At 44.9% G+C, this 144179-nt stretch overlaps 1 protein-coding gene across 1 annotated transcript; it reads right to left on the bottom strand.

Annotated features, from left to right (window-relative positions):
- Nucleotides 1-28584: 28584 nt before the first annotated feature.
- On the bottom strand, nucleotides 28585-135385 carry COL6A3 (collagen type VI alpha 3 chain). Its single transcript, XM_056856863.1, has 46 exons — nucleotides 135301-135385; nucleotides 133618-134235; nucleotides 126647-127249; nucleotides 119187-119792; nucleotides 116047-116646; nucleotides 110999-111568; nucleotides 107444-108097; nucleotides 104105-104696; nucleotides 94710-95316; nucleotides 91095-91107; nucleotides 89275-89877; nucleotides 88341-88687; nucleotides 86007-86085; nucleotides 85460-85605; nucleotides 84143-84235; nucleotides 82372-82425; nucleotides 81170-81241; nucleotides 79311-79337; nucleotides 78448-78492; nucleotides 78280-78333; nucleotides 77192-77254; nucleotides 74776-74841; nucleotides 74547-74600; nucleotides 73714-73749; nucleotides 71775-71837; nucleotides 70579-70641; nucleotides 68421-68483; nucleotides 67087-67149; nucleotides 66740-66790; nucleotides 64741-64776; nucleotides 64587-64649; nucleotides 64415-64477; nucleotides 62532-62564; nucleotides 62405-62441; nucleotides 62282-62293; nucleotides 61621-62114; nucleotides 60590-60689; nucleotides 59134-59829; nucleotides 56081-56174; nucleotides 54737-54900; nucleotides 50479-50772; nucleotides 47818-47901; nucleotides 41564-41734; nucleotides 41401-41451; nucleotides 30611-30781; nucleotides 28585-29327 (listed from the first exon to the last, which is right to left on the bottom strand). Exons 1-46 carry the CDS (start codon nucleotides 135383-135385, stop codon nucleotides 29287-29289), a joined length of 9594 nt encoding a protein of 3197 aa, XP_056712841.1. The 3' UTR covers nucleotides 28585-29286.
- Nucleotides 135386-144179: the final 8794 nt, after the last annotated feature.

Below are 144179 nucleotides of genomic sequence, written 5' to 3'. Positions count from 1 at the left end.
TTGCAATTTCTTTTCTTTGTTAGTATCCCAGGCTGGGACCCCCCAAGGACTCCACCATGTTGACATCTCCCTGTTAAACTGATAGTTCAGCCCAAGATTGAAAATAAGCCTTGTTATTCTTTCAACTGTAACCAAGGGCATTATCAAGTTATATATGTTAACATATATGTTAACATATATAACATATATATGTGGAGAATATATATGTTCTCCATATATATGTGGAGAATCTACTTTCGATTCAATTAAGAAGAAGAAGAAGAAGTGGCTTTTATAACCCCATTTTCTTTTAAGGAGTCTCGAAGCGGCTTACAATCGCCTCCCCTTCTCAGCCCCACCTACCTCACACCAGGCACCTTGTGAGGTAGGTGGGGCTGAGAGAGTTCTGAGAGAACTGTGACCAGCCCAAAGTCACCCAGCAGGCTTCATGCGGAGGAGTGGGAAACCAACCTGGTTCTCCAAATTAGAGTCCACCGCTCTTAACCACTACACCACGCTGGCTCTCCTCCCCACCCCCCATTTTTTGAAATGGTTGCAATAAGAAAGCTTTCTGAGAAACACATATTCCCCGGTGGTTCCAAATGCCACACTCTCGTTTGCCAGTTCTCAGCCCAAAGCGTTGCCAGGAAAGTCAAGCATATACCCCTGCATTTTTATTAGCTAAAACATTTATTTTTCTTCAGTTCTAGGATGGCAGCCACATCGGCTGCCAGCCAAGCTGTTGTGAGTGTGAAGATATATCGAAGAAGGATATCACGTGGGCCAATTTTTTTTAAATCCTTCTTTTGGATTTCTGTTTCTCCTTCCAACTATAACCCTATTTCTTCACTCCCTTGCGCCCCTGTAACTTCGACATCTCACCTAAAAGAAGGATATTGCAGAGCTTGAGAAGGTGCAGAAAAGAGCAACCAAAATAATAAGGGGACTAGAGCAACTGCCCTATGAGGAGTGGTTAATATGCTTATGGCTGTTTAGCTTGGAAAGAAGGTGGGTAAGGGGAGACATGATAGAGGTCTATACAATTATGCATGGTATAGAGTTTACGTTAACAAAAGGTAGACAGCATCCCTTCGCTTTGAATAGGAGAAGGATGATCCGCAAGGGGTTGGGGAAGAGGAGATTATTTACCCTGCCCACAAGGAGAAAGAATGAATTGCTCTTTGCCATTTCATCTCAAGCCAGGAAAGGCTACCTAAGGACTCCATCTTGACAACGTGTTAAGGGGCAATGGGAGAAGTCCCAACTCTGAAAATCAAGATAATAGAATTTTTGTGAGGGGTTGTACCTCCAAACTGCCTGTCCTTATTTTAACATCTATTAGTGACATGATTATGACAGGGTTTGAAGGATTGCATTGATGCACTTCTCTTTTTATCATTGCTCAGTTCTGCAGCATAGCGAACTCTTACATGTGTGCTTTATTCTTTTTTTGAACATTTATAATTTGACTACTGGTGGTCTGTTTTTTGTACTCATACCTCACCAGCCCAGATCGAGAGTGGGGGGCGGTTTGGCTGCCTTGGCTGGCTCACGGGCTGGATAACAGCGCTCAAGGGGATGGATCCGGCCCGTGGGCCGTATATTTGACACCCCTGCTCTAAACCCTTAGTTTCCTTCTATGGCAACTAAGCAATTAGAAAAGGATCTTTTAAAGTGATAGATGGAAAATGTTTAAAAGGCCTGGTTTAATTCCAAACCAACAGTTTCCGCCAAAACCATCGAGGTCACCAAGTCTTGTCTTTGCCATGTATGAAGTGCCTACATATTCTGACTTTTGCCAGGCCTTTAATGGACTACATAGCTTGTGTACCATTGGATCTAAAAACAAATCACAGAATTACTTGTTTCCCCTTCTCTTTTTCCCTCCAAATGCCGCTTACAAATTCTGCTGCCAGGGGTTTGATTCACAATGGGAGAAAGGTACGGGAAGGGGGAGAGTTACCTCTCCTTGGTTTTTTGTTAGGTCCGAATCCACATCATGGCTCCTACTGAGAGAATTCTAAAAAGGCAGATCTGATGACAAATCCCTGATCTCTTAGTGAGTTTGACCCAGAGTGGAAGATTTACTTACTTTACTTTACTTTGTGGTAAAGTGGGAGTTTGGATGAGCCCTTTGTTTATTCTGGCATTAGTCACTGGAGCTCCCAGGCCGCAAAGTGAGAGACATGGAGGGGGGAAATGGCATGCGCAATGCTATGGCAGTCAGATTCCCTGTCAAGACTGGGATTGAAACCATAATGCTTCCTTGGGATGTAGACCGAAATCAGTGATTTTCTTACAAACAAATAACTGTCTACCCTAAGCTGTTCCCTTTCTTTCTCCTTTCGCCCCTAGCCAAGTACGTGTTTGGAAATTCTTGAGATTTCTGGTCCAAAGACTGCACAAAGTCCAGGAAATTTCTCAGATGGGTTTAAGCAGGGACATTCGTTGCACAGCTAGCTCTGCTGCCAGACAGAACCTCTACAAAGGGATATCTCGCCCCCCTAAAGATTAGGTGATCTGGAGTTTGGAAAATACATTTTTAAAAATCTGACGTAGATCCAGATTTCTCAGAGCTGGACACCAAGATGGAAATATTGTGACACCACACTTTTTCTCACGAGGCTGCCGCTGTTTCCCAGCTGTAATGTCCTGGGGACAAGTCCAGATTTCTGTACTAGATTTTGGATTAACCAGAAATAGATCACCCCCAAAGAATCCAGCATACGGTGTTTACTCAACAGTAGTCATTTCTGCAGGATGCTAGGGTACATTTGCATCCTGCCTGCATAGTTAAGGTCCCTCAAGACATCTTCAATGAACTGAATCTTTCCATTAGAAGACATCCCAAGGGATCACTTGAATACCCTCCACAACTTTTTCACCCAAGAGATCTGCTGTCATGAAATTCAGATGGCTAGGAGAAAGCAGCCCCCTTTTATTGTCCATTAAACTTCTCTTTTGCTCAGGCAGCACAGGGATGAGTTCTGCACCCCCAAGAAGGCAGGCAGCTGGGCAGAATGAGCACGGGAAGATGCCTGTCAATTGCCCAAGACCATCTGTCTAAAGAGCAGCACTCCCCCATGCACATTACCTATAACAAGTGTCCCGAACTTGGTGTCTGTGGGCTCCATGTCACCCACTGACATCTTTTCTGGCACCCACCAAGTGTTTTTAGTCAGTGGGTGGGGCCAAGTAAGGCTTTTGCCCAGCAAAGTTTCTGGTTGACTATTGGAGATTTGATTGGCTGTGCAGATTTTTTAAAATGTTGCATTGGTAGCAGCTGCCAGCACAGCACAAGGATCTACCCTGTGTTACTGAAGTTAAACTGTGGCATTTTGTGGTTGGCTCCTCCTTCTGTGGTGGCCATTTTGTGGCAGCCATTCTGTGGCTTTGTCCACCATGCTGTTTCAGAATTCCAAATGCGCCAGCAGGTTCAAATAGGTTGGGGACCCCTGCCCTGTAACAAAGCAATCTCCCTCAACCAGCAAAGCAGCTGCAAAGCGCAAGGCAAATGCATAGGTCCTGGGTAGGGTTGCCCACCTCCAGGTACTAGCTGGAGACCTCCTGCTATGACAACTGATCTCCAGCAGATAGAGATCAGTTCACCTGGAGAATATAGCTGCTTTGGCAATTGGACTCTATGGCATTGAAGTCCCTCCCCTCCCCCAACCCCGCCCCAAAAATCTCCAGATATTTCCCAGCTGGAGCTAGCAACCCTAGTCCTGACTGGGGAATGGCAGTTCTGCTCACTGCAGGGACTGGGAAGGCAAAATGGTGCTGGATCAAGCCAGGCTGAGCTACTGGGGCTCGGCTCTGTGTGCTCCTAGTTGTAGGCAGCCCTCCAGGGCAATGGCCTGCTGGCAACTTTCCCTGTCGGTTAGATGGACAGTCCACCCCTGTTCAAGGGGAACCACAAAGTACCCCAACAGCTTTGGCAGAAATGCTGGCTCCAACACTTGTCAGTTTGGCATTCTCAGTGTTGACTCAGTCGGTTGGTTCTATGTGTAGGGTTGCCAGGTCACTCTTGGCCACAGGCAGGGGATTGTGGGGTAGGGTTGTCAGATCCAGGTTGGGAAATTCCTGGAGAATTGGAGGATGGAGCCTGGGGAGGGCAAGGGACCTCAGTGAGGTACAATGCCATAGAATCCACCTTCCAACTAGGGTTGCCAACTTCCAGGTAGTAGCTGGAGATCTCCTGCTATTACAACTGATCTCCTACTGATAGAGATCAGTTTGCCTGGAGAAAATGGCCGCTTTGGCAATTGGACTCTATGGCACTGAAGCCCCTCCCCTCCCCAAACCCCGCCCTCCTCAGGCTCCGCCCCAAAAACCTCCCGCCGGTTGCAAAGAGGTACCTGGCAACCCTACCTCCAACACAGTCATTTTCTCCCAAGGAGCAGATCTCTGTATTCTGGATACGAGGTGTAATTCTGGGGGATCCCTAGGTCTCACCTGGAGGCTAGTGCCTGTTGGTTGGATCTCATCAACCAAACCATTGGCTGTTAGCCCGTTAGAAATGGCCTATTAGGAGAATAAGAAGAGGCAAATGATGGTATCATTGTTCTTAGTTTGCACACATAGGATGCTCTGTGTATGAAGCTGCCTTATACTGAATCAGACCCTTGGTCCATCAAAGTCGGTATTATCTACTCTGATGGGCAGCGGCTCTCCAGTGTCTCAGGCAGAGGTCTTTCCCATCACCTACTTGCCTAGTCCCTTTAACTGGAGATGCCGGAGATTGAACCTGGGACCTTCTGCATATCAAGCAGATGCTCTACCACTGAGCCACAGCCCCTCACTGTATGAAAGGAATTAATAGGCACCATGGACCCCCAAAGCACTCTTGGATAGGGTTGCCCACCTCCAGGTGGTGGCAACGGACATCAGTTCACTTGGAGAAATTGGCCACTTTGGCAATTGGACTCTATGGCATTGAAGTCCCTCCCCTCTCCAAACCCCGCCCTCCTCAGCCTCCACCCCCCAAATCTTCAAGTATTTCCCAACCTGGAACTGGCAACCCTAATCTTGGAATACTCAGTTTTCATTGTCATGTCGGTTGTGCTGGACTTCTACTTGGGAGATGTAGCTCAGCATTATCCTTGTGGGATGGATAAATTTGATTTCACATGTTGGCACCTCAGGCCCAATAGATTTTGAGGCCAACACTCTTGTTTTCTGGGTGACAGAATTCTTTCGCTAACGTAAGCTGAAAAGGAGCACAGCTCCTCTCCCTTGTCTTAAAGACGCTCCAGAATTCAATCTGCGTATTTTATATAACAAAGCTTTTATTCCTTTCCGGCATACTGCAGCAAATGGTTTTCTTCTGCCAACTTTGGAGGGGGGGCATTGCAGAGTGAGAAGTAGAATATCTTTTCCAGGGCTCATTGGCACATTCATTGCATAATGTCACCGGGTTTATTACTTTGAAGGACAAGAGACCTGGCTGGAGGGGAACTTCTTCTGCCAGTTGGATAAATTGTTGGGATGCTGGGATTATCTTTGTGATTGTTGCTCTTTGAAGAAAGAAAGAAACCAGACAAAATAAGGCCTTTAAACTACAGCCAGGCTTAATGCTGTTGAAGGGCCTATATCTCATACCTTTACCCTTTGACTCACGAAAGCTCATATCCTACCAGAAATTTTGTTAGTCTTTAAGTTGCCACTGAACTCTTGCTCTTTTCTACTACTACAGACAGACTAACGTGGCTACCCATCATGATCTATCTGGCTCCATTTGGCTGCATCCCCTTTCACTAGCTAGATTCTTTGCTCCGCTTGGATCTCCGGCCTCTGGTTCCCCTGTTGGATTTTATTGTTTCCATGGGTGCATGCACAAATATGCCCCTCCTGAACATCTATACTGCCTTGATTAGTTTTTCTAATACAGGAGTAAATCTGCAATTTGTACATCATATAACAATTGTCATGGTAATTATTATTGAGTGCCACTAAGTTGCAACCAAGGACAATTATTATTACTATTTTTTTCAAGGCAAGGGATGAGCAGAGGTTGTTTGCCATTACCTTCCTCTGTGTAGCAACCCCGGTCTTCCTTGGTGGTCTCCCACCCAACTTGGTGGTCTCTCATGGGCCACCCTGCTTAGCTTCCAAACTCTGACAGGATCAGGTCAGTCTTGGCTACCCAACTTTACTGCCTGACTGTGAACTCTCATAGGGGGAAATTCGATTATCTTAATGCTTTAGTTTCTTTTCACTGTCTCAATACATAAAATGTATCTGGACTGCTAAGAAGGACACATATGTTAAGAGAACAAATCAGCACTATCAGTTCTCGAGGTGTGGTAATGGCAGCCAGCGAGCTGGGCTTGAGAGGACTAAAAGTAAGCTTCGGCATGCAATTTGCTGAAGGGGAGATTTGAAAGGACGGCAACTGATTCAACCTGATGGTGGCGCCTGCTAGGATCTGCATCTGGCATCCCCACAGCTGCACAGAGGAACGAATGCACATCTGGGATGGACATTACGGCGATGTGCGCAGTCACATGCCAATGCACCAGACCAGCAGCCTGAGCCGCAGGAGGGAGAGAGAGCAAAGATTAGCCTTGCAGAGAGCCTGGAAGTCAACAAAGCGCTCTGTCCTGGCGTCGGGTTGCTTTAGACGTTCCATTTCTTGGGAAGATGCACCCTCTGTTCTAACTTGGAAGTGCTCAAAAGCGCCTCTAAACCTCCTGATGGGACGATTTACCCAGTCTTCTCTTTGGCTCCAGGATAAGAACAGTAATCTCTTTCCCCTCACAGGAGTTTGGATTCGAAGGCTGAGATGTCCAGTCCATCTAGAGCATTTCAAGGAGTGGTTCTCTGGGCCAAAGATGCAAGGGGGGGGGCAGACATGCGGGCTGGCTATCACTCTGGACCCCTCATGTACAAAGTGAGGAGGGGCAGTCTGACTTTGGCAACAAACTTTTTGCAGAACTGATAGGAGCTAAAACTTTCCCACACTGCATTGAATTCAGCTAGGGTTGCCAGGTCCCTCTTTGCCACCGGTGGGAGGTTTTTGGGGTGGAGCATGAGGAGGGTGGGGTTTGGGAAGGGAAGGGACTTCAATGCTATAGAGTCCAATTGCCAAAGTGGCCATTTTCTCCAGGTGAACTGATCTCTATTGGCTGGAGATCAGTTTTAATAGCAGGAGATCTCCAGCTATTACCTGGAGATTGGCAACCCTACAGTCAGCACTGCATTGCAACCAACTTATGGTGATCCTTCAAGGGCTTTTCAAGGCAAGGGATGAGAAGAAGTTGCCAATCTTCAGTTGGTGTCTGAAGATCTTCCGCTATTACATCTGATCTCCAAGCAATGGATATCAGTTCACCTGGAGAAAATAACTGCTTTGGAAGTTGGACTCTGTGGCATTATACCCTGCTGAGGTACCTCCCCTCCCCAAACCCTGCCCTGCTCAGGCTCCACCTCCAAAATCTCAGGTATTTCTCAACCCAGAGCTGGCAACTCTAACTGTCCCCCCAACCTGGCTAGGATCCCAGAAGTGAGCAAGGCCTGGAGAAAAGCAGGAGACCTAAAGAGGTGTATCAACCACATGGATGACCCTGTCAAATCTCCTTTGTTTTTAGGGTTACCAGCCTCTATGTGGGGCCTGGAGTTCTCCAGGAATTACAAGTGATCTCCAGACTAAAGAGATCAGTTTCCCAGGAGGAAATCGCAGCTTTGCAGGGTGGCCTCAATGGCATTACATTCTTGCTCCCTAAACTCCACCCTCCTGCAAATCAAATCAAATGTATTTAATACAGTCCAAGACCAATGCCTCCCACAAATCTCTAGCAGTTTGGCAATGCTGCCAGCCGAACAGCCACTGGGGTCCCAGTAGGCTTCTGCCAATAGATCATCTGCAAGCTCAGAGGTATGATCCAACCCAGTTGCAGCATCCAGTGACAACCACATTGACCTGCCTTGACCATACCGTGAGTTCCCTCAACTTGGCACTGTGCATAATCTTTGGCCTGAACACTACCTGTGGTCTGCTTGTAACAGGCAGAGTTCCTGGGGCCTCAGTGGCATTTCTGTTTGCTTAAGAGACCCATCAAAATTCACACACATGAACACACATGAAGCTGCCTTATACTGAATCAGACCCTTGGTCCATCAAAGTCAGTATTGTCTACTCAGACCGGCAGCGGCTCGCCAGGGTCTCAGGCAGAGGTCTTTCACATCACCTACCTGCCTGGTCCCATTAACTGGAGATGCGGGGGATTGAACCTGGGACCTTCTGCATGCCAAGCAGATGCTCTACCACTGAGCCACGGCCCCTCCCCTGCACCACTTGGGTCCTGTTTTCTCATCAACTGCTTTCTTTCTTTTACAGCAACAGCTGTGTATGAAGTTTTCTAAGACCGTTAGATTTATGGGCTGAGCCTACAGAGCGTGTGTTTTAACGGTTTACCTATGCAGCCAAAATGTATTGCGGGAACAATGATTTAGCGTCGTGCGATTTCAGAATCCCAAAGAGAGCTGCAAGGAATCGACAAGAAATTAAACACATCCCATTCTTCCTTGTTCACTCCCTCCCCTGGTCCTCTGTTGAGAATCTCAGACAAAATATTCTAGGTGAAATAACACTGTCACATAATATTTACAATTATTTTTTGTTAAATCGTCAGTTTAAAAGGGCTACATCTGAAAGACGCTGAACAGAGGACAGGGACAGATGAGGTCTGTTCTGTTGCACAGTTGTAAGATTACACAGGTGGAACTCAAAAGAAAATTAAGAGCTAATGTGAAGTAGAGGTTAGAGTGTTTGGATCGGGGAGACCCAGGTTCGAATCCATAAGAACCTAAGAAAGGCCATGCTGGATCAGACCAAGGTCTATCAAGTCCAGCAGTCTGTTCACACGGTGGCCAACCAGGTGCCTCTAGGAAGCCCACAAACAAGACGACTGCAGCAGCATTGTCCTGCCTATATTCCACAGCACCTGATATATTCGGCATGCTCCTCTGTTCCTGGAGAGAATCCCCACTCTGCCATGGAACCTTGCTAGGTGACCTTGGGCTAGTCACACACTCTCAGCCTAACTTACCCCACAGGGTTGTTGGGAGGATAAAATGGAGGAGAGGAGAATGATGTAATTTGCTTTGGGTCCTTGTCGGGGAGAAAAGCAGAGTGTAAATGGAATGAATAAATAAATCATGAATGCCACATGAACACGTGAAGCTGCCTTCTACTGAATCAGACCCATGGTCCATCAAAGTCAGTATTGTCTGCTCAGACCGGCAGAGGCTCTCCAGGGTCTCAGGCGGAGGTCTCTCACATCACCTACTTGCCTAGTCCCTTTAACTGGAGATGCCGGGGATTGAACCTGGGACCTTCTGCATGCCAAGCAGAGGCTCTACCACTGAGCCAAAGCCCCTAATGACAAGGTTGCCAACCTCACTCATCTTTTATTTGCCTTTAGAAGCATAATGGTTCTCTGCCAGGGTTCCTCAAGGTTTGGCCCAGCTAAATATGACCAGTTCTGTGCCCATTTCCTCTGCAGTAAGTCACCCTTGAGTTCAGTGCTATATTCCCTAGCAAGTGAGCCTTTGTCCATTAGAACCAATCTGCCGGAGGCTCCAGGCCCCGCCCCCTCCCACATTGGTCCCCGCCCCCCCTCCTCCTTGAGTGAAGATGGTTTCCCTTTACTGAATTTCTGTTCCTTTGAATGGGACTTGGTCATGGCTCACTTTGAGCGCTTTGGGGTCATAGGTTTGACTGCCTGGGTCTTCTCCGCTGTGCTGGAACAGACAACACCACACAACACACGATGTTTTCATTAACCTCCAACAGGACTGGACAGCTACACGATTCATCACTGGGCTATCCAGCGACTTGGACAAGGAGTTTTATCCCTTTTTTCATCTCGCCTCCCAGCACTGTGATGGATTCCTGTGGAGATTAATTTCCCTCCTGCTGGGCTTACTTCCTCTGATGTATGTTCATTGTTTCCCAGAAAAGCAGGGAGTCCATTTATAGAATGGACGTCCTACAGCTTTGGGTCTTCCAATGCAAATGGACCCAATTTTGTTCCTGAGGCTTGGGCCCTTTGTTTGCTTATTTGCCGTTTTTGCATACCAAAGCGATAAGACAACAAGAGAGCTCCAAAATTCAGAGGCTCTGGACAGAGCGAAGGGACATATTTGAGGCCCTGATCTAATGGCTGGGTTTATGACAGATGGTTTCCTGTCTCGGTGGGGTTTGTTTGTAGATCACAGAGAAAAAGAATGGTATCCCGGAGAGAAAAGCCAGTGTTTCATGCTCCGTGGGCTAGACATGAGATGATGTCACCATTTCATTACCCTGGATATTAAATGTAATTTAAAAATATTTTTGAGAAATCTGGTTCTAGGGTTGACAACTCCAGGTTGGGAAATTCCTGGAGATTTGGGGGTGGAGTCTGGGGAGGGCGGGGTTTGGGCATAATGTTGTAGAGTCCACCTTCCAAAGCAGCCATTTTCTCCAGGGGAAGAGAACTCCCCTGATCAGGTATAATTTAAATAAGTTCCAGAGTAATTTAGTCTGGAGAGCAGGTGTAATTTAAGGAGATCACCGGGTAGGGTTGCCAGCTCCAGGTTGGGAAATACCTGGAGATTTGGGGGGGTGGAGCCTGAGGAGGGCGGGATTTGGAGTGGGGAGGGACTTCAATGCCATAGAGTCCAATAGCCAAAACGGCCATTTTCTCCAGAGGAACTGATCTCTGTCGCCTGGAGATGAGTTGTAATAGCGAGAGATCTCCAGCCACCACCTGGAGGTTGAAGAACAAAACCAAGCACACAATTTCAATGCAATACAAAACAACTATATTGAATGTGTAAGGTGCACTGTGAATACTTATCTAAACACACAACAACAAAATATACAATATGTACAGTTACAAATCCAAGATGTCATATGATGAATGCAAAGGGTTCTTCTATAAAGGTAAGTATTCCTAAATGTTCTTATAAATGTCTTAATTTCTTTAAAAGTATTGCAGAGGAGAGTGGAATAGTCCACATATAAGACAGCCGAAGAAGAGATGCACGGACGGTCGTCTTGATCATCATCCACGTTTCACCAGAGGCTTCATCAGCCATAGGAATAAAGTCACAATTAACAAGGGATGAACTCCTCCAGAAAATAATTTCTAAGGGCCGGCTGGCTCTTGCTCAAATAAAAAAGTTCAAGGTTTGTCCTCAATCCTCCCCTTACCGCTCTTATGAAATTACATGCGCACCTGAATTCCAAATAGACGCATTTATTCTAGGTAAGCGTGGATTAACATAGTTTTTTGATGGCAAGTCCGACTTTTACCTTGTATTATTTAATTGGTGTTACTGCAACATGTATATAATTTTTTGTTAATTTCACAGCTGACAATCAATGGACAACGTTCTTATTCCCAATTGGATTTAAAAGCATTATAGTTGCCTTCAAGTTGTTTCTGGAGCTGAAGAAAGCCTTCTGAAACGTGCACCAACGACTAGCCACATGTTCTCCCACCTCACCTTCTTTTTGGACCTTGCTTTGATTTATGGACTCTTGAACTTTTATTTCTCCCGGGCGGGAGCCTCCCGACCTGGGCGTTTTCATTTTTTGGCTCTTTGTTCTTTTGCTATCTATGGGCATTGTTTTGTTATTTTGTAACTGTTGCTATAATGTATATGACGTTTATGTTTCTTGGTTACTGGCATGAGGTTAATGCCTTTATACCATTATAATTTATTTGCTACATTCCAGTGTGGTTCGTTCCTTTTGAGCCCCCGTGCCGCCAGTTCCTCCAATTACATTAACTCTGGCACAGGTGTTTTCACTTATTGCATACTACCTGGAGATTGGCAACCCTATGCTAGCTGCTAAGTATAACACAGATCTAAGAACATCTCCTTGGTAAATGAGATTAGATTTGTGCTTTTTATTTAGACCTATTAAGTGTCAAGGCACTACAGCAACACAAATCCTTGCTAAATAGGTTGAGGCCAAACTAGAGCCAAACTAGCTCAGTGCTCTCCCCAGATTCCTCTAGGGATGCCAGCCTCCAGGTGGTACCTGGGGATCCCTCAGAACTACAGCTCATCTCCAGACTATAGAAATCAGTAGAAAATGGCTGCTTTGGAGGGTGGACTCTATGGCATTATAGCCCTCCCCAGGTTCCACTAGAGATATCAGCCTCCAGGTGGGATCTGGGGGGATCCCCCAGAATTACAGTTAATCTCCAGACTTCAGATATCAGTTTCCCTGTAGAAAATGGATTCTTTGGATGTGATGCCATAGAGGCCACCCCCTTGAAGCTGCTGCCATTTTCTCCAGGTAGGAATGCCAGCCTCCAAGAATTATAGCTCATCTGTAGCTCATCTCCAGACTACAGAGATCAGTTGCCCTGGGAAAAATGGATTGTACCCAACTCTATGGGATTGTACCCCACTGGGGTCCCTGTTCTCCCCAGTCTCCATCCCCAAATCTCGAGGAGTTCCTCAACTCCTTGGATCTGGCAACCCTACCCGCCCCCCCATCCCCTCCTGTTGGCCAGGGGGGACCTGGCAACCCTAGGTTCCATACCCATGTCTACAGGAATTTCCTGACCTAGAACTGGCAACCTTAGTTGTTGCTCAGTTTTCACTTGTAGCAGTTGGGACCCTGCAGCAAAAGGAAGGAACTGGGCAAAAATCAAAGTTTTCATCAGATGAGCTGCTGCTGTACTGATAGAGCAGCATTTTAGGCCTTAGAAAGATGTCACTCTGCTTAGGATGGCACTGTGAGTGTATAACATTTGGCAGCCCCAGAAGGCAGGCAGCATTTGAGGACAGGGATTGGTTTGGATCCACGGGAACCTTTCCACAGACAGAAGGATCTCCATTCCCAGAGTTCCACTTTCTCACCTTCTCCTTCCACTGTAGCCCAAAACGCCATGAAATGCTGCTCTGGATAGACAGGGGACCCTCCCAGGAGCAGCATTTGGGCGGGGTGCATTTTGAGCTACAGCAGGAGGCAGGAAGCAAGAAAGCCATGCTCTGGGACCAGAAATATTTCTTTCTGCAGAAACGCTCCAATGGATCCAACCCACAGAGCCATGATCCCCAATGTGATATATGCCAATATATTTCCTGGCACCTCTTAGCCTCTTTGATTTGGGGAAGAGATGCTGCACCCAACAGCCGATCCTGGCTTTCCTCCACCTCATTGGTGCTTCAGCAGAACTCACAACCTCGCATTCAAAAACAGCAGCCTTTTTCGTTGGAGGGTAGAAGGCTTGGCTTGCATCTTCCCGCCATTCCATGATTGGCCAAACCTATGGCAGCCATTTTGTGATTGCCCTTCATGGCAGCCATTTTGTGATTGCCCCCGCTTCCTGTTCTCAAGATTCCCAAAGGGTTCACAGGCTCAACAAGATTGTGGGGAGTTGTGGCCTACAGAGATGTTTGACACCCCAAGAAAGACACCCCATAAACGTGCATTTGGAACCCCAAGGAAACAGAGAAGGGGAGTCTGAGAAGGGGAGTCTGGTCCTCAGGAAAGCATGCACTTAATCTGGTGGTTGGTTGGGCTGCTGCCAAGAAGACTACCTCCACAGTTCCCTCTTCCAAGGACCCAGGAGAATATGTTCCCGGGGATAGAAGCTGTTCAGACCAAACAAAACCCGCCTGCTTATAGTTACCGTAGCTAATTGGAACGGAAAAATGGATGACCTTTGGAACTACTTGAGGGACGGTCATTTGTATGGGAGCTACAACTCTCTACATGGATTTCAGGATTGCTGAGGAGCGTTTATACAAGGAGTCCTACACTGTGTGAAGCCAGTTCTGAGGCTCTTTTGGTTGCCCGCAAACGCCTAGTTTTGCCGCTGGTTGCTTTGCCTTGCAACCAAAAAGGAGCCAGCCTTCCCTTCCCAGAGACTGTAGAATTTTGCTTTTTGAGTCATTATCGGCACAAAATGGTGACTTGGTAGCAGTTTTGAAATAAGTGAGCTCATCTTGGATGGCTGCACTTTTTTTTAATTCCAGAGCGGTTACCACAGCAACAGCTTTAAAAGCAAACTGTATAGTCCTAGCTCCAGCCGAGTTTCCTGGCCAGTAGCTTTCTTTTCTTTTATTTAAAAACAGATTTTGGAAGAGCCTTTGGGTTTCCATTAGCTCCAGCTGCTGTTTTCTCTTCCCTTCCCTTCTTTCTGCTGCTCCCTTTTGTTTCTGCTGATATTGAGATAAGGTTTAGACATCTGTTTTGGATCTACCCACGCTGTTGAACTGAAGCAGAGTAACTCGGCTTTCCTTCTGTTATAAGTAATTTTGCTCATCTCGAACGCAGTCGCAGCTAATTGTTGGGGACTGCTTCCCTCAAACATGCCATTTAAAAAAAAGATTGATTTCATTTCTAACCAGCGTGTTTTGGTGTGTGATGCTTTTAATGTGGGAACTAGAAATGGACAGTGCCGAATAAAGGCGCCATAAGTGACAATAAATGCTTAAAAATCCCTTCATACCAGGCCTGTTCCCTTCATTGGTTCAGTGAGACAATTGTCAAGGGTGCCATGCTTGCAGGGAGCATTGCCCAACCATCTGCAACTTCAGTTCTAGCAACATCTTGGTTTCAAGCACCCACAAGCCATCTTGCTGGCACTGGAGCTGCAAGAAGAAATTCTTCCTTAGAGTCAAGTCAAGTCAAGTTTTATTTTGATACAATATCTGCTCTAGGTAAAAATCAAAGTTAGGTTAAAATAATAAAATAAAATAATAAACGTTGATGGTTCTGGAAGGATGATTTGAAGAAGAGGAGGAAAGATCTTCTACTGGGAAACTTTTTCAGTTAGCTGTTTACGAATCCCACGAGACCGGAGGCAGAATTTGGCTACTTGAATGGTTATCTCCCGAGAGGAGTCTGCTAAGAGAAGGGAAACTTTAGCTTCTTCTGTTCTCCCAGGAAAGAATGACAGTATGGGGAGAATGTACTGCGATCTTATGTCGTTGTAGCAGGGGCATCGCAGCAGAACATGTTCTATTGTTTCCACTTTCTCTGTTTTGCATGGGCATAAACATTGATGAAAGGGAGTACGGAGATACCTGCCTTCCAAGAGAGCTGAAGGTAAGGCATTGAAACATGCAAGAGTAAAGGCCCTTCGATATTTGGATACTTCCAGGAATCCAAGGTAGTCTGCAGGGTGGAAAGGTTTGATGTATTGCAACGTGGTTGAATATTTATGAATCTGAGCCCTATCTGATTGAAGGGCATGGTCCAAGAGTCTCTGTTTGATTGTTTCCTTGGCTTTTTGGTGTCCCAATGGCAATATGGCTTGAGACCTTCCTTAGGGTTGCCATCCTCCAGCTGGCACCTGAAGATCTCCCGTTATTACAGTAGATCTCCCTGGGGAAAAAAATGGCTGCTTTGGAGGGTGTCCTTTATGGCATTATACCATGCTGAGGTCCTCCCCTCCCCAAACTTCGCCCTCTTCAGGCTCCACCTCCAAAATCTCCAGATATTTTCCAACCCAGAGCTGGCAACCCTACTTGGAGTAGAGAAGCAGGAAACCCTTGCCGTAAATGGCTGATTCTAATAACTGAGGGCAGCGCCTACTGGACTACACTTCCCTGATGTGTGTGTGTGTAAAGTGCTGTCAAGTCACAGCCGACTTGTGGCGACCCCAGCAAGGGGTTTCCAAGGCAAGTGAGAAGCAGAGGTGGATTGCCATTGCCTTCCTCTGCAGAGTCATCCTTGGTGGTTTCCCTTCCAAATACCAACTGACCCTTCTTAGCTTCCAAGATATGATGAGATTGGGCTATACCATATTGCCTTCGCTTTCCACTGCCCTGGTACAGTGAGACAATTTCCTAAAGGCTTGTTAACTTTCAGAGTGCTTAAAGTGCGCCAATTGGTCTAATAGGGGTTTTATTGGTTTATGTTAAATTTTACTGGTTTTTAACTGAGTATGTTCTGTGGATTTTATGTATTGATGTCTGTTTGACTAATGACTGTTAGCTGCTCTGATCCCAGCCTTGGCTGGGAAAGTGCGAGTTATAAATCTAATAAAATAATAAAAAGACCACCGGGTGTAGCATTGTTGCCCTTAGTAAAGTCACGTTCAGGGTATGAATGAGTTATAACTGGCTTGCAAATGCACTGATTTAAGTAGTGATTGAATCTGCCATTTGTATTTCAGGTGAAAAGGGCCCACAGAGCCATAACGCAGTTTGGCCACTGTGGCTTGGACATCTCACCTTTTCTGCTGCCTTGACATCAGCGTGGGAATGGAGTTTGTGTAACTTCTTCTTCATCTTTCCCTCCCAGTAGGGTTGCCAAGTCCGTCTTTGCCACCGGCAGGAGATTTTTGGGGCGGAACTAGGCTTACCAGGTCCTGTCAGTCCATGGACGGGAGGTTTTCTGGAGCACGCGGTGCCATAGAGTTCCGGCTGAAACCATAGAGTTTCAGCCAAAGTTGCTAGAGCGTCCACGTCGCTTCCGGGCTAACGTAGGCGCTTTGCGCGTGCGCGCATGTACTGCCTGTCGGCCCTCAGTTGATTGGTGGGCAGCCCAATTGATTGGCAGGATTTTATCCGCTACCACTGGGCACTTGGCAACCCTAGGCAAAGCCTGAGGAGGGCAGGGTTTGGGGAGGGACTTCAGTGCCATAGAATCCAATTGCCAAAGCAGCCATTTTCTCCAGGTGATCCGATCTCTATCAGCTAGAGATCAGTTGTAATAGCAGGATATCTCCAGCTAGAACATGGAGGTTGGCAACCCAACCTCCCAGGCTGTTTTGGACTTGGTGGGATTGCTGCCACCTACCAGGAGCAGAGGTAGGCTTGCAAACCTCCAGGTACTAGCTGGAGATCTCCTGCTATTACAACTGATCTCTAGCTGATAGAGATCAGATCACCTGGAGAAAATGGCTGCTTTGGCAATTGGACTCTATGGCATTGCAGTCCCTCCCCTCCCCAAACCCCACCCTACTCAAGCTCTGCCCTAAAAACCTCCCACTGGTGGCGAAGAGGGACCTGGCAACCCTAAGCACAGGTGAGGCTGTGGAAGAAGACCTGCTCCAGCAGCCACGTTTGTTGGGTTGGCGTCACCCATGGATGGGAAGCCATTTTAGCCTTGCCTTGCCTCTGAGGCAGCACATTGGAGGATGACATCAGAGGGCGTTCTGTCCCTCTGGAGTGTTAACACGTGATGAGGGACTCATCATGGTGCACAGCCAAACCTGCACAATCATTCTGTGCATAGGACCTTCTAAATCTATGTATAACAAGAGTGCTTGAATGCAATACCCAGGAAGAAGGAGGCAGCCCCTTAATCAAGAGGTTGGTTTTCTTTAAAAAGCAGGCAGAACAAGGAAAACAGTTTCATGTCGCTGCATAGTCTGAGCAAAATAACATTCATGAGCTGGCAGTAGGGTTGACAACCTCCAGGTACTAGCTGGGGATCTCCTGCTATTACAACTGATCTCCAGCTGATAGAGATCAGCTCACCTGGAGAAAATGGCCGTTTTGGCGATTGGACTCTATGGCATTGAAGTCTCTCCCCTCCCCAAAGCCTGCCCTCCTCAGGCTCCGCCCCAAAACCTCCCACCGATGGCGAAGAGGGACCTAGCAATCTTAGCTGGCAGGATGGTATCATTTCGGAGCCAGGCAAACGGACAAGTTTCTGCTGGGTAGGAATATTGCAATCAGGGCTACTAACCTCCAAGCAGAACCTGGAGATCTCCCTGAATTACAACTGATTTCCAGATTACAGAGGGCAGTTCCCGTGGAGGAAATGGCAGCTTTGTAGGGGGAATTTTATGGCATTATACCCCACTGAGGTCCCTTCCCTCCCCAAACTCCACACATCAGGCTCCACCCCAAAATTTCCAGGAATTTCCCAACCCTGACTTGGCAACCCTGGTTGGAAGATGGCTAGAGGGTCAACGGCAGAAAACTCAGGATGCCCCTAGACTCAGGATAGTCCTTTTGAAGGCCTATGAGGGGGACTGTGACACCAGTTAATAAGTCTTTTCTCTCGCTCTCCACTACCATTACATCAGCTGAATTGTGTCCAGCTCAGTTAATTAGAATAAATGCAGGATGTTGACCCCATAAAACTGAGTTCCAAGTGATAGGAATCTAGCTATAAACTGTGATTGATTGATTTATTTTGTCTTAATTTTTTTTTGGTCGGAGAGATTCCACTTTGGATTCAGGTCAAGTAGTAGAAAGGCCAGAAGCACTGTCTGGTCAAACTTGCCTGGATAGTTTCAAACTGGTCTCCCCAAACAACGTTGACAGGATCCTGGAGCCTGTGAAGCTAACCTCTTGTATCCTGTATCCCTATCCTGACTTGGTTAATGAAATCTTGTGTAGATACAATGAGGGTTCCATTGGTCTTTTAAACATGGGCACTTTGACTTACTTTCTCTGCTGGTCCGACTCAGTTTTTCGTAGGGGTTACACATGCGTTTTCTGTCGGAGATGACCTCATGCACAGCCCACACAATGTCCAGGACTTCCCCATCCAGTTGTAACGTGATTCTTCAGTCTCCCCTGAGATCAGCCTGGGTGAAATCATCCCCATTTCCACGAATAAGTCAAAGCGTGGGAGAGGGTTGCTGGGGGTGGCAATGTTGTTTTTCTCATAGTCAGATGGGTTTTAAAACGGCTTTTTGGGTTTCTCCCCCCCCCCGCTTTCTTTTTGAAACACTCCATTTTGTAAAATGGGTTTTAAAACAGCACTTGGGTTTCCACTGGTGTGGGGGAGAGGGGAGCTGGAGGGTGATGTTTTTCTCACAGTAAGCACTACAGCCAATTACAAAGCGTTTTCAAGGGGCGGGGACTTGGACACTTCCGGATTTCTGCTGGTGATTCTGCAGTACTCCGGAAACCCCAGGGCTTTCTCCAGGGCAAACAACAACATGCATAGCATTTATAGGATTCGGAACAGCAAAGTGTGGCTTAAGAGAGCCTCACACCCCAGGTTAAAACTCACATGCATAAAAGAGCATTGCTTACATCAGTTCCTCCATAAGCTGAGGTGATTTCCCAAAAGTCTCTAAAGGATCTTAATTGAAAAAAGCCCTCTCCTGACAGGAAGATTGTGGCCAACGTCCGGCCTGTGTTAAATTTGCCATTCTTGGGCAAAGTAGAGAGTGGTGGTAGGAAAACTCCATCCTGGATGACTCACATACCCCTTGACCCATTTCAGTGTGACTTCAGACTACGAGATGTGTCTGAGCCTCTGCCGGATTACTTGATGGTCTCCCATCCTGGCCAACCCTGCTTACCTTCCAAGAACTGACAAGATCGGGATAACCTGGGCTATCCAGGTCAGGTCTATGAGTGAGTGTGTGTGTGTAAAGTGCCTTCAAGTCACAGCCGACTTATGGAGACCCCTTTTGGGGTTTTCATGGCAAGAGACTAACAGAGGTGGTTTGCCAGTGCTTTCCTCTGCACAGCCACCCTGGTATTCCTTGGTGGTCTCCTATCCAAATACTAACCAGGGCTGACCCTGCTTAGCTTCTGAGTTCTGACAAGATCAGGCTAGCCTGGGCCATCCAGGTCAGGGCAAATTTTTTAAATGTGTGTGTGTGTAAAGTGCCGTCAAGTCGCAGCCAACTTATGGCGACCCCTTTTGGGGTTTTCGTGGCAAGAGACGAGCAGAGGTGGTTTGCCAGTGCCTTCCTCTGCTCAGCAACCCTGGTATTCCCTGGAGGTCTCCCATCCAAATACTAACCAGGGCTGATTCTGCTTAGCTTCTGAGATCTGATGAGATCAGGCTAGCCTGGGCCATCCAGGTCAGGGCATGAGTGAGTACCCTAATCCTAAAAAATGATCATTACACCCACCTCCACGGCTTGTACAATTCCCTTCTGTTGCCGGCTGGCTGAATAGAACTCTGGTGCAAATGTTCTAGACATCCGGGTCATAACTTAATGGCAGAATGCATTTCAAGGGGTTCTGTGACACCTCAAACACTGACAAATTTATTATAGAATGTCATTTCTGAAAAAATTGACTTAGTGAATTAGAATTCAATATATTTCAGTGCTCGCTTTGGCAGCGCAGATACTAAAATTGGAACAATACAGAGAAGATTATCAGAGAATTTAAAATATTTCTTTTGGTGTCCATAGCTCCATATCCACAACCTGTTTTGCCTACCCAAAGCACATTTTTTTTCCGATTTGCCAATTTATATTTGATTAAAAATACTCTGCATGATTTGTGCTTATGAAATAAATATCCTTGTGCATTCTTAGTTTTCACTGAAGAATAAAATGTTGCCTCTGATGAGGCATCTGTAATTCCAAACAGATTTTCAAAGGCCTCATCACATATTTCCTTAAACCTGGTACACACCCTTAAAATATTCACCTAGGTTTGGGATCCACGCCGTTTCTCTGAAATAGTAAAGCCTCTCATTGTTGTTCTTGATATTTTGGGTAATGAGGCTTAATTTTAGCAATGAAGAAAACTTATACGATCTGAAGAGAAATCAGATTATAATTTTGGCAATGTATAATATCTATCTTCAGAATGTCATGGCCACAGGGATTTGCTCAATGGTGTGACCCTTGAGGAAAAAGTCAAAAGGACGCTCCAGATAGTCCAAGAGAAAGACCTCTGGTCTTCACACTGAAAGAAATAAAACTTCAAAGTGCTTGAGTTTTTAAAGACTTTTAAGGAAGTAATTAGGCACTCAGAGGAGCTTTCAGATGGGAATTCATGAAAGGATGTTCTCATAACAACACGTTAATATTTTGTAACCCACTTCCTCTGGGCTTGCCGGGACAGTTCCTCCTCCATGACTTCCTCACATGAGACAGCTGTCTTATCATTTCCCTTCGTATCAGTGTTTGAAATAACCTCTCCTATTTGGAGATGTACTGGAGCTCTAGTCCTGTGAAAACATCTGCGACATATTCCTTAGCCACTCTTTGATCTTACTAGAATTATTCCTTACTACTTGTAGGCCTCTTTCTTCCAGCGTTTTGCTCACATCCAGTTGATAAGGGTGCCCTAGTCCCAGTGGTGGTTAGCTGGTGGCCTGTAGACTCCATCTTGCCCCATGGGCACAGACCTCAGTGGGATACAATGTCATGAGTCCACCCTCCAAAGCATCCATTTTCTCCAGAGGAACTAATCTCTGTAGTCTGAAGATGACCTGTAATTCCGGGGGATCCCCAGGTCTCGCCTGCAGGATGGCATCCCTATCTCCAGATGACAGAGCTCAGTTCCCCTGGAGAAATTGGCCACTTGAGAAGGTGGACTTGCTGAGGTCCCATCTCTCCTCAAAGCTCAACCTACCCAGGGTCCACCCCTAAACCTCCAGGAATTTCCCAACCAAGACTTGGCAACCCTATGTTGAGGGGAGCTGAATCCTGACTTTCCTATATCTTACCTCACTATACTGGATTGCTTTCAGCATTTTCTTCCTCTCATTAGAGCCTTTCCCCAAACCAGGTCTTCCCACTCAGGAATATACATCTCTTTGTCATACTGTCTCCCCCTTCCAAAAATACAACAACACCTGGTCTCAGAACTAGATATTGCCTTAAAATAATACATCAGGGGGTAGATTATGCCAGAAAATAATAATATTACATTTGGGTTATTTATCCCTTTATTATTGGAGAGGCTGCCAACTGTAAAGGATATATTATCATATCTGGTGGTTTATGTAATTATTTTTGGATTTAGCTTTTTTGGACTCAGGCCTGTGAGGAAATCACAGGAATAAATAGACAGAGTGTCATCTATTATTATTAGGGATTTTTTGTGTGGAAATATACAAATGTGTTGCGAACGTTCATATAGGATCCTTTGTAACTGTTGAGATTTAGATGCTTGAAGGAAAGTCATCTTGTTTGCCCAAGCTTTGGACTGAGCCTCGTCCCAACTTTGAGTTGGTTATTTTATTCTTCTTTATAGGGGTTATGGTATGCTTTCCATTTGTTTGATGCTGGGGTTAGTGTACTGGGATGCTGTTTTCTGTGGCGGAGACACTCTTGGAGAGTTTTGAGCGTCCCCAGTTTAAAAAAAAATTGGGTGAAAAACCTCCGCTGGAGATTCTGGAGAACCACTACCAGCTGAAGTAGACAGTACTGACTTTGATGGACCAAGGGTCTGATTTAGCATAGGCAGCTTCCTAAGTGACATTAGTACACTGCTGGTGACGCTCAGCTCTAGCATTCAGCCAAAATTCTATGGTTTAACTATAGAGTTTTGACTGAATGCTACAGCATCACCAGTGATGTGCTGACATCATTTCCAGTTGTGCTGGAAGTGACATCAGTGCCTCAGGATGGTAGCAATTGACCCGTCCCCCCATTTTCCTCTTATTTTTCTCCTGCTGCTCAGCTGAGCTGTGGCAGGAAGGGCCCGCTCCGGGTCGGAGATCCCCTGCCCTCCTTGTGGAAACTCGGCCATTTATTCATGGAAGGTTTTGCCTTGGATTTGCCCCTCTCTAGATGCACGTTTTCCCCATTCGAATTCTCAAAACTCTGTATGGGGGCTTATTGTTGAGTTTTGAGAATTTGGATGTGGAAAATGTGCATTTAAAGAGTGGCAAATCCAGGGCAAAACCTCCCATTCATAAATGGCCGGTAACTTTTACATAAGCTGCTTGTCAGTGATGGCTAGAAGGAGGAAAGGAAAGGATCTTGAACTCAGGACTTGTGGTTACACTTTGGTTCATAGAACTATGATATTTATTTTTTGACGGAATTTATATGCTGCCTCACCAGAGTCCGGCTCTGGCCATCTTAGTACAACATAAACCTACAACTCTTTTTGCCAACTTTAAATCCCAACGTTTTGGGGCAGAATTAGACTCCTTTGTCTAGCTCAAAGAGATTCTGCTACTCTTAGTTGATCAGAGCAATTGTAGTAGTACACAGCTCAATAATTAGAAGAAGAGGAGTTGGTTTTTATATGCCGACTTTCTCTACCACTTAAGGAAGAATCAAACCAGCTTACAATCACCTTCCCTTTCCCTCCCTACAACAGACTCCCTGTGAGGTAGGTGAGGCTGAGAGAGCTCTAAGAGAGCTGTGACTAGCCCAAGGTCAGCCAGCTGGCTTAATGTGTTGGAGTGGGGAAACAAATCCAGTTCACCAGATTAGCGTCCACTAATGTGGAGGAGTGGGGAATCAAACCCGGTTCTCCAGATCAGAGTCCACTGCTCCAAACCACCACACTTAACCACTACGCCACGCTGGCTCTCAGATCTCTCCTTTACAAGATGTTTAATTACAGTTAAACATCTCTTTGTAAAGGAGATTTGTCTGTTGCTTAGATTTACCATAACTGAATGTTAGACTATTTTCCTTATGCTGGAGCTGTTACTATCCCACATTAAATGAAACTTTTCCAGTGATGGCATAGAGGAAAAAGTATGGTTGGAGACACCGGAGATACCCTACAAACTGTTAACACCAAAAAAGAGAATTTACAAGATTACCTCAGTCTTTTACGATTCTCTGGGACATTCAACCTATTAAATAAGCTAAATAAATTCACATAACAGGATCAACTTAAGCTCAGGAAAGAAGTTATCCCATTTGTTTTATACGGTTGACACTAAATTACATGGTGCTATAATCTTCTTGACAACACAGATAGGTTTCGCAACAGCGACGCTGGCCGTGGAGAACGATAAAATAGGGCTGGAAAGCTACATGAAACTAAGAACTGCTAAATCAATCCACAATAATGCCACTAGACATGATCCAGTTACCAAGTGCCAAGAGCTCAGCAGATATTTCCCCACCCAGCGATGGAACTGCTCACGCTCCCAGTTCTTTGGCTTCATAGCCTGCAGTAGGCCCCATCTCCATGTGGAATCGACAACTCAGAGGGAAGCAGGAAAGGCTCAACTGAGCCATTGTCCTGCAGTCGAAGTGGCTACCATAGTGTTTCAGCTGAGCATCCATCAGGAATGTTGAGCAACTCCAAGCAGGAGCTCTGCTTGTGGTAGCCAAGGAGGTCTATCAGGGTAAGTTCACCTGGTGGTTACATGAACATATGAAGCTGCTTTATACTGAACCAGACCCTAGGTCCATCAAAGGCAGTATTCTCAACTCAGACCGGCAGTAGCTCTCCAGTGTCTCAGGTAGAGGTCCTTCACATCACCTACTTGCCTAGTCCCTTTAACTGGAGATGCCGAAGATTAAACCTGGGACCTTCTGCATGCCAAGCAGATGCTCTACCACTGAGCCACGGCCCCTCCCCTATATAAAGCTGCTTTATACTGAACCAGACCCTTGGTCCATCAAAGTCAGTTTTCTCTACTCAGACTGGCAGTCGCTCTCCAGGGTCTCAGGCAGGGGTCTTTCACATCACCTATGACCTGATCCTTAACTGGAGATGCTGAGGATTGAACCTGGGACCTTCTGCATGCCAAGCAGATGCTCTACCACTGAGCCACAGCCCCTCCCCTTCACCACTTGGGTCCTGTTTTCTCATCGATGGCTGCCAACTTGGAAGGCTTTAAGAGGGGAGTGGACATATTCATGGAGGAAAGGGGTATTCATGGCTATTAGTTAAAATGGATACTAGTCACGCTGCATACCTATTCTCTCTAGTATCAGAGGAGCAGGCCTATTATTTTGGGTGCGGTGGAACACAGGCAGGATGGTACTGCTGCATTCGTCTTGTTAGTGGCTTCCTAGAGGCACCTGGTTGGCCACTGTGTGAACAGACTGCTGGACTTGATGGGCCTTGGTCTGATCCGACAGGGCCTCTCTTATGTTCTTAAAAGGGAACTTGGCAACAGGCTGGAACTTGAGCATGCATCTGAGTGGCACCCTGGAATGTGTTGACCCATGGGCTCCCGCTTTTGGTGGGTCTTTCCTCTCTGTCTTCTGTGTGTGTTTGTGTGTGTGTGTGTGTGTGTGTGTGTGACAAAGTCTCCAGGACCTGTGACAGTCAGTATCATCTATTCAGACTGGCAGCGGCTCTCCAGGGTCTCAGAGGCAGGGGTCTTTCACATCACCTACTTGCCCAGCCCCTTTAACTGGAGATGCCGGGGATTGAACCTGGAACTTTCTGCATGCCAAGCAGATGTTCTACCACTGAGCCACAGCCCCTCCCTACTGAGCCACAGGCTCAGTACCTGAACTGCATCTGCTGGCCAGGGGTCTGGTCTGTAGCCAGTTATTCGGGGCCTTCTGTCTCAAGCCACAGTTGCCAATGTCGTCCCCACTAATGGCCATTGTTTCCATGTATACATTGCTGAACCTCTTCCAGCCCCTCTACCTGCTTCCATACAAGGACTGGGAAAGCTGAGTGACTTGTCTTAATGTTCTGCGGTGCATCTGAACTTAAATGGATACTTCTCAGCGACGGCAAATGGGAGGCCAGCCACCAACTGCGTCTCTCGCTCCAGTTGCCAGTGCAAAAGGCGATGCAGTTTTATGGAAAGGAGGAGATGAAGGACACGCAGAGGAGGGAACCAAGCAGCTTTTTGTTTCCCCCAAAGAAATACTAGTTGGATCTTTTGAAAGGTTTCCTGCTTTTTGCCTAAACCAGCTGCAACATTGACAGTGCTGTGCTCATGCAGTTTACATGTTAAATGCAAAGACATAATTCACCAGCGTCAGCAATTCCCTCAACTGAGGGTTAGTTGGGGTCATTTTGTTTCTCAGATGTGGGTTTAAATTCCACAAGTTGCGGTCTGATGGTACCTTGTATGGAGACACTGAAGCGAAGGAAGAAAGTCCCGTTAAGGGCAAAACATCTACGCCACTGCAAACTCAATATCGTAGTCAGCTCCTTCAGGGATAATTCCTTTATTTAGGGAACATATACATTCCTGAAATGTATTGTGGCTTTTGCAACACATGAAGGTTTTCAAATGAGGGGAAAGCCTAATACTCCTGCTGAGGCCTGAGTACACTCATAAAAAACAGATCTACCAATTGTACAAAACTCATAGAGCCAAGTTTGTCTGCTGTCAAACACAACAGAAATTCATAACACCTCAAAAACTAACTGATGTATTCTGGCATAGTGGTTAAGAGCGGTGGACTCTGATCTGGAAAACTGGGTTAGGAGCGGTGGTTTGGAGTGGTGGATTCTGATCTGGAGAACCGGGTTCGATTCCCCACTCCTTCACTTGAGCGGTGGAGGCTAATCTGATGAACTGGATTTGTTTCCCCGCTCATACACACAAAGCCAGCTGGGTGACCTTGGGCCAGTCATGCTCTCTCAGCCTCACCTACCTCACAGGGTGTCTGTTGTGGGGAGGAGAAGGGAAGGTGATTGTAAGCCGGTTTGATTCTGCCTTAAGTGGTAGCGAAAGTCGGCGTATAAAAACCAAATCCTCCTCCTTCTCCTCCTCTTCTTCTTCTCATGGCTCCTACTGCAACAGATCTGTCAGAATGGAGTATGTCCTGCATGTAAGTTGCATGCCATATAATTCCGGAGAATCACATGACCCTTAGCAGAAGTGGCTTCTGTGGAGAGGATTAAGTTGTGTTAACTCCCCTTATTTGTGGGTAATAGGAGGTCACGATGCGTTGAGCTAGTGGCTTCTGGAACTGGTCTTGGAGGAGGAGTTGGGAGTTAGATAATATGGATAAGGCTACCATGGAGGCAAGCAAAATGGAGCTCCTCAATGTCTTCCATATGAGTGGGGTTCCACCACTGGAACCAAAGGACCATATCTTAGATGATGTAGGTTGTAACGTAGGGGCTTGTGGGAACCTCTGGCACCTGAGGATCCATGGCCATCATTTCAAAGTCAAGAGATGGGGTCTGTGGTGGTGCCAACATTTCCTCTTTTTCAGTTGGAACCAGTACCTCTGTCTCAGATGGAACTGAAACTGACGAAGACTTTCCTCGGTGCTTTGACTTTGCCTTGACCTTCTTTGGCAGAATTTCTGATGAGCACCTCAGAACCATACATGGAGCCAGGGATCAGGACCATTGGCATAGTGAATCTGACCTTGGAGCAGAGGTATGCGGTATGCTCCAACATAGAAGATTTCGTAGCTCCAGGGGATTGGATATAGATTAAATGTTTTTGCACAAGGCAGATTTAAGCCAAGACTCTGTGGTCATTTATGCAGGGGAAGTTTGTGTTCGGTTTGCTGCACACTTTTCTGATCTGAATTCTCAAACACCATATGCAAGAGGGCTCCCCCTCCCCAAAGAAATTCCAGGAGTACCTTGTGATTACTTATGCATCCTCAGTGAATCATGGAGCTTCTGAGTCCCTCCCCCTGAAAACACAGCCTGGTTGAAGTTTACTTGGAGGGGGCAGGTCAGCTCTTAAAGGACTGCTCCCTGTCTGTGCATGTGCTTTTGCAAAGCTGGGTACTCCTCCCCTTTCTTCAACAATTCCCTGCCAGGAGCTGCCTTCCAGCCTCTTTTGGGTTGGTGCCAGAATGGGCATGGGGAGAGAAAAACCCAAAGCATGGAAATGGTGGGGATTTGCCTTGCTCTTGCCTCGAAGCAGAATTTAAATTCGTTATAAAACAGCATCCTAGAACTGCAAGGAAAGAATGAGGCAGGAGCAAAGTGACTTCTAAAGGTTAGTTAAAATCGTGAATAATGCAAAGGAAGCCTTAAAGCAGTCCAGCAGGGATTGAGAGCTAAATACCCCTGCATAAATGGTGTCATTTCTGGCCTTCAGGATAAATTGTTGACATGTGCAACAGGCAGTCACATTGTGCACCTCACCAAGGCAGAAGGCACAGAGTGAGAGACTGTCTTGATCATTTTAGTTCTACACTGTTCACATTTTCTAACAGCACCGTTTGTGCCCATGGTATTCAAAGAAATGTAGGCAAAGAGACAAGTTGAAGAAACTAGATGGAAGATGACCTTTTCATGGTGGCAAAAGGACAACTGAGGGATTTCTCTCAAGTGTGACAGTTTAGGCAGGAAACTCTGTTACACATGGGGGGGAGAAGATACCCACTTGGAGCTTCAAAAAGCACTAGAAATCTAGGGGAAACTATCTTCTGTGCTTGGCCTATGCTTGTGCAGAAGAACAAAGGTGAACTACAGGCTCTCCTGGATCACCTTTGGGTTACCTAGAGGTGGTGTGAATGTGCTGTGATTTCTAAGCAGGGAAACCTTTCCTTTCCCACAGAACTATCAAAATTGCCATTCCACTGCACTGCAGAGTTGCTACAGTGACAGCAAAATTTCATCAGACTGCTTGTGGAGATACAAGAAAACCATTGCCTTGGAAGAGGGAACCTGCTTTCTTGGACACCTATGGGTGAGACTAGCCAAATCATAGAATCATAGAGTTGGAAGGGACCACCAGAGTCATCTATTCCAACCCCCTGCACAATGCAGGAAATTCACAACTACCTCCCCCCACACCCCCAGTGACCCACTACACCATGCCCAGAAGATGGCCAAGATACCCTCCTTCTCCTTGTAGTAGGCATAAATCTACTACTGCTCCCTAGCCAAATATAGCCCGCCAGCCATTCCAGGCTGGCAGCAAAAGAAGATGGATGACGCTTTGGCTTGTGGGCATGGCTGGATGTGCCAGAAACTGCCCAGAACTACCTGCCTACTTGAACTGCCATAAAAATGTTTTTTGCTCTTGCTAAAGGAAAACCCTCGAGACTTTCAAAATCACAATTAGACTTTATTTAAAAATTCTTTTGTTTGGAAATCCTAGAAACAAAAACCACCAATAAAAATAGAACCCCCACCCCTGCAAAAATATATATATAACACACACAACAATAGAGGATTGCCAAAAACATTCTACACCAAGTTTTTAAAATTCTTTAATTCAGTCGTTGGTCCCAGTAGTGCATCCGTATTAAGGAAGATTGCATTTTTTCCTAGTTTGATTGATCACATATGAAAAAAGAGTTACCAAAATGCATAATCCAGTAAGAGTGAAGGCAGCATGAAAAGTTAAACTGCTTGTATTTGAGAACTGGCTACTCCCTTTTACATAAGGCTTTCCATCTAAAGTTATGCTCAGTTGTGGAAATCAAAAAAGCAAGTACATGACAGTCGAAGTGATTTCCCACCCCACCCCTCTTATTTTCTAATTTTTACATTGCCCAAGATTTAGGCATAATGCCGGAATCCAAAAAAAGAAACTGCAAATTGTTCAAACAAAATAGATCTGTGGTGGGTAAATATTATGTAATGTTGAAAGTATAGATTATATTCCCCGGCATGTTTAGCGTTCAGTCCACGATTTAGCACCATATTGATAAAAGTCGTGCAGCAAAACTCTTTCTTCAAGGTTTGCATGGAACATAAAGCATGAAATAGCACAGTGCAAGGTAGTCTACACCCTTAGCTTCTATGAGGGCTATGTTGGCGATGGCTGACTCCTGGTTCTCTTAGAGGTATGTGTTGATGTTCCACTGTTGTTTAAGTTCCTATTGTTGTCATAATGCCAGAATTGACCCGAGCTGAAAAAGCAAAGGCATTTCATTAGGACTTTGTGTGTTATGCGTCATGAAATCATTTCCGACTTACGGCAATCCTATGAAATATTGACTTCCAAAATGTCCTAGCATTGTCAGCCTTGCTCAGGTCATGCCAACCGAAGGCCGTGGCTTCCTTTAATCAATCAAATTTTATTCCGATACAATATCAGCTCTGAATAAGAATCAAAGTTAGGTTAAAAGAATAAAAGCTGATGGTTCTGGGATCTGGGAGGGATGATTTGAAGAGAGGAGGAAAGAGTGGCTTCCTTTAATGAATCATAGAATCATAGAGTTTGAAGGGACCACCAGGGTCATCTAGTTCAACCCCCTGCACAATGCAGGAAACTCACAACTACCTCCCCCACACACCCCCAGTGCCCAGAAGATGGCCAAGATGCCCCCCTCCCATGAACTGCCCAAGTTCATAGAATCAGCATTGCTGACAGACGGCCATCTCATGTTGGGTCTCCCCTCTTTTCCTGCTGCCTTCAACTTTTCTTAGCATGATTGTCTTTTCCTGTGAGTCTTGTCTTCTCATAATGTGACCTAAGTACGACACCCTCAGTCTTGTCATTAAGATTTCACATCACAAGAAATCAAAATCTGGCACGTAGCCTTATGCCTCCAAAATGTGTGTGTGTGTGTGTGTGTGTGTGTGTGTGTGTGTGAAGGGCCTTCAAGTCACAGCTGACTTATTGCGACCCTGTAGGGCAGGGATGTCAAACATAAGGCCCACGGGCCAGATCAAGCGCTGCAAAAACAGTGGTGAAAAAATGGCGTTGTTTGAAATGGGCAGAGTGCTTCAGATATGACTCACAAATGGATTTCAATATGCTGTCTGAAACCTCCACACACCCCTGCCGTTTTACAAGGGATCGGGCTGGCTACAGATAACAACCGGTTTAAAACGACAATGTAAAAGAGGCCTTCATTTCCTTGGCAAAGAATCCCAATTTATGGTCAACGGTATTGAAAGCTTCTGAGAAGACCAGGTGAATAGCTATACCCTCCCCCACTTTCTCAGCAAAGATAATCAAGTCTGGGTGATCAAGGTTGTTTCTGCCCCTACCCCCAATCTGGACTGGAATGGGTTTTGATAAACCATCTCCTTTCAAGCGGAGAAAGGTAGGATATAAAGGTAATGATCCCCTGTGCAAGCACCGGGTCATTCCTGACCCATGGGGTGACATAAATAAGCATTTCACATCCTTATTCATTGCTCACTCTTCAAAAGAAAGACATGCAGCAAAGACGCCACCCCTTACCTGAAAGGCAGAGGGCTTCACATTCTGCCTGCGTGTTAAATCTGTTGTCATTTCCACCACAGCCCCCGTACCAGAATCTAGCACAGCTTCTTGTTTCTAGGTCAAAGTACCATTTTAGGATAAACTTCCTGCAGGTCCCTTCTTCTTTTTTCATGCTGCAAATATCCGTGTCTGTAAATTAAGCGACAAATAAAACATCACTTGGACTGGTTAACGCAAAGAGTCGCACGTTCCTTGCAAATCTCCTTCCCTCTGTATGGCCAGAGATGCTCAACTGAGTAAGAAGGTACAGCATTCTCTCTGAAGGTGAACATGCTTACAGAATGGTGGCAGGCCAGCGAGACTTTGCATCGATTTTTATGCTGTGCAGCATGCAAGATTAAGGGACGACAGATCTGTACATGCAACACAGAAACCACCCTATTTAGTCATCAAGGACCCCAGTTCACCACAAGAGCAAGTAACACAGAACCTATGTGAAACCTGATCAAGGGTAGAAAGGGTAGAGCCTTAATTAAGGGTTGTGCACTAATGAATTAACTTTAAAGCCTAATACAAATAATCAGTGCTTCATGTATAGAGAGAAAGTAGGAAGGAGGCAGGCAGGAAGGCAGGCAGGCTCTGGCACCACATGGCAACATAAGGCAGCTCCCAAAATCCACATATGCAATACAGAGAAAAGGAGGAAGATGTGGGCTGGGTGTTCTCTGAGTATCTCCTCTGCAGTCTTCCATCTCTTCCTGCCTTTGCTGCCACTCCGCCCTCAGAGACTGCACCGGCCAAGCTCTCTGGAAAACCGGCTAGGCCTACATTCAGCAGCCAGGAGTCTTCAGTCTCTGCAAGGGAGGGGCTTCTTCTGGTTTTCTGCATTTTTTGAGTGACCCCCAGATATTCTTGTAATGGGGCACCTATCAGTAATGGGGGATATTGTCACTGAGCTGCCACCAAGGGAGGGGAGGAAAGATGTTTTTGTTTTTTCTTCCAGACTAATTTCTTGCATCCCCCTTTTTTTCCTTAGGTAACCCATGTCTACCCAATTGGGTTGATTAGTTCAAGTCAATATTATCTACTAGAAAGTTATCGTCCACTCTCTCATTTTCCTGTTAGTTCTACATCTTCTCCAGCTCTGTCTTGACCCCAGGGCCTTATTGAGTGCCTACTGGTGCCATTTCCCCCCCAGATCACTCTGCCTTCTAGGCTCTCTTTTTCTACCTCACTTATTTCCTGGCCTTTCCCCCCACTCTGCACATCAAGTTTGTGGCTGCCTCTTATCTTCTTTAATTTTTTTCTTCTCCCAACCACCAATACCACATTTTAAGAGAGAAAACATACAGACTGTATTTGTGTGCGGGCAAGATTACACATCTAGTTTGGTGGGAGAAGATGAAAAGGAAATGATGATTATAGGATAGGGGAATGAAGGGAAGGTAATCGTGGTGGACAATTAAGCATACACACACACACACCCTGGTCACTTATTTTAAATAATATTACATATTATTCTTATTTTACATATGCAGAACTGATCACCTGCCCTGGCTACTCTGGTGGCTATTGGACAGATGGTTCTTAATCAGCTCGGCTTGTAATATCCAATGTCAGTTCCACAAATTCAGACACCAAACAAGTGCGAATACTGCCGTGCTTCTTAAACATCTTTTTTTTACAGTTCAGAGAGAATAGAGTATTTTCTTTGGGCTCCCTAAACTGGCAGGCTTAGGTTAACCTTACGCAGACTAGACTCACCACCATCATAACAACTTGAAAGGGCTCAAAGCAAAATGGACAACCAGCAAAATGCAGTAAAAAGTGTCTCTTCCTTCATATAATGTCTATCTAACAGTCTTGTTTCTGTTATAGTTGGCGGACAGTTAAAAGTATTTTAGCAGCAATGGAGGCTCCTATAGAGTGGAACGATGGAATAAAAATGTAAGAATAAAGAGATTACAAAATAATAATTGGGCTATTGGCCCAACCCAAGGAAAGATGTCTGCCTGAACTGCCAATAAAACTGCAGATGAAACCTAGTTAAAAAAAAATCTACTTAGACTGGTTATTCTATTGGTCCACTAAAATATAACTATCTTCTGAACAGTTTTCTAATGAAAGGAGAAATCTGTCAGTGAACAAATGGACAAATAAAACATTAAATGATGGGGCCATCTAGTTCAAAAATAGTAAAAAAAAAAAACAATTGCTTGGAGGTCAAAGGATAAAAAATGAACATATAAATACAGCAAATGCAGTATACTATTTTGTAAATGCCCTGATCTGAATAGTCCAGGCTAGTCCGATCTCCTCAGATCTCGGAAGCAAATCAAGGTTGGCCCTGGCTAGTATATAGATCAGAGACCTCCAAAGAATACCAGGGTCATGATGCAGAGGCAGGCAATGGCAAACCATCTGTGTTAGTTTCTTGCCTTGAAAACTATTCGGGGTCACCACAAGTCAGCTGTGACTTGATTGCACTTTCCACCATTTTGTAAATACGTGCCACAGATATGAGACCAGAATTCTGTAGCCCCAATCCAGGCTTTGTTAAGCATGTATGTCCTCACTGGTCTTCTGAGCACACAGAAGTCTGCACTTATTACATGGATGGAACTGAGTCGTGCTTCCAAGGAAAGAATGCAAGCATCAGCTCCCTTTGTGGAATTAATGGGAATTCAACAAGCCCCCATGCACATATCAGGATTCTAGCACATGGACTGGAGCATTAGGCTGAAATTCTTCAAAGGCAATTATAACATTGGTTCTTGTAGGTTAACCAGGCTGTGTAACCGTGGTCTTGGTATTTTCTTTCCTGACGTTTCGCCAGCAGCTGTGGCAGGCATCTTCAGAGGAGTAACACTGAAGGACAGTGTCTCTCAGTGTCAAGTGTGTAGGAAGAGTAATATACACTTGACACTTGACACTGAGAGACACTGTCCTTCAGTGTTACTCCTCTGAAGATGCCTGACACAGCTGCTGGCGAAACGTCAGGAAAGAAAATACCAAGACCATGGTTACACAGCCCGGATAACCTACAAGAACCAATGAACTCTGACCGTGAAAGCCTTCGACAATATTTTGCAATTATAACATTTTGATCATGAAAAATAAAAGAAAAAAGTTAATGAGCAATAGCCTTGGCTGCAAGGGGGGGGAGCAGTACTTGAGATTATTTACTATACACACACACAGGGAAGAACAAGAATTGATAGTTCTTCCAGCAATTCCAGTGTCATCATGAGTGAAGTAATGATTTTAGTGTAAAAAGAAGCAGGTGGGAAAAAGAAAAAATAATTAAAGGGACACTTGTAGGGAGAAACGGGAGCTTAACTGGATGTTCTCAACTCTACTCAATGAGGCTTACTCTAAGGATTGTGTCCTTACGATTGGACTGTCACCAACGTCTTCCATGTCTGACAGACCCTAAGGGGGAAGAGATCCAGCTTCCTCCTACTCTTTATTCTCATGATTCAGTGACAGAAAAGTCCAGGATAAACATAGTAAAATTCATCTGGTAACTCATCGTTTTCACATTTACATGTTTTCACAATTCCATGTTTTCACTTCTTGATACCCTTTTGACAGTTGCTGATTCATGCTTCTAAATTTCTGGACTGTTTATTCTCTTTGACCTTTCTTCTGGTTTCTTTTGTTCTCTCCTACCTGCTCTTTCTATCCTTTTTGCTGTTTTTTCCAATTTCCTTCTGGGTAATTTTCTCCTGGAAAACTTCTTCTTGAGCAGTTTCTGTCCTGTAAATGTTGAGACCAGTTACTTTACTGTAGAGTGCGCTGCCTAGTAAGGAGCATTCAAAACCAGAAGTCAAGAGCTTCATAGTTCTGTTGTAGGTCCCTGAAAAGGAATTATGCCTCTAATGTGCCTTATTTTTTTCCTTACCAACATTAAATTGTGCCTTATTTTTTCCTTACCAACATTAAATTGTTCAAAGACACAAAAAGAAAATCCTTTCTGAAACCTTTCTGCATATCCCTAGCATCTTTTGGAACAAATAAGTCTTATTCTTCAATAAAAGTCATAGAATCATAGAATCATAGAGTTGGAAGGGACCACCAGGGCCATCAAGTCCAACCCCGTCCATAGTTATTGGTTCATATTGGTCCATAGTTATCGGTTCATTGTGGACTTCCGATTGCTGGTTAAATTCATTAATCCATTGTTAGTTGACCATCTGTTTAGTCGGGGATACCTGATCATATTGTACAGCAGCTAAAGGCTGATGAGGTTGACTGGGGGCCATGGGCATCATCCCCCACACCCCTCATCAGACCCATATTTATTTAGAAAAAATCTTATGCTGCTGCTCTAAGGAAACTTACAAAATAAGCCAGCTGGAAAGACTGACTGGAACCACCTCTCTCTCTCTGCTCATTAGAACGGTAATCTGTTAACGAAGTTCATCTGTAATGTCAAATGAGGGATGTCTCACAGCCAAAGAGTCCTAACATTAGAAGGGGCTTGGCGCTAGAAGCCAGATTTGTGACTAGTCCTTCCCTCTCTTATGAGGTGAACCAACCCCTCTGTCCTATGTAGCCTTCTCCTATGTGTATGTTTATTCAGAATGGAAATCTCATTGTGTTTGAGAGGCTTAGGCCCAAGTTGGAAGCCCTGTTTGCATGCTGCAGTGAATGTACATGAATCCTGCATATATAAGCATGCATCTGCTTGTACAAAAGAGCCAACATCTGTTCGCTTTACAAGTGAAAGCAGGGACCAGCACTGGGATAAATGGGTTGAAATCACATGTTCAGCTGTACACACATTGGGTGTAAATTAAGAATTATTCCAAAAAGAAAAATCAAATGCACACTGTACATGGATTGTATATGCAGTCAGTGTAACTTGTTGTGTGGGTATCAAATCTCCCTTCTCAAAACAAATCCTTAACCACTAATGTTATGCATGAAACACAATGAACATCCACAGTGTGCATAACAGAGAAATATCTAATGAGGGTGTCCTACAAAAATTAAGTGCAACTCAGCTATGTTTGGCCACAGATCATTGGATGCCATGAGGAAGGGGGAACAGGCTTCACTTGCATTCTCCTTCTTCCAACCACCTCTTTGTGGGGATGCATTTCTACTGCCAGTTTTTGAAACTAAACCCTGAAAAAACAGAAGCAATGCTGGTTGGGAAGGAGGGGGTCTTGAAGGACATTGTCCCTCCCACTTTTGATGGAATTCAACTAACCCTTCCTGACTCAGTTAAAAGGCTTAGGGTCATACGGGGTCCAGCTTTATTACTGGAGAAGCAAGTTTATGCAGCTGCAACAAAAGGCTTTCTACCAACTCAGCCTAGCCTGTAAGATAACCCCTTACTTTGATACTGCTGACCTGGCCACCTGGATCCATGCCACAGTAACATTGAGAGACTAGACCAGTGATGGCGAACCTTTTAGAGACCGAGTGCCCAAACTGCAACCAAAAACCCACTTATTTATCGCCGAGTGCCAATGCGGCAATTTAACCTGAATACCACCCCCAGAGGGGGCCCAGAGGGAGAGGCTAGGGTTGCCAAGTTCCTCTTCGCCATGAGTGGGAGGTTTTTGGGGTGGCGCCTGAGGAGGGCGGGGTTTGGGGAAGGACTTCAGTGCCATAGAGTCCAATTGCCAAAGTGGCAATTTTTTCCAGGGGAACTGATCTCTATTGGTTGGAGATCACCTGTAATAGCAGATCTCCACCTAGTACCTGGAGATTGGCAACTAGTTCCTTAGTGTTTTCTCTCTACATATCAAGACAAATGGAAAGGTGTTTGGAGGATGGCTTGTGGGCACTTCAAAGGTGGAATAGGACTGCACGCCCCTCCGCCCGCACAGACCCAGAGGGTGCCGGAGAAGCCGCTGGAGGGAAAGAAGGAAGGAAGGAAGGAAAGAAGGGAAGGGAGGGAGGGAGAGAAAGAAAGAAAAAGAGAGAGAAAGGGAGAAAGAAATGGAGCAAGGGAGAGAAAGAAAAGGACAGAGGGAGACAGAAAAAGAAAGAGGCCATTTATGCATGGGAGGTTTTGCCTTGGATTTGCCACTCGGTGGGGCGCGGCGGCAGGCTTGTGAGAGGCGAGCAGGGTGGGGCAGAGGGCGCCTCCTTCGCACCCACCGACCAGCCATGCCCCTCCGCCCGCACAGGCCCAGAGGGCGCCGGAGAAGCCGCCGGCCATGCCGAGTGTGAGCGCTCGGCTTCTGTTCCCCGCTCTCCCACCCGCCTGGCTGGCCGCGCACGCTCCAGTGGCGGCAATGGCGGCAGCTTCTGTGGGAGAGTCCGGGGGCCACCGCCAATCATGTCGGAGGTTCCCCACCCCAGGGCTACAGCCTCCCCCATCCGGGGTGGGGCAGAGCCGGAAAGGCCAGCGGCTTGGAGGAACCGTGCGTGCCGGCAGAAAGGGCTACGCGTGCCGGAAGTGGCACCCGTGCCATAGGTTCGCCAACACGGGACTAGACTATTCTAATGCACTGTACATTGGTCTCCCCTCAAAATCTACTCCAAAATTCCAACTGGCCCAGAATGCCATGGCTAGACTATTAATGAAGAAGAAGAGGTGTTGGTTTTTTTTGCTGACTTTCTCTACCACTTAAGGAAGAACCAAACTGGCTTACAATCACCTTCCCTTCCCCTCCCCAAAACAGACAGACACCCTGTGAGGTAGGTGGGCCTGAGAGAGCTCTTAAGAGAACTGTGACTAGCCCAAGGTCACCCAGCAGGCTTCATGTGTAGGTGCGCTGCTCAAGTGGAGCTAGATGGAGCATGCATATCACTCCCATTCTGCAGACGCTCCATTGGCTGCCTGTCTGTTACCAGACTCAGTTTAAGGTATTAGGTATCACATACAAAACCCTTCATGACCTTCGCCCTTCTTATTTGCAGGACCGCCTCTCTCCCCATACTCCATCTTGACAACTTCACTCAAGTCAGCAGGAGCTTCTACAGGTGTCAACCTGCAAATGGGCAAAATCAACAACTGCCCATACATGTGCTTTCTCTGTTGTGGCTCCTGCCTTGTGGAATGGCTTGCCCGAGGTAGCCAGGAAAGCTTCCAGCCTCCTGGCTTTCTGCAAACTATGCAGAACAATTATTCAAGAGGGCTTTTAAGCACAGGTAATAGGGCTGCACTGTACAAAATGGTTTATAAACTCGCTTGGATAAATGATTAGGGAATGTGGTCTATACTACCATGTGTAGTTTATTGTAAGTAGGATCCTATTATGTAATTGCTGTACCACTTAATATGTTATGTCAATACTTAGGCTATGCTTCAATTCCTTCTGGTGGTTTCAGACTTCTAAAATCAGTTATTGTCCCATTTTGTAGATTGCACTGACTCACTGTGTAATGCACCTTGAGTCCCCATGAGAAAGGCGGACTATAAATAATGTAAATAAACAACCAAACACTACAACACATATATGCATATGCAGGCTGATGGCTGGTAGGATGTATGGCTCTGCTCTTGCTTCCAACATGAAATATGCTCCAGGGTAATGGAAACTTCAGAAAAATGCAAATGGGGAAATGCAAAATTAAGGTCCCCAAACACATTGCGCTCACAGAATCTGGCCGATGACCACCACAAGAACCAGAAAGTGTACCATGATTACTCTTAGAAAAATGGCAAGACTTAGTTGAATTATTATATAATATGAATAACTCCAAACTGTCTTCTGCATCAACCATTCCATCTGCTTGTTATAGGTAATTTTATCTCACACCTGAATGTTCTTGTTTCTCTTTCCCCTTTCTGTCCCATTCATTTTCTCTTGTGCCCATCACTATTGTGAACAGCTGTTTTAACGACAAAATCCACAAAGCAGTTTACAATGCTTTAAAAACCACATGAATTACACCTTCCCATAATTTTGAATTGTAAACTGCCTTGAATACAACAGCAGAAAGATGACATATAAACGCATCAAATAAAGTTGACTTAGAAATGCATCAAATAAAGTGCAGGCATGCTTGTGTGACTTGCAGAGGGATTGGAGGGTGTGCGGTGGATGCTTGGCTGTGTTTAGGGAGGGAGGGATCCGTAGCCTGCTAGCTGGGATGGGAGGAACATGACCTGGATTCTCAGGAATGAATAAGCAGGCAGATAATAACAGTAATAGGTAGTAGAAAAGAGCAAGAGTCCAGTAGCACCTTAAAGACTACAAAACTTCTGGCAGGGTATGAGCTTTTGTGAGCCACAGCTCACTTCTTCAGATAGGCAATAGGCAAAATAGACTCATCTGGAAGCTCATTAAGCCATATAATAATAACAAGGCATATAATAATAATAATAATAGTAAGACATATAATGACAATAATAGGCAAAAAGACTCATCTGGAAGCTCATTAAGGCAGCAGAGCTGCAAGAATCTTTGCAAATGATCCGGAAGTTCAGTGCTCTGCCATGCATAATGCTGTACATTAATCCAAGGTCCCTGATCCAAAGTGGTCTTTATATTCTCATCTTCTTTGGCACTGTCAAATAAATGGAGTAGTCTGCTGTGACGTGGAGGCGCTTTATCACCCTGACATCCAAGAGATGCCTTGGATACTTCTCAGGATTCTGGGGGGAGACAAGGTGCCCTTCCTCAGGCCCCTTAGTCAATATCAGACTCTAATATTCTGGGAAACCAGTTCAAGAACCAGTTAGTGACAAGAACTGGTCGCTCATCAAGTGCTTGAGATACCTCCCACGCTTCCTTGGGAACTGGCGAGATTGCCTTCATGCTTGTTGCCCCTTCCTCAGGAGGCAGAGTGGTGAATAAAGGCAATCGACACACCTTTATGGAGGTGCTCGCAACAGTTCTTGAAACCTTTGCATTTTGATAACTTGGCAGCAAAAGTTCAGATACAAAAAGGCTGGAAACTGCTTAGCCTCCCACTCCTTTTTGCTTTGCCGTAGGTCAGTTTTCCCTTTTGCTCTCTATGGTAACTTCAACCAGGAGAACCCCAAAGAGCTTGGAATTTGAAAAAGTTTGCCAGCCATGACTAGGATCCCAGTTCCCCATCCCAGCTATGAAACCAGAGGTTCCAGTACACCCAAATGCTAGTGCCAGTAGCAATACTTTCTATTGCATTCCATGTATAGAAGAGCTGAAGAACAGAAAGTGAATTTTCCCAGATCACCCTGAACTGTTCTAGGAAAGTTGGGTTTAGGAGATGCTAACTCCTTCATCAGGAGGTAGATTGTCCTAGCAAAATAATTGGAGATTCCACAGCTGCAAGGGAAGCCATAACCAACCACGCTTCTGTGTTGCCTCTAAAGAATACTCCCCCTTGACAAAGTCAGAGAAGTTATGGAAGCTGCAACTTGCAGGACTCTGAAAGTTACCTGATACGGTACAATGCTTAAGAACCAGTGCAAACCCAGAGCTTTAGGGATTCCTGAAGGAGCTTTGGATAATGTTGACCTGCTAGAAAGAATCCCAGGATATGCATACCAGCCTAATGGGAAAGTGTTCTGGAGGTAACCATCTTTGTTGCATAGGCTCTGAGAGCTTCATGGGAGCAGACCTCCAAGGACCCTGATCACGCTAGTAAACAATGACCCCAAGCGCCACTTCCCTCTCTGAAACTGTTTTGAAGTTGCCACATCTCTCACGCAACTGACCGATCTATTTGACAGCAGATAACCAGTAACTTCTGGCAAATACATGGCAAATACATGCTTTAATTTAAAAAAATCTCCCATCTCCACTGGTGGACAATGGGATGTGGGGGCAGGGGATCCCCACCCCTACCAGGGGCTTGGCAGCCCTACCTGGAGGGGTGGTTACTGGGCCTTCATTCTGTATTCCTCAGGCTCGGTGGCTGAACCAGGCTGCTTCCCCTTGTAATATAAGGGGCTCTGCCAAGGGAATCAAAGAGTGAAAGGGTAACCTGCCCCTCCCCCATTTCATAGAATCATCGAAAAATAGAGTTGGAAGGGACCACCAGGGTCATCTAGCCCAACCCCCTGCACAATACAGTAAATTCACAATTACCTCCCCCCCCACACCCCCAGTGACCCCTACTCTATGCCCAAAAGAAGGCAAAGAAAAAAACCCTTCAGAAAGCAAACCTTCCAAATCAAGTGGTTAAATGGGGGGGGGGGGACCACACACAAACACACGAAGCTGCCTTATATTGAATCAGACTCTTGGTCCATCAAAATCAGTATTGTCTTCTCAGACTGGTAGTGGCTCTCCAGGGTCTCAGGCAGAGGTCTTTCACATCACCTACTTGCCTGGTCCCTTTAAGTGGAGATGCCGGGGATTGAACCTGGGACCTTCTGCATGCCAAGCAGACGCTCTACCACCGAGCCACAGCAACAAGGATGTGGGGGCAAGGTAGTTGACAGTTACCAGAAAGCGGCCCCTGCTTCTGTGACAGGTGGGAATTAGTGTCCATTATTGACCGAACAAAAGACAGAATAAAGAAAGAAGACAAAAAATGTTAATGGTTACGAATAAAAATGGCTAAAGGGAATTCTTCAAGACCCGGCTTCCTCCCTAACCCCCCAAAAGACTGGAAAGCCCCTTTCCCTTGTAGAACCAGACATTGTTCTTGTCTTCCAAGCAGGAGGAAGCACAGTTCCAGATAGTGAGGCTGCTTTCGGAGCACAAAGGAGAGAATGAAAGGCTACTCTATTCCGTGAAGTCTCTCTCCCTACTCTGTTTTTCTGGGTATGACAAGAAGCATGCAAACAGAGACAGCCAGGCAGGGGACACACTGCGCAAGGCAGCAAAGCACCAAGGGAGCCATTTTCTGTGCAACAGACACATCCAGTCGACAGACAAATGACCAAAGGCAGAAGCCTTCGACTCTACCTGACAGGTGACTTTTCTCAAGGACAGGAAGCGGTATGCTTTTCTCCTCTGCTGCAGAGGGAAAAAAGCGTGTGGAGTTTGTTTTTCAGCTATTTCTCTTTTCCTTCTGTGTTGAAACTTTGCTCGACAATAATAATTGTTACCCCCCCGTGCAGGTACTTACATGGCTTCAAGCATCTGCTAACGCAGTCAGCTTCAGTCTCAAATCTATTGGCGTTACCGCCACACCCACCATACCAAACCTGGGTGCAGATCTTGTTTTTGTAGTCAAAGAACCACTTAACCTGATACTCCTTGCACTGTGTCCCCATGTCAAGGTCCAGCAAGCAAGGATCTGTCAAATTTGAATTTCAAAATGCGCAAATGTTAAATGAGTCTGAAAAGGTTAAAAGCCGACAAAAGCATAGAAAGCCAAAAAAAATTTTTAAAGAGTTAAACGAGTGAAAGAGAGAGCGGCATTTTTCAACAGCATAAATGAAACAAAGCTTGATATGAATGATCATATGTCATCTGGCACTTTCCTTTACAGCAGTGGTTCCCAAAATGGGCAGTACCACCCCTTGGGGTGCAGTGGGATTACCCAGGGGGGCACTAAGAGGCAAGAGGGCAGCAGGGGGGTACTAGAGGTGGGCCCCTTCAACTGTGTTGTTCACTAATTTACAATAGATCAAGCTATGGCATCATGCTGGCAAATTTGGTGGAAACTATCAGAATTTTTTTTCCAGACTTTGAAGAGCTGGTACCACTGGATCAAATTCATCGGTTTCGTTGAATACATTTCAACTAAAAAGTTCTAATTTGATTTTGAATAGATGTACAATTAATTGTTACTGTTTTGAAATTTTATTGTTCTTATCTTCTCTAGCGAGTCATGCAAACCCCTATTTTGAATAATGCTTTTTATAGGATAGGGTAGGCCCCCCCTGAAAAGTTTGGGAACCACTGCTTTACAGAAACCTGGGAAATAATAATTGCGAACCCATTCTCAATATGATTATTTACATGCCAAGCAGCCGACACATGCGTCTTAATATTTTGTTCCTGTGTTTGTTTTTAAGCCACAGGTTTGCTGTAAAGTGCTAGGCTTGTACATGCCTCTGCAAGTCTTTAGCCAAATCCAGTGCAGTGTAGCAGTCAGAGGCATTAAAAAAGAAAGCATAGTGGGGGGAAAATGCAAGACTGGTATAGCTGTCAAATCTCACAGCCCAAATCCATGGGTGGTTTCCCAAATTACAAAAACAACATTATTACTTTACACACACCCTTAGCGTTTACCTCACACTTATGATGTCCATAAGACATGTATTGTTCCCATGCACAATTGAGTGCTTGCGCATAGAAACAAAACACACACCACCAGCCAGACAAGCTTCTGCTCCTCTCTTGATTCGCATCTTCCAACATTGCAGGAAATTATCTGTACGGAGAAATGAGGCTGACTGGCCGGGCAAAGGGGCCTTATATAGCTGAAAGGAGCAGGGTGACACCGGCGTGCCTACGGTATGTCATCACCCGGGGCCATCCCTGGCCCGCGCAGCATCCCGCCCTGACCAGCAATAGGCTGGACATGAAACGGGGCGGGCTGAAAATGCCCAGCCATGCGGTGGACAGAGGCGCAGCCAGGAACTGCTGCCCCCCTTCAGTCACAAGCAATGGCTAGAGGTGAGTGCCTCGGCTGCATCTTTCCGTCGATGACGCCAGTGAACATGCAGGCTTGCCAGTCGGTTCGCGTTAACCTCACATATAAGCTGCCCTCTTCCCTAAGCTCAGGCCAATATAGTTCCTACCTCTACCTCTAGCAATAAACATTCAGACTGAAGATTTACACCCACAGTGGAATCCATATTTTATTACACTATTCTTGACGACTAGCTATCCGGAGGCGTGGTAAAATATTGCCCTTACAGAGCGAAGTAATCCCACATGCCCTTGTGATGTCAAGAGCGTCACTGTTAGCCTCCCACTCCTTAGTTGTGCCTGTGGGTAAATGTTGTTAATGCAGGATCAAAGAGACTATTGGTATTTACAGTACAAAGAAGGCAAAGGCAAAAACCTATTTTAAGTTAACATGTGTGAACGTACTCTTGGAAGACTACATGGTGAGAAGGAATGGCATATTTCAGGATACTCTACAAGAGGGGCCATTCTCTGTTTCCAGTTACCTTCATTGTCCTGTGACAGATTACACTGATGCACATGTTTTATACACTCTGTGACACACACACAATTGAACAGCAAACAAGAAGTTACACATTGTGACAAGGCGGAGCCTTTCCAGAAGTGACTCAGTAGTTTGTTAGGTACATCAGACGAGACAAAAAAAAAAAAACAATCACGGACAATGGTGGCCACACAGAACAAGGCAAACACAGAACAGTACCATGACTCTCACCACACCCAGGAATGGCACACTGGAAAAACAAAACATCAAACAGAAGCAGCAGGCCCAACAAACATACAACCTCCGTCACAAAACCAACAAGAACCCAGCTTCTATTACATGCCTGTTCTATGTGAAGTTGCATGTAAAGTCTGCCATGTTCTAAGGAAAACCATCTTCACCAAAGTGAACATAATGGAACACTGCATTTTGGTCTTTTAGCTTGGGAACATCTTTACATTTTCAAGCTTGGGTCACTGATTTTATCTCCAACAAAGGATTTAGTGAACCATCTTGAGATAGGGACAGCATGTTCAAAGCCAAGGAGTTGGGCAGCGTTGCAGGTACAGCTATCAGTGCAACCCCATGCAGAGTAACTCCAGTGTAAGCCCACTGAAATCAACTGTACATGTGGTGTACTAAAAGCAAAATGTTAGTGTAGTGGAAGGAAAAGTTTTCAAATGTTCCCTTAGGTTATGTTCCTTCCCAGCAATTTATGGCCTTGAGAAAGTTGGAAATGCCATCCAGGCTTATGGATCTCTCGAAAGCCGGCACACACTTCTGAAACCCTGCAAAGCCCAAGTGAACAAGCAGCTTGTGCTGATTGGCTCAGGCTAAAACCTCTGAATGTACAAGAGAAAATGAATGAAAACTTGATAGCCAAAAGCAATTCTGTGGTTTTGAAAATCTGAAACAGATAGGTGTTGCATGTGACACCAAGCAAAGTGACCACACAACAGTGCCTCCTACATGAACACATGAAGTGGCCTTATACTGAATCAGACCCTCGGTCCAACAAAGTCAGTATTGTCTACTCAGACCGGCAGCGGCTCTCCAGGGTCTCAGGCAGGGGTCTTTCACATCACCTACTTGCCTGTTTCCTATAACTGGGGATTGAACCTGGGACCTTCTGCATATCAAGCAGATGATCTACCACTGAACCACAGTGACAACTGGAACCATTACCAATAAGGCCATCAACAAGTGATCCTTATCTTGCTGCCTTCAATATTCTGAGAATAGTACTACAATAGATCGTATAAAATACAAGAGTGGGGTTGGTGGTGGAAAGTGCTGCCAAGTTGACTGATGGTGACCCCGTAGGGTTTTCAGAGGTGGTTTGCCATTGCCTGCCTCTGCATAGTGACCCTGGACTTCCTTAGTGGTCACCCATCCAGGTACTGACCTTGGCTGACCCTGCTTAACGTCCAAGATCTGATGGCACCAGGATAGCCTAGGCCATCTAGGCCAAGAGCGAGGTTACAGTTCTATAAATACAGGCCTTCGCTTCCATTCCTTTGTCATTATTAAAAGAAAGAGTACTACAGATTATTGACATTAATAAACACATCTGCCACACATTCATAACAGGTGTTAATCATCCACATGGTGTTAATCACTGAGGTCAACCCGAGCGATTCCTCATTAATAGTTCATCAGAACAAACCATTAATGCCTTGGGATAGGCACCGAGCCAAAAGAGCAGGAAAAGGACGAAGGACGCCACACACAAATTTAGGCTCAAGCTCCGATGAGGCCTAGGACAATTCTGCCGATAGGCACTGGAAACATTTTATTGCCAGCTCCATGCCAACCAATGCGTTATGTGAGGCTTGGCTGCTGTCAGGATAGCGACGGAGAGTCACCAGGGGTTGCGGCTGAGGGGAGTTTCTGACTGGGGCCCGTGGCTCTCCTCTCTGTTCAGGGAGACCGGCTTAAGGCGAGCCAGCTGGGATGCTGAGGGAGACGCCTCCCTTCTTTCGAATCCTAAAGCAGCGGCAGAAGTGTACGGAGACTCTCCTTCCCTCATTAAAGAAGGAAGACATATGGATTTGATTTGAAAGTCCAAACACTGTGGGACAGCCCAATTGCCAAAGCGTCCATTTTCTCCAGGTGAACTGACCTCTGCCGCCAGGAGATCAGTTGTAATAGCGGGAGATCTCCAGCTGATACCTGGAGGTTGGCAACCCTATTTATGTGCTAGTTTATTATAGAAACTATTCTATAACGTGGTAGAGTTGTGAGCTGTAAACATTCCAGAAAGTGCAAAAGTGATTACGGAAGCTAGCGACGTTCAGAGCCCCTTAAAGGGCTAGAAAGCAACAGTTCTGTGCTGCTGGAGGGCCACGCTAAACATTACGGTGTTGTGGCTCCCCATGGCTGTTTCGGCACTTTTCGGCACTCGAAAAGGAGTGGGAGTGGGGAAATGATTCCCTGGTCCCGCCATGCTGCATGCCCAATCTGGCCCTTGAGGCATTTTTCAATGGCAAAGTTCAGTTCTAAAACGGCGGCGGCATCCGTGGATACTGTAATGTCCCTATCTCCCAGAAGGCAAACATTAAAGATACTAGTGATATGGTAGCATAAGGTGCAGCAGTTTGCAATTCTTTGTCCGGTACTGGCATACCCGTAATTTTCTTATTTGAAATTAAGATACTGATACTTTAAAATTTCATAATATGCCAAATGGTACAATTTTATATGCTGACAAAAGTTAAAATGATTCATTTTGTGTTGTTAAATCAATAAAGGAAGTTTGGGTTTGACAGGCGTGTAAGTATTGCATATATTTGGATTCCCCCCCCCCAAAAAATTTCCATCCTTCCCCCCCAAAAAAGAAAAAAAACTTGTCGTTTTTCCCATGACTCCAAAATTTCCAGAAATTTTACATCTCTACATGTAAGTGAAAAGTTACACATTGGGGCAACTCTCCCCGCAAACTTTAAATATATGCTGATAAGTCTGCGCTGGTAACGACTGACCAGGAAAGTGATCTTTGGGTTGTGGTGAATAACTCAATTAAAAAATATTGACTAAGAGTGCAACAGTGGAGAAAAAGGCAAATGCTACAGTGGGAATGCTTAAGAAAGACACTGAAATAAAATGGCCAGTATCACAATGTAGAGCTCCGTGGTGTGGGCTGCATTTGGAGTACTGTATAGCTTTTGGGTCCCCCAGTTTCAAAAAAAGGCATCATATAGCTGGAAAGGAGCTTAGTTTTGGTATGCTCCCGATTCAGTGTGCAAAGGAACAGCGCCGCCACCATGTGAATTTGGAATGCATGCCTCTCCCTATGGAAGAGAGGATCAAGCGTCTTCCTTTGAATGTGGAAGAATAAGTCAAGCCTCTTCCTTTGAATGTGGAAGAATAAGTCACAGGGACATTCAGGTTATCTTTGAATATCTGAAACCTCCCAGTGTCAGACTCTGGCCCCACATCCTTCCTGTTTTCTTTTCAGAAGCAGTATATTTTACACCCCCGCCTTGTTTCATTGAGCATAACTCACAATTACAATGGCTCTACTGGTTTGATCAAGCGGAACATCACATCTCCGATAGCTAAGTATGCCTCCCTCACATGGATCAAAAAATCCTCAAGGGAGAACACACAAGGCTAAAGTATACATTTCTGTAAACCAAAAATACAATAAAACATGAAATAAGTGTCTGCACATGCATAGATGTCGTGGTGGGGAAAAAAGATGGCATTCAGGATTGCTGTTGAACCTCAAAATGACATCCATGGAGTTGGGGGTGGGGAGCTGTCCATGGGGGGAAACACTGTGGATGGGTCAGTCAGCCAGGGGAAGGAAAAACAGGCTGGCTGTTTGGGTGGATGGAGGGAGAAATTGGGAGGGTGGTTGATGGGAAGAAAGACAGTGGGAGGAGAAGAAGCAGAGGCAAGGAGGAGGGAAAATAGCCAACCAGAGGTGGAGCCAGAGGAGGGGAAGCAGGAGCCAATGAAGGAAAGACTGAGATTTTCCCTCCCCCATGAAGCCTCGAAGGTCTCCCTCTGGTAGAATTCTGAATACCAGAAGTCCTGTATTTGAAGGAATTGCCCTTATTCCAGAGCATCATAGACACGTGGAACTTAATGCATTAGTAAAAAGTACTTTTTACACATTTTACTCATGCACAGAAAATAACGGTTGGCCTTATTTTTAATAGCAGAGCTATTAAGGACTACTTAAAATAACACCGCAGAGGCAGCTTAAGTATCATATGGCGGGGACATTTCTTGGGTAGTGGAGGACTCACCTGTTTTCGGCTCTTCCAGTGGCTCAGTGTTCAACATCAGTTGGGCTACTGCAGGGGAAGGCACCTTGGGCAAGGTCATGACCTCTGTGGAAGGAAGGAAGGAAGGAAGGAAGGAAGGAAGGGGAGGAGGAGGAGGAGGAGGAGAAGAAGAAGGAGAAGAAGAAGGAGAAGAAGGAGAAGAGTTGGTTTGTATATGCCGACTTTCTCTACTACTTAAGGAAAAATCAAACCGGCTAACAATCCCCTCCCCTTCCCCTCACCACAACAGACACCCTGTGAGGTAGGTGAGGCTGAGAGAGCTGTGACTAGCCTAAGGTCACCCAGCTGGCCTTATGTGTAGGAGTGGGGAAACCAGCCCAGTTCACCAGAGTAGCGTCCGCCCCTCATGTGGAGGAGTGGGGAATCAAACCCCGTTCTCCAGATCAGAGTCCACCGCTCCAAACTACCGCTCTTAACCACTACACCACGCTGGCAAAATACTCAGGGAGAGGGGAAATGCCTGAAACAAAACACTAAACAGGCACGTTTAGATCGAAATGCCCCACTAGGAATCCAAACTGCAATGTGGAAGAAGATCTCTTGTTTTTCACAGAGACAGTCCCTTTCAACTTATAAAATAAATTAGAATAAAAACTGGAGAACAATAGAAGAAAGGGATTTCATTTTCATGGGGACAATCTCAACACAGACACACACACACAGTAACGCTCAGGTCTGGTTTTGCTTACATAAAGACACAAAGTTTTCAAATGAGTCTTGGTTTGCAGCTGTGAAAATTAGTAACAGATGTTTGATGAACTATTCAGTTGAACCTTACATCCAACAGCAGCCAAAAACAACGGTGGGTTTTTTGCAATCCAATGCGCTTCACGAAGCAGTTCCTAGTCTGAAGTGCTACAAAGTACTTCAATCAGTAAAAAGATTTTCCCCGCGCCCTTTCCTCCAATAAGTTTAGTATATGGTCCTCATCCATTTTATCCTGTAAAGTAAGTTAGGCTGAAAGACAAAGTGCTACTCGCAAGGAAAGGAAGACTGTACACGCAAGTACAGCGGCTCACGTTTTAGATCCAGAAAAAATGCTAGCGGCTTGCTATGGCAAATGGGGATAAATTTTTAAACCCAGGAGGAGTGGAGCCATGGCCTTCCTTGCGCATGGCAATGTCTGGAAATAGCCTGTCTTTGCCAGTGGACTAAAGGTTTCATTGCTCTAGACGGGATTAGGAGTAGGAAGGAGAATAGCACAGGAGATGAGGCAGATGAGAAACAACACCTAGGTACTCTTGGCTAAGTACACCTGAGCATTGACTACAGAGCTGGAGATGAAAGCGAGGTCTGGGAAAGATCTGCCAGGATGAGTCAGAGGGCTTGGCTAGCAACTTGATGAGATTATTTGTGTCCACCCTGATTCTCTAAATGGAGTTCTGTCCCTGAGGAGATTTAGCAAGGTGTGTCTTATCTGCTGCAGGAGAGCTAAAGAAATGCTGAAGAGGTCTGTCTTTTGTCTCTTTGTGTTCCAAGGAACACCAGATGTTCTCCCAAGGGGAAACATGGTAAAGAAGCCTGAACTTACCCAAGCTCTGAAGCATGGCACACAAAATGGAAGCTAGGAGACCCCTTTTGTCTCTGGCTATACACCAGTGTTCTATCCTTGCACACTAGCTCCAGTCCTGAACACCTTGCCTGGTGTACCAGGGTAGCCTAGGGCTGCCAGGATACCACAACAGTACTGCTCCATCACATTGGCTCTGTGGCTGTTTGAGTAACTTCTTTCTCCTGTGGAAAGCTAAGCCCTCAGAAGGGATAATTTCATAAGAATTCATCACTGTCTAGAGCTCCACTGTAGATTTAAACCAGTTTAACAGTTCTTTCCTATCCTCAGGGAACTCTGGGAAATGCAGTTTTATGAGCAGGGTGCTCAGGTTCTCAAATGGAGACTTTTGAGTATCCTCACCAATTATGCCAATAAAGGTGTGTGTATGTGCGTATGTGTATCCTCACTAAACTATAATTTCTAGCATTCTTTATGGGAAGCAATGACATATATATATCCATTTTTAAAAAAAACATGATCTGCCCCATCTGTGTCGGAAGACAGGCATAGACCTTTTCCATACTGTAGCCTTAACCACTCAGCCTGCATGACGACTCAGTGGACTTTATTGGGGTAACACGGAAACAGACACATGGAAGAGGCTCCTGCCTGGTAATTCCTGAACTGGTCCCAAATCAGGCCTTGCTAAGGGTGCAATGCTGGGAGAGGCTGATCCCCAACTCTTTCTGAATGGGAATTTCTGCTGAGCCAGAAGCCTGTTCCACTGGTCCCTTCACATAGTTTAAAAAGGTAAAGATAGTCCCCTATGCAAGCACTGGGTCATTACTGACCCATGGGGTGATGTCACATCCCAACGTTTACTAGACAGACTCTGTTTATGGGGTGGTTTGCCATTTCCCCAGCCGTTTACGCTTTACCCCAGCAAGCTGGGTACTCATTTTACCGACCTCGGAACGATGGAAGGCTGAGTCAACCTAGAGCTGGCTACCTGAAACTAACTTCCTTTGGGATTGAACTCAGGTCGTGAGCAGAGCAGTACTGCAGCTTACCACTCTGCACCATGGGGCTCCTTACGTGCCTGCAAATTCTTGCACCGAAAGCAAACTTACTTGTGCTAAATGTTCCTGTGAAGGTCACTTTGGCCTGTGCATTGCGGTAGCCTGTGACCAGGACGTGGTACTTCTGTCCACTCCCAAGGCCGCCAATGACTCGTTCAGTGCCAGTTAAGTTGAGCTTCAGAACTAAAGAGTGGTCATGTGCCAAGGTGATGGTGACATCATAGATGGAAGTGTGTTGAGGCTCAGGGTCCATCCAGTGCAGCTTAGCGCTGTTTTCGGTGATATCCGTGACCTGGACTTCACCCACATGCTTTACCACTGCAAGAAAAAGAAGTGACTGAGTTACTGCAGGGTTAAGAAAGCTAATAGTTTCTGGCAAAAAGAGAAGATAAGTAACAATCACATTCAAAAAACCAGACTGAGTGCACTTAGGGCTTTCATCACTGATTAAACACAAACTTTTTCATGCGTTGCAGTCAACGCAAGTTGACTTTCAGAAGATTTTTGCATCTTGGAACATGGAATTTGTTCAATACTTGTCCAAGTTGCAATTCATCATACCCTGGCTGAACCCACTTTGTGACAATTTTCTAGGGAGTGTGTATCTTGGTCTTGGAAGTATTCACCATCCAATTCAATCCAATTCACACACACACACACAAACACATGCGCTAGGAAAAAAATGGAGCTGTATCAACTTTAAGACACAAACAAAACCTTGTCCAAACTGGTTTTAACCAGGACCACTGTTTCGTCTATTCACCCTCTGCAGTCAAGGCAATCCAAATTCAGTTAACAGCTTAGTGAACATTTCAAAACAGCACTAATTTCATTACCCCACCTGTGAAATATAAAGCAGAAGCCAGCTTTTTACTTGGCTTGTTATCACGCATCTCCTTTTGTTTCCCTGTCTTCTGCTCCTTCCTCCATTCAATAAGTATGTGGTGCAAACAGCTATGTCAACATTTTCTTTCTATGTAGGCCTAATTCTTATAGACAAGGAGCAAAGCCTGTGTTTTGGCTGCTCTACGTCATGCAAGAGCTCCTATAATTGATTACTGAATAGGGATAAAAGTTCCCTGCCCACAGAAAACTGGCATCACAGGAGAAAGGTCCCTTGTGGTGGTTTTAAAATGATCCCTCTTTCATTTTTCTAGTGAGTTTCCTTGTATTTAGTGCATTCCCCAACCTTTGTAAGCCTGTGGGCATCTCCGGAAATTTGACAAACGGTGGGCACAGCCACAAAATGGCCACCATCGGAAGTAGAGCCAATCACAAAATGGCTGCTACAGGAGGTGGAGCCACACACACACACACACACACACTCAGAAGAAGACCAAATGCAGAGCATAAGAGGAGTCATTTTAAAAACAGACTGGGAAAGAGGAGGAGAGTAAAACCAACGCTGTGGTGGCAGCTGCCGCTGAAACGACATTATTTTAATCTGCACATCCAATATGATCTCCAACAGCCAATGAACAGCTAGATCCAAGTCCAGTAGCAGCTTAGAGACCATCAAGATTTTCGGGGTATAAGCTATCGCGAGTCAAAGAAGGGCGTTTTGACTCTCGGAAGCTTATACCCCAAAAATCTTATAGGTCTTTAAAGTAGTACTGGACTCGATTCTAGCTGTTCTACTGCAGACCAACAAGGCTACCCTCTGAAACTATCCTAAAGGTCAATGAGAAGCCATGCTGGGCAGGAGCCCCACCTGGGCCCCATACACTTTATAAAAAAACTTGGTGTTGGCAGGTACCATGGTGCCCACAGGCGCCTCATTGGGGACCCCCTAATTTAGTGCATCATATAACCTTAGCTTGACTTATTGGCATTTTACCGGAACTTAAATTGGACTATTATTTCAAAACGCATGTATATCACCCTGAAGAAAGACAATCCACAGAAAGGAATTAAAAAATGAGTTAAAATAAATAATTTATTCTGTAGATTCTATTAAGTAGAATCTGCGGAACAAATCATATTATTTCTACTTAATTTGGAGCAGATCTATGAAAGAACATTTCCCATACTTTATACTCCTGAGAACCTTGTGGAAACCAGTCATAAATTCAAGAGATATTTATCTTGCTAACACTAATGAAAAACAAGGTCCCGGTTCAAATTAAAGCTTTTGTATGAACATATGTCCGTTGACAAGTTTCTCCCCCACCCCAGTAATTCAACATGTGCACTCCATGTTCCATAGATGAGCTTTCTTTGTTTCACTTAATCATAAGGACTTCAAACATGTATGAAGTGCGTTTTTGAAACAGTTCTGGTGGATTTGCTCCAAATAATGACTTCCGCAATCACAGGATTGAAATGGACCTCCCTGTACCAAGAGCTTCCAAGAAATGTTGTAAGAAATGGGACCCAATCCAGCATACCATTAAGTGTGCCTATGCCCTGTCTCTTAACGGCATTCTGGATTTCGCTCCATGCAGGTATACGAGAGATTAATGCCCTCAAACATCACAAGAATTTCCATTGAGAGAAATCTTCTATTAGGGCCAACTTGATATAAATTCTACTTATTAAAAACAAACAAACAAACCTGTAACCCCAAAATCCAGACACATCTGAGGACACAAAATACTAACAAAAGGCCAGATTTTCTGGACTGAGTGTTTATAGACCAGCCTGGGGTGAATTTGAGTGGGAAAGTAGCCAGTAGGTAAATAGTTAAGCAGGCCCCCCTCCAAGGGTCTTCTGATTAAGATCAGGGCACCCAAAGACTCTTTTTCATTAAAAACAAATTGAGGCTTTGTTACATTCCCCTGTACCTAAGGTGCAGCTTCTCCTTAGCTTGAGCATAGTCATGTGCTATAAGATGTAATGCCACTGTTTTATTTATTAAAACATCTATATCTTGCCTTTCCTTGAGTTTCAAAGCAGCTGTCAGAGGTTGCCTTTGACTCTTCACTGCTTACAATAATAGTTACAAACATTTGCATTTAAAACCGAAAATAAAATAGCAAACCCCAAACCTCTCCCCCCTCCCCCCATTAAAAGATGCCTGCCGATCAAACCTCCACAAAAGCCAAGGCAAACAAGCAGGACTTGCAGTGCCTCCTGAAGTTCTCCAAAGAGGGCCCCCCTCAACTCTTCAGGAAGTCCCTTCCACAGAGCTGGAGAAACAATGGAAAAGGCCCAGGCTCTGGTCAATGCCAGGGGGCCCACCCTAAGTTGTGAGTTAGCCAACAAATGGCTGTCTGACAACTGTAGTTTGCACACAGGGACATATAGCAAGAGACAGTCCTTCAAATATGTGGGTCCCAGGTCACGAAGGGCTTTAAAGGTCATAACCAGCACCTTGAATTGAACTCTGAAGCAGAATGGAGCCAATGCAGCTGTTTCAAAATGGGCAAACATAGATTCCTAGCAGCTAGCCCCTGAGTCCTGACAATACTTGGGCTGCCGCATACTGGACTAGTTATGGTTTCCAGGTTGTCTTCAAGGGCAGCCCCACATAGAGCACATTGCAGTAAACCAGCTGAGGTTATGGGCCAGCATGGGCAGATTGGCTGAATCTAGGTAACAAAAGAGTTGGTGAACCAGAGGCAGCTGATGGATGGTGCTCCTGGCCACCACGCCAATTTGATTTTCAAAGACCAAGGCAGGGTCCATGAGCACCCACCCCCAAGCTCTTAACCTGCTCTGAAAAAGCCAAAGTCATGGTATCTAGAATGAGTGGATTCAGTCCCTCTAGAATATCATATATGATATATGATAACCATCTTCAAGTACTTGAAGGGCTGTCATATAGAGGATAGTGCTAAGTTGTTTTCTGTTGCCCCAGAAGGTCGGACCAGAACCAATGGATTAAAATTAAATCGAAAGAGTTTCTATCGAGACATTAGGAAGTATTTTCTAACAGTTAGAGCGGTTCCTCAGTGGAACAGGCTTCCTCAGGAGATGGTAAGCTCTCCTTCCCTGGAGGTTTTTAAGCAGAGGCTAGATGGCCATCTGTCGGCAATGCTGATTCTATGACCTGAGGCAGATGATGAGAGGGAGGGCATCTTGGCCATCTTCTGGGCATGGAGTATGGGTCACTGGAGGTGTGTGTGTGTGGGAGTTAGTTGTGAATGTCTTGCATTGTGCAGGGGGTTGGACTAGATGACCCTGGTGGTCCCTTCCAACTCTATGATTCTATGATTCTATCTATGATCATCCTTCCTGACCAGCATTACCTCTGTCTTGACCGGATTCAGCTTCAACTTGTTCTGCGTTAGGCACCCAACCACAGGCTCAAAGCTGTTCAGACCCAATATCCTAAAAAAATAAGTGAAGAGAGGAAAATTGTACATACCTTCCATTTTTTTTGTTGTCGTTGTTGGTTTTGTTGTAGCTGGCGTTGTCGTTGGTTTTGTTGTAGTTGGTGTTGTGGTTGGTTTTGTTGTTGTTGGCTTTGTCGTTGGCTTTGTCGTTGGTTTTGTTGTAGTGGGTGCAGCAGTAACATTGTTTGGAATGTTTCTGAATGAACAAACAAAAAACAATGGTGGGTATGGATATAATTTTTTGCAGGTCATCAAGACGCTTATAGCTTGTTTGCTGCTACCATAAACAGTGTCTATGCATTTGGCTTTGTTCTCTATAATTAGGTCTAGGTTTGGTATGGGTACCCCCCTCCCCAGCTGGTGCTCCCTCTCTCCTGCCCTTGTTCAATGAAGCAGCAGGGGGGAAATGGGAAACAGTGGTCCCCACACTTTTTGAGCCTGTGGGCATCTTTTGAATTCTGACACAGGGTGGTGGGTGCAGCCACAAAATATCAACCGCAGAAGGTTGAACCATGTACACAGAGGATGTCCAAGGAGGTTTTTAAGGAGAGGCTAGATGGCCATCTGTCAGCAATGCTGATTCTATGATCTTAAGCAGATGATGAGAGGGAGGGCATCTTGGCCATCTTCTGGGCATGGAGTAGGGATCACTGGGGTTGTGGCGGGGAGGTAGTTGTGAATTTCCTGCATTGTGCATGGGGTAGGACTAGATGACCCTGGTGGTGCCTTCCATGATTCTAAGTGGAGCTGGAAGGAAGGAACCGGGGAAAAGGAAGGGGGTGGAAAGTGGAACTGGAGCAGGTTATGATTTCCCTTCTCTCACTCACATATGAACACATGAAGCTGCCTTATACTGAACCAGACTCCTGGTCCATCAAACTCAGTATTGTCTACTCAGACCGGCAGTGGCTCTCCAGGGTCTGAGGCAGAGGTCTTTCACATCACCTACTTGCCTAGTCCTTTTAACTGGAGACACCGGGGATTGAACCAGGGACCTTCTGCATGCCAAGCAGATGCTCTACCACTGAGCTACGGCCCTTTATTACACTCATTATTGTTAGCAGATCTCAAAATAAACTTTCCATACTGGTATGTGGAAAAGCCTCTCTTGGTTTTGGTGCCAGAAACCCCCACCCAAAAAAACCCCTCTTGGGCACTCCACAATCCAAGGCACGTGGTCAAGGGGTCTGATGCATCACACTGCCCACAAAGAGAATTAAACTAATGTTAATCCATATCCCTTAGTAATAACAGCATCATGACTATGGATAACATTCTCTCTATAGCAGGTGGGAAAAGCACACAATTCATCTGAGACTGGAAACGAAGCAACTCTTTCCCCCCCCCTGCACACTTAGAAAACACATTCCACTTACACTGGTTTCGGGACAATTTTTTTAACTGGTTGGTCACCCTGGAACCAATCACATTGTTTTCTGACATCTGGAGAGAGGTAAAAGGCATTTTCACCTAAAAACAGAAGGATTTTGTTTTAAACCGTTGTTTTCCAAAACACATTAGAACAATACTAACGATAATAAAATAGAGTGGGAAGTCTGATCACTTCCATATTTCTTACAGCTGGGGCCAACATTCGTACTCTCCTTACCTGAGCAGACGGGGTTTCGGACACCAGTGGCACTGACCACTCAGGTTGCTTTTGCTGAGGCCTGTAGGGGCTGAGTGGGGATTTAGGGGCACCTCAGTAAGCTCACCAGCAGTGCCAGCTCCACAGTAAATCAGTATACCTCTCCAGAACTTAAAAACGTCTTTGCTTAGCAAATCTCCGAACCCAACAGCTAAATATATTTTCGCAATGGCAAGAGACCAAACACAACTGGATCCCCAAGTTTCCATGATAGTCTGTGACAAGGAGATGGTACATCATAGGAAACACTCCCCCCCCCTTTCAGTCTACAACCTATGTGTCAAAGCCGGGCATCTAAGAGCTTGTTAGCACCAATCTGCAGATTCACAAACGGAAGAAAAGAGGCTTTTGGCCAAATTAACGAGTAGAAAGAGTTGAATTTTCAGTTTACATCTCCAAGAGAAGAAGGGTTAGTTTTTATAACCTGGATTTCACTACCTTTTAAGGAGTCTCAAACTGGTTTACAATAGCTTTCCCAACCTCTCCCTACAACAGACACCTTGTGAGGTAGGTGGGGTTGAGAGAGTTCAGAGAGGACTATGACTAACCCAAGGTCACCCAGCAAACTTCATGTATAGGAGTGGGGAATCAAATCCGGTTCTCCAGATCAGAATCCACTGATTTTAATCACTATACCATGATGGCTAGAACTGGACTGGAACTGGAAACTGTTGATAGTTACAGTGATTAAGGTATTTAAGACTGTGAGCCTAAATACACACCATTTGTGTTCACGCAGATGGATTTAGGACCACAAGTTTGACCGTGATTACTTGGTGTGTGGGACAGAAACCCTGAAAGCCTTTAAGGAACTTTCACCTTGCTCTTGGATTCTAGGATCACAGCATCAAAATTTGTCGGCAGGGTCGTAGTTGTCGTTTTTAATCCAAACACCAGCTTCAAGCACTAAGCCTACAGATCCATGGGTGCCAGGCAGGCCAAACGCTCCAGGTGTTGAACATTCACCATCAAGTGCGTGATACAAACATGATGAACAAAGGGGTCTTTCTGCCTCCTTAATCTGGAGAACTCTATTGGTTTGGGACGCTGGCTCATTTTTTACCTGGTTTGGTGCTCCTGGGACAGGAAATGATGCGCAGGTGTATGGGGGGCGCTGAATAAAACCCACAGCTGCAAAATGGGCAATACAGTTCAAGTGGGTTCCTGCATCTCCATTTGAGTGAGGGTTCAATTTTTCTCCACTCCTGAGAATCCTACCCAGAGGTTTCTCACTGATATTCATGACCACTGATGGAGCAGAGCTACAGCAAGCTGACACAGGAGGTTGCCTTATACTGAATGAGACCAGTGCTTCATCATAGTCAGTACTGTCTGCTCAGACTGGCAGCAGCTCTCCAGGGTCTTAGGCTGAGGTCTTTCATATCACTTACAACCTGATCCTTAACTGGAAATGCCGGAAATTGAACCTGGGACCTCTTGCAAGTCAAGCAGGTGCTCTACCACTAAGCCACAGCCCCTCACCAACAGACAGAATGGCTTCCCCATTTCTGTGCTGCTGCTCCAAGCTGCTACTACCGCTTTGGTGCTTGTGGCAGTCCAAGATGGGGGCTGCAGGTGAGAAGTCTGCACTGTTTCCCCACCACATGCAAGGCAGGAACAGGGTAAAAAGGTAAAGGTAGTCCCCTGGGCAAGCATGGGGTCATTCCTGACCCATGGGGTGATGTCACATCCCAACATTTACTAGGCAGACTATGTTTATGGGGTGGTTTGCCATTGCCTTCCCCAGTCATCTATGCTTTACCCCCAGCAAGCTGGGTACTCGTTTTACCGACCTCGGAAGGATGGAAGGCTGAGTCAACCTTGAGCCGGCTTACCTAAAACTGACTTCCGTCGGGATCGAACTCGGGCCGTGAGCAGAGCTTTTGACTGCAGAACTGCAGCTTACCACTCTGTGCCACAGGGCTCTTAGGTGGGGGGGGGGCATTTTCCCCACGGCCTCCTGAAGCTGTCCCTGCCCCTACTGCTAACTGCAAATGTTCTCAAATGGGTTCATTATGAATTAAGGTTTCGTCTGAAGGGTTGAAAGGATGGCACCGTCCCTTGGATGGGTGGGAGTGTCGTGCCAGCCAGAGCTTGGCGGGGTGCCAACACCCTGCAGCAGAGGGTGCAGAAAGCATCAGGAGCAGTTTGTCTTTTGGAGGGAAGCTGTGAGGTGGAATCTTCTTTGCGGTGCAATTGCTCTTTTTGTAGCTCCGATGCAGGGCAAGCAGCTTTGCTAGGTCCCAGTCTCCATTCTGCACTGCATTCCTATTTCTTATCAAAACAAGAGGTGCCATAAGTCTTATGAACACATCACTTGAAGCTGCCTTATACTGAATCAGACCCTTGGTCCATCAAAATCAGTATTGTCTGCTCAGACCGGCAGCGGCTCTCCAGGGTCTCAGGCAGAGGTCTTTCATATCACCTACTTGCCTGGTCCCTTTAACTGGAGATGCCGGGGATTGAACCAGGGACCTTCTGCATGCCAAGCAGATGCTCTGCCACTGAGCCACGGCCCCTCCACAGTCTCCTGTGCTCTCTCACCCAAAGGAAACTAAACTGATGGACTGCATGACTTATTTAGAGAACCAATGGTATCTTTTTGGAAGTCTGAATGTGCCACTCGGACTCTAGGTTTTGCTCATGATCCAGCTAGGAGAGAACACAACATCCCTAGCAAATGCCGTTTCCTTCCGCCTTCCTCCTTGCTGGCTTTCGCATACCCTGCTCCACATCTGCCAGCATCGAACCCTGAAGGTCCGAGATCCACCCTGTACTTACTGCTGATGAAGGACGGCAAGAGGTTTCCAAAGCGCAGCAGAGGCTCTTCGTGGAACTCCGAGGGCTTGTCTGCGTATTTGAAGAAAACGTCGTTAGGCTCACTGGCCAAGCTGTAGATGCTCCGGACGTTCACTTGCCTGCCAACGCCGAGGATGACAAAGAAGTACCCTTTGCATTTCACTTCCATGACCACTCTCTGAAGGCGCTCCAGCTCCTGGTTTTTCACCTCTCCTGTTATCATCAATACAATGACTTTGAGGTCCCGGGGATTGGGCGCCTGCTCAAAAATGAGCCTCACGGTATGTTCGACGGCGCTTGCCACAGCCCTGGTGCCCCGCAGCTGTGCCATCTGGTTGCCGATGAAGTCCATCAGTTTGTCTTTGGAGCTGTACTCTGTTAGGGACACCTCGACTTTGATGGGGGATGTACTTGAATTGGAAATGTATTCATAAGGAGCATGCTGGACGACTGCGACCCGGGCGTGGTGCAGGGAGGACTTCGGGTCCGCACTCGTCTCCAGCTGGCTGACTACGTAGGCGATGTACTTTGTCATCTCTCTGAACTGCAGAGGGGTGGTGCTCTCCGAGCTGTCCAGGATGAAAGCCACGTCGATGTCGACATCCGTTGGAGCCGCCCGTCGGTCTCTGCTAAAGTTGGGCCTTTGTGGGCCGCAGCCAGGATCGGGATCACATACATCTAGAAGGGTAAGTGTATCACAATTGAGTTGGGAATATGCACAACTGCTATCCTTCAACATGACTGCAGAAAGAGGATGAAGGAATCTAGAAGAAGAGTTGGTTTTTATATGCCGACTTTCTCTACCACTTATGGAAGAATCAAACCAGCTTACAAATCACCTTCCCTCCCCCTCCCTACAACAGACACCCTGTGAAGTACGTGCGGCTGACAGAGTGTGACTACCCCAAAGTTACCCAGTTAGCTTCATGTGTAGGAGAGGGGAAACCAACCCAGTTCACCAGATTAGCCTCCGCCGCTCACATGGAGGAGTAGGAAATCAAACCTGGTTCTCCAGATCAGAGTCCATTGCTCCAAACCACAGCTCTTAACCACTACACCACGCTGGCTCTCCTATATGTGCACTGCCCCAAGCAGCACAGGATGTGACATTAGGTGACTTTCGCTGAATCCAGAAAAAGCAGTACATGTTGAGCATCCCTTATCCGGGCTGCTTGGGACCAGAAGCGGTCAGTATTGTGGATCTTTCTGTATATTGGAATATTTCAGAATTTTTGCATATACATAATGAATTTTTGCATATATACATAGTGAGTCAGGACTTTCCTCTGCCCAATTTGCCAAGGACCAGAGGGATAAAAAGCTCTGGGCATCATGCAGTTAAAGCAAACGTACAACATTGATCATGAATCTGAATTACACCTATGTTAACAACAGAACAATTTGTAGATTTCTATAGGAAAGAAGTCAAACAACTTACCCAGGCAAATATGACATGTTATTACTCTCCTAATAGTTTGGTTAATTTGATCTGCACCACCAGAAAATGTGATCACCTGGCCGCCTATAGAGTTGTTGATCTGGTTGAGACAAAAGGGGGAAAATGGCACAGTACCGTGTTAGTATTCAGTGGAGACAGTTCATAAATAGCTGTGTTTGGCTTCTATAAACATTGTGTTTATGGATTTTGGATGCCTACAGTCTAAATAGAAGATGGTGGGGAGGAGAAAGCCAGATGGTCAGTTTCCCTGTACACTTTTACAACTTGTAATGAGTCTGGTTTTCTGTCTGCAAAAAAAACCTTTAGGTGGGACCTGAGCGACTACGTCTCAGCCTAACCTACCTCTCAGGGTGGTTGTGAGGAAAAAATATGTGCCACTCCAAGTTCCATGGAGGATGGTCAGGATAAAAATGTGCTTGAGGCAGATAGATCTTAATCATCACACTATTCATAGTTTAAGAAGAAGAAGAGTTGGTTTTTATATGCTGTCTTTCTCTACATGTAAGGGAGACTCAAACCAGCTTAGTCACCTTCCCTTCCCCTCCCCACAACAGACATCCTGTGAGGTAGGTGGGGCTGAGAGAGCTCTGACTAGCCCAAGGTCACCCAGCTGGCTTTGTGTGTAGGAGTGGGGAAACCAACCCAGTTCACCAGATTAGCCTCCGCCGCTCATGTGGAGGAGCGGGGAATCAAACCTGGTGCTCCAGATCAGAGTGGTTAAGAGCTCCAACGACCGCTCTTAACCACTACACCACGCTGGCTCAAAGGCTCAAAGGCTGACTTAAAGGCTCAGGCTGCCATCCTAAGAGCACTTTCCAGGGAGTAAGCTCTCCTGAATAAAATGGGACTTACTTCTAAGCACACCTGCTTAGGATCGCCCCCTCAAAGAGTAAATAAGAAAATAGCCTTCAAGGCAATTTACACAAGGAGGGTGGCTGCAATTCCATTTGCTAAGCCCCAGCTTAAATCCCCGTGGCCCTAAAAGGGAAGACAAATGGAAGGATCCGAACCTGCAGTGCGTTGGCAAGGGCTCGGTCGTCTCTGCTCGTGAGGAACACGGGCACGACCCCCGCATCGTAGAGCTTCAGCATGGCGTCGTTGAGTTGCGGCGATGCTCTCGTGGGCCCATTGCTGAAGAAGACCGCCACCTTCCTCATGAGGAAGCCGCTGCGTGCACGCTTGAAGGTGTTCCTGGCAACAAAGGACATGGCCGTCTCCAAGCTTCGCTGCTTGGTCGTCTGTATGGCTCGGAGGGCCCCGATCTGCTTCAGGAGATTGGCTTTCTTGCGGGTGTCAGCGAAACGCATCTCCGTGGTGACCTCGCTATTGTATGTCACCAAGGCAACGCGGGCGCCACGAGGGCAGTTGCTCTCGGCAATGGTGAGGTCGTTCACGATCGACAACACCGCTTGCCTCATTCTGTTGAAAACATCTCCACTGACGCCAGAAGAAGTATCTATTGCAAAGGCCAATTCTGTTGGATAAAGCGGGCATTCCCTTGGACCTGCAGGTAGCGGGCATATTGGGGGGAAAAATACTATCAACCATATTTGATTCTAAAATGCCAAAGGTGAAATTCCACAACTGTCATAAATCAGTGTGTGTCCTTTGAAGGGGACCACAGAGAGTTAAGATGTAAGCTGGACCTGGGGTGGTTGGCTTTGGACTTACCATAGCAGCAAGCTGTGAATGACAACAAAAGAGAAGGGGGGGAAAATCAATTACTTCACAGTTTATGCAGAAAGTGAGCTTCATAAACATCAGAAACAAAAAAACAAATGAAAAAGGACTTACGGCATTTGTCTTTGATGTTGCGCACAAGGGCACATTGCTTTAAGGGGAAAAAAGGAAGAAAATGAAAGAAAGATCTTGTACGAAGAAATGCAAAGGTTTCCACACCATAAATGAATAGCTGACTTACGTCTCTTGATTCTCCTCTGTCACCTTTATGTCCCTGAAAGCAAAGATTTAAGAATGCAAGTTTTACTACACAGTGCAAGTTGCTTTACACAGATTAGTCAAGTTCCAGCATCTCTAATGGGAGGACAACATGCACAGGTGGGGCATGTGGGCTTTGGCTGGCTGATGGGAACAAGGCAGCCCAGAAGATGACGAAAGAATATAGAGGACATCATGCAGAAGCAGAGACTTCCAGACCAATCCTGTCCCATGTTTACCCTCAAGCAAGCACCACCAAGCCCAGTGGGACTCCTCACTCACATCTGGTGTTACCCAGCCTAGCAAAATTAGAAGGATGACTGCTATGGTGAATGGCCTCTACATTTCTTGATTACACCTGAATTTCACATAATTACACCTCACCCTATATTTTCTAGATTCGAGTCCAATAGCACCTAAAAGACCATCAAGGTTTTCAGGATATAAACTTTCAGGAGTCAAAGCTCCCTTTGTCGGATACTTTATATTGCTTTAACCCCGCATTTCCTGAATGTCATGGTCCCTTATTCCTATTAAATATTTTTCTTCTTCTCATAACTTCATATATAAATGTGTCTGCCTAGTGATCATGGCCAACGGTTAGGGAGGGTCATTTGGCCTGGGTCTCAAGCTCAAAGGGGGACCTCAAATTGATATGCTTGTTAATTTTTTGGGCATTTGATACGTTTCACAACTTGTCATTCCAGTGGTCTGGGCCTCTGAGAGGGCATGCCAGTGATGGTCCATCTTGTGCATCCGACAAAATGAGCTCTAATCCATGACAGCTTAAGCTGGAAGACTAACTTGTTAGACTTTAAGCTTCCCATTTATTTTTGCTTCAACAGAGCCAGCATGATATAGTGGTTAACAGTGGTGGTTTGGAGCAGTGGACTCTGATCTTGAGAACTGGGTTTGATTCCCCACTCCTCCACATGAGCGGCAGAGGCTAATCTGGTGAAATGGATTTGTTCCCCGCTCCTACACACGAAGCCATCTGGGTGACCTTGGCCAAGAAACAGCTCTTAGAGCTCTCTCAGCCCCCACCTACCTCACAGGGTGTCTGTTGTGGGGAGGGGAAGGGAAGGTGATTGTAACCTGGTTTGAGTCTCCCTTAAGTGGTAGAGAAAGTTGGCATATAAAACCAAACTCTTCTTCTTCTAACTCCCCAGAGGGCAACAATTCCAAAAGGACTAAAAGTACACAGTACTGTCACTCAGATTTCACTGATACTTCTCCTTAGTGGGAAAACAAAATCAGGGAAATGTTAATCAACCTTTTGGCATGCTATTTTTTAAAAAAAGTGTTGCCCCTCTGCATTTGTACTTTACTGAGATGTTCTACCCAGTCCCAATCAAACATTGCTAGCATGATGTAGAGTCCCTCTATGCAGGAAAGTGAATGCTGAAAAGGAATCACTACATTTATTCGTTGGGATAGATGAATGCATACATCCGCCATCAAGAGGACCTTATTTTTGTTTTAAATCAGAATTTGCAACGGTGACAAGTGAACATGTGATCTCACTTGTGTTATATTGCAAATAAACTCAAGAAAATAAATACTGATAAAGGCCCTTGGGTATTTACACTTAACATCCATCCATCACTGATGTACATTTCACTGAGAGATGTACAAAATAAAAGTACATCTATATTCTGCCCTGTGCTTTCCACATCAGCAGACAAGAATTAATGCAAGTCTGGTATATACAGTGTTAGTCAAGGAAAATTAGAAGGTGAAGAGGAGGTAAAATGCAGCGCATTATCTGAACTGTAAACTAAGCATGAGAAGAGGTTCACAAGCATTTGGGGCATCTCCAGTGACGTTCTCTTGCTGGGCCAATAACTCATATTATAAACAACTTACAGCAGGTCCTCCATATCCTCTTTCTCCTTTTTGACCTAGTGGGCCAGGCTCTCCAGGGGTCCCCTAAAAAGGTGGGGGGAAGAGTAAATACATATGATTACACCCGAGTCTTTGAACCAAACTGGATTACATTCTAACCTCCTGGAATACCAACATGGGAAGCTAACATTACCCTGTGACCTCTGTTTCCTTTGGGGCCAGGATCGCCAACTCCACCTCGATCTCCAAATGTTCCCTGTCCAGAAAACAGCAAAGGGTTAACTTTCTGGGTGAGATACCAAGCAGGCATTATCCCACTTTAGCAGACTCCTGATTGATATAAGTACCTTCGGCCCTGGATAGCCTGGAAACCCTGGTTCTCCCTGTGGAAACAAACAAACAAAAAGATTGTGGACTGCTACTTTGCAATCACAACAGCAAGAAGGTTTATTCCCTGAATTCCAACAGAAGGGAGTTGATATTCAGTTCTTGTAGGTTATCTGGGCTGTGTGACCGTGGTCTTGGTATTTTCTTTCCTGACGTTTTGCCAGCAGCTGTGGCAGGCATCTTCAGAGGAGTAACACTGAAGGACAGTTGATATTGTTTTACCAAGTTGATAATTGCACACATTTTATATGGGAGACATATATAGCCCAGCATAACAACATATACAGACAGATAATTGCACACGTTTTATATGGGAGACATATACAGCCCAGTATAACAACATATACAGACAATCTTACCAGATGTTTGCATAATTGGTAATATATTATACAACCTATATACATGCCTGGTCTGATATATATTGCCTCTAAGTGTGTGTATATATATATATATATATATATATATATATATATATATATATATATATATATATATATATATATATATATATATATATATATATATATATATCTGTAAATGTGTGAATGTTTTACATGGATTTCAGTTGACCACTGAGGAAGGCCAAACAGGCTGAAATGCGGCTGGCATGTGGTTATAGATATCAACCTTAGGAAATGCCATTGTGCTGTTTTAACGTTTTTTAAATATTTTTTATCTTGACATAGTGCTTTAAATAAATTATATTTTCATTATCTATATATTTTATTTATCCCACCCAACCTTGGGTACCCAGCAGCAGTTGATATTTCTTAAAACATGCTGGAAATCACACAGTGGTGGCAGCTTGTTAGCTTCAGTTGGTGCACGATTCTGAGACCTACCTCGTGAGTCACTGGGGGCAATTTGCCCACAGTCATATGGGCCAAAATCTTGTTTGGTTTATGACTCATTGTGGAATACCTTTCTCTTATCATCTGTGCCTTTTGCCAATCCAAAGCCTATGGCTGTTACTGCACTATGTATTCCCAGCGATGTATCAAGAGTTTGAAAATGATATAAAAAACATCGCTTTAAAAGGGTTTTTGGATGCCACGGCTAAAAAATGGTTGGAAGACGTCTTCACAGCTAAAGGGGCCAAACAAAGTGCGAACAGTATTTTTTATAACAGTTTCAAACTCTTAATACATAGGAGGGAATACATTGAAAGTGCGAACAGAATTTTTTATAACATTTCCAAACTCTTGATACATCACTGGGAATACCTAGTGCGGTAACAGCCTATAAAGAAGGGGTGTCAAACTCATTTGTTACAAGGGCCGGATATGACATAAATGACACTTGGTTGGGCCAGGCCAGGCCTCGCCAGCCCAGATTTGGACTATGGTGGCTGTTGTGGCTGCTTCAGCAGGCTTGTGGGCCAGATAAGAGCTCTCAAGGGGCTGGATCCAACTCGCGGGCCATATGTCTTACACCCCAGGCATAAAGCATACTAGTGATCACTCCTTGCATTCATTATTGGTGCCACTACTGGCCCAGCACCACCAGCATACGTAGGATCTTACAGCCTTTCACTGGCCAAAAGGGACAGGTCCCTGCCCACATGAAGTGTACAATCTAAAGAGAAAACAAGATGGAGGAAGAGAAGACTGTGGCAAGTAATGCACATGAATGGCTGTGTTACATGGTTGTATTTGGTTGTATTTGGGAAGGAAGGTTATGGGGTCGAGACCAAGTCCTCACTGACAGGAGGGCTTTTTGGGTGGGATTTGAGAGGAGAGAAAGATGGCAGCACACAGGTTCACAGTGGGAGCAGCCAAGGTTAGTGGACAGAGATGTTGGACAGCAAGAGACTCTTGAGTAGCAGGAAGCCTTCTGTGTCATAGTTCAAGACCTGCTTTCGCTGAAGCCAGCAGCAAAGTTGCCTTGGTAGTCTCAGTTCTCCAGCAAAGGAGGACCCTCACCAGAGTTTATCGATTGGGACCCAGAGACTGTACATACCCGTCTGCCTTTAGTTCCCGCCCTGCCTACGCCGTCACGCCCATCGTCTCCCTGCAAGATTGAAAAGACGTCATGCAGGAACCTGTAATACAATTTCAGAGCAAACTCTGCAAAGAGAGGGGTTGGTCTGAGATGCTTGGGAATAAAAGACGGTAGAAGAGCCTCAACAGAGACTTCTATGAAATGGATCCCTATCTATTTCGGCTGCCTTAACTGGAGGAATTGAGTGACTCGGCCTCTCAGAAACAAAGTCATGGAGATGTTTAGTTTGCTGTAACCGGACAGTTTTAGTTAGCTCCAGCTTCATCTTAGCACCTCGCTTTGGCCTCATTCTTGGTAATCCTTACCGTCTCTCCTCGTGGCCCAACAGGACCGGTGGGCCCCTTCAAACCAGCATCACCAGGCTCACCCTGTAATTTAAAAAATAATCATTTGAAGTTACCATGTATGACAGTATAGCCTAGTGGCTGAGATTGCACTTTCAATGAAAAGGAGGTCTCGGCTTTCGAGCTTGCTTCTCCCATGAAGTCTTTAGACAGCCATTGGCCAGTCTACCCCCCGCCCTTAACTTACAGAGCTGCTGCAAGGATCATATAATGTATGTGAAGCATTTTGAACATCTTTAAAACATTGTATAAATGCTAAGTAATACCTTTATTTGAACCAAACCAGGCATGGAGTGAGTCTTCAAACATTAATTTTAGCTCCTCCCACCAGGTCTGTTCAAGAACAGAGGGGCCATTTATGCAGGGCTGTTTCCCTCACGGTCACCCCGCCGACTGCTCCAGTGCTTCGTTTCAATTATGCATGCCTTTCCCTACCGTCAGAGGTCGCCTCGCTCTCCCCACGCATTCCCGCGTGTTTTGCCCGTGTTTTCCGGATGCTGTTTTAGCGAGAATCCAGAAAACGCGGGCAAAATATAACATAGCGATAATAATATAGTAAGTTATCCATTGTGTCTGCTTGGAATTGGGGAGATCCCAGGAGAACCTGGGGGAGAACGAGAAGAGAGAGGACTGTCATTTTTGGCTCTTCCCTAGTAGAGCCCAATATCTGGTCTGGCTGAAAAAAGAAGTGTGGCTTTAAAAGGTGAAAAAAGATGGAAACTAAAAATCTGATAATTTCACGATAGTTAATTATGAGGTAAGCAAGTGAAACTTCAGGATGTGACGACACCCCATGGGTCAGTAATGACCCAGTGCTTGCACAGGGGACTACCCTTACCTTTAAGCAAGATAATTGGGGGCAAAGAGTAAGATTAAGACATTAAGAGCATATCTCTACAAGTCTCTGGTGGGGCAAGCACTAGCAGGTTGTTAAGAACGTAAGAATATAAGAAAGGCCATGCTGGATCAGACCAAGGCCCATCAAGTCGGGCAGCCTGTTCACACAGTGGCCAACCAGGTGCCTCTAGGAAGCCCACAAACAAGACGACTGCAGCAGCACCATCCTGCCTGTGTTCCGCAGCACCTAATATAACAGGCATATAATGGGGGGGGGGGTTGAACAAGGCTGAACACCTCACTGAGGTCTAGTAACTTGGAACTGGCCCAGCTAAGTATGTTCCACGGTCTTTGCGATAGGTGCCTCAATTCCATTCTGCCATATTATTACTTTTTTTTCAGACGCTGAAATGAACTTTGACACAACGAGTAAATGATATCAGTATTTCAGCACTAACCTTTCTGCCAAGCGGACCAAGCCTGCCACGTTCTCCTGGAGCCCCAGGGGGACCTCCTCCACCCTGTAGAGACAAGGTCTTTAGCTTTCAATAGGGCAAAAAAAATTCAATATAAACATATATTATAGTAAAATCCATATATTAGCAGAGATATGTAACAGCAGGAGCAGGGAGAGGGTTGCCAGAAACACTTTGTGCAGTAGTGGGAACAAGTTCTTTATTATGAGAGTTGTTCGATTATTTTCAGTCAGATTATTTTCTCGAAAAGCTGCATGTTACTGATCCATGACTGGCTCTAGCGGTGTTTTCTTTAATGCTACAAGAAGGAGCTAAGGTTGGATCAGTACCATAAGCTTTGCAACAGCACCGAATAAATTGTTATCGAAAATGATCAAATTCATTTATCGTTTTGGTTTTTGGACTTTTTGTTAACTCTTGAGTGTTTGAGAATCATGGCAAAATTGTCAAAATAAAGTGGAAGTATCAACATGGATTCTCTCACGCGAACACTTCCCCTTCCACACACACACACAAAGTGAGGGCCGAACTGCATGTTTCCGATACGTGATTGATGCTTTCTTTAATGTTTAAAAGAAGGAATCAAGTCTGGATCAGAGGCACAGAATTGGTGGGGGTGGGGATGATTGAGGTTAATCCCTTTCTTCCCCTGTACCATCTATTCTATAGAAAAAGGCCCAGAACTGCTTTTGGGTGCATTGGGGGAAAAGACAGGGATCTACGGGGATCCTTATTGGCTACTCCCTCCCACCCAACACAGCAAATAACAGTTCTGGGAGAGATTTCCATTGGTATACATACTGGATCTTCTGCCCATATATGTCCTCTTAAAATTTTATATATACGGTAATAGAAATTACCCTATGCAGATATATAGGTCTGTTTCGTAATATGTCCCTAGATCTTGTTATTCCTCTGTTATGCTGTTTCCTGGTCACTGGACTACTTTAAAATGTTGTTTCTGAAGATAATGATACCAAGGAGTGTGTTTGCTTCCTATTTTTACCTGCAAGCACTATTTTTTATCATTTTATTCCGTATTTAGTTATTTTTAATTTTCTATGTCTTGTATCTTTTTACTGATTTGGAAGATCCATTAATACATTTAGGGGAAAGACATCTTGGCTCAAAAGAATTTGATCTGAGGATAGTCTTGGTGTAAGAATTTTTTGCCATATGTCCCAGATCAGCAATGTTGACTTTAGACATGGGTTAGTTGGTGTTTATTGGGGTTACCCCTTTTGCATCCAGGTAATGAGCAGTGTTTATGCATCATTTTTATAGCCATCATTTCATTGCAAAGATTATCTTCCATATACATCAAAATTTGGTTCTCAGATTCCAAGATTTCTTGCCTTGCACCTCTGTCTACTTGGAAATTTTGAGTTTTCAGGATAGTAACTTTTACCTGGGTATATAGTTTTATATAGGGATTTGATCACCCAGCAGAATCGTAGTCCAAATTTCATACGCTTAAGTAAATTCAGGAGATAGTTTCCTCTCCAGACAATCAAAGGAATTTTCTGTATCCAGGGATAAAATTGTTAGTGATTTCCCCACATTTAAGGTTTTCCTTATCAGAAATCAGTCATTGTTACATAAGGCCATTTTGATCTTCTTTTACTCAGTAAGCGTGATGGCATCACACCTAAATGCTAATAATGAGGTAAAGATTTCAGTGTCTTGATTAAGAAGTGAATTTTTTTCCAGGTTTTGGAACAATAACTATATGGGCTTCATTCCAGATGAGGGGGTTATTTCCTTTTTTAAATATAGTGTTGAAAAGATCTCTCATAGGTAGGGCAAACAGATGTTTTATAAGACTCAGCAGGAAATCCATCTCTTCCTAGGGTTTGGTCCTGTCTTTCAAGTTTTTAATTGTGTCTAGTACTTTCTCGGTGGTGACAGCATTTGAAGAGAACCGCTGCCTACAACTCTGTGTGCTGAGCTGCTGAATGCTAGTCCAGTCTTCATGGGACGCTTCTGAGGTGGTCATAAGGTTGCCCACTTTCAGACGAGGCCAGGAGATCTCCCAGAATTATAATTGTCAGTTCCCCTGGAGACAACAGCTGTTATGGAGGATCGGCTTTATGGCATCACATAAATAAATACATAAAAATAAATACATAAAAAACATTACCCTTGGACCAGGGATGCCTTGCTCTCCTCGAAGACCTGGAGTTCCGGCCTGGCCAGGTGGCCCCTGTGCAAAGAAGCAAAAATCATGGCTGACATAAAAACGCCACTTGGTTGAAACCAAAAGAGAGCAATAATCTAAGACACAACTCTTGAAGTTATGGCACTGCATTCTCTCTCTTATGATATGAACCAAGCTAAAGAATTCAGTTATATTTATCCCCCCACCATCAAGAAAATCAGGCTATGGCAAAAGATATAGAAATATTGTGCAGACGTTCACTCAGCCTTTTAAAAATAAGCTGTTGGTCGTAAACGGCATAAAAACTGTCCATAAAACAGAGCTCAAACTGGAAGCAGGCCATTAAAAATGGTGGTAAGATGAAAAACCCATAATTAAAAGCATAGGTTAAAAGATGTTTTGGCTTGGCACCTAAAAGTAGGTTCCAGGCAAGTCTCAAGAGGGAGGGTAGTCCAGAGGCAAGGGGCCACTGCAAATAATATCCTATCTCTAGTCACCACCCACCTCACCTCTGAAGGTGGGGGCACTGAGAGGGCTTGAGAGGCACATCTTAACTGTCAGACTGGATAGTATGGGAGGTCATGGTCCTTCCGGTACCCTGGTTCCAAGCTATTTAGGGCCTTAAAGGTAAGAACCAGCTCTTTGAAGTGTGCCTGGAAATAGATGGGCATCCATTTTCCTGCTGCAAAGATCTCACTATTTTCCCACCATCAGCCCTTTTCAGGTGCCATTTTTTCCCTGTTGAATACATGAATCAGACCCTCGGTCCATCAAGGTCAGTATTGTCTACTCTGACTGGCTCTCCAGGATCTCAGGCTGAGGTCTTTCACATCACCTACTGCCTGGTCCTTTCAACTGGAGATGCTGGTGATTGAAGCTGGGATCTTCTGCATGCCAAGCAGATGCTCTACCTGAGCCATGGCCCCTCCCCAACTAGCTTTTTGCTCATTGCTATGGTGCTATAATGATGATCTATTGCCACTAATCTATTTCCATTTCAAATTTTGTTCCTCTGAATTCCCAGTTTTCATTTTTTAAAAATATTACATTTTCAGCTCTTTTCAAGCACTTCAAGGTGCTGCAACAGAAGCAAAACAGCCACCATTCTAAAATGTGCCACAATATAAGAGAGGGACCATATGAAATCGCTTTCAGAAACAAGCTCAAAACGTACTCACCTGTGGCCCTCTGGTACCTTGTTCTCCTACTGTCCCTGTTGGTCCCGGAGGACCTCTGTTTCCCTAAAATATAGTACAAGAAAGTATATAGTCTTAACTGAATGATATTGGCAGGGGCAGGTAGATCACAGTGGGTAGCCATGTTCATCTGTCTGTAGCAGTAGAAATGAGCAAGAGTCCAGCAGCATCTTAAAGACTAACAACATTTATGGCAGGGTATGAGCTTTCATGAGTCACAGCAACCCACTTGTTCAGATATCTGAAGTGAGCTGTGACTCACGAAAGCTCATACCCTGCCAGAAATGTTGTTAGTCTTTAAGGTGCTACTGGATTCTTGCTCTTTTCTATTGGCAGAGGCAGTAGATCTAGAACAGTCAAAGGAGAATACCTCTTCTTACAACCCACAATTATGGAATTTGGCGTGACAGTGGGTGGAGACGGCCACTAGCTTTGATGGCTTTGACAGGGGCTAGAAACATTAATGGAACTGAACCTCCACGTTCAGAGGCAGTGTGCTGCTGAATACCCGCTTACTGGAGGGCAACAGCAGAAGTTTTTTTGCCTTTATACCCTGCTTGTGGACTGGCCACTGTGAGAATTGGGATTCTGAACTAGAACCAGCAGGGATCTGCTTATATTTAACCATCTTTTTAAAAAACCGACATTCTTATTTAATTTAGCAGATAATGGACACGTTGGCTTTACAAATGAGCCATAGTTAAAATAAACCATGGTTTCCTGTTATGCTTGAGCTGAGCCTCTTTCTTCTCTTCTTCTCCAGCATTACCTTTCCCTCAAACATTTCCCTGTGTTTGTCTCAAGTCAAATTTGAGATAAAAATAATAACTATTTGAACAGGAAACTTGGCAAAGCGAGAGCTATGGACAGGACAGTAGATGATTTGATCAGTAAATCCCAGGTTCACATGATTTTTTTCGGTCACCAGTGAGACATGTTTAACCCCTATAAGTGAGTGACATGGAAGACAGATTTTAACCTATTCTAGGCTGCTTCAGTTCCTAGGTATGTCGGAGGAGGAGAAGAAGGAGGAGGAGGAGGAGGAGGAGGAGGAGAAGAAGGAGGAGGAGGAGAAGGAGGAGGAGAAGGAGGAGGAGAAGAAGAGTTGGTTTTTATATGCCGACTTTCTGTACCACTTAAGGAAGAATCAAACCGGCTTACAATCTCCTTCCCTTCCTCTGCTCACAACAGACACCCTGTGAGGTGGGTGGGGCTAGGAGAGCTCTAAGAGAGCTGTGACTAGCCCAAGGTCACCCAGCTGGCTTCATGTGGAGGAGTGGGGAATCAAACCCGGTTCACCAGTTTAGCATCCACCGCTCATGTGGAGGAGTGAAGAATCGAACCTGGTTCTCCAGATCAGACTCCACTGCTCCAAGCCACTGCTCTTAACTACTACACCACACTGGCTCGAAGTGCTTACCACTGTGGTGTAGTGATTCAAATATCAGACTAGGACTGGAAAGACTGGAATTCTATTCCCCACATAGGCACAACGTTCACCACTGGGCCAGTCATATTTTTCAAGCCTACCCTACCTCACGGGGTTGTAATGAGGACAAAATGAAGGGAAGACTCTTTGGAGGAAGGAGAGGATAGGAACTTGACAGACACCAAACAAACGTTGCCCATTTAGACAAGACTTGTATGGTATATAGAAGTGGCCTGCAGAAGATGCCATATGACCAGAGCAGAAACTAACTCTGTGGCAGAGTCGTGGGGATGAGGTAGTCTCTCGGGCAAATTCTCTTAATCCAAAGTTTCTATTTTAGATTCTTCCCATCTGATCCCCCCCGCCGGCCGCAACATTCCCAAATACGTTGTATTTGGGAGGCTTCTGTTTGTTTGTTTGTCTGTCTGTCTGTTTGTTTGTTTGTAATGGTGTGTCAGCATATCAGCAGGGATATAGATTATTGACACTTACTTTGATACCAGGGGGTCCTCTTCTGCCCTGTCCTCCCTGTAGATCAATCAAGCAACAGGCATGTTCGTTAGAGAAAGGAATCGTTAGCAACAACAGACAGTGCATTTTGCAAAGACTGAAGCCTACCAGTCTACTTTGTATGAAACAAACTGATCACTCTGTACTTTTCCTTGGGGACAGCACTTTGGGGATCCTGCCAGGACTTGTTAGGGAATTAAGGCTCCTTCTAAGGCCTCAGACACAGGAAAGGAGGTTCGACTGCAGCCTAGTTTAATCTTCCCCAGCTCAACTTCCAGACACCCTAACAAACTTGGGGCAGGGGAATCCTCCCTTTTTGGACTGCCAGAAATCCTTAAATGCCACTCTGGGTGACAGCTCACTTCCTGTTTCTCCCCCAAATGGAACCCACCTCCTCTTCCCCACTAGTTCCTTGGAGTTGCTGCCTTTCATGAGATAAGGGACATGACCCACGTTAGTAGGGAAGACTAAAGTTGCCAACCTCTAGATGTTTTAATAAACATAGGCCATTTTAAATCAAATTGTTCACACTTACAGGTTTGTTTCTGACTCTTACAAAGGTAGTGAGTTGGTTTTTTTTTACCATTTCTGCAATATTTCATATTTTCCACAGGAATTACATTTTCACTAAAATATCCTGCTTTTTCCATTTAGAAGTTCCACTTACAGATACCATGGTTAAAATTTTGTCAGTAGCTATATGCTCTTACTTTTTACAGTTTTGATCCATTTTTTTTAGTGGACCTCTAAGGTTGCTTCCTTGACCTTGGATGGGGTACCACCTGTGACCAGGGACTGCAGTGAACAATACTCACATTTCTTCCAGGTCCTCCTGGGGGACCTGCTGGTCCGTCTGCTCCAGGGTCTCCCTGGGAGAAACAAGCACATCAGTGGCTTATTACTAAGCAGGCAAAAAGACCAGAAGACAAACACAGGCCCCTAAGAAGCAACTCCTATGCATTATCTGGGATTCCTCCACCCTGTTACATCCCTTTTTGCTTTCTTTGCTCTATTATACTGTAAATCTGGTAACATCTACTTTACCATTGGTCCAAGTTCACCCTTCTGGCCTCTGGGTCCTCTTTGAGTGCTATTCCCTCCTTGTGCACCCTGAAAACAGCAGAAGCAATGAAAATCAAATGGAGTTCAGGAGGTATAATGCTATCAAGCGTTCAGTGAAGTTCGTGGAGTGCTAAGCCTAGAAGAATGGAGCAGCTGTGAAGCTTCGTGGGATGCTCAGCCACGATGCTCTCCTCAGGCCATTCACTACATGTCAATTGAGCCTACCATACAGGGATGTTCTGTGGGTAAAGCGAACCACCATGTTGACTACCTTGAGTTCACTCAAGGAAAGGTGGGATAAAAACGGATAACAATTCTATTGTAGGTGTAGCGAAACAAATTATAGGGGGAAACCTGCAACAGTGGGTCTAGTCTAGCCCAGAGATTATCAAATGGAGTCACATTGAGCTTACCAGGAGTGGTTAAGACAAAATGCACCTTCTCAGGCTAGCCAACAGAAGAAGAAGAGCTGGTTTTTATATGCTGACTTTCTCTACCACTTAAAGAAGAATCAAACTGGCTTACAGTCACCTTCCCTTCTCCTCCCCACAACAGACACCCTGTGAGGTAGGTGAGGCTGAGAGAGCTCTCAGAGAACTGTGACTAGCCCAAGGTCACCCAGCTGGCTTCATGTGTAGGAGTGGGGAAACAAATCCAGTTCACCAGATTTAGCCTCCGCTAAATCATGTGGAGGAGTGGGGAATCAAACCCGATTCTCCAGATCAGAGTCCACCGCTCCAAACCAGTGCTCTTAATCACTACACCACGCTGGTTCTCTCTTTACGGAGAGAGTAACACAGCTCTCTCCTTACGGCTGGCTATGCCTCCTTCATGAGGCTCACATCAAGAATCACAGAACCGCTTATAGGATCAACTGGAAAGGGGGGATAGAAACAGGATTCCCAACATTTTGTCAATATGTTGGTGGGGGGGGGGGGAGGAAACGCAAGTATGACAAATCAGTATCTCAGGGCAAATGTTTTCAAAATGATGATCCCATTTGCTGGCTGTGAGTTTACTTTGTCCATACATAGCAGCAAATAAAGTTAGCCAGTAATTAGAATTCAACTCTTTCCATAGCAGATTTATGGTCTGTCTGAAATATTTCAGATAAGGACGAGTAAATTCAAACTTGCTCCAGTCATGGAAATTCACTATTTCATATGATACAGATGGCGAAGGCATGCTTTAAAGTATTATTCAGCTCTGCTCCATAGCCTTCCCACCCCCCTTCTGGTAAAAAATAATCTTACACTGTATTTTTTTTCTTTTTCCCCATAACAAGAATATGTCCTGTGAACTTATATCTGTATATCTAAAGTATTTGTTTCTGAACCCTTATGGAATAGTTGTTATGCATTTTCAAATTAACATGCTGATGTGTTCATATTTTTTGCTTGCTCGGCTATGTGGACATCAGCATTCCATCCGCTCCCGCAAGAGGGTTGGTTTTTCATACCCAAAGTGAGATTTCTGGAGGTTTCAGCTAGCCATGGTTAGTTTGCCTCAGGAGAAGTCACCATGGTCCTGTCCAAGATAGCCATTTAGCCTGGATTGGCCATGATCGGTTCATTTGGTTGTAATAGAGCTGGTAACCCTACTGGCAATGAGGAACAGTTCAATATACAGCCCATCTTTTCAGCCAATTTCTTTCCTTCTTTGTCGTCAAGTCGCAGCTGACTTATGGTGACCCCGTAGGGTTCTCAAGGCAAGAGACATTCAGAGGTGGTTCACCATTGCCTGCCTCTGTGTCACAACCCTGGTATTTCTTGGAGGTCTCCTATCCAAATACTAGCCAGGGTCAAAGCTGATAGAGTGTGACTGGCCTGAGGTCACCCAGCAAGTTTCCATAGCAGAGTGGGGATTCGAACCTGAGTTTCCCAGATCCTAGTCCAATGCCTTAACAACTACACCACGCTGGCTCTCTTAATTTCTTTGGATTATGATGAAATTGCAGTGCCAAGCTTCCCCATGTGAATTACAGAAGAAATGTTGAGGCTGATCAGGGCTTTACCATCTTTTTACATTTTCAGCCCTTCCTTCTCCTTCAAGCATAATTACTTCCTGTTCTCCTGAGAGGGGCTGCTAATTCTTTTGGCACCCAAGAATCAACTATAAATTATTAGCTTTTGTTGGTGTGGGGATTCAATGCTTGTTATGACTGCTTTAAAAATATGATTGTAATAAAGCAATAATAAAATAAAATGGGGAAAATATTCATGTTCGTACTTAATGAAAGTATGAGCGCAAGATGGGGAGCCAGAATTTATCATGTTGTTGCTTATTTCATACGCTTAGAGAACAAGATCGGGTATCAAGAGTTTTCTGCTTAATAGCCCTCCTACAATAACCAAACATCACAGAGAGTAGGCAGAATAGGTTGATATCTCATATTTACCGAGTTTCCTCGCAGTCCACGGTCTCCCCGTTCTCCTTGTTCTCCTTTGCCTCCTTTGTCACCCTATAATGGTATATGCATAATATATTACAATGGACAATGGTATTCTGTAGCCCATGCCATAGTATCTACTTGGAGCATTATACATGCAGCCTAACTCAAAACAGTTTCTGTGCCAAGGAGATAGTAGATACAGTGGCCAATGGAATAATTTTCCACTAGCCCGGCCAAAAAGATTTTCTGTTCTGGCTAGTTGCCTGATGAGAATTTTACATGCATGCTTTCGCCACACAGACATGAAGAAGAGTTGGTTTTTATACCCCGCTTTTCTCAAAGCGGCTTACAGTCACCTTCTCTTCCCCTCCCCACAACAGACACCCTGTGAAGTAGGTGAGGCAGATTCACTGGTTATCTTAGAGACCTGCAGCCTCAGAGTTTCTCATCTGTAAAACGGGCAAATGTTTGCTGTGACATTTCCCAAACACTTTCTTTAATAATATGTGCCATATATGTGGGCTTGATGTGCAGGCGGGGCTCGCCTGTTTGAGTCAGGAACTTTTAGTCCTTGTTTTGTGTTTGTGGCATAGTCAGGAGTCTGGACTGCAGTACAGCAATGATCTCTGTTAACCTGGGAATCATGGGTGGCTCTACTTCTTGATAGTAGGGGGCACTTGAGACTAACACAATATTTTCCGGTGCTTCTCCCTTCCATTTTATCATAGGGTTGCCCCAAGGCCTCACCCAAATACTGTCTTTTTGCCTTCAGGTGTTTGGCAACCCAAGATCAGACACAGTTGTCCTGCATTGCTTTTTCAGGGCAGCAGGCCTCAACCTCGATCTATGGTGGGATGCCCAGAACACCAGCAGTAAGCAGGCAGGTCTGTGGTTGTTTATCTGCTGTGATGCCACTGACTCACGCTAGGCACACCGAAGCCTCTTGGAGATCTGGGGCCATGAGCATACTATACCTGGGTTCTTTGGATGCCAACACCAGTTCATTTTTCGAACTTACATCACTGTGTTTGAGTTCACTGGAAGAGGGCCCATAGTACACAGTTAATGCTGACAGTGAATGACGTAACACTTACCCTTCTTCCAGGGCTTCCTCTCTCCCCAGGAGAACCTGGATGGCCTCTGTCTCCCTGGCAAAAGCAATAATTTTACTTTAAATCAACAAATCAACATTTATTGCATAAATTAAATCTTTGAACCAGAAAGGCTCTTCTTAAAAGCAAGGCATAACTCAGGAGACTTACTTCTTCCCCATCGATTCCATCCAGACCAATCTCTCCCAATTCACCCTACAGGAACAAAGAAGCAAGTTATCATGTGTGTGTATAAAGTGCCGTCACGTCACAGCTGACTTATGGGGATCCTGTAGGCAAGAGAAGTTCGGAAGTGGTTTGCCATTGCCTGCCTGTGCCTGGGATGAGAGAGTTCTGAGAGAACTGTGACTGGCCCAAGGTCACCCAGCAGGCTTCTTGTGGAGGAGTGGGGAATCGAACCCGGTTCTCCAGATCAGATTCCCACTGCTCTTAACACCATGCTGGCTCTGAAGTTATCATAGTTCATCGTATTAAAGATGTGCAATCTCCTCAGGATCCATTTGAAAGGGGATTAGCAATTTATGAGCGTCACTGGAGAACTCTTGGAGGAAAATACTTATTTCCAAAGGTTCTTCAATTGCTAGGCTTGCCATTTGCCCACTGGCAGCAGGCAATCCCCTGCACTCGATAATCTGAGGAGCAAAGGAAAAAGGGGGAGGAAACGGCATCAGTCGTGACACTGTAGGAATTTCCCCTAGTCTCTATGATATCTAGGGTGTGAGGAAAACATATGTTGTCATTAGGCCTTGAGGCACTGGGTGTAGGGGAAGGCCCTGAGCTAGCTGGCAATGGCCAGTTTAAACTGCAGCAGTCGAAGGTGGTTGGTGGGGAGCAGGTACCGGTAGCTCCTCTTGAGTGGCTCAAATCCACCATCTGAGCCAAAGACCAAGTCAGGCTCCAAGCCCAGGGAATGCAAACGTTGGAGGCGGCTTTATTAAAACACATAAAAGTGACAATGGAAACAATATGCCACAGGCACATAGGGGCTAATCTTCTCTCAAACTTGTACATACCTTTTCACCTGGGAATCCACGATTGCCCTAGCAAGAGAAGACAGAAAGAAGTTCATTCACGCAACCAAAACTTCATTCCTCGCAGCTAGAGATGCCAAGGAGCAGTCAGTCTGATAATTATCAAATGGTCACCGGCCTTGAAAGAGGGGGAGGCTGGATAGTGAGATTAATTGAGCTCCCTTCATTTTTCCACTGGTTTCAAGAAGACTTGGCCCAGAACCAAAGTACCCAGACGAAACAGCAAGAAGCCCAGGGCTCTGACTCAACACTGAAAGCAGATTCCTCTTTTTATCAATATTTTTAAAGGCTGCACTCCAGCTGCAAAGCTCGTATTGTTGAGATTCGAGCAGAGAGGAACAGGATCTCAGGGCGCGCTAGGAGGGTGGGCTGGGAAGCGGCAGAGATAAGCCTAGCGTAATGATCGTGCAACACCTAGCAGAATCAGATACCCTTGCAGTGCCCCCTGAAGGGCAATAGCGAGAAAAGAACCAGGTAATCTGGTTCGCCCCGCAGTGTTCAAAATCCTAAAAAGACCAGGGAATTCCATATAGCCAAAAGCAATGCATATGCTGTGGGTAAGAAATATAAACTTTTATTATCCTGCATTAATTACAAATTAAGACTATTTGTCCAAGTTGCAGTATATATATGAGGCTTTAGGAATGCAAGTTTAATCTTAAAATCAACATCCCCCACACTGATTTTAAGGAATTAGACTAGAGCGTGAACAACATTGGCATTGATAATTGCATTACCTAGTTCTGTAATTTTGATGCAGATTTTTCTTAGAGCATTTTCCAATTTTGAAATTTAGTTCTTATTATATTTTACATATTTTGCTTATGTCATAAATGTATTTTTGTATATTGCTTCTTTTTTGTTGTTGTTTAATAAAATTAAAAAAACAAAAACAAACAGGTAACCTGAACTGAGCTTGTTGGCACCAGAGATGCACAAAACCCAACGGTGCAGAATGCTACCACTTCCTTGTCAAAGGATCCAGCCAATGCACAGCTGTTTCAAGATCTTTGGTCATCACCCCAAGCAAGGGGCACCCATCCCCTGCTGGCCCGCACCACTGCCCGAAGGAATTGCCTCCTGTGCCACTGATATCTGGGAGCAAGCCAAATCTCTGCAGAGCCCCAGTGCCCCTCCCTGTTGTTCTGCCCCAAGCAGTCACTCCAGGTGAGAACCAGTCCTGCATAAGGGTCCTTCATTTCTTATATCTGAACAGCCTTTTATAGCCAATCATTCCTTGCTGGATCCTCTCCCCACCTACCTGGCTCAAGAGCAGACAGCAAGGAAGATACTCCATCCCCCGTGCTCAGATCAGAGCACCAACAACTGCAACAACCCTGTCCCTTATTTTACCGGGCACAGGAGAGGGCAGGCTATTGCCTTTGGAGATGATCTTCCATTCCTGCAAGCCAGTCTACATATTGCAGAATAAAAATATTATGATCCAGCTACAAAAAAATACAGCACCGGAATGTATCATTTAGGGTGCTTTCACACATGCCGAATAATCCCCTTTCAATCCACTTTTTTTCAATACATTTTGCAGCTGGATTTTACTATGTGAAATGGCAAAATCCACTTGCAAACAATTGTTAAAGTGCATTGAAAGTGCATTATTCAGCATGCGTGAAAGTACATTTAGTGTTTAAGGAAGTACGGATAGAGCTGTGCAGAGAAACTGCTGAAAGGAAAGCACCGTCTCATGAATGCATCACAGTCCTACAAAACTCCCATGATAGACATGGTTGTCCATTGGTTTCCTGAGGCTTCATCCCCAGACCAGGTAAAGTGGACCGGTGCCTTATTTCGTACACTTTAATTGCCATGGCTCTGGAAAATACCTTCGTTCCTCTTTCACCAGGACAACCTTGAAATCCCTGAGTTCCGTTGATCCCCAGAGGTCCACGGTCTCCCTGTTTCAAGAAAGAACATATGAGCAGTTAGCATGGATCGCTAGTCTGACGCAGAACAAGACTTCAGAACATTGGCAGAGAAGGAAACCAGATGGGTGAAAGAAAGGAAGGACGGACACCAAAACAGAATGGAGCCGGATGGGAATGGTAACAATTCTATAGTTAGGATGCTGGCTTACAACTACAGGATGTTGCCCTTCAGATTATGTGATGTGATTGCAGAGAAGAAGAAAAAAGTACTCACTTGGCCTGTGTTTTACTCTACAGGGATAATTTCTTGGGATGGAGAAGAAATCAATATATCTAATACTTAACATGGCCCCATCTGCGGATACTTATATCTGCAGACTGGGACCATGTACAAACAACAGAGATTCTTTTGGAAACCTAGGGGAATTGGTACATGTGGTTGGTATCAGAAACCACAGGAGAATTTCCCTATGATTATCTCATAGGTCCCTGGTTGCTTGCTTCTAATTAGAAACAAGGGCTCTGTAGAACCAGGTGTCTGCCTAGCATGGGGGTTTCACTTAGGTATGAGCTGGTCACTAATGCATAAACCTACAAGGTAAACATGACAGGCCAGCACTCTGCCAAAGTGTGAACACCACATGTGATCACCAGTTATGTGGTGTTTACTCTTTATTTCATTCACTCCGCCTGTCACTACATCACCTTCCCTAGTTGGTTTGTCACAAGTACTGTGCCATTTCTCCTGCTCCCTCAAAGCAGAATGAGGAGGAGGAAGAACAGATACACTTGCAGTTAAGCAGGGAAGGAAGTTTGGAGACATATATACCAGCTGCATAACATTCAAGCTGAATTTCTGCTTCATTTCCTGTTTGCAGATACTTAAAGTCTGGGCGTGGCTAGAGGCACAAGCCAAAGTACAACAGGCAAAGGACTCTCAGGGCTTTAGCAGCTGTGGGTCAGGTGCCTAAATGGATATGAGACCAGCCCAGGAATTTGTGCTGTATGTTTTTGTTCTCTCTTCATTGCTTATTTGTTAAAATTATATTTTTCTGAGGTTTCGGTAAAGTCACTTTGTGTCCCTATATGAACGCCTAGATAAAGACACTTTCCTTCTGCATTTTACCTGCCTTGGCACATAATAGAAAAGGTTTACTCACCGGTCCACCTTCATCTCCCGGATAGCCTCTGTAGCCATCTTCTCCTGTGACGCCCTTTAAAGATACACACATGTTTTTTTATTTATATGCACAGAAAAAGATTTACTTCTAATATCCTGTATTCTCTTCTTTAATCTCCACTCAAAACATTTCTGAATGTTTATAAAGCAGATGACTGCTTAGTGATTGGAACGGAATAAAAGACGACTGCTTTACTACTTTTATAAATAACAAACTGATTGTGCTAAACAAACAATCTGACCATGACCTTAGTGAATCTTGGTTTATCTATCTTTTTGCTCGTTGGGTCTAATGAAGAGTTCTTGGTTGATCTTAATAAAAAACATATTCCACAACAGTTGTTTTCGGATTTTTTCAATGGAACAACATGATTACCCACAATCTTTGCCTATTTCAGGAAATGCCAAACAACCAGCAAAGAGAAGGCTTCTCCAGCTCGTGGAAGATGACTTTCAAATGGGTCTTTGCTTTTGATGGTTGCATACCTCCAACCGTTACGTTATACTATCCTGTTTGGCTTCTATCGATCTTTTCCTAGTGCATGACCAAAATTTAATCTCCGGTTTTGTTAGTACAAGGGCTATCACCTTTTTTTCTACTCTCCGCCTTACAAGAGAGGTTTCTGTAAAGTCACTTTGTGTCACTATATGAACGCCTAGATGAAGACATTTAGGGAAGACATTAAACTACCTGCTAACGTTTTTAGTCTCAAAGGGAGAGTAGATTTCTGTTTTGTTTCTTTGTGCGTTTTGAAACCTATTTTACACCAAATACCACTTAATCCAATGAAGTCTCTAATGCATCCTGTATTACACCATGACTTCAGTGGATTCTGTTTCAGTCAGCACTGCAGTAGCACAATCCTGAGTGGGGGGTTAGTTGGGCCTGAGCAGCTAGCCAGCCCGAAAGTACAATAAAAAAATGTAATTTAATGCTACACCACCCTTTTTGCCGGCACAAGTCTTGCCCTTCCTTTTACAAATTTCAAATCCTATAAACAGATAACAGGTAAGATGAAAGGCTGATCAGCTTATTTGTGAGACCTGAAGTTATCACAAATACAATCAGTGGCAAATTATTCCCTGTGCCATGAGAGAAGGGGATGCACAAAGTTCTTTGTTCATTGGTATTTCACTTGTTCTTGTTATATCATGTTATCCTCAAGCACAGCCATGCTCAGATCTTGGCTAGATGTGTCCCTGTCAGAGCACACACACCCCCAGCACCCCCAAGGAGGAGGCCAGGGCTACAGAACGCAGGCAAAATGAATATTCGCACCAGTTCTGAATGTGGTAATTTCCCATTGCTGAAATGTTAAGAATTTAAAACCCATAAGTTCTATTTTTCCCATCAAAGAGTTTGAAATCTGTCCCAAAATCCAAATGTTATTAGGCAAGACTGAAGACATATCTAGAAATTTGTTTCTCTATTGATAAACAAAGATCCAGGCAGCTACTTGATATAGGTTGGGGGGACTTCCAGTGCCCTCTTGCCCTGGGCTCAAAGTCCTGAAGCTACCCTGAGTGGGATTTTGACAATCCGCCTGTCCATTGCCAATCCCCAGACCATACCGCAAACTTCTGGGGGTGGGGTGGTGGTGGAAGTAATGTGAGTTTGCAGTTTGCTAGAAACTCCTGTGGAGATGCAAAACTACTTGGGCAGTTCTTAGGATTCCAGCCAAAGAACCACCCTTCCCCCCAAAAAAACCCCTGTATGCTGGATTTCCAAAGAAGAGATTAAAACACCTCACCTTTGGTCCAGCGGTACCTGGCAATCCCCTGTCCCCCCACTGTCCAGAACATTTGCATGGAACCCCACAGCACGCTCTTTCTGCAACGTTGTCCTGGGAAAGAAAGAAAAGCCAGTGGTAAAAACAGAAAGCAGGTCAAATCTCTCCCACCAAGGGAAAACAACTGCACAGGCCATTTCTTAAAGTTCATACATGGATACTCAGAACCATATCATAGCCAAATCTAACAAATCAGGCCTGTTCTGCCTTGCTATTTATGCAGGGGGCATATGTGGCAACACCCCCTTAGAAATACACCATGCCCCCTTTGTCCTTTCAGTTTGTGTTTCAAACAAAGTAAATCACAAGCCCTTTTCTTTATACATACAGAGTTAAAAGGGGGGATGACCCCCGAAATGTCTCAGAGAGAACAAGAGAGGGAAGATAATGCCAGAGATCTTGTGCTGAATCATTAAATTGAAATGTTAAAATCATGAGAAAAACATGAGATGTAAAGTTCCCAAAGAAATTGTTCAGCACTTCACTCATTAAATATAATGTCGTGGAAAATACTGTCTAGTACACAGGTCAGCAACAAGCTAAATGTGACTCAATATGGAACCAAAATATGACTCTTTAAAAAAAATGAAATCTGAAGTTATATGGTATACTGGAGAGATGGGTAGGATGCTGGAATAACCATTTTGTGCATGGAAGGAAAATGAGAGTAAAGGGTTTTAAAGGGAAATGAACAGAGGTAAACAGTTGCCAGTACTCAAGTGTACAGTTGCCAGAGTACTGAAATAATTACACAAAGTGCTCCTGGGTATATTTATTACTTGAGAACTTGTGTGAGCCACTTCCTTATAATGGGGTTCAACTGCACAACTTTATGAACTGTTAATCAAAAAGGCCAATTATCAGTAATTTATACGGTTGCCAACCTCCAGATACTAGCTGGAGATTTCCTGCTATTACAACTGATCTCCAGCTGATAGAAATCAGTTCACCTGGAGAAAAGGGCCGCTTTGGCAGTTGGACTCTATGGCAATAAAGTCCTTCCCCTCCGCCCCAAAAACCTCCCGCCGGTGGCGAAGAGGGAACTGGCAACCCTAGTAATTTTGGATATTTTCAGATATGCAAATGAACCCTCCCCCTCCCCCTGGCTCTTGGTTGTTCTCTTGCTCTGAATATTGATGTCTTTTGGCTCTTTAAATAAAAAAAGGTTGCAGACTCCTGCTGCAGTACCCAGTAAATGTATCACTGATCCTGTGCTTGAGGGACCCCAACCGAGAGAACCTGGATAAATGAGATATTCCAAAAACAACAACAACATACCAGTTGCTCTGCCAATTCAAACTGCAAAGCCATGTCATTAACTAGAAGAGGCCGGTTATAAGTAAAGCCACGTCCAAACTCCAGCTTCATCACATCCTCAAAGTTTGGTACTCGCTCCAGCCCAACAAGCATGAAAGCCTTGACCCCTGAAAAATTGGAAGGAAAAAGCCATCATTTTTTAGTCTCTCTGCTTACTGCGCAGTCCAGCGAGAATCCATCCAGAAGAACATGGCTATGAAGCTCAGGGGTGAGATCATGGGGGAATACATGACGTACCCAGGGCGAAAGCCCCCCAGGACGCCGGCGCGGGGCTTTGTGCCGGTGGGAGGATGGCACCGGGAGGATGGCGTCTGGGTCCCCCCACCAGCGTCCATGCCACCCTGGATGGCATAAGTAGCACAGGCGCCGGTGCAGGGGGCACGAACGCTGGCGCAGCCCCTTCCTGGCCTCCTAAGGACTTTCATCTGGGTCTGGAATGGGCTGCTAGAAACCCAAATCTTAGTGACTTAACAGGTCAACGTGAAAATACAGCCTTATAGTACAACACCTTCTCTCTTTAGAGCAGCCGACGCAGCCTGTAACTCTTCCTTAGAGCCGTCAATGCCATCAGTCAAGTGTATCACCACCTGAGGACGAAAATCTTTTAAGTTAATCACCAGTTGTGAATTACGTGACATTATAGTGAAAACAGCAGCGAAATCCTTGTCTGTTATTGAGATGAGACTGGCCGAAAATGCCCCGTTTTCAGAAGGGCACTGATGCCATCTTCCCATGCCCAAGCAGGGAGCATCAGCTAGACAACCTTTCCAGGGTGCCAAATGAAGGAGCAAAAGAATACAGGCCACTCCGTCTTCCACTGCCACCAAACCAATCCTGCTGAATCCAGCCCACACAGACCACATTTTAACGGAGGACTGCAACGGCCTTTGTGTACTATGAATGAGTGTCTTCATTACAGCATAGGGATATATTGTTTTGGTTGTCAACCTCCAGGTATTAGCTGGAGATCTCCTGCTATTACAACTGATCTCCCGCCAACAAAGATCAGTTCGCCTGGAGAAAATGGCCGCTTTGGCAATTGGACTCTATGGCTTTGAAGTCCCTCCCCTCCCCAAACCCCGCCCTCCTCAGGCTCCCCCAAAAAAACCTCCTGCTGGTGGCGAAGTGGGACCTGGCAAAGAGGGACCTGACAAATACAAGCTACACTTATAACACACAGTTGATAAGGGAACCTCTTGGTTATAACTGAGGACAGCCACAGGTGTTACCAATGCTGGCCTCCCTACCTTGCCCCCTCTTTTTCTGGTATTTAGTACAATTATGCTGGAGGGGGTGGCCTATCTGCTTGTTTGACACAGCAGGTGCTGCAAGAATCGTGCACTATTTTTAGTTTTAATGTTTGGAAATTTAGCTAGAAGGGAGGGCTAGAAATTTAAAAAATAAATAACTAGATAAAGGAGAGGGGAATATTCTCACACGTTCCCAGACAGACAATCAAGATGGTAGCCCAAGATGGTAGACCATCAAGATGGTCTGCCAAGATGCTCTTGCCGGGTTGGGGACTTCTTTCACAATGGCTGCCTCCTCTTGTGGTGAGCACAACGTATCCATCCATGCAGTCAGCAGCCCACAGCACAACCAGGCAGCTGGGTTTCAGGTGGGATAACACACATTATTGAGACCCGTTATTATTGAGACTCAACAATGCGCATTATTGGCCCATTACGGTTGCCTCTGCTTGACAATAGAGGGGCACAAATGCTGTTTATCCCTAGCCAATTGCTGCCTGAGCGCCATAGCTGTCATGAGTAACCAGGCAGACTCTCGGCCACTAGGACAACAGGGAGAGAGCAGGAAAGTTCTGTCAGTTCTGTCTACAGAAGCCTCAAAACCCCTAAAATAATCCCTACCTTTCTACTCTTCTGTTCCTCCAGGCAGAAAAGTCAGATTTATATCTGACAGCATTTTGTTACAGAAAACAGGAGAAATGACTCAACATCTTGTAAAAATAACAGGATGAATGGCCACCATATGTAGAAAAGACATGACATTTATGCAGTGACCTACCTGGTTAGAAAGCAGGAGAGTCTGGGTATGATCAGGCACTTATTGGTTTACATCAGGGAATTTGGCAAGGAGTCATTGGTAAGGGGACTCAGGTAGTAACCAGTAAAGAAATGTGTAAGGTTTGAAGTCACGGTGTGACCAATCATTTAGTGAAGGATTGTGAAGGAAACATAAGAATTTGCAAATCCTAATGTCTCATTTGGATCCAAGAATCACAACCACTGGAGCCAGATCTACACAGACTGTCAGACAATGCAAGCTGGATCTCTTCACCAAAATTATGAGTCCATGGAGAAAAATGCAACTTATCGTCCCTCAACAGCATATTCCATGTGCTCTTACGTATAACTACCGGTAATGTATCTGACTAGATCACTACAGTCATTTACTTGGGTATTAAGACCTCCAACTCCAGTGATTTGTTTGCTAGATCCCGGGTAAGGCAGGTGTACGTTTGCCAATATTAGTAATATTTAGAGCTGTTGGAAAATGGTCAGCAAAGAAAAATGTGTACGTATTCATTTAAACCACAGCCATTTCCTTTCTGTATCTAGAACAAAATTCAGATGCTGCAAGTGATTAGGGTCAAGATGCTCCAGAGTGGGTTTTCTTTTCGTGATTGACAATTTTGTTTAACTTCTGAATTGTCACCACCAAGCAATATTTGGAATCATGACAAACAGTAGAAACCCAGCCTTACAGACAATTTACAAGTTGCAAAGTGAACAGTTTTATGGGTTCTAATTTTCTATTTTCTATCACCCCAAATCTGAGGGATTTTCTCCCGTAAAATGATAACAGCATCCAGACCTACCTTCACACTTCCAGTGGGAGCTGTTGCAAACTTATTCTGATAAGATCTGAGAGTCTCAGCAGTTAGAACATATGGACCCCCAGTGTTCAAGGCTTGGAACTTTTCAAACAACTCTGGCTGATACTCGGAAAAGTCAAACGCTTCCACTACTCCAGAGCGAGTCTGCGCCATAACAGCCACCCGTACTGAAGGGTTCTGATTGGGAGTGCAACTAATTCTCTGTATTTGAATAATCCTGTTTAGAATGTCCTCAACCTTTGATTCAAGAACCCTCTGCACCGTGAATATACTTTGCCGCGGTCCAACATCTGTGACATCAAATCCAATTATAATGTCCAGATTGCAATCTAGGAAGAAAAAAGTAACGATTTTACACAGAGTAGAGAAAATGACAACCTAGCGACAGAAATGTTTACAGAATTGTACGGAGCAGAAAAAGAATAGCATTTAGTTTTTGTGCAGAGACTTGTTGCTGTCTCTGTAATAACCGTATATCTAATTTTGAATCAAGAAGAAGAAGAAGAAGAAGAGGAGGAGGAGGAGGAGGAGGAGGAGTTGGTTTTTATATGCAGACTTTCTCTACCACATAAGAATCAACTGGCTTACAATCACCTTTCCTCCCCCTCCCCACAACAGACACCCTGTGAGGTAGGTGGGGCTGAGAGAGCTCTAAGAGAACTGTGACTAGCCCAAGGTCACCCAGCTGGCTTCATGTGTAGGAGCAAGGAAACCAACCCAGTTCACCAGATTACCCTCCGCCGCTCAAGTGGAGGAGTGGGGAATCAAACCCGGTTCTCCCGATTAGAGTCCACCACTCCAAACCACCGCTCTTAACTATGCTGGCTCTCTCTTATCGTGTACCGCAACGATAACCCTGAGCAGACATTCAAGAATGGGATGCTCCAAAAATGACTCTTCAAAGGGCAGCAGTTACCTCTGGAGACTTCCCCCACGACTGTGCACAGCTGCTTTCTCATGACGTCAGCCATCGTCACCAAGACGGCCTCGTTCAACTCAGAGAGGCCAGCAGTCGTCGGAGACCTGAACGCCGTGGTGGAGTCCGTGGAGAGCAGGGCAACTTCCCCCTGGTCGATGTTCCTCACCCCGACCGCAAACACCTTGGCGCCTGTCCGCGACAGCGCTGAGGCAGCTGCTTGCGCATCATCGTCCGGCCTGCCTCCTGTGATGAGGAAAGCAATCTGAGGGACCTTCTGCTCGGCCCGGCTCCCGGCCTCCTTCACAAAGTGCTTTGCTTGGGCGTGCTTGATGGCAGCTCCGGCATTGGAGACTCTGCCCCCTTTGTAGGCCACTTTTTCGATCGCATCTATGATCTGCTCTTTGTTGGAGAAGTCTTTCAGGAAGAATTCGTCATCCACGTCTGAGTTGTACTGGATTAAGCCAACCTGGATGGAATCCCCTTCGTCATAAATAGCGTCGACTAAGCCCGATACGAAGTCAGTAACTTCTTGGAAATTGTTCCTTCCAAAGTTAATGGAGCTATCCAGCAAAAACACAATGTCGGCTTGTTTTTTACCATCTAAAAGGTTGGGGAGAAGAAGAAGAAACTTTTTACTAAATTCACTTCACATCAATCTGCTATCAGGGAATCTACACGGTTTGCAGCTGTGACACCAAACCCATAAAATGTGGCCTCAAATTAGAATTGTGATATTTACTTTACAAGCAAAGCAAATTTATTGCTGCCGTGGTTGGGAAGATACTCTCTAAAATAGGCCAGTGCTTTCTCTGAGAAGTCTGGAATTGGAAGGAGTGGATTTCGGCAACTGCCATTAGCTCTTTTTCCTTTGTGTTTTGTAGTGCCGTACCGCTTTTAACAGTAGTAGTAATTTATGAGAGCTAGTGTGGCAAAGTGGTTAAGAGTGGAGGACTCTAATGTGGAGAACAGGTTCAATTCCCCCACTCCTCCACAGGAAGCCTGCTGGGTGACCCTGGGCCAGTCACAGTTCTCTCTGAACTCTCTCAGCCCACCAAGAGGCAGGCAATGGCAAAACCACCTCCAAAAGTATTTTGCCTTGAAAACCCTATGGGGTCGCCATAAATCAGCTGTGACTTGACAGCAAAATCACATCACAGTAATTTATGGCTGAATACCATACATCAGCTGTACTGGATCAAAGTAGCTTTTTGACCCACTGTGATTATCACCCTATGCTGAGGCAGTGGACAGGTTCCATGTTTCGAGGAAGAAGAAGAGTTGGTTTTTATATGCCAACTTTCTCTACCACTTAAGGGAGACCGGCTTACAGTCTTCCCCTCCCCACAACAGACACCCTGTGAAGAAGGTGGGGCTGAGAGACCTCTATCAGAGCTGTGACTTGCCCAAGGTCGCCAAGTTGGCTTCATGTGTAGGAGTGGGGAAACAAATCGAGTTCACCAGATTAGCCTCCACCACTCATGTGGAGGAGTGGGGAATCAAACCCGGTTCTCCAGATCAGAGTCCACAGCTCCAAACCACCGCTCTTAAACCACTACACCTCGCTGGACACAGTGAGTGAGCCTGGCTGAAAGAGAAGCTCAGCATTTGGCTCTCTGACTACACACTATTCCAAGTTCTTCCCTGGATCTTCCAGGGAGCTTCGTAACAAGTGCCTACTTCCTAGTTAAGCACCAGGGCAGCTCAGATTGTATTTGCTGCCCCCACAAGACAGAATATAGGCCATTTATGCATGGGAGGTTTTGCTTTGGATTTGCAGCTCTCGTGAAGCACATTTTCCCCAACCAAATTCTCAAAACTCTGCATGGGGGGCTTATTGTTGAGTTTTAAAATTCGGGTGGGGGAAATGTGCATCTAGAGAGTGGCAAATCCAAAGCAAAACCTCCCGTGCATATTTTAAGACATTATGTCAGGTATGCAAATCTAGAAGAAAAATATCCCACAGAATGCAACAGCCAAGAAACAAGTTCTGTTTCGGGAGGAATCTAATTGAAAAAGCAATTTCCCTTCTGAAAGCACTTTCTCGGTCAGAGAAAAACCACTTTCCCTTCTCCGCTGGAATCTTTCTCCTGACTCTATTAAACTTTATAACAAGTTCAACACAAAGAATGTCTTGTTTTCATTACTACCTCAGTGCAGACGCTTTTCGTATTTTGACATCCTCCATAGAATGAAAAAGGCCTCTTATCATATCGTATAATACACAACCTCCCACAGTTCTGTCCCACCCTTCCAGTCTTCAGTCACTCTTCCAAGAAACACACAACCCAGGAAGTGATATGGAAACGTGTGCTGGCTCGGTTCTCAGGGATTCCCCTAAGTTCTGGGGTAGGTTGGGGCAAAACAGGCTGGAATCTAAGGCACAACTCAAGGAACTAGGATCACTTCCACTTACTGGAGAACCTTTAGGTAAAGGTAGTCCCCTGTGCAAGCACCAGGTCATTACTGACCCATGGGGTGATGTCACCTCCCAACGTTTGCTAGGCAGACTATGTTTACGGGGTGGTTTGCCATTGCCTTCCCCAGTCGTCTACACTTTACCCCCATCAAGCTGGGTACTCATTTTATCGACTTCGGAAGGATGGAAGGCTGAGTCAACCTGAAACCGACTTCCGTTGGGCTCGAACTCAGGTCGGGAGCACAGCTTTTGACTGCAGTACTGCAGCTTACCACTTGCACCACGGGGCTGCATGGAAAACCTTTATTGCCTCCCATATTAGTGAACTATTGTAATTTTTTTTGGGGGGGGGGTCAAAACCTGACATTGGGTGGCCATTCAGAAGGGATCTCAGGGGGGTGTGGTAGGCAGGCAACACATTTTGGGAAGAAGGAAAGTAGCTTGAGTAAGCAGGCCTAGCACTCGGCCCCTTACTCTACCATGCTGTTAGAGGCAGAGGCGTAACTGGGGAGGGGGGATTGAAGAGGGAAGCCGCCGCCCCTGTGGTATACAGAAAGGACGGCAGAACTGCCTCTCTTGTAGGCGCCTCTGTGCGAGGTAGGAGAGGCGGTTCCGCCGCCCTCTCTGCATGCCACAGGGGTGGTGGCTGCCCTCCTCACTGCCACCCCCAGTTACGTCCCTGGGGAGGTATCTGCTCCTATCAAGGAGTGTAATGCCTGAAATCATTATATGCTATGGGAAATGTATTGGAAATGTATTCTTTGATTTGAAATATATTCTTTGTACTCAGTAAAGTATATCTGCACTCATGAACATGCCACACTCAGCATATTAGAGGCGGCTTGTATAGTTACACCAAGCACTTGCATATGTTACGGGCCTCAAGTATAAGAGGCCCACTGTTGCTCCTTAGTTAGAAGCTAATTAAAGAATCCATAGATGGCTTTAGTATGCTTGCATAAGCTGGTTTTCCAGAGATAAGAACCAGCCAGGAACCCTCTTAGTTAGCCTTGGCAGCTGCCAGGGTCCAAGATAAGAAGAACTGCAGTAATTTAGGATCAAATAGAGAAGCACCTGACCATGAGGGTCTTCACTGCTCATCAGTGAGAATGAGATCACCATTTCTATGTAACACCTCCGAATCTCTAATAGGGTATTCAAATCCTTAAATATCTATTATTGGTTCTATGTATTGACACCATATATTTCGTCTTTTGTACCTCCCATTACCAAAGATTATATCCGTGCTTGCACTCCTTTGATGTTTTGTGTGACTTGTCCTGCGCGGTTGGGGCAATTTTCACCCGGTGTGTCTATTGGGCCTAATAAACAAACTGCTTTGAACCATCAACCTCCTACCGGGTTATTGTCATTGGGAATTGATGCAATAACACAGGCATATCAGAAGCAGTCCATCCTCATGTAGAGAAAACAAATTCATTTATTCAATGAGGCAGTCTGGCCTAATGACTCTATGCCCTTCCTGCAACCACTCTCTCTCTTTCTCCATCTTTCTCTGTCCTCCATTGTTGATGAGTCGCTTCCCGATCTCTTGCTCTTCCTTGCGTCCCTCAGTTATTCTTCCTGTCTTGGGTTGCCAGTATAAGGCTGGCAACTGCTGGGGTGGGGGGGACCTCACTGACCCCATCACAGGCAACACGCTGATGTCACTTCCAGCATGACCGGAAGTGACATTCGTGTATCGCTGGTGACACTCTAGCATTCTGCTGAAACTGCGGCTTAACCAGAGAGTTTTGACCAATGCTAGAGCGTCGATGGCAACGTGCCGCAGTCACTTCTGGTTGCAATGGAAGTGACATCAACACATGGGGACGCTGGCAAACAGCCTCCCATTTCACCCCATTTTCCTCCTGCTGTCCAACTGAGTAGAAACAGGGAGGGACTGCTGGGGGGTGGGAGATCCCTGCAGGAAGTTGGCAACGCTATTTGCTGCCTGTTTCTTGACTTCATTATTGAGGAGGCAGGGTAAGCCGGGTAATGGGGCTGGGGAAAATACTTAAACTCTCTATTCCCCCCACCCCAAAGCCTTAATCTTATACAGTATATTTAATCAATTCAATATCGTTATTTGTTTTTACATATTGAATGTTCAATAGAGTATGAAATGTTTCCTCTTACAGAAATTATTCAACACATTGTAATGAAAAATATAAAAGTTAACAGGCCTTTCCATATTCAGAGTGTTTGGATTTTTGTCAATATGGTTCAACTAAATGAAGAAGAAGAAGAAGAAGAAGAAGAAGAAGAAGAAGAAGAAGAAGAAGAAGAAGAAGAAGAAGAAGAAGAAAAGGAAGAAGAAGAAGAGTTGGTTTTTATATGCCGATCTTCTCTACCACTTAAGGAAGAATCAAACCGGCTTACAATCACCTTCCCTTCTCCTCCCCACAACAGACACCCTGTGAGGTAGGTGGGGCTGAGAGTGTGTGACTAGTCCAACATCACCCAGCTGGCTTCAGGTGTAGGAGCGGGGAAACCAACCCGGTTCACCAGATTAGCATTGGCCGCTCATGTGGGGAAGTGCAGAATCTAACCCAGTTCTCAAGATCAGAGTCCACCGCTCCAAACCACTGCTCTTAACCACTGCACCACGCTGGCTCCATATGCAAACATGGGTTGCCACCTCTGACTTGGGAAAGTCCTGGAGATCTTGGGGCTATTCCTGAGGAGGGGAAGGAACTTAGGAAGGATGTGATGCCACAAACTCCGCCCTCCAAAGCTGCCATTTCCTCCAGGGGAATTGACACAAAAGGGATGTTGTAGGCATTGGAGAGAACCAGCTATGCATTTTGAGCTTTGCTTTTCCCTGGAGCACTGCTACAGAAACAATTATTCAGTATTTTAAAGGGTTTGTCCTTTGGCAGTGGTAGTCGCTGATGTGAAAAGAGACAGCGATGCTCTGGCTGTGTGCAACACTCTTATCTCCCATCCAATAAAAACCCAAACAAAACTAAAAATTCAACATTTTACTTTGGAACAAAAAAGACTGACCAACAACTGGAATGTCTGGTTCCGTTGGTGGCTCTGGAAGTTGCTGAAATGATGCATAGATCTTCCTCTCTACTGCTGGGAGTTCTGTAAACTCTTTGATGACAAATGTACTCCTGGGAGCGCCGGTAATCCTTTGTAGCTCAGCACTATCTGCATTTCTTGCTCCTACGCCCAGACTTTTAATTCCAGACACCTGCAACGCACTGGACGGCCTGCTGATGTCGTCTTGGGATCTCCCTCCAAGAAGGAGAACCAAATGCTGCGGGACTCCGTCTTCTCGTCTGCTTCCTGCCGACTTAACAAAGATGTTCTTTGCAACATAATCCAACGCTTTCCCAACATTCAAAGGAGCTCCTCCTCTGAACCGTAAGCGGCGGGTAGCAGTAACCGCATCACTTTTGGATTTGCAGTCTCTTAAATATAATTCAGGGAACACATCGTTGCTGAACTGGACCAAACCAACCCTCACTTTGCGTTCACCAACATCCAACTGCGTGATAAACCGCAGAATGAAATCTCGAATGTGGGCGATGCTGCCGGACCCGACACCGGTAGAACTGTCAATAAGGAAGACAATGTCCTTGGCGTCACTGTCAAAAACTGCAGGGGGAGGGGGGGAGATAAAGGAAAGCTAATTGTCATTGGTCAGATTCTTACACAAGGGGAAACATAATTTACATGCACCAAATCTTAACTACATAATTAATATGTACTTTTCTCAACTAACCACTTATAGATACTACACATACATCAAGGCATCCCTATTTCCAGGGCAAGTTTGAAAGAGATTAATGATTTCCTCACACCAACAAGCTAAAGTCTATCCGTCTGTCTCTCGAGCTATATTGATCAACTGATCAATAGATTGAGCAAGTGTTCCTGGTGTGGTGCCCGTGGGCATCATTGTGCCCGCTGATACATGTCCTGGTGCCCACCAAGTGTTTTCAGAAAGCGGGTGGGGCCAGGTGGGGCTTTTGCCTAGTAAGGTTTCTGATTGGCCAATGGAGGTTTGATTGGCTGTGCAAACTTTTAAAAATGTGGCTTTAGCAGTAGCTGCCCCCACAGCACAAGGATCTTCACTGTGTGGCTGAATGTAAGCTGGAGCAGCCATTTTGTGGCTGGCTCCACCTCCTGTGGCAGCCATTTTGTGGCTGGCTCCACCTCCTGTGGCAGCCATTTTGTGGTTGTGCCCACCACACTATCAGAATTCCAAAGGTGATCTCAGGCTGGGAAAGGTTGGGGATCCCAGAGATACATATAGACACCTCAACTTAGACACTTGGGTTAGATATGTTCTTGTTGGTTTGAGGAAATTGTTTGTTTCTTCCCAAACTCACCAGCAAGTAGGAATGCTACACATTTAGTGATAGACATCTTCAATGGAGGAACAAGCCATGTTTGACTGCTATGATCCACATGAGCCAAACCTCAATCTTTGCCCGGCTGCTGTCCACTAGAGATACTGTGAATTTTACCATGAACATATTTGATAATCAAACTTCGCATGTTTGAAGGTGTCGAGCAGACATGACTCAATCACCCTGTTTGCTTCATGCCGAACAACCACAGACACCTGCCGAACAGGTTTGCATCTGGTCTTTGCAAAACTGAGTATGCACAAAGGTGCCGCCAATGTGAACTGATTGGCAGAAACTGGAACTAGAGACTATTTAGACACTGAATAAAACATAGCATTTATTTATGACTGCTTTATATGATTTGTGACTGATTTAATTGCCCATTTAACACATTGCTTGCTGAGCAGGGCAGTGGTGCAGGAAGGATGGGGCAAGGAGGATGAGGCTCATTTTGGGGTTTTTTTAGGGGGGGAATGCCTGCATAGGTTGTGATTACTGATTAGGGTTTCCCTGCCGTGCAAATGAGGCAATTCTTAACGGCGTACAGCGTTCCTTCGGATCAATGATATTGCGCATGCGTGAAAAAAAAGGGCAGGGGAGGCAGGGAAGCATCAGTGAGGTAGACATGGCGCAGTGCTCCCCCACGCTCCTCCTTGCGATATGACGATAAACCGTCTTGGGAGCAGTCTTAACAGGCACGGTGCGATCTGAAATGAAGAATACGCATCCAAAACACACACACCGAGCACAATGATAATATGCTGTAAATTGTTGGTGCGATAAGCCTCCTGGTTAGGAAGGAATAGAGTGACACAACCTGCCAAGCAGCCGTGAGGGGACTGCCAAACTGGTCATTAAAAACCAGCTCCCTATTCACGACTGGCGAACAGGATATGAACCAAACTGGCAACTGTCTGAGCATCCCTACTGTTCACCTCAAAGGTCTGTCAAACAGATTTGCTACTGCACAGTAGGTGTGGAGGTGCAGTTTTATTTCTTTGTGGTGGAGGAATTTCGTTTCTTCGCCTTGCTGGGGTGTTTGCATCTGCGCGGTAGGGTCATGGATGGTTGGATCAGGTAAATAAATGAGCTATGCCTCCCATAAGGCTGTGCATAAATGCACATGCACAATATAACACTGATAACGCAGACTTAAAGGAACACCAAACAGCAATAAAGTGTTTGTAATTGTCAGCAACTGATTTGCTCAACTATATGTTTATACCAGTGGTTCCCAAAGTGGGCATCACCACCCCCTTGGGGAGGTGGTATTACCTAGAGGGCACTAAGAGGCAAGGGGGCAGCAGGGGTGCTAGAGGCGGGCCCCTTCAACTGTGCTGTTCACTAATTCGTAATAGATCAAGCTATGGTACCATGCTGGCAAATGTGGTGGGAACTATCAAAAAATTTTCCCAGGCTTTGAAGAGCTGGTACCATTGGTTCATCAGTTTTGTTGAATAAATTTCTTTTATTATTATTTCTTTTTATACAAGTTTCAAATATATATTTCTTTTTCTACATACATTGTTTGTATAACGTATTCTTTTCTTATTCCCTTCCATCCCACCCATCCCCCTCCCTAACCCCACTCCTTCTTCTTATAATTTTTAGTCTCTTAACCCCAGCCACGGGCACAAAGTCTGAATCTTCCACCGAATGTCTTTTCTTCCTTCCATTGATATCCACTCTAAATAGGTCTTCCATCTACTCGTGATTTCCCTGTTCTTATAGTCCCATGAAGTCTTCTGACGCATCATCTCGACGATATCCGACTGCATAAATTCAAACAGATAGTTGTGCCAGATTTCTATAGTCCGTTTACTTTTATCCTTCCAACCCAGAACTATTACTGCTTTGCTTGCTAATAACATAGCCTTGAATGTGGCCTGGTCCCTCTTGTTTACCCTCGAGTTCCCTGTTGTACTCATTAACATTAGCTTAAAATCTACTGTTAAGGATACTTTACATATTCTCCTTATAATTTTTAGTATTTGTGTCCAAAAGTCCCTAACCTCTGGGCATTCCCACCACATGTGGGAGAACCATCCCTTAGATTGTCTACAGTGCCAGCACATGGGGCTTAGTCCTGGAAACATATTCGCTAATTGTGCTGGTGTTTTGTACCATTTTGTGAAAAAATTGTGTTCCAATTCATTAAATGTAATCACTTTAATTTCCTCTAATCCTTTCATAATTTTATCTGCTGTGTTTTCTGATATCTGACCTTCCTTACTCCAAGTTTTTTGTAAATATGATATTGTCTTATCTTTATTTGATATCATTTTCCTGTAGATTTTCCCTGCCAATCCTTGTTTGATTTTTGCATTTCTTTATAAATTTCTTCCATTGGTTCCTCTGACCATATTTCCCCTTTTTCATTAATCATTTTAACCCTTCTGTAAAGGCCTGTTGTTTTTAACCAATGTTGCTTGCCTATCTCTTCTACTACCTCCTGTAGAGGTTTTAGGTTTCCTCCTCTGAACATATTACCCAGTCTATAGTATCCTTTTGACCTTAGGGTTTCCCACCATTTACATTCCCTCATTTCAGTGTGGATAGTCTCTAACGGTGCCCATCTTGAAGTCCTTCCTAGCCATAAAGGTTGCCATTTATTCCATACCTCTAGTGCTGTGCGTCTGGGCCTTATGGTTTATTTTAAATCTTTACTTATGACCTTTGAGAAAATGCCAAATCTTCCTATGTCACTGTTAATCTTATTTTCAAATCTAACCCATTTCTGGTCACTTTCTTCTCCTATCTCTAATAATGACTTTAATTGAAAGGCGGCGTAATAGCTATTCAAATCCGGGACACCCCAACCCAATTCTGATCTAAGGTTATATACCAACCTTTTTTGAATTCTACATTTTTTGCTATCGAATATCCACCCTCTTATCCTTCTATTCCAGTGTTCTATTTTTTTTTGTAGTAATTCCTAGTGGTATCGTCTGAAATAAATACGTTAACTTAGGCACCCAGAACATTTTAGTACTTCTGATTCTAGAGGAGATTCCTAAAGTTTTATTTCTCCATCTTTTCATATCCTTCTCTAACTTTCTCCATACGTTATTATAATTGACCTCTGATATTCTATTAATATTCTTTTGTAATACTATACCTAAGTATTTAAGCTTTTTAGCTCCCAATCCTATCTTTGTAATTTTATTTATCTCTTTTTTTTTGTCCCTGTTCACAGTGACATATATAATTTCTGATTTAGCCATATTGACTCTTAAACCTGAACACCTTTCAAAGTCATCTAATATAATCTTTATTTCTTTTATTCCTTCTTTAGGGTTTGTCATAATAACCATAATGTCATCAGCAAATAAATTAATTTTCATTTCTTCTTCCTTGATCTTATAGCCTTCTATCCTTGCGCTATTTCTTATCCTTTCTACCATTTGTTCTGTAAGAGCGGCGAAAGCGGACAGCCTTGACAAACTCCTCTCTGAATCTGAAAAACTTGCGAGGGATCATTGTTAACCTTCACTACTGCTGTTCCATCCCTATATATCTCCTGAATTGCATTTAAATAATTACTTCCTATTCCGTATTTGCGCATAACCTGCCACAGGTATTCTTGGGCAAGAGTGTCAAAGGCTTTGAATACATCCAGTTTTCAGGAGTCCCAATTTTTTTTGGCCATGTTGCAGGAGGTTAATTATATTTCTAATAGGGTGTGCTACTGGTTCTTGTAGATTATCCGGTCTGTGTAACCGTGGTCTTGGTATTTTCTTTCCTGATGTTTCGCCAGCAGCTGTGGCAGGCATCTTCAGAGGAGTAACACTGAAGGACAGTGTCTCTCAGTGTCAAGTGTGTAGGAAGAGTAATATACAGTCAGAAAGGGGTTGAATATAGGGTGTGCTATATTTCTGACTTTTACAAATCCATACTGGTCCTCTTTTATTATATTTGGGATAACCCTCTTTAGTCTATTTGCTAATATTTTTGCGAATATCTTATAGTCTTGGTTGAGAAGGCTTATAGGTCTATATGATCCTACCTCTTCAGGGTCTTTCTGTGGTTTTAAAATCACTATTATTTCTGTTTGTCTCCACGAGTCTGGAGCTTTCTTGCCCTTCAAGACTTCATTAAACACCGCCTGAAGTTCTGGAGCTAAGATTTCTGTCATTTCTGTCATTTGTAGAATTCGCCTGTAAACCCATCTAGACCTGGTGATTTACCTTTTTTCAGTTCTTTAATTACATCTCTTATCTCTTGCAATGTGATCTCCTCTTCCAATTTAACTTTCTCGGTCTCCTTCAATATTAAGTTAATGTCGTCTTCAAAACCTACTGTGTCCCTCTTCTTATATAAATTTTTGTAAAAGGACTCAAACGCCTCCGTAATTACTTTAGGGTTTTGTGATGTTTGGTTATTAACTTGTTTTTCCTTTCTATTTTTCAGGTAATTAGCCAGTCTTTTTGCTGAGTTTATGCTATTTCTTTGAAATTCATTCCTCACCATAATATCCCTTTTCCATATTGTTGCCAAATCTAAAGCCTCTATCTGTTTTTTAAGTTCCGTAATTTGTCTCAGTACATTAGGGTTATATCTGTTTGTTTGTTTGTTTACTCTGTAGCCTTTCCAATTCCTGGATTTTGAGTTGTCTTTTTGAGTACCACTCTCTTTTTATAATTCTTTCTTTTTTATGCAATAGCCCCTTATCACTGCCTTTGCAGCAGCCCATAAGATATTAGTAGTGACCGACCCTCTGTTTTCCTCAAAATACAGCTTTATCTGCTCTTTCATATATTGTCTATTGTCTTCCTTAGCCATTATTAGGTTATTGTACCTCCAGTGACTTTTTGTTGTTGTTCTTGGTTTATTGTTATTTCCATACTTATTGGGGCATGGTCAGATATCAAAATTGGGTGAGTTATAATTCCTTTTATGTTCATATTGCTGCTCTTTCCTAGGATTATGTAATCTATGCTTGATGCTGTTTTATGTCTACTAGATATGTGAGTGGGTTTGGGATATAAGCCCATAAATTCATGCGCCTCTTTCAGATCCCATTTCCCCAAATTTATTGTTTTATCTTTTGTAATGTCGATATTAAGATCTCCTGATATAACGATTTCCCCTTCTGAAAATTGTTTGGTTTTTTTAAAGATTCTACATAAAAACTTCTTTTATCCTTGTTCGGGGCATAAATATTACTATTGTATACCGCTTACCTTCGTTTAAATTTAACTAATAAGTATCTATTGTCTCTATCTACTATTTTTTCCACTTCCTCCACTTTATATTTCTTGTGAATCAAGACTGCTACTCCTTTTACCTTAGAATCACTTCTGGCTTCTGCTAATGTCACCCAGGCCATATCCTTTAAAAGCGGCTTCTTATCCTTTTTTTTCTTATGTGTTTCTTGGAGGCATATTACATCGGTCTTTTGGTCTCTTGCGAGATATCCTATATCCTATATCCTATATATCCTATATCTCTTAGATATCCTATATCTCTTAAGATCCGAAGTTAAACCATTGACATTCAGTGTAAGTCATCTTATTAACCTATCCATAGTCCTTATTACTGTGAGTCTTAAAGCACCGTGGCTGAGGGTATTTTATATAGTTTGCTAACCCACCCCTTCCCTTACCCTTCCCACCCTGTGGAAGAGAAGTCAACTGGGGATAAAAAGGCATTCCCTCTCTCCACTTCTTGGAGTGCACGCATCCCCTCCCTCTCCTGAACTCTCTTACATATTATACATTAGCTCAATTAACATTTGTATAGTTCCCTTTTAGATAGTTTCACTTTGTGGGTCTGTCCTAGGCCGTTTTTCAGCTCTACCTGACCCTCCTTCCTCAGGGTCCTCTTCAGATTCTGCTTCTTCTTCCATTTCTTGCTCTCCCATATCTTTTGTATCTATTCCCAACTGTTTCAGTAGTTCTATCGCTTCTGAGGTATTTAGTGCCATAAGCCTCTTTCCATCTTGGAAAATAATTATTGAAGATGGGTAACCCCATGTAAATTTTACATTATTTAAATGCAATTTTTGGGCATAGGGACGCATTAAATTCTTTTTCTTGAGAGTTTCTTGGCAAAAATCTTGTCTCACCCACACTCTTCTACCTCTGAAGCTCAGGTCCTTCCTCTTTTTCAGTTCTTTATGTACTTGTTGGAGCTTTTCTCTTGTGAATTTGATTATAACATCACGGGGGGCTCCACCCCTCCCTCTTCCTTGCAAGCGGTGTGCTCGTTCTATTTCGGAGAGTTCAGTAATTTGCCGGTTTAAATGATCAATCTTCTGATTGTTTTCTGTTGCCAGTTCTTTTGCGGAAGTAGCTATTTGCTTAATCCCTACCAACTTTTTTCCCACTTTAGTGACCTCGTCTTTAATAGACTTAATTTCCTCGCTCATTTTATTTTGAAATGCTATCACTGTGTTTTGAAGAGCAGATATTTGTTCTGATAATTCCTTAATATTCTTAGCCATCTTTAGAAGCTTGTTAGGGTAGTTAATGAGTAGGCTTTTTTCGGCCACAAGGCGTTCCCCTGGGAGAGCTATAAATAAAGCAGTCTTATTGGTGTTGAAATTTCAAACTTTATCTCCTCTGCTTCTCTTAGTTTTCCTCTCCTCTTATCTCGTTGTATATGCTAGGACTCCCTTATTTACATTCTTTTTGAGTTATAAATTCTTTAGTTCAAAGGAGAGTTCGGAGTACAGCGTTCGTCCTGATTTAGCGCATGCGTACACTCTTGTTGAATAAATTTCAACCAAAAAGTTTTAATTTGATTTTGAATAGATGTGAAATTAATTGTGACTGTTTTGAAATTTTATTTTTATTATCTTCTTTAGTGAGACATGCAAGCTCCTGTTTTGAATAATGCTTTTTATATGATAGGTAAGGGCCCCGGGTTGAGTTTGTGGAACCAAGGGGGCGGTGGCCAAAAAAGTCTGGTTTGTACAATCCTCTGTCAATCTAGGCATAAAAACAAAAGATCTGTAGAGGAGGCAACAGGGGGAAAGCAGGACTCCCATCAGGCTGTGTGAGCATCTGAATGTACGAAACACTACTGACTGAACAGTACCGTATGATATGTAATGAACTGATCACAAAAGGATAGACAAAAAAAATCTATTCCCAGCTTGGAAGTGAGGCAATTCCCCCTAGCGAGGAAGATGGTGTATGGGCCTTTCCCTGCACACGCATGTGCATGTAAAGTGCCATCAAGTCGCAGCTGACTTATGGCGACCCCATAGGGTTTTCAAGGCAAGAGACGTTCGGAGGTGGTTTGCCATTGCCAGCTCCATGTGGGCTGAGAGTTCAGGGAGAATTGTGACTGGCCCAGGGTCACCCAGCAGCCTTCATCTGGAGGAGAGGTGACTTGAACTCGGTTTTCCAGATTAGTGTCTGCTGCTCTTTACCACTACGCCACGCTGGTTCTCCAGATCCCTGCACAGCGGCCTCCCTCCATATGTCATTGTTGAAGAAGGGACACATGAATACATGAAGTTGCCTTATACTGAACCAGAACCCTGGTCCATCAAAGTCAGTATTGTCTACTCAGACCAGCAGCGGCTCTTCAGGGTCTCATGCAGGAGTCCTTCACATCATCTAACTGCCTAGTCCCTTTAACTGGAGATGCCAGGGATTGAACCTGAGAACTTCTGCTAAGCAGATGCTCTACTACTGAGCCATGAGCCCTCCCTTCCAGAGAAATGAGGTAAGAAGCTTCCTTAGCAGAAGCCAGAGCAGGATTGTGAGGGGCTATGAGGGGCTGTGGCTCAGTGATAGAGCATCTGCTTGACATGCAGAAAGTCCCAGGGTCAATCCCCAGCATCCCCAGCATTCATAGTGAAAGGGACTAGGCAGGTAAGTAATGTGAAAGTCCCCTGCCTAAGACCCTGGAAAGCTTCTGCTGGTCTGAGTAGACAATACTGACTTTGATGGGCCAAGTGTCTGATTCAGTATAAGGCAGCTTCATGCGTTCATGTGACAATTGGGACTGTCAAGAGCAAGGCAGACATGGGGAAATGACTGACAGGAGATACCACACCACCAGTTGAAACAAGATAACCTTACCTGTAGGCTGACGTGTATCACCTATAAGTCTGTGTATCTCCTGTGTAGTGAGTGTTGTAATAGGGGTCAGCAGCGTCTGTTCCAAACTAGGCAGATCCTGGTATGTTGACACTTGGAACACATACTCAGGACTCAGAGCTATTTTCACCAGTTCCTGGGTATCCACATCTTTTGCAACAGCCAGTGGTGCCACTCCAACTTGTTTGACTTGGAGTGCAGCGTCCTCTACGTCGTCATCAGACGGGCGAGAAAAGAGGAGAATTAAAAACTGCGGCGCTCCCTCTTCTATGCGGCTTCCCGACGGCCTTGTAAATATGTTTCTCGACACGAACTCTAGGGCGGAGCCGACGTTCACCTGTCTCCCTCCTTTGGGTCTGAGCCCCCTCACAGCATTCTGCACCTCGTTTTTGCTGGAGTGAGCGTTCAGCAGGAAGTCAACCCTGGGATCCTCGCTGAACTGAATCACAGCCACCCGAGTGGCATCAGCATCTACGTTCAGGTTAGTCACGAGCCTCTCGATAAATTCACGAACGGAAGGAAACTCGGGAATTGCAGACTGGGAGCCGTCAATGAGGAATACGATATCTCTTTTGCCATCCACTGTAAAACAAAGTTAAGACCACTGATGACAAAGAAAACACTAGTGAAATAAATGCAGATATATGTACTTTTAAGACACAAATCAATTAATATTAATCTTGGGCTATCATCAAATCCAAAAAGGATGGTGACTATAAATTCGGCAGGCAAGTACTCAGAAGGTTTGTACAGACCTTCTGTTTATATTTAAGCTGAATTGAAATTGCCTAATCAATACATTGAGATACTAGAGTAGAACCTAGTGAATATAAACAAGTCAATATATGAAGATATGATATTTACAGCCCATTCCTGAAAATTGGGCCGAAACTTCTTAGGAGGCGTTGTGACCTCACCGCCAGTGTAAGTGCATGTAATCGCATGTTTAAACGCACTTATGCTGGCGGCGAGGCCAGACCCGCCGGCGGCAGAGAGCTGCGGGACCTCGCCTCCCCCCTCTGCTGGCGCGGCCTCTCTGTGGTGCAGGCCACAGCGTAGAGAGGCAGCACCGGCGTAGGGGGGCGTTCCGGGGGGGGGAGCCGCTGGGTAGGCGGCTTGCTATCCTGTTTCGGCCCTCGCCACCGGCACCAGGAATGGCGGGGCTGCGACTGCTTTTTAGCAGGTGCAGCCTCGCTGTTCCTATGGGGCGAAAGGCCCCGGTAAAACAAAAAGCCGCAAAACGGCTTTTTTTTGTTTTGCGGCGTGCACGATTCGGCTTAGGAAGTGGCGCCACTGCGCCTGTTCCCCGCCGACTCCGCACGCCGCATTTTCAGGAATGGGCTGTTAATATGATTTGATAATGGCTCTTTAAGAATAATTCACATTACATTTATTTTGTGGGAAAGGATTTCCTAAATGAAAAAATAGAAAAAATTCAAAATTCATGATAGCATGTTAGAAAAGCAGAGTGAGAGGAAGATAATCAGAGAGTAGTAAAGATGTGTATGCTCACCATTTAAAAATGTGGGTTGATTTATTGTTTCGTTAGCCCAGGATGAGATGGTAGCTTGTATTGTGTATGTGGTTTTTTTTTAGTTGTTTTTGTGTTATATGATCTTTTTGGGGGAAATTGATGAAACATTTTTAAAAAAGGTTTGTACAGACATAGTTGACTTCAGAAGCAAGTCTGCAGTGGAACATTACACACCAGTTTAATGTCTGCAAGGTCTTCTTGCTTCAACCTGTCTCTGTACTGTTGTGGTAATTTGCAGTTGCCAACACCAAGATCATGGGCAGCAGTCAGGCAGAGCCCAGGATGGGGGGCATGGAGCCAGAGACAGGGCAAGGGGTACTACTTAAGGAAGAATCAAACCGGCTCACAATCACCTTCCCTTCCCCTCCCCACAACAGACACCCTGTGAGGTAGGTGAGGCTGAGAGAGTATGACTGGCCCAATGTCACCCAGCTGACTTCGTGTGTAGGAGTGGGGAAATAAATCCAGGTCACCAGATAAGAGTCCACCGCTCCAACCACCGCTCTTAACCACTACACCACGCTGAGGTTCAAGGTTGCAGAGAAGACCAGAGGTCAGCTGCTGGGAGCTCTTTCATTCTAGCACATTTTTTATCCTCACCTTTCTCCAAACCCCTCAGGGTGGAATATGTGGTTCTCCCCTTCCCTATTTTATCCCAGATCCTTGTCTCCCACCCTGGTCAGAAACTGCCAAAAAGTAAGGAAGAAGCTGAGATCAAAACAGCAGCAAAGGTCACTGAGCAGAAGAAGCAAACAGATGACCTGCAAGGAGGACAGCTCACCTGGAAAGGACTCCAGGGGGCTGTATAATAGGTTCCTTCACCAACTTGGGATAGTTATATAGTTTGCCTTTGGTTTCCTTTCTGTGCTTTTCGTGGTTGGTTTTCTACATTTGTTTATACTGTGGATGCATGCTATTTTATTATGTGCAGTGTACATACTATTTTATTATGTGCAATGTATATATTTGTGCATCAGTGTTTGTTTTTTGGTTTGCCATCAAGTAACAGCAGACTTATGGTGATCCCCATAGGGTTTTCAAAGCAAGAGCCATTCAGAAGTGATTTGCCATGCATCAGTATATTTGCCAGCATATCCTCTTGCCACTTGCAGATTCAACAGGGCATAATCACACCCAGCTCTTTCAATGTTCTAAACACTTTGCACACATCCTCTTATTGTTTTCCTTACATCAGCACCATAAGAACCTAGTGAATATAAACAAGTGAATATATGAATATATATTTAGTATGATTGGATAACGGCTAACTCTTTAAGAATAACACATTACATTTATGTGAAAGATGTGGATACCCAAATTCAACAGGGCATAACCACACTTAGCTCTTTCAGTGTTCTAAGTACTTTGCACACATCCTCTTACTGTTTTCTTTACAATAGCGCCATAAGGAAGGCTGGCGTTATTATCCCTGTAATACAGGATCAAAGGAGGGTGAAGGCTGAGAGTGACTTGCCTAATGCATTTGCCTAGCAGAAGCTTTTTAAACTGTGGGTCACAACCCCATACGGGGTTGCTTAACTGAATGCGGGGGTGTCACGGTTAAAAAAAATTAAAATAAAATTCTTTATGATTTATTATCAGTAAATGTTTGATTTGTGTACCTATTTTATATACCTATATACCCAGGGTCACATAAAAATTTCTTGGACGAAAAGGGATCTCAAGTGGAAAAAGTTTAAGAAGCCCTGGCCTAGAGCACTTGTGGCAGGGGTAAGATTAGAATGAGGCACCTCCAGGTTCCTGCTCAGTATTTTAACCACTGTATCACACCAGCTCCCCGGTGGCGGCAAAAAGCAATTTTGGAACTTCTCTTCACCTGTAGTTGGCGGTAGCACAACGGGTTCCAATTTTTCTATTTCTTCCCTGGTCAACTGAACCACTTTTTGTGAAATTTGCTGCTGAATGTTGCTGAGTTGTCTGACGTCAGGAACGAGGATCGCAAGCTCAGGGATAAAAGAAATGGTCCGCAGCTCGGTGATGTCGGCATTCCCAACGCCGATGCCAAAAGGGACGGCCCCGCTGCTCTTCAGAGCCGCAGCGGGCCTTCTGACATCATCTCTAGACTTGTCTGCTGTCACCAAGATCAAGAACTGGGGGACGCCTTCGGCCACCCTGCTCCCACCCTGGCTGATGAACACGTTGCGCAGAAGGAAGTTAAGAGCGGCCCCTGTGTTAAGCGGTGAGCCTCCCATGGGGGACAAGCGCCGGACCGCGCTGATCACAGCATTCTTGTCTGGATGAGCGCTCAGGAGGAACTCCACTTTGGGAACGTTGCTGTATTGGGCCACAGCAACCCGAACATCGTCAGGGCCGACATTCAGGTTTTGAACCACATTTTCCACAAAGGACTTCAGTGTAGGGAAACTACTTCTGATGCGATCTGAGCCATCTATCAGAAACACAACGTCCTTCTTCTGATCATCAACCACTGTTTGAGAAATGGGGGAGAAAGATAAATGAGACTGGTTTAAAGGTTGAATCTTACAGGTTTATTTAACATCTGCTTTTTAAACTGGATTAATTTCACTAAGGAGGAGGAGGAGAGTGAGAAGGAGAAGGAAAAGGAGAACAGAGTTTGGTGAGGGAGGCAGAAACCAAAGAGAAGAAATAATACCAAAGATGTACAGGAATAAGTATAAAAATGTTCAGGATCAGAACATTTTAGTCAAGAGATTTTTCCAACAGGGGGCACTTAATAATAGTCCTGGTGTGTGGGAACTGTTAATGGTGCCCTTGCAAGAGAGAACTCAAAGGCTAATGGATCCAGATGGCTTACTAATAGCCTTCACTTTGGATAGAGGGTTCTGACAATACAGTAGGTGTCCTGGTCAAAGGTCCTGGTTGAATGTTGGAATATAAAGATGACTGTGTAGGTGATGCCAGAGCTTCTAGGAGCATGCTCACCTTCAGCCCAGTCAATTCTCTAGCTTACTGGGGGGGATAATGGCTAAAATGGAGGTGGGGGAAATGTACCATGAGGATGCTTCAATAAGGGGTCCTTTAGAGCTTAATATCATGGTGGTGATTACTTCTACACCACTGTCACATTTGAGCCCTAGATCCTTAAGACAAGGCATCTGAATCCTTGGCAGCCTGCTAATGCTTATTGGAAAACAAAACTTATACACACACCCTCCGACTTGGACACCATTTTATTGACAGGACAAATACAAGGTGTCCTCATGAATTCCAGGGACCTGTCTACTGCTTAAAGGAGGTTTCAATTTGCAGCCTGAGTACACTCCTAGAGTACATGGCGCAGGTAGCCTGCTACCTGTATGCTTTACTTTCCCCCCTCTTAGCTATTTTCATTTTGCTAAGGATAAATTACTGGTTGGGTTTGAGAGATTTGTGCTGCATTCAATGTGGAAATGGATCTGGCTGTCTTCAAGAAGGTGGCTACTGAGTCACTCCTAAAGCCTTTGTTGAACCTTGAAGGTTCTGTCAATTGTTGGCCAATTCCAGAGCATGGCACTTGGATGACTGATCTATCCAATGGCATTTAGGCAAGACTCCATGTTGTCTTCCATATCATTTAACAACTACATGAAACCTCATGGAATGGCCATCTCAGGATTTGGAGTGGAATGTCATCAAAATGCTGAAGGCACTCAATATTATTTCTCCTTTTCTGTGGACCCATGAGGCACCGGACATCCTGACTAAGTGTTTCGGTTTAATAATGGGTTGGGTGAAACTAATAAACTGAAATTCAACCCAAACATGTTGGAAATTATGTGGGTAAGTAGTTCAGATGACCCCTTAACTCCCTCTGATGGACCAGGTCCCCACTAAAAACAGAAACCCACATGGCATTGGAAGCTTGAAGCACCTTCTACCATTTTAATGGGATGCCATCTGAATAAATATAATCTTGCAATAGCTCCCTGGGCCCTGGTAAAATCTAGAGTAGATTACATGTCTTCAGGAACCTCAGCTAGTCCACCGCACAGCATCTGAGCATGTTTCTTGATGCACATGCAACAAAACCTTGAAAACCTTCACTGGCTTCCAATTTGTTTCTACAAAGAGAAACTAGATCTACAGTACTCTTAGGAGACCAGGAAGGTGCTGTGCTGGTGTTAGGGCCCCCTGCACCAGCATCTAGGCTACTTATGCTGGCGTTAGTGGCCCAAACGTCAGTGTGAAGGCCCGGATGTCAATCGCTGCTATGGCAGCGCCGCCCCGGGACGCTGACGGGGCCTTCTGCCAGTGTCCCACTGGCGTAAAAGCCCACGCCGGCATCCCGGGAGGTGTTCCGGCATCCTGGAAGGCTTTCCCGGGGCGGACCGGGGGGAGGAGCTACCATTAGGCAGCTTCCTGCCCCTTTAGCCCCGTGAACACCGGCACAGAGAAGAGCGAAGCTGCGCCTGCTTTTTAGCAGGTGTCCTCGCTTTTCTCTATGGTGCGAAAAGGCCCCATTTTGCCAAAAAAAGCTGCTAAAAGGCTTGGGGGGGGATGCGGGGACTGGCTTTAGGAGGCGGCACGGCTGTGCCTCCTCCCCACCGTTCCCCCACGCCGAATCTCAGGAATGTACTGTAAATGGTCTAGGGGAGAATGGTTTCACCACCTGCAATGTACAGTACATAAGAGGATGCAGAATCCTTTGAAACAGAAGGGAGCTATTATAACTACTTCCCAGAGGAGTATTTTGCCTAAAGGAAAATAGCTTCCCCACCCAAGAGAATGCTATGCTGGCCAGCAAGGTGTAGCTGTTTGCTTGTACTCCTTCTGCTAGGTGGTTGCAGTAATCTGTTTTGTTTCCCCTTATTTATAACCTGAACATTTAAAGTATCTTGCCACAAGGATTCTCTTTGGTCATGGGTTTAAGCCATTCAAGGCCTTGGGCTGGGAAAAACTGGAAATGGCATCTGTCAGGCATCCTTGAGACCAGCCCTGTCACCAGCCCGCTTTCCCCGGTTGCTATTCCCCTCCCCAGAGTCTGTGTTACAAGCATTAAAGATAGTCATTCTGAGATCTGACAGAAGAAGAAGAGTTGGTTTTTATATTTCAACTTTCTCTACCACTTAGGGGAGAACCAAACCTTCCCTTCCTCTCCCTACAACAGACATCCTGTGAGGTAGGTGGGGCTGAGAGCTGTGACTAGCCCAAAGTCACCTAGCTGGCTTCATGTGTAGGAGTGGGGAAACAAATCCAGTTCACCAGATTAGCATCCGCCGCTCATGTGGAGGAGTGGGGAATCAAACCCGGGTCTCCAGATCAAGTCCACTGCTCCAAACCACCGTTCTTAACCACTACACCATGCTGAAAATGCCACTAGTAGCATTTCATATTCCATCTAACTGGAAAAAGAAACTACTGGATATACCTCTTGGTGCAAGTTCAATGGTTTTCAGTAGATTGACTATTCTAGGTTGAACGTCTCCAATTTTCGACAGGGAATCGGCATTTAGAATGAACTGAGGGTCAAAAACTATCTTTTCTAATTCTGCGGCATCTGCAGCCTTGGCTTTGATAACGAAAGGGATCACATTTGCTTGCTTCAGGGCATTAGCTGCCCGGTCCACACTGTCAGTTGATCTTCCGGCAGCGAGGAGAACCAGGAACTGAGGCACGCCTTCATCAATCCTGCTCCCGGCGTTCCTCACGAAGATGTTCCCCAAGGCATAATCTAAAGCAGCACCAATGTTGAGTAGCCGTTGACCTGGTTTAGTCTTCATCTTTCTCACTTTTTGAACGCTTTCTGCCTTAGAGGGGAATTCTTCAAAGTTGAACTCGACTTGTACGTTGTCACTAAATTGTGCCACTGCGACTCGGACGCCTTCTGGCTCCACATCCAGGTCCGAAATAATGCGGGCCAGAAAGTCCCGAACAACAGGAAACTGACCCAGGATGTTTATTGAGCCATCAGTCAAGAATAAGATATCTTTCTTGCTTTCTGGAATTTAGAGACATGAAGGTAATTTAACAGGTTACAACAGGGTTGCCCTAGCATATGCATGCAGCAGCATTAGGACAATTTATAATAGATGCATAAATACTTAAAAGAGATGATAAACTAGAAAATTTAGAACACCTCTGTCAGCAATGCTGATTCGATAACCTTAAGCAGATGATGAGAGGGAGGGCATCTTGGCCATCTTCTGGGCATGGAGTAGGGGACACTGGGTGTGTGTGCGGTAGCTGTGAATTTCCTGCATTGTGCAGCAGGTTGGACTAGATGACCCTTGTGGTCCCTTCCAACTCTATGATTCTATTATTCTAAGTGTACGTGGCATAGAACCATTGGGATTACAGGGAGGCATTATGAACATTCCACCAAACATAGAGCTTAATGAGGTTTCGTTTATTTCTTACCCATGGGGAAACCTGCAAGCATGGTTTCACGCATGAAATCGGAAGTGGTGGAATTAGTAGCACATAACGAATGCTCAAATTAGCCCTTAGCCCTAACTCTCTGCCTCCTTGCAAAAAGAGACAGGGTTTCTGTCCTATACAGGGTTGTCCCAAAGGTACAGATACTTTTATTACAGTATTGTGGTGATGGTGAAAGCAGCAGCAGCTGAATTTGAATATGCTTCAGGGCTCTTAAGGGACAGAAGCACTTTCCGCATTTCTCTTGCCTAAACCTGGAAGGATTGCTGAATGGGACAAACCCCAAAGGGGCTGAGTCACATATTCATATTGGCCTATGTGCAAAAATGGGCCACAGCCGCCCCAGCATTACAGATGGAACTTGGGTGCTGCTTCATGTTTCCTCAACCCATTATTTTTCTTTCTTTTTTAAAAAATTTTTTAATTAACAGATTAACAGATACAATCACCATTCACAAACACAGGAACACGTAAATACATAAAGCAAACAATACAAAAAAAGAGAGAAAAAAACAAGAAAAAACAGCGAAACTATAATTATAGCACTATTGGGAAACTATAATTATAGCACTATTGGTCAAGGGCTTAATATTTGTTGCAAATTCTTATAAATAATCATATATATATGATTTCCTTTTGATTACAGGTATAAAACAAGTACAATAACAGCATAGGTGGTTAATACATTTAGAAATGAAAAACCCATTATTTTTCAAGGGAGACAATTCACCCATTCAGCTACTAGCAATCCAATCCACAGTAGTCGAGCATGGTTAATTTGAGTGATGAACCAGGGCTAAGAGGCAGAAACTATGTTTGGCACCACTTTTCCCAATAGCTATACTACCATGATGTGAAACATTGCACTGCATAGATGGTATTTTCTCAAGGTTTCTGGAGCCCTCTGAGGGCTGGCAATACTATCTCAAAGATTCATGTCTATGGCTTTTTTTTAAGTGCCCAAGGGTTAGGATGAATCTGTTACATATCCACCTCCTGCCATGGAAGTATTCAGTGATTCCTTGCTATTCATAGAACATCCAAGATCATGCTATGCTTTAGCATGTCTAAACATTAAAATTCAATTTATCAGCATAACTAATAACCCATCTTCATGTCCCAGTTCCTACCAAGACTGAACACATTGAACACATGAAGCTGCCTTATGCTGAATCAGACCCTTGGTCCATCAAAGTCAGTACTGTGTACTCAGACCAGCAGCAGCTCTCCGGGGTCTCAGGCAGAGGGCTTTCACATCACCTACTCGCCTAGTCCCTTTAACTGAAGATGCCGGGGATTGAACCTGGGACCTTCTTCATGCAGATGCTGTACCACTGAGCTACGGCCCTTCCCCGGGAACCTGGGTTTGAGCCTGCACCATTTCAGACCACAGGTACAGACTCATAGTTGTACAAAAGCCTTCCTTGTGAATAAAAGACTAGATTGGAGAAGGCTAGGCTAGAACCTTGTTATTGACATCCTGATGCTCAGTTGAAGGAATCTCTCTCTGTGTGTGTGGGTGTGTGTGGTTTGGGTTGCTGGCACTACCTCAGCAAATGCTGGGAGATTTTGAGGGCAGTGCCTGAGGAAGGTGGAGTTTGGGGAGGATGTGACGTCACTTTTGGGCGATGCTCTAGGAATCTCCCCTCATCTTTATAGCAAGGGTCTCCAAAGTGGTGCTCACCAACTCCTTTTCTGGGCATGTGCCAAGTGTTTTAACAAAATGGGCGAGGCCAAATGGAGCTTTTGCCCATCAGGTTGGGCCACTGATTTTTCTGATTGGCCACTGGAGGTTTGATTGGCCTTGCAGATTTTTAAGAAGTTGCTTCAGCAGCAGCTGGCAACATCTTCACTGCGTCACCAAAGGGAGGCTGTTGCATTCAAGAAAGTATTTTTAAACGATAAGCTCATTTTAAAAGGTCATAGAGACATGTTGAAATTCCTGGAGTGTCACTATGGTCGCCACTTTTTTCTCTCGCTCCTCATTTTGTCAAGGGTGGGGAACTGGGGCCAAGGATGAGGGTTTTACCCCCCCCCCCCAAAGGTGGGCAAATAGTAAGCCTATTTGGGGTGCAGGACAATATTCAATCATGGCAGCCACTCTAGATGCAGGCCAATGTCTGTACAAATAAACCTCTATTTTTCCAATATTTCAGTCTTCAGTAAACAGGCCATTATTAAGCAAGCCCCTTTAAGAGCGCACATGGGCTTGTATTGTCTCTTGTGCAACTGCACTGCCCTTTTATCCTTTCTCTTCTGAATAGAAGAGTCTAAGCTGGGGGTGGGATTCATACAGGAGCTCGCAACATGATGGGGGAATCTGCTGTTTGAAGAAAGAAGAGTAGGTTTTTATACCCTGCTTTTCTCTATCTTTATGGAGTCTCAAGAGTGGCTTACAATCGCCTCCCCCTCCCCACAACAGACACCTTGTGAGGTAGGTGGGGCTGAGAGAGCTGTGACTTGCCCAAGGTCATCCAGCTGGCTTCACGTGGAGGAGTGGGGAAGCCAACCCGGTTCTCCAGATTAGAGTCTGCCACTCTTAACCACTACGCAATGCTGGCTCTCAAGAAAAGGAGAAGAAGAAAAGGGCCCACCATTTGTGTGATATCCAAATAGTTCAGAACCATTGTGGGGCATAAAATTATAGCGGTATTGATGGGTTATTCCAAAGACGACTCTAGAAAAACTTTCAGAGTTTGTGGATCTCTGATTGTTTGTTTGTATTTGTCCAGGCAGCAGGGCTGTCAAAGAAACAGTGTGAATAAGCAAGCTGGAGTCAGGAATACATGAAGGGCACAGGAACTCTACCTCCCTGGATCCTGACTCCAGTGCTTGCTTGTTTTCAAAATACCAAAAAGCAGGACAATTAAAAGATTAGGATTTTTTTTTAAGTAGAAATAGTTAAGGAGATGAAAATTTGTACACATCACATGTAACAGCAACTGTCTATTTTGACAACTGCAGATTCTCAGTGCGGCCAAATGCTGAAAATAAACACCAGTGCAATAACTATGGGCAAAAACGCATGGTTGCTTTATCCTTCTTTAATCCCTGTTTTAGCCAGGATCGAACGCACATTAGGCGAAACGCGTGCGTTCGATCCAGGCTGAATCCTGGTTGAAACAGGAATTAAAGGAGGATAAAGCGACCATGCGTTTTCTCCCAATGTATGACTAGGGTTACCAATCTCCAGGTGGGGCCTAGAGATCTTCAAGAGTTGCAAGTGATCTCCAGACTACACAGATCAGTTCCCCTGGAGAAAATGGTTGCTTTGGAGGGAGGACTCTATGACAGGGGTGTTGAACTCAATTGTTAGGAGGGCCGGATGTGATATAAATGTCACTTGTTTGGGCCAGGCCATGCCTTGCCAGCCCGGATTGGGGGGGGGGGCTGCCTCGGTTAGCTTGAGGGCCGGAAAAGAGCTCTCAAGGGGCCGGATCTAGCCCTCGGGCTTTATGTTTGACACTCCTGCTCTATAGCATCATACCATGCTGCTCCCTAAACCTCACCCTCCTCAGGCACCTTCCCCTCTCCGGCAAATATCCAGGAATTTCCCAACCTGCAGCTGGCAACCCTATGTATGACAAAGTACACTTCCCCTCATAACCACGTGAATAAAATTATATGTCTGGCTCGTTCATAAAGAGGACTCCATGGAGTGAACCTATTGAAGGCACTGATGCCCACCACATAACCATAGATTAGGGTTGCCAGGTCCCTTTTGGCAACTGGCGGGAGGTTTTTGGCGGGAGGTTTTTGAGGAGGGTGGGGTTTGGGGAGGGGAGGGACTTCAATGCCATAGAGTCCAATGGCCAACGTGGCCATTTTCTCCAGGTGAACTGATCTCTCGGCTGGAGATCAGTTGTAATAGCAGGAGATCTCCAGCTACTACCTGGAGGCTGGCAACCCCACCATAGATGCATATGCGATACCCATCAATTTATTCCGCGAAAATGCCTTCCCTATAGAGATTTCCCCCCGCAGTCTTTCAAACGTACAACTTGGAGGTAAAACAAACCAATGAAGAAAGGAAGAGATTACCTGCAATTGGGATGGAGACTTCTTCCACCTCGCCACTAACGTATGTCGTTAGCGGCCTAATCATGTCTTGCGGTAAAGCTGCCAGAGATCTGAAATCATCCTTAAAGTACACCATTTGTGGATTGAATGCGATCTGTTGGAGATCTGCCCGAACGGCATTCCTAACACCAATGCAGAATGTCAGCACTCCGGAGCGGGCTAAAGCATTAGCGGCCTGTCGGAAGGAGTCGGCAGATGGCCCCGCCACAAGGAAGACTAGCACCTGAGGAACATTTTCATCTATCCTGCTCCCACCGGCTTCAGTGAAATGATTGGAAAGAACGAAGTCTAGCGCGGAGCCATAGTTCGACACTGAACCCCCCTGGAGCCTCAGCTGATTTAAGCGATTAAGGACCTCTGACTTGGTTAGGAAAGTGTTTAAAAAGAATTCGGTTTTAGGGTTCTCGCTAAATTGGACTAGGCCGATTCGTATATCGTCAATTCCAACCTGAAGTAACCTAACTAGGCTCACAACAAAGTCACGGACAAACGGGAAGTTGGCATTTCCAACGTTGGCTGATCCATCCAAAAGAAAGAGGATGTCCCTTTTGTTTGCCAGAACTGCGGTAGAGCACAGAAAATAACATGAGGCATCACAGAAAAACACACAAATACTTATCATGTGTGCATACGGCATTTGCTGTACACACATGTATACATTGTTAGAGAGAGGAGGAAAGAGGTCAGGGCAGTTGGAAAAAAGGAAAGGAGAACTGAGAAGAGCACAAGAATTTATCAGTTTGCACAGTCCAGGTATCCCCCGTTGCATGTTGATTTCACAAAAAAAAACTCCCCTGGATCTCATTTCAGTGAGAACAGCATTTTGTCCTGTCTACAACTAACTTAGAGCCTTGCTCTAAAGCACAGAATTGCCAGCAAACCTCAGGACAATCGACTTTTATACTGAATGTGCTAGTTCTTGGTTTAGGGTCAATATCAGACATCCAGTAGATGAGCCACTCTTGGATATTCCAAGTGGGATTCAAAAGATCCAGCACTCATCTGATAAAATCTCCGGCTGAGCACCAAGAACTAAAATAAGGCCCTGTGAAGTTTCAGCACCCTTCAGAAGGCCCTGGAGAATTTCAGGCCTTTTCAGAAGGTCCTGGAGGATTTCAGGTCGTGTCTACTTAAGTTCCAAAGGAAACTGCCAATGGTTTCAGGCTTCTATCCCTGCTATGCTCTTTGTGGATGAACTAGACCTTCCCTCTCCCACCCCAAATGACTCTATGAGGGAGTAGGAAAAGCAGGGCTGTCCTGATCACTGCTGAAACAGGTTTGGAGGCCTTTGTTCCACAATATATGCCCACTAATGATGCTACTGCCCAGGTTCAGGATACTGCATTGTCTGATTAATCGGGGGCTGACTTTCAGAAGTTCACCTGCAAGTCTTCCCGCAGTTTACCTCAATCAAAATAAATAAATAAATAAAAATGGCAAACTCCGTTTACGGGGTGGTTTGCCATTGCCTTCCCCAGTCGTCTTCCCTTTACCCCCAGCAAGCTAGGTACTCATTTTACCAACCTTGGAAGGATGGAAGGCTGAGTCAACCTTGAGCCGGCTACCTGAACCCGACTTCCGTCGGGATCGAACTCAGGTCGTGAGCAGAGCTTGGACTGCAGTACTGCAGTTTACCACTCCGCGCCACAGGGCTAAGCCAATGAAATTAATTGCACTTGAGCACGCAACTCTACAATGAACTGTGGTCATTGAGCCCTGGAGAATTTGCATATCAGATCTCACTATGTATAAGTGCATTTACAAGGAACATGCACTATATAAAAATGATGCAGAAAACAAATTTCATTGTAGCCTGGCCAAGTCAATATGAATGACTATGAGGCATTTGTTTATGCTGATCTCTACAGCCATTCTGTAAGTAAAGCTGGTATTATATAAAAATTCTTAGTTGTAATTGTCAGATAAAAGAAAATTGTACTTGCTTAACCTTTTTGTTTTGTGTGTACGTACTAATACCTACATGTACTAATTCTTACAAGGAAAGAAACACGAGAGAGAGAGAGGGAGAGAGAGAGAGAAAGAGAGAGAGAGAGAGAAGTACATATATCTTTGCAGGTATAAGAACATTTTTAATTTATCTTTTAAAATAAAAATGTCACAGCTTATATGCACCATGCAAGACTATATTAGTAGGACATATACATTTTGAAAAAGCTTGTTAAGTGGAAGGATTGTTTCCTGTGATATTCATCTTAATTCGGGATAAGTAGGAGAGTCTTTAAAAGTTAGCAGGTAACTGAAAAGGCCATGTTGAAAATTGGCCTAACGAAAAACCAAAACTGATTTTGGCCCTAATGTGATGTGCCATCTTACTTGCTTGAAAAACAGCTCTTCTTTTAAGAATTGTCCAGCAACAAGCTTGTGGATGTATCCACACATTGCTGGATATTGCTATCGCAATCCCCTGCAACTGGATTTGTCCAGTGAACTCAGAGGCATTGACCTTGGCAATGAAGCACACACATTGGTGTTTTGGGTACCCTTCCCTCTGTCGGCCCTCTGATCCCAGCAACCCTAAGCAATAGCTATTTCTGAATCCCGAAGCAATTAATAAAAACAAATTCTGATCACTGTTAATTTAACTGGAGTTCTTCAAAGTTATCATTACATAGGGTTGACATCCTAATTTGGGCACATGTTTGAAAGATTTATACCCCGGCTCTCCCCCGTCTATCATACTTGTCAAGGTAGCTTTACAACTATGTTTGAACAAAGCTGATTATAGTTTTTTGGGGGAGGGGGCTTCCACCTAGGGAAAAACCCGAAACTAAAAGATCTGAAAGAGATTTGCCATCATGCTCGCTGAGGAGAAAGCTTCTTATCCTTGATGTTCCCTATCTTACGATATTTAGAAGCAGCAAACAGTCATCCCCATATTTCTCTGTCAGTATATTAATATAAAACCTGTACAAAATAGACAGGTTACATGTCAAATAGCAACAACATCTGTTGCCCTAATGGTTATGTTGGTTGTGTTTGATTTGTAGCAGGAATCAAACAATGTCAATCAACCGATTCCCTAAAGTATTCATTACACCCGTCAATTTGCAATGTACTTCAGAAGTCAACAGGAATATTACCTTCTGTTGTTGTTGTTTTTTCCACAAGAGTTCCAGAGAGGGTCCGTATTTGCGTCAGGACGTCAGGGACAATAGGCTGCATGGTAACTTGGCGGAAATCACTGGCAGTGAATGCCAAGCTTGGCGTGAAGGCAACTTGTTCCAGTTCGGCGCGATCGGCATTCAGAGCTCCCACGGCAAGAGCCAAGATGCCTCTGCCTTTCAATTCTTGTGCTGGTTGAGCGACATCATCTCTGGATTTACCACCAGTAATCAGGACCAGCATGGGCAGGACACCTTCATCAATCCTACATCCTTCATCGCTCGTGAACAAGCGGTCTTTAACGTACCTTAGTGCAAAACCTGCATTGTGTACATTGCCACCAAGCGGTCTCATTTTCTTGACGCTGCTAACGATGGCAGCTTTGTCCTGGGGAGTTCTGAAAAAGATTTCTGGTTTTACGTTATCTGAAAATTGCGCCACCGAAACTTGGATCTTGTCCGGTCCAACGTCCAGTCTGTTGATGATTTTGGAAAGGAACTCGCGGATTCCATTAAAAGGGGCATTCCCCTGTGTTGTTGTGCCATCTATCAGGAAGACTATGTCCTTCTGATTGGCTTCCATAACTGCAAGCAATAAGATACATATATATGTTTATAATACAATTAATGGGTTTACTTATTCAGCATTGCCAGTCCATGCTGCATTAGCAGGCATCTTTCTTATTTTCACATTGTTCATGCTAGCTGAAATAGGATTATTTTTGCAAAGTCACTTCTATGTACCATAAAATTCTTCTGGATTTAATTCTGGATATATATTTTTTGCCATATCATATAGAAAGAAGAACCCTGGTGGATCACACCGAAGGCCTCTCTAGCCCTCCATCCTGCTCACCACAGAGGCCAGCCAGTTGTCCTTTAGGAATCCATAAACCCGGGTGGAAAGCCACGGCCCTCACCTGCTATTCGCCCCCAAGCGTGTGGCATTCAGAAGTATTCTGCCTTGGAACATGGACGCCCTTTGGCTTCAGAGTTGACACTTCCCTCCACAGCCAACCAACACCTTCTGGACTGCCTCTTCCCACCAACACCAAACATACCTTCTGGTTTGCCATCTCCTACCACCTTATTTATTTATTTGCTTTCTTCAATTTCTATCCCACCCTTTCCCAACGGAAGTCGGCCTCAGGATGGCTAACAAGCATATAGAAGAAGAAGAAGAGGAGTTGGGTTTTTTATGCCAACGTTCTCTACCTTTTAAAGAGAATCAAACCGGCTTACAATCACCTTCCCTTCCTCTCCCCACAACAGACACCCTGTGAGGTAGGTGGGACTGAGAGAGTGTGACTAGCCCAAGGTCACCCAGCTGGCATCATGTGTAGGAGTGGGGAAACAAATCCAGTTCACCAGATTAGCCTCCGCCGCTCCTGTGGAAGAATGGGGAATCAAACCTGGTTCTCCAGATCAGCGTCCACTGCTCCAAACCACCGCTCTTAACCACTACACCACCCTGGCTCTCCTATAGTAAATCATTAAAAATCAATTGTAGAGCCCTCTGTCCCCACCACTACCCTAGCACCACACTCCCACTTTTCCCTCTTTCTCAAGCCGCAAGGCCATTTCCATCTATATGCCAACAACAAAAAGGGAGGGAACCTTAACCCTAAAAAACTAGAATAAGATACCCAAAGGTCAGGAATCAACATGAAACATGGGGCTAATACTGATACAAGTAATCCTGTAAATGATGTATAATAAATGTAATACAAAAATAAACAAGTTATATATAGCCCTGTTCGAGCCTCTAGGTATCTATTATAAATATACCAAATAAACACAAAAATACAGCCAAACAATTCCAAAGGTAAGACCAAACGCGTTTGGGCTGTAAAGCCTTCTTCAGTGGTCTGTATAGATACAATTCGGAATACACCTATGCCATTGTACAAGAACATAAGTGTATATGAATATTACAGTCTTGGTGACTGAGTAGAATGACGTTCTGAAATATAAATGAAAATATATGATTAAACAACCTGCCTAAAATTATTAATAAAAAGTCCCATGCTAATGTTCAGAAAAAAATAGAAATTATGTTCTTGTACAATGGCATAGGTGTATTCAGACCACTGAAGAAGGCTTTACAGACCAAACACGTTTGTTCTTAGCTTTGGAATTGTTTGGCTGTATTTCCCCCCCCCCCAAGATATTTTATTAATGTTTTAACAAGAAAAGGAAAAGAAGAAGAAAAAAACTCATACATACATTTACAATCACACAGATTAATAATAATAATAAAAACAACAACAAAAGGGGGGGAACAAATTAAACTCAACCAAAATGTTGAATCCAAACCAAAAAGGTTGAGCTAAAAAATTAATATGGTGCACAGTAAATTTAAAAACATAAGGCATGTATCATAGGCGAGTTATTCACAGTCAATAAATACATGAAACTCATACACAGTTGATGTGAAGTCACACAGTGACCAAAGTAGGACCAAATAAGGACCAAAAGTAGGACCAAATAAGGATCTTATTTGGTCCTACTTTTGGTCCTTATTTGGTCCTACTTTGGTCATTATATGTTTATAATAGATACATAAAGGCTTGAACAGGGCTATATATAAGTTGTTTATTTTTGTTTGTATTAAATTTATTATACATCATATTGTCGAAGGCTTTCACGGTCAGAGTTCATTGGTTCTTGTAGGTTATCTGGGCTGTGTGACAGTGGTCTTGGTATTTTCTTTCCTGACGTTTCGCCAGCAGCTGTGGCAGGCATCTTCAGAGGAGTAACACTGAAGGACAGGGTCTCTCAGTGTCAAGGGTGTAGGAAGAGTAATATATAGTCAGAAAGGGGTTGGGTTTGAGCTGAATCATTGTCCTGAATCATTGTCCTGAATCATGGTTCCATATTAACATCCCACACCCTCATTAGCACTATCTTGATACTTACAGGACAATGATTAGCACATTACCTTTGATACTTTTTGCAGGACAATGATTCAGCTCAAACCCAACCCCTTTCTGACTATATATTACTCTTCCTACACCCTTGACACTGAGAGACACTGTCCTTCAGGGTTACTCCTCTGAAGATGCTGCCACAGCTGCTGGCGAAACGTCAGGAAAGAAAATACCAAGACCACGGTCACACAGCCCGGATAACCTACAAGAACCAAATATTTACAGGATTAAGAATGTAAGAACATAAGAACGTAAGAAAGGCCCTGCTGGATCAGACCCAGGCCCATCAAGTCTAGCAGTCTGTTCACACAGGGGCCAACCAGGTGCCTCTAGGAAGCCCCCAAACAAGACGACTGCAGCAGCACCATCCTGCCTGTGCTCCAAGTCATTTAATATAATAGGCATGCTCCTCTGATCCTGGAGAGAATAGGTATGCATCATGACTAGTATCCATTTTAACTTGTTACAAGATTACTTGTAACAAGATTACTTGTATCGGTATTAGCCTAGGGTTGCCAGTCCCTCTTCGCAACCAGAGGGAGATTTTGGGGGGCGGAGCCTGAGGAGGGCAGGGTTTGGGGAGGGGAGGGACTTCAATGCCATAGAGTTCAATTGCCAAAGCGGCCATTTTTTTCTCCAGGTGATCTGATCTCTATCAGCTGGAGATCAGTTGTATTAGCAGGAGGTCTCCTGGCAGTTGGCAACCCTGGTATTAGCCCCATGTTTCATTCCCATCTATACCCTCCAGCATTGGCACATCCTTTCCTCTCACCATGTCAGAGGTGGCCATGCTTCCTCATTCCTTCCCCTCGCCCAGCTCAGTCCCCTCCCCATCTCCTGACACGGCACGCGTCCCCTCCAGTGAGAACAAGAGGAGAGGCCTTAATGAACACATAGGCCCCACGTTGCCTTGGCAAGCAAGGACAGGCATGGGTTAATCCAAACTACCTCCCTCTTGCACTTAATAACGTGCCTGACTGAGCACCAAGCTCCTGGAACAAAGAAAATACTTATTAAACAATTTATTTTAATCTTTCCACATTTTTTTTAAACAAAACTAATCTGCCTGACAAAATAATGGGGTCAAGATTACTCATAAAGACTTGACTACAAAACAGAATGAGACTAAGTGCTAAGTAAAGATAAACTATGGACTTCCATAAAACGTCAACCATTTAACTAAGCACCTAGTTATCAGGTAAAGAAGAGTTGGTTTTTTTATGCCAACTTTCTCTACCTTTTAAGGAGAATCAAACCGGCTTACAATCTCCTTCCCTTCCTCTCCCCACAACAGACACCTTGTGAGTTAGGTGGGGCTGTGAGAGTTCAGAGATAACTGTGACTAGCCCAAGGTCACCCAGCAGGCTTCCTGTGGAGGAGTGGGGAATCGAGCCCGGTTCTCCAGATTACAGTCCACCGCTCCTAACCACTACACCACACTGGTGCTAATAACTGCCACGGTTTAAGCTTTGCATGAAAGCCCTGTGTAGGATAGTTCATGATGGTATCTGAAGAAGTGAGCTGCGACTCACGAAAGCTTATTCCCTACCAGGAAATTTGTTAGTCTTTACGGTGCTACTGGACTCTTGCTGTTTTCTACTGTGTGGGACAGTGTAGGTCCATAAAGACATTTATTATTATTATTATCAGTTTATTTTATTAGATTTATTACCCACTCTCTTCCCAGCCGTAACTGGATTCAAATGCCATCAGATATGAAACAACCTGAATAGCCCAGACTAACTGAAGCTTGTCAAAGCTTGGAAGCTATGCAGGGTTCTTCCTGGTTAGTATTTGGATGGGAGACAGCCAAGGAAGACTTCGGTTGCTATGCAGAGGAAAGCAATGGCAAACCACCTCCACTCATCCCTTGCCTCGAAAACCCCATGAGGGGTTGCCATGAGTCCATTGCAACTTAACAGTTATTGTTATTATCGTAGTTATTATTATTATTAGTAATTATTATTATCAAGCTCAATGGGTGATCTGGGGTCAATCTCTCACTTTTGGCCTAACCTACCTGATAGGGTTGTTACAAAGCCAAGGTGGTGGTCATGGAAAGGCACTGTACGCTGTCCTGAATTCCACAAACAAGGGTAGAAGGGTAGGCATGCCATTCTACTTACCTGTTGTTTTCTTATCCCATATGTTGGTAAACTAGACATGCAGTTCTGTTCACCAAAGGCACTGTTTACTTAAGACAAAGACTTACCCTGCTATCCTGAAACATCCTATTGCTCCCCAATGCATTTTTGTAGTTAATATCCTGCCAAGTAAGTGACTGCTGTCATAGCCCAAAGACACTCTGTATGTGCTCTGAGGCATCATTTCCTCATCTCATGACAGCTGCATAATGTGTACCCTGCAACAGGCATTTATGACTTACTTTGCCATTCCCTGTGGCAGGTAGGCATTCAGGTCAACGACAGAAATGTAGCTGCATCAGTCTATTGCAGCAAAACAAAACAGACATCCAGTGGCACTTGAAGGGACCACCGGATTCCTGCTTTATTCAGGTTAATCCTAAAGAGAAAATGCCTTCATGCAGTAAAATCTGAGAAGAAGAAGAAGAAGAAGAAGAAGAAGATGAAGATGAAGAAGAAGAGATTTTTATATGCCGACTTTCTCTGCTGCTTAAGGAAGAATCACCCTGTGAGATAGATGGGGCTGAGAGAGCTTGAAGAGAACTGACTAGCCCAAGGTCACCCAGCTAGCTTCATGTGTAGGAGTGGGGAAACCAACCTGGTTTACCAGATTAGCCTCTGCCGCTCATGTGGAGGAGTCGGGAATCAAACCCGGTTCTCCAGACCACTCCTAACCACCGTTCTTAACCACTACACCATGCTGGCTCTCAAGCCTCTGATTTTTTTGGTTAGTGCAACGAAAAATAGCTGCCCTGCATTAGATAGTTTTGACAGGTAGGCTTTTTCTGTCACCCTGGTTAACAGGAAATGCCTTCCTAAGGCAATGCTAATAAGAGGCTGTCTTTGTTCTTGCACCAGGAGGGCCCAAGCCAAGGCCCTGTGTCTCTGCTTGAACCTAGCTTATGGAATTCATTCTTGAGATGTTTCTCGGTGGGAGGGGGCTTCATTTGAATCTGTCTGAGGAGGAGGCAGCTCGAGAGCTATGCAGGAACTTCTTTCTGACCTCTTGCAGACACAGCTGAGGCCTCATGAGGAGCAGAGTGTTTGTGTGAAGCAGAGTATCTGTGCAGAGACTGTATATGCCATTGCTGCCATTTGGGAACGCAGCGGCTCCAGCTGATGTTTCCACAACCATAAAAATTACGGCAGCTGCACATGCTGGCCATAGTCAAATGTTAACCAGCCCTGTGCCAGCCAGTTGAAGCATCAATGGCACCACCCAGAATGCAGAATTTCTAATGTGTGCAAGTTAAACAGGTCGGATCTAAAGAGGCCTTGAACAATGAACATGATTATAAAGCAAGGTCTGGGAATAGCCTTGAAAACAGCATAATTGTTGGATTAAATCTGATTGACAGTGGGTTCTGTGCTCCTCTAGAATCAGCCCCTCCCTTCTGGTGACAGTTACTTGCCAACTGACACTGGCAACTGTCATTTACTCTAAGTATCACTCTGTGTTCGCTCTCTGCCTCTCTCTCTCTCAAGATGTAACAATGTTTCAGTTAAGATGAGGTAAATGTTATAGAAACCTCAAAAGGAAAATGTTGTTTATTTTAAAAGACTTTATAAACATTTATTAAGAACAGTTTTCTTCAATTTTAATATGCGTGCTGTTCATATTCCTCCACATATAGAGTTTTTGGCTGTTTTGAACTCTGCTGCTTTAAACAGGTGGAATATCCTGCACCGAGTGAGTGCTGGGATATTGCCCCATATAATGGATTGGATTAATTTCCATTTCCCCCCTTACAATAATCACTGCTATTTAATGCATTATTACATTTTATTGTATAAAGATTTTGCTCTTCAAATGCCCCCAAACCCCTTAGATTCATTGCCTCCATCACATCCTCCCTTCTTCCCCTCTTCTGCCAATCCTGATTACAGCTGTGGCACATTCACCTGCATACTCTTTGCATCAAGAAGAAGAGTTGGTTTTTATACTCCTCTTTTTCTCTACCTTTAGGAGTCTCAAAGTGGCTTACAGTCGCCTTCCTTCCCCTCTCCACCACAACAGGCACCTTGTGAGGTAGGTGGGGCTGAGAGAGTTCGGAGAGAACTGTGACTGGACCAAAGTCACCCAGCAGGCTTCATGTGGAAGAGTGGGGAATCAAACCCACTTCTCCAGATTAGAGTCCGCCGCTCTTAACCACGACACCACACTGACTGACACTAAGTGGTTGGATGGGGGACCTCCTGTACGCCACCATGAATTTCATGACAGAAGAAAGGTGAGACACTAGGGTAATCGATCAGCTCTCAGGCTAGTAATCACGAAACCAACATAAAAAGTACCGTACAAGAGAGAAAATAACTCAATTACATATATGTACACAAAAGAGTTCATTAAAAAAACCATACATACCTTCTGTAAGAATGGTTGGGGCATCTAACAATATAATTCTTTGGGCCACTCCCGCAATGTTTGGTAGTAAGAGTTCTTGAAGTTCATCAAGGTTACGTGTGTCCAGGGCAGTGAATACGAAGCTTCCGTCAGTAGCAATGTGCTGAAGCTCTACAGTGTCAGCATTCTCGACCCCAATGCAAAATGTGAATACGTTCGCCCTTTTGATGGCTAAGACCCCCTCTCGGATGTCATCGCTAGACTCACTGCCGCTTATCAGCACTAAAACCTGGGGCACCCCTTCCTCTATCCTGCTGCCTCCTGACCGAGTGAAGTGGTTTTGCACCACGTACTCAAGCGCTTCCCCAATATTTGCTTCCTCACCACCAAGGAAACTAAGGGCTTTCATTGCATCTAGAACATCAGCTTTTTGGTCGTGGCTGTCCAAGGTGAACACCGTTCTGGGTCGGTCGCTATACGTCACCACCCCAACATGTATCTGCTCAGTTCCAACTGAGAGTCTTTCAATAAAATTTGCAAGAAAATCACGAAAGGCTGCAAAAGTGACAGGGCCGACGTTGTTTGATCCATCAATAAGGAAAATAATGTCAGCAGATTCTTGTGCTTAAAAAAAGAGAGAAAGGCACAGGTGAAAGCATTAAACAAAGTGATTCCATGCAAGTTGAACAGTGTTTTGACATGTTTCTTTGACAACTGACAAGAAACACGATTGCGGAGAAACAAAACAGGACCGCCAAAGACAATGAAACCTGCCTGCTAGTTCTGCATTCTGATTGAATATGAATTATCCGCTCATAAATATTAATCACGCAACCATCTTGTATTTTAAAGAATTCCCATTCAAGACCCTACTTGGGGCTTCTTCTCATGTTGTGATTCGCAAGCACAGGAGAGTTACTCCGCGCACTTTAAAAGACAACAGCATGAAATGTCCCCTGGCCACTTCTGACAAATGGTCTTTGCCAACAGGATTTCAGAACTCACTTTTTTTGTGAGCTAATATATACCTAAGACTTTCTCATCCTGCTATTTCCATGCACAGGCAGGCTCAGGATGGAATGCCAACCAATGATTGCAAAGTGTGCCGAAAACAAAGGGGGAAAGTCTTTTACAAGACAAGAAAGGTGGATGATATTTATACCATTTTGGGGTTAATAACTTTGTTCCAAATGACATATGACTAGCCCCATAGTGCAGAGTGGTAAGCGGTAGTACTGCAGTCCAAGCTCTGCTCACGACCTGAGTTCGATCCCAATGGAAGCTGGTTTCAGGTAACTGGCTCAAGGTTTACTCAGCCTTCCATCCATCTGAGGTCGGTAAAATGAATACCCAGCTTGCTGGCGGTAAAGTGTAGAAGACTGGGGAAGGCAATGGCAAACCACCCCATAAACATAGTTTGCCTAGAAAACATCGGGATGTGACGTCACCGCATGGGTCAGTAATGACCCGGTGCTTGCACAGGGGACCTTTACCTTTACCTTATATCTTTGAAACATATAATACTAAAAGGCAAACTGCCTTGACCTGGATGGCCCAGCCTAGCCCAATTTTGTCAGATCTCAGAAGCTAAGCAGAGTCACCCCTGGGTAATATTTGGATGGGAGACCTCCAAGGAATACCAGGGTCATGAAGCAGAGGCAGGCAATGGCAAACTGCCTCTGTTTGTCTCTTGCCTTGAAAACCCTATGGCATCGCCGTAAGTTGGCAGCAACTTGATGGCAGTTTGCATGTGCACAGAAAAGGCAAACTGCAGAAGATTAGAGCATACACAAATATGCTTACAGATTTGATTTATGGGAATACTGTAAAATTTCATTTGCAGCCAAAAGACTTTACAGATTTTATTCTTCATATATGACTACCGGATATTCAATCATGTAATGCAGAATCTTGTTAAAACAGGGTGAAGAAGCCAGATGTAACATAATTATCCAACCTTAGGTGTTATAACCTTTTCTAAGTGGATCAACTGGGATGAACCAACACTGACAATCTCCTGAACTATGGACCTGCCAATGGGAAGCAACCTGGTCAGTCGTTTGAAGTCACTTATGACTGAAGGGAATGGTTTGCTCAGTTCTATGCAATCTAAGGGTGAAGGACTCTGACCCCAAGCTTGCCTGTCTCAGGCAACCACAGAGAAAACTCCCTGTTCAATCAGCATGCCTGAATAAATGGCCCTCAGCATGTCTGTCTCCATGCATGGACTCTGCCTTGGTTTTTTTCCACCAGGAATTGAACTTGGGCCTCTGATTAATTCCGTCCAAACAGTGGAATGATCTGGTCATGGAAAAGTTTAGCGCATCACCACAAATTGGTTAGCAGCAGACTGATGTTACCAAAATGGTATCATCCTTAATTTTCACAGCCCTATAAATTATGTTAAAATTATTTAATTATGAAATAGCCTATCAAACCTTATTAAATACTCTGTTGTCATCCCCACTATTACATTGTTTTAAAAGTATAACTAGAAAAAATCACTCCAACTTTCTCCATTTATGATTTTGAAATAAAACCAGCTGCTGCTTCTATTACTACTACAATATATCTTTTATCTTTGTTCTACCTGTTTAGTTCTCTTCCCTGGACAGAGCTGGATATGTGATTTAAGGGACTTGGTCTAGATCTGTAGCCACTGGGTGTTTGGGGCAAACCTACCCTATCTCACCCCTTGAGGGGACAGGTTTTTTTTGGGGGGGGGGGTTCTAATCTTGGCAGGTCTGACTCGAGCCTTTCCGTTCTAGAAGTAAAAAGTGGCAAGTTAAGGATGTCAGCTCCGTGTTGGGTTTTCCTGGAAATGAAAGCCAGTGTGGTGTAGTGGGTTGCATCAGGATGGTTGGCCTGGTTGGCCACTGTGTGAACAGACTGCTGGACTTGATGGGCCTTGGTCTGATCCAGCAGGGCCTTTCTTATGTTCTTATGAGAACCCCACAGAGGTGCCCTTAAAGGATGGGCTGTGTACAAATTATAGGATCTGGAAGGTTTAAAGTTCCCTATTTTTCATTTTAAGAATCCCATTCTTTGTCAGTCTCAATTCTTTTTCTCTTTTTCGGAACCTGAAAACCCTCCTTCGCTGGTTCTACATCACCAGAAGGTTACATGAAAATTGCTTGTAACTGTTAAAGAACATACCGCTGATCTCAAGGAAACAGAAAGAAAAGTATATATAACAGTTGGATAATTTGTTGCTACTGAAATACCATTCTACTGAAGTACATATGAAGAATTAGGCTAGTGGAAAATTAAAGCGTGATTTGTTACACAACTCAGCAAAGAATGGCTGGCTTAGAAAGAAAGCGGTAACTAAAAGTCACTAACTGTGACCAAATATCTCAGGGCAAAACACAAGTCGCTATTTAAAGAGACTTTATTATTTGCAGAATGTCAAAAGCACCAGATGTATTTTGATTATTCTTTGGAATATGGATGCAAATGAATACAATCCAACATTACTGCATGCCACATCACTTAAAGATGGAGGAAAATAACAATAAACTGTATATATGAATCAAGGAATGTAAAATTACCCCAAGAGAGCCAATAAATGGAGGTGTGGCGTTGTGCCTATATGTATATGTCAATTTACTGTTGCTTCTTGATTTGATGTTAGAAAAAGCAAATGCTTTTCAATATTATTCTGGGACGCTGGTAGCAAGAGCAATATTGTGAGATACACACATTCTGCTTATATTGGTGCCTCTCTTTACAAAACTATTATAATTCAAATAACCAATGCGCATGGTCACTTTATATAAATTAAATTAACACATCCCTTCAAGCTATGCTCTGCCAGGTGTCTTGAGACTGTGCGTTTTGGAGGTTAAATAAATGCTTCAGATTAGAGAACCACAAAATATTGTTTCCAGATCTTCAGACAGTATGGCATAAATGCCAGGAAAGAGGGTCTCGAACTATAGGTGCCCATGCCTTAAATCCCTTAAGGGACAATATATGCATACAGAGGAAGCGGAAGGAGATATTTCATAGCTGTGCCTTTTACATAGTCATAAAGCCTCTGAAAGAAATGTCTCCCTTCCACGCCACCTTTTGCAGAGGGATCCTTCCTCACCGAAAAATCTGGAGAAGAAGAGTTGGTTTTTATATGCCGACTTTCTCTACCACTTAAGGGAGAATCAAACCGGCTTACAATCTCCTTCCCTCCCCCTCCCCACAACAGACACCCTGTGAGGCAGGAGGGGCTGAGAGAGCTCTAAGAGAGCTGTGACTCACCCAAGGTCACCCTGCTGGCTTCATGTAGAGGAGTGGGGGAACCAACCTGGTTCACCAGATTAGCATCTGCTGCTCAGGTGGAGGAGTGGGGAATCAAACCCAGTTCTCCAGATTGAAGTCCACCGCTCCAAACCACTGCTCATAACTACTATACCATGCTGGCTCTCAGATTAATTCTATTAAAGCCAGCAGCCAAAGTCCTTTCCGGCAATTAAAAGTAGCCTAAAATAAATTTAATTCAGTCACCAGGTGTTTTTTTTTTTAAATGCTTAATGATGCTGCAAAGGCCAGCCTGTCAATTAGGAAACACCTCCCAGTTTCCATCAGTAATCTGGAGCTGGCTCCATAAAATCTGCAGAAAACAAGTGAAAACATTGGTTTGGCTGTGGGTCATGCAGCAATGCGGTGGTGAAGAAAAAGTGCCAATGATGGAGCCGATGGGATGAGGTTAATTAGACAAGACAAGATGAGGGTTAGGACAGGGGATGGGACTGCTGTTCTCTTGGATCACTCGAAATGCGTCACCTCCTTTCATGCACCCCCACGGTATAAAAACAAAGGTCTGATCCCTTATCGTTGTGGAATAATCGGATACATCAGAATTGAACTGATTTTTTTTCATATTTGTGATTTTACATCAGTTGAAACACTCTGCAGCAAAGCGTTCCTGCTCTACTCTTCCCAATATGAAGTAACCACCAGTAAAATAACCACAAAGTGTTGTATTCCCCAAAAGATAATTCACTCTCTCCCTTTCTTTTCTTGCATATCAAGAAGGGTGGGAGAAGAGGGATGGGAGAAGAGGGGTGGCTGTTGTGTATATTGTGTCTTGCTAGGGGGTCTAGGGAAAAAACAAGTATTTGCCAAAGATAGGGCACGAGATACATCTGACATAGCTAGATTAGAAGGCCAATCTCAACCCTTAAAAAGCAATTAATTTAGCTTTTTTTCCCCTGTAACTGTTTCAACTAACTGTCCAAGATGAAGGTAAATCTAAGCAACAGAGTTCATGGACGGTTGAACAGGTACGTAATCTCTCAGTCAACTTGCAAACTCAGCAAGAAAAGAGGAGTGATATCATTGCTACCACTACAATTTGACCTGTCAGATCCCGACGAGTTTCGTGATAAGCTTCCTCAGGGGAGCTCGGTCAGAAACTTCTCTGGCTTCCGCCTTGGATAAATAGGAAAAGGTCAAATGAACTGTTCCCTCTTGCATCCTTTTCTTCTTTTTTCTCCTACCTACCAGTGCAGCTTCATTTTCTTACTACTTGTTGAGGCAGACCAAATGCTTGTTAATAGCAATAACAAAATATAATTCAGGCTTATCGCCTCACCCTGTAGGTAGGGAAATATATCAAATACTTCCTGCAGCGATAGGAACTGTGTGAATGAGGACTACCTCCTCGAGGTAGTTGTTAGTGTAATAAAACTTTGTTATAGATATGCACATCAGTGGGCTGGGAGATTTCTCAAGCAAAATTATGTATATGTGGGAATTCTAGCAGTTATCCATTGGCAATGACTTAATATCTACCTAAGGATATGGGTAAGGAGCCCCGTGGTGCAGAGTGGTAAGCTGCAGTACTGCAGTCCAAGCTCTGCTCATGACCTGAGTTCAGTCCTGACGGAAGTTGGTTTCAGGTAGCCGGCTCAAGGTTGACTCAGCCTTCCATCCTTCCGAGGTCGGTCAAATGAGTACCCAGCTTGCTGGGGGTAAAGTGTAGACTACTGGGGAAGGCAATGGCAAACCACCCGGTAAACATAGTCTGCCTAGTAAACATCAGGATGTGACATCACCCTATAGGTCAGGAATGACCAGGTGCTTGCACAGGGGACCTTTACCTTTAAGGATATGGGTTAGCTTTGCATCTGTTATATCTCTAGGACAGTGAGACCTGGAAAAACTGCATTCACTCGGGACTCAACAGCTGTTCTGGAATAAGCCATTTTTTCAGCTTCCCAGACAGGACTATTGTGAGCATAAATGAGGCATAAGATATATTGTTATCTGTCTTGCACTTTGTGAGATACACATGACTATGTAATTAAGCTAATGATTGAGGCTCAATGGATGTCATGTTTGTTTGGTTTTGCTTTATGGTGCCAACTATGCCAGGTTGAGTCTGCTGGAAAGCGTACGCATCAGGGAAACCTTTGTTTTTAATCCATTCCATGCGCATCTTAGGGCCTTTACAGACAATAATCTTAGCTTAGGAGGATCCCGATGTCTTGCTGAACAGAGAGAAATCACATTTTCACGGCACTCAAACCACAACACACCACTGCTGAGAAAATGCCATTTCCCTTCAGCAGCGAAACAAGTGACATAACTTTCTCTCTCCTCGTGCCAATTTGTAAAATATTAAAATGTCTTATGTTGCTTACAATGTTTTACAAAAATATTAGCGGTCAAACATTCTCCCACCGTAATACTTAAGTATTGGAGTGCCCTTGCAATGAATACAGGGAGAGATCTGCAGCAACCCTGCTTCATTTCATGATCTTCTCCCCCCCCCCCCCCGCCGCCTTTTTCCTTTGCGGGCCACACCGGCTGCGCAGCTCCAGCAAATTCCCTGTCCAGATAATACTGGAGCAGAACATTGTACTGGAACAGAGTTTTTAAAAAATGGTCATTATCTGGAAAGGCCCTGGGACTACACATCCAAATGGAACCGGGGCAACTGCAATATTGCCCTCAAGTACAAGTATTGCAACGTCACAGCAGAATAGTGTTACCTGTGATGTCTTTAATCACTCCATTGGCTCCAGCCATTTCTGGAGTAACAGACGAATGAACACTGGCCACTAAGTCTCCTATAATGCCGTGCAGGGCAGCAAAATTCTCTAGGTTGAACAGGTGCGTATCAAGGGGTTCGCTCGCTATTTCCTTTAATTCCCTTTCCACTGCATCCTGAACTCCGATGGCAAACATGTTTACATCGGCAGATTTAAGAACAGATGATGGCAGGACCACATCATCCTGGGATCGTCCGTCCGTTAAGACTATGATAATCTGGGGGACGCCATCGCTCACTCTGCTTCCGGCAACTTTAGTGAGATGGTTCCGAATTAGGAACTCTAATCCTTCTCCGGTCTTGGTTCCTCCCCCCATATAGGTCATGTGCGAAATATGGGAGAGGATGTCTTGCATACTGTGATACGTGTTTAACTGGAACTCTGTATGTGGGTTTCCGCTGAACTGGACCAGACCAAACCGAAAATCATTTTCACCCACATCTAATTGTTTTACAACATCATACAGAAACTCTCGAACAAGTTGGAAATGTTCGTTTCCAATGCTCCAAGAGGAATCCACTAGAAATATTATATCAGCAGCGGCACCGATTTTGACATCTTTAAAAAAACACATCAATTTATGATTTTCCAGAGGTCAGTTGAGGGGGAAAAGTCTTGTGCTATTATTTTCAGTCATGCCCAATCCCGAAATCATCCTTAGCATGGAACCCAATAAAACCCTCAAACTGGAGCAAGGAGAAGGAAAGAAAACTCATCCCTGACAAGACACTTGCATTGGCTGATATAGGATGCTATCATTTTACACCCGACTCATACACCTCATCAATCTAGAACTGTCATGTTTTCCAGATGTGGTATGTTCCAGAGAGATCTCCTTTGCTATGTAGATGGCATTGTCAGCATCTTTCCCAATGACTTCATGACCTACAAATCATACTCAAAACTTCAGCTATTTGACTGGTGACTCTCCTGGTTGCACTTGTGAATACTGAAGTAATTCTGCCGGCATGGTTCATGGCCCACGCCTCAGACCTGCTGAATCAGCAAATCACTTTGTGCTTCAGAACTGACCATCCATCACAATGTTGCAAAACAGGATGCATGAATCAAGAGAAGCTTGAACTTTTAAAACGCTTAGATGTTTCAATCCTGGGAGTATAAAACAGGATGCAGCGGCAATGCTATACAAGAATACGATGTTAGCACTGTATGCCAATAGTCTGTGCGAGGATGTACGTCAATGAGAAATATTGGCTTATTACTTGGTGCTACAGTGATTAAAACGAAGGTCAAAGGTGGCTCACATTATTAACAAGATCCACATTACTCTCGGGTCATCTCTGTTTAACAAGAGAGATGTACTTTGTCTTAGCGAAAGCGTGCTTGGTAAATCAGGAAGCAGACACTGTACCAAAGGCAACTACTGAATCCCCCAATATCTGCCTCCAGTCAATGACCCTTTCATGACATTACACCCAGTCCCCATGGTCATGTAAAAACAACATAAGGCAGACAGATATAAAAGTCTCTGCAATTGGTTGTGATGGATTTAAACAAATGTTTGCGGCAAGTGTCTTACACACATTTTCTTCCCAAAGGCAAGAGCTGGACGCGTCTTGATTTCTGAAACTATTAAATGAGCTAAAGATGGGGAATACATACCGGGTGCCTGGGCTTCAGCTATATAACAGCCTGAGAGTAAAAGACAAAAGATTGCTGCAAAGGGTAAATGTCGATGTTTCCACATTTTCTTTGGTTAGTGGGCTGGCTAGCACCAGTTTTGCAAAGCACCAGTTTGGGGATCTGAAAAGAGGAGAAAATATGGTCAGAGAAATTCCTGTACCTATTGAAATGTAAAGAACTCTGTGTGAAGGAACTCAGTTCATGGCCTTTGCTAACATAATGGCGTTGTGTTTGATATTTCAAAATGGATTTCAAGAAGTTTCAGTAAGGCAGTAGAAGAAGAAGAGGTGTTTTTTATATGCCAACTTTCGCTACCACTTAAGGAAGAATCAAACCAGCTTACAATCACCTTCCCTTCCCCTCCCCACAACAGACACCCTGTGAGGTAGGTGGGGCTGAGAGAGCTCAAAGAGAGCTGTGACTAGTCCAAGGTCACCCAGCTGGTTTCATGTGTAGGAGTGAGGAAACCAACCCAGTTCACCAGACTAGCATCCACCGCTAGGCTTACCAGGTCCCTCTTCTTCTTTGGCGGGAGGTTTTTGGAGTGGGGGGGTCGCACGCTCCCGGAAGTGCTTCAGCACTTCCAGTTCACATCCGGAACCCTATCCACCGCAAATATGAAGGAGTGGGGAATCAAACCTCGTTCTCCAGATTAGAGTCCGCCACTCTTAACCACTACACCACACTAACAGCTCATTCCTGACCGGAATGCCTGCACTGGGTTTAGGAATAGGGCTGTTGAAAAAAAAAATTCGGTAAAATTCGGATTCGGTAAAATTTGGCACATTTTTATTTGGGAAATGTGCAAGTCCGAACTCCCCCTATTCGGATCTGTGGAATTCGGCATGAAATTCGGCGTTCCCGAATAAATTCGGCCAAATAAAGCCATTTAAAGCACATTCGCGGCTTTCCGTGGCTCTGGGGGGGCATTTTGGAGGTAGAGGTCCCAAACTTTCAGGGTAGCTTGGAGGGACCCTTCTTGCAAGAACCCCCAAGTTTGGTGAAAATTGGGTCTGGGGGTCCCAAGTTATGGGGTCTGGAAGTGGTCCCCCCATCCACCCATGGAATGAACGGGAGCAGGCAAACCTTAATGTGCATCTCGAGAGCGGCAAATCCAAGGCAAAACCTCCCATTGTTTCTCATCGGCTATTTAAGCACGGGAGGTTTTACTTTGGATTTTCCGCTTTCTAGATGCACATTTCCCCCAAACAAATTCTCAAAACTCTGCAGGGGGGCTTATTGTTGAGATGTGAGAATTTGGATGGGGAAAATGTGCATCTAGAGAGCGGAAAATCCAAGGCAAAACCTCCCATTGTTGCGGACTGATAAAAGGCGGCGTTGTTTACAATTTGCTCCACTTTACCTTGGGAGCAAAGCCCCACCACGGCTCTTACTTCCGAGTAAGCAGGTTGGAGGATCAGGACTGCCCGCCCTTTCCTCTACATTTCGCTTCCTCCTGTCACCGCTTTCTCAGCCCCGGGGGCACCCAAAAACAACGAAGACCAGGGTGGGGGGGAATTGAGGGAGGAGACAATGTGGCTGAGCTGTCACTGTCAGGGGAAAGGAGAAATCCTGAGCAGGGACACCCGCGGGGGGGGGCGGGGAGGGAGGAATAAGCAGGATGCTGCATTGTATGGCACACGACACCACTGGCGCATACACACATGCACGCTACACGCCATTCCCTCCCCCCCCCCATCGCGCAAAAGAAGGCAAAAACTCGGATTCTACAGACACGGCCCACCGAGACAATCAATCCCCCCCAAGCAGAACAGCCCCCCCTGCGACAAGAAGATGCAAATTCCAAACGAAGGAGAATAATGGGGCAGCCAGAGAGAGACTCACCGACCCACACTGACCTCCAGGCGAAGGTGGCAACCAGTGAAAACAGCAAAAAAACCACTTGCATAGAGGCAATCAACCCCCCCAAGCAGAACAGCCCCCCCCCCGCGTGACAAGAAGACACAAATTCCAAACGAAGGAGAACAATGGGTCAGCCAGAGAGAGAGACTCACCGACTCACACTGACCTCCAGGCGAAGGTGGCAACCAGTGAAAAAAAAAACTAGCGCAGAGGCAATCAACCCCCCCAGCAGAACATCTCCTCCTTTGGCTTCCCCCACACACACAGAATCTCTCCCCCCTCCCACATACACACACACAGGAAAAAAGTTATAGAGAAAAGCCCCCAAATGGGTCAAACTGTGGATGTCTTCTCTTCCAGCAGAAGCAAGGGTCAGGAGGAGTAATCCAATCTGATTCCAGCAAGCAGCAGCAGGTCACCTCAGCTCAGGATCTCTCATGATCAGCACAGGATCAGCAGCAATGGAAGGAATACAGACTCACACACACAGACTCTCTGGCTATTTATGCACGGGAGGTTTTGCCTTGGATTTGCTGCTCTCTATATGCACATTTTCCCCATCCAGATTCTCAAAACTCTGCATGGGAGCTTATTGCTGAGTTTTGAGAATTTGGATGAGGGAAATGTGCATCTAGAGAGTGGCAAATCCAAGGCAAAACCTCCCGTGCATAAATGGCCTCTCTCTCTCCCCCCGGGCCGAACAACAACCCGGGACAACGCACACCCCCTCATACACGGGGATCTCTCTCTCACACACACAGACACACTCCCCCCCCCCCGGGCTGCGCAACAACCCGGGACCATGCACACGCACACACCCCCATGGGGATCTCTCTCACATACACACAGACACTCTCTTTCTCTCCCCGGGCAGTGCAGCGGCCAGGCTCATGCACTCATCTGCGACTGATTGGCCAGAAGAAGACCCAGCTTGGCCACCTATTGGCCGTGGGAGAATGCTGATTCGGGGGCGCCGAAGTGGTACGAATTTATCCGGCGTCCACTAGAACTCACCGAGTTCGGCTCGTTATTTTCCCGCCTTTTTTTACTTTGGTTCTATTCGAACTAGAAACTGCCAAATCGGGGCAAATTCGGCTGTTTTTCAGTTCGGATGGAACAGAATCGACAGCCCTACTTAGGAGGCAATGCAGCAGTGCTGCCTCCTAAGGAGGTTTTGGCCTGGCCGAAACCTCCACCCAGTGCCAAAAATCCGTGCAACCCTCATAGGGTTAAAAGGAAGCATTCCTGAGCCATCCTGGGAGGCATTCCCGAGCCGTAACAGCTGTAGGAGGCTGCCCAGCCCCCAGCCAGCACCAGGATGCCCCGGAAATGCCTTCCAGGACGCCCTGGGAACACCTCCTGGGATGACGCCAGCAGGCTCCATCGGAGTTTGGCCCCAGCGCTGCCGTGGCAGCATTCGGCAACCGGCGTCCAGCCCTTCACGCCGGAGCTGGGGCCACAAACGCCGGTGTGCACTGCCCGGACGCTGGCACTGTGGGCCCTTGCGCCGGCATAGGCCATCGCCGGCCTCCAAAGGCCGCCAGGGCATTTCAGGAATGTGCTGGAAGTGTCCCATTAATCAAAACAGATAAATCCCTCAGTGCTGAAATGGGGGGAGGGAGAGGAGACAACTTCTTCACACATTAACCTTATCAAGCTAAAGCTGCTTTTAGCAGCCTCCGCCTTTGCTGCCACTGTGGCAAAGCACCACTTGTACCTTTACTCTTCCTCATCACCGCCCTGGTCTAGTCTTGGGTCTGGAAGCATAATGCCCTGAACTGTATGGCATGTTTCAATAGCAGCCTGGGGAAGATGCTATGTGGAGGCCACTGTACAGCTGTGACACAAACCTCCCCCAAGGAAACATGACTGCATGTTCCAATTTTCTGATGCGCTTGGTTCCTCCAAAGGATGTAACATGGGCACATGCATGCCCCTCCCCCCCCCAACAGTTTGCTCTGGGTAGATATAACATCATCCAGAAGCATACGCTGCAAAGGCAACTCTACATCCATTCAGAGACCCTGTGTGGATTCACAACGCCAAAATAAAGGTTGTTCCACCCCACCTGGGACATATCTGTGTATTTGGGAAAGATAATACATAGGGGAGAGTGAGTGGTGAGCCCAGGAAGCTCCACTCTATGAGGCACAGTTAAGCCCATATATGCTCCAGACCTGTGGAAAACCTATGGTTCCAATCATGCAGGAGGATGAGAATGCTTCCTTTAAAAAACCCTAAATTCTTAATGTGGTTTCTGCAATCCAACGAAGGGTGCATGGAGCTGTTTTTCCACATCTTGTTGAGCTGATGGAATGGATGTTACAGCATTCAGAAGGTTATTTTCATCCCCCCTCCCCAAAGATTGGAATAGATACTAAAGAAGGAAGGCGGGGTTCACCGGAAAATGGAGTGCATTCAGAAGATGGAAAAGAAAAACAGGGGAAACTGTACCCTTGTAATATGAAGAACACCCATCTCGCCATTACTAAAAGACCTCCCCCTCCCTCTTTCTCTCTCAGGATGAGAATCCTTCATACTTGCACTGTGTTCAAGGACTATTTCACGTGGTCTGTAGACTACCGTATGTGCCTCTCCATAAATGTTGGAAAGCACTGCTGCCTAAGCAAACATACTTCATCTGCTAGCTCTTTAATTATACAAATATGGCCATGGAGGCCGTTTTCTCCTTTGAAGGAGAAAGCATATGCAGCTGTAACTCATGTAATACCATTCCCTCAAAAGAACAAAGTTTTGGCGTGGGGGGTGGGGGACGTTCTTCTTAAGATCCAAGAATGTAGCTGAAGAATATATTACACAAACACATGCGCAGCAGCGGGGCCAATAAACTCAGATGTGCAAAGTGATGGATGTGGCGTTTCCCAGGGAGGGAATGCTGCAATTCAGGTCAGAGTCCATGTGGTGGGGGGGCCGCTACGAAGCACAAGACCATCAGCACAGGATTCGTGGTGCGAGAGTCGGCCCAAGTTGCCTCCCTCTGGGCGTCCCTCGTACACCGTGCCAGCTGGTCTCCACGCAAGCTGTGGGCGGAAAGGTTCAACTGGAGCTCTTTCTGGATGCTCCCGAGAGAAAGGAGTCCAGTGCTGCTTCCAGGACCAGCAGTCTCTTCACGTTCCATTGCATTTTGGCCTTATCCTTCACGGACTTGGAAAACATTCCTGACTTTGCATAGCTGCGATTGAATATCTATCGAATACATCTCGTTTCCTGTAAAATTTATATGGCGCCATAAAGTAGCTACCAAAAAAATAAATAAAAAAAAATCGGCAAACAAACGTAACGCTAAAGCAAACTCTGCCAAAAGAAGTGCAAGAGAGGGTTTCCTGATAAAAGAGGAGAGCTGGAACCATACCAGCCGGAAGGCAGGGAAGAGAAATTTTGGGACAAAAGATGAGAGCTGCATTCTATCACTCTGCTATTTTAAGGGTGGAGCCATGGAGCCTTCCTTCAACGCAAGGAATATTCCTCTGGAGGGAGAGACAGACACTTTTTGCTGGAGGACGGTTTCTTGGGGCACAGGAAGGCTCTGTGGAGAGGTAGAAATGACAGGCTACTGGGACATATTGGCCATTAGCTGCCACCTAGAGGCCTAATGACGGACACTTTTGTCCGGAGGCAATTTCAGCAGGCTCCTGGGGAGGTGGGGCTTCTTGGGTGGTTTCTCGGATGCCTGGTTGCGAAACAAACGAAACAGAGTTTGACTAGGGTTGCCAACCTCCAGGTAATCAGCACAGGAACAGTATAGTACAAAGTGACAACAACTATATTGTGTTTAAACATGCAAAAACAAGCGAGTGGGAATACACACAAGTAGCACATAACAAATATATACAAAATATACAATCAATGTTCGATGCAGTCTCAATGCAATATAGTTTTCTTAATATATTTGTAGGAATTCTCATTAAAAAAGTCCATCAGGTACATGTATGAATAATCATTGGATCTTCATAATAGAAGGTGTAGATGGGGGACGGCCGTTTCAAGGATATTTCTTCAGCCCCAATTCTATTCAAGTTTTCAAAGTAATAAAGTATCATGCAACCTATAGTCAGTTCACTGGTTCCTGTAGGATACTCCCAAGTGTAGCCAACAGCTATGCTCGTCTAAAAAGATATCCTTGAAACGAGAATTCCTACAAATATATTAAGAAAACTATATTGCACTGAAACTGCATCGAACATTGATTGTATATTTTGTATATATTTGTTATAAGTGCTACTTGTGTGTATTCCCACTTGCTTGTTTTTGCATGTTTAAACACAATATAGTTGTTGTCATTTTGTACTATACTGTTCCTGCGCTGTTTTCCAAACCTTGCGGTATTGGCATGGAAGTGCTTTGATTTTGGGTTGCAACCTCCAAGTAATAGCAGAAGACCTCCTGCTATTACAACAGATCTCCAGCCGATAGAGATCCGTTCACCTGGAGAAAATGGCTGCTTTGGCCATTGGAGTCTATGGCATCAAAGTCCCTCCCCTCCCCAAACCCTGCCCTTCTCAGGCTCCGCCCCCAAAACCTCCCGTCGGTGATGAAGAGAGACCTGGCAACCCTAAGTTCTACTGATATGTTAACTTCGCATTTCTGAGGCCCACAAACGGATTAATTTGTTGGTAGCACATGGTTTCCCCAAGTCCAGCCCCTCCCACGAAAACTATCTCAACCAGCTGCTTGGGAAAAAAAGGCCAAAAAAAGGACAATACTGTTTGCGAAATAATCCTGGTCAAAAACGTATGGCCGTTTTGTCCTGCGATTCTCCCGCAAAGGCTCTCTCCTCGCCGCCACCTTCGCCATGCGTTCAGTTTTTGGAACGCGGGACAGAAAAGCGTGGGACAAACCGATAACATCCTAGCCATGCGTTAACGGCCCCTGTAGACTTCACTTGGCCCTTTTCGTGCCTGGTGCATGTCACTTTAGCTTGATGACTTTTCAGTATTTCAGTTTTGCCACCATCTGCTGGAATCCTGGCAATTTGGAATTTGTATCAACCTATCTCCTACACAAAACCTTCCACGAAAAGCAGCAAACTAAATTATATGTTTCATAAGCATCATACCCCTGTCTTACGGCTAAGGTTGCCAGGTCCCTCTGCACCACCGGCAGGAGGTTTTTGGGGCGGAGCCTGAGGAGGGCAGGGTTTTGGGAGGAGAGGGACTTCAATGCCATAGAGTCCAATTGCCAAAGCGGCCATTTCCTCAGGTGAACTGATCTCTATTGGCTGGAGATCCGTTGTAATAGCAGAAGATCTTCTGCGACCACCTGGAGGTTGGCAACCCAACTTATGGCTGTGGCTTACTTCTCTCTGAGATGGTATGTCTGATTTGGAGTTTTGTCTCTGCAGATTGCTGCTGGGAGCTTGCATGGCTAAATGTTCCTCCACACAAAAAATATCCCTCTGTCTAAAAAACTCAACAGAGTAGAATTGCAACCGAGGTTTCTTTCCGAGTTGCTAGTTCTTCTAGAAGCAGGGGATTTATTAGGTATGAAGACGCATTCCCCCAGGTGGAGCCTCACCTGCAGTCTGAGACGGTACAGCTCAGATACACGTTTACCACTTCAGTAAGAAACACGTCAAGAATATTAAGCAAAAATAAGTGTCCGGCAGTGATTTTCAGTGCTGGGATCGACCCAAGATTCTAACCTCTAATGGAAATATTGGGAAATGCCAGAATTTTGTTCTTTTCAGATTTTTGCAGAAGTTTGCTAGCATGATTCATGGCTAATTTTGGATGGTTAAACTAGACCAGAAGACTTCTCAGCCCCAACCATGGCTGATTTCCTAAAACTTCATCCACTGAATCATCCACAGCTGCTCTTCAACACGTTCTAATTATGAAAGTATGCGGAAGGGCCACAAGGGACAGACCCAATCACAGCTCCTTGTATTAACCAGCGGCAAACGCTTCTCAGAGGGTAATCTATCAAAGCATTTGTTTCATCACCAGTCTGCACGAACCAGCTATTCAGCCTGGCTTACTTGTGGATCGGTTGTTACGCAAGACATTTCCTGGGAGCCAAGTGATAAAAGAACACTTGGGGTATCATGCTGCCAGATCTCTAAAAAAACACATAATGGTGACTCAGGATAAACTGTTTACTAATTAATGGATCGAGGCAGCAGTGGGAAGACAGGAGGGGCCGTGGCTCAGTGGTACAGCATCTGCTTGGCATGCAGAAGGTCCCAGGTTCAATCCCCGGCATCTCCAGTTAAAGGGACTAGGCAAGTAGGTGATGGGATAGACCTCTGCCTGAGACCCTGGAGAGCCGCTGCCAGTCAGAGTAGACAATACTGACTTTGATGGACCAAGGGTCTGATTCAGTATAAGGCAGCTTCATGTGTTCATGTGAAGAGTTGCAGGCAAGCATGAATCAAAATACATACCGTACACACCCCTAGACAAGAGGTTCCCAAACTGTGCTCCAAAGAGCACTTGGTGCTCCGTGAAACATCTCCTAGTGCTCCATGAAGAGATTGGAAGGAAAAGTACTATTGTCATGCGGTTTAGTATATAGGTGCTAGGTGAAAATTAGTCTCCGTGATTAATTTCTCTCCTGAAAAGTACTCCATGAGTCAAAAAGTTTGGGAAACTCTGCCCTAGACTATACAGTTTTTATAGTTCCATGCCTGTTTTCACTGGGATTTGGAGTTCTGCTTTTTTTTCTTTTAACAAAAAATTGCTTAAGGATTGAGAAGATCTGAAGCCTCCTGATCCTGCAGGCTTACGGCAGGCAACAATAATTTATAACAGACATATTTTTAAGGTTCCAAACAGATAACAAAAGCTTAAACTCACAGACCTCTGAAGCCACCTTAATCTTAGTCCAAATGCTTGAAGTCTTCCATCACATTGGAAAAATATTCAGACTTCAGCTGGTGTGTCATCTAAACATGGTCTGCAAATGTGAAGCAAGCACTGAGGGAATCTTTTAGGTCAAGGAGAAAGCATTTCCTTCAGAATCCATCCCCAAGCTGT

The sequence above is a fragment of the Euleptes europaea genome, chromosome 10 (genome assembly GCF_029931775.1).
Source record: "Euleptes europaea isolate rEulEur1 chromosome 10, rEulEur1.hap1, whole genome shotgun sequence".
Lineage (NCBI taxonomy): Eukaryota > Metazoa > Chordata > Lepidosauria > Squamata > Sphaerodactylidae > Euleptes > Euleptes europaea.
The sequence above is the reverse complement of the archived record's forward strand: the minus strand, read 5'-3'. Positions and strand labels throughout refer to the sequence as shown.

Excerpts from the sequence above, each read along its gene's own strand:
- COL6A3 (XM_056856863.1), bottom strand. The coding sequence starts at position 135,385 with ATGTGGAAACATCGACATTTACCCTTTGCAGCAATCTTTTGTCTTTTA. Across the intron at positions 73,750-74,546 it reads CAGGAGGACCTGGAAGAAAT|GGAGGACAGGGCAGAAGAGG; the intron begins GTGAGTATTGTT and ends ATTGATCTACAG. Across the intron at positions 30,782-41,400 it reads TGAGAAAAGTCACCTGTCAG|ACACGGATATTTGCAGCATG; the intron begins GTAGAGTCGAAG and ends CTTAATTTACAG.